Source organism: Ahaetulla prasina, chromosome 1 (genome assembly GCF_028640845.1).
Source record: "Ahaetulla prasina isolate Xishuangbanna chromosome 1, ASM2864084v1, whole genome shotgun sequence".
In the NCBI taxonomy this organism is placed as follows: domain Eukaryota; kingdom Metazoa; phylum Chordata; class Lepidosauria; order Squamata; family Colubridae; genus Ahaetulla; species Ahaetulla prasina.
Genome location: NC_080539.1, coordinates 140,821,272 through 140,965,450, shown reverse-complemented (window position 1 = coordinate 140,965,450; position 144,179 = coordinate 140,821,272). Strand labels below are relative to the sequence as shown.

The 144,179-nt window shown below is 38.5% G+C and overlaps 4 protein-coding genes and 1 long non-coding RNA gene across 17 annotated transcripts in view; 2 read left to right on the top strand and 3 right to left on the bottom strand.

Annotated features, from left to right (window-relative positions):
- Positions 1 to 61,288, bottom strand: part of DST (dystonin) — a 381,039-nt gene extending 319,751 nt beyond the window's left edge. For 6 of the 10 annotated variants that reach the window (XM_058176721.1, XM_058176728.1, XM_058176801.1 and 3 more), the window contains exon 1: positions 15,224 to 15,329. In XM_058176721.1, the coding sequence (XP_058032704.1) occupies positions 15,224 to 15,314 (91 nt within the window). In that variant the 5' untranslated portion in view covers positions 15,315 to 15,329. Of the gene's footprint in view, positions 1 to 15,223; positions 15,339 to 18,387; positions 18,596 to 18,804; positions 18,823 to 31,476; positions 31,666 to 60,475; positions 60,511 to 61,092 lie in introns of those variants that run through there. The other 4 variants (XM_058176775.1, XM_058176818.1, XM_058176703.1 and 1 more) reach the window with 3 other exon arrangements.
- A 20,663-nt stretch (positions 61,289 to 81,951) lies between these two features.
- On the top strand, positions 81,952 to 109,754 carry ZNF451 (zinc finger protein 451). Of its 4 annotated transcripts, XM_058176695.1 has the most exons (17): positions 81,952 to 82,353; positions 82,442 to 82,561; positions 82,800 to 82,888; positions 84,809 to 84,880; positions 88,164 to 88,289; positions 90,878 to 90,989; positions 91,889 to 92,039; positions 92,733 to 92,859; positions 93,919 to 94,072; positions 94,742 to 94,886; positions 95,414 to 97,002; positions 99,525 to 99,662; positions 100,448 to 100,578; positions 102,894 to 103,080; positions 105,537 to 105,602; positions 107,557 to 107,655; positions 107,743 to 109,754. In XM_058176695.1, exons 2-16 carry the CDS (start codon positions 82,519 to 82,521, stop codon positions 107,649 to 107,651), a joined length of 3,225 nt encoding a protein of 1,074 aa, XP_058032678.1. In that variant the 5' UTR covers positions 81,952 to 82,353; positions 82,442 to 82,518; the 3' UTR covers positions 107,652 to 107,655; positions 107,743 to 109,754. The 4 variants fall into 4 exon arrangements, with proteins under 4 accessions (XP_058032678.1, XP_058032659.1, XP_058032666.1 ...); XM_058176676.1 differs by lacking the exons at positions 81,952 to 82,353; positions 82,442 to 82,561; positions 82,800 to 82,888; positions 84,809 to 84,880; positions 88,164 to 88,289 and adding an exon at positions 89,873 to 90,026; XM_058176683.1 differs by lacking the exons at positions 81,952 to 82,353; positions 82,442 to 82,561; positions 82,800 to 82,888; ... (1 more) ...; positions 88,164 to 88,289; positions 107,557 to 107,655 and adding an exon at positions 89,873 to 90,026.
- A 1,862-nt stretch (positions 109,755 to 111,616) lies between these two features.
- On the bottom strand, positions 111,617 to 115,476 carry LOC131195040 (uncharacterized). Its single transcript, XR_009154362.1, has 3 exons — positions 115,143 to 115,476; positions 114,233 to 114,286; positions 111,617 to 112,824 (listed from the first exon to the last, which is right to left on the bottom strand). It is a non-coding gene; the product is annotated as an uncharacterized LOC131195040 (long non-coding RNA).
- A 100-nt stretch (positions 115,477 to 115,576) lies between these two features.
- On the top strand, positions 115,577 to 124,790 carry BAG2 (BAG cochaperone 2). The gene is made up of 3 exons (XM_058176660.1): positions 115,577 to 115,895; positions 120,141 to 120,250; positions 121,069 to 124,790. Exons 1-3 carry the CDS (start codon positions 115,726 to 115,728, stop codon positions 121,467 to 121,469), a joined length of 681 nt encoding a protein of 226 aa, XP_058032643.1. The 5' UTR covers positions 115,577 to 115,725; the 3' UTR covers positions 121,470 to 124,790.
- Positions 124,791 to 125,613: 823 nt separating this feature from the next.
- Positions 125,614 to 143,616, bottom strand: RAB23 (RAB23, member RAS oncogene family). Its single transcript, XM_058176649.1, has 7 exons — positions 143,437 to 143,616; positions 135,688 to 135,904; positions 134,831 to 134,916; positions 132,314 to 132,470; positions 129,989 to 130,071; positions 128,007 to 128,099; positions 125,614 to 127,577 (listed from the first exon to the last, which is right to left on the bottom strand). Exons 2-7 carry the CDS (start codon positions 135,840 to 135,842, stop codon positions 127,438 to 127,440), a joined length of 714 nt encoding a protein of 237 aa, XP_058032632.1. The 5' UTR covers positions 135,843 to 135,904; positions 143,437 to 143,616; the 3' UTR covers positions 125,614 to 127,437.
- Between the last annotated feature and the right edge of the window lie 563 nt (positions 143,617 to 144,179).

Genomic DNA, 144,179 nt, shown 5'->3' with positions numbered 1-144,179 from the left:
TGGTTACATGAACTTTTCTAGCTAGTGTGCTCACTTAGCTTTATTAGTTAAACCAGTCCTTTCGCTATTAAAGAATGGTTCTGTAATTAATACAGAATACAGCTAAGAAATTATTTTAAATTCTAACAGAGACTAGAAATAATCTCAAATACTTGGCAAGCATGAAGCTACACTGTATATTGTACAATCAATGTGGAATTATGAAACATGCAAAAATAAGGATAAACATTTGCTCGCCCTCTGGATACAGAATTATTGAGTTGAAAATTGTAAAATTCTCATTATATTGCAGTAATTTATACAAATCATTTTAATTTCATAATAACCAAAAAAATTTATCCTTCCCAGATTTTCTATTATGTAGGAAATAGCCCTTGCAGGATTATTTTCTTTATCAGGAAAGAAATAGTGAAAGTACCTAATAATAACTTCTATTAAAATATATAAAATGAACCCTGAGAGGCAGATAAGGCAAAATTTTAATCTTTAGCAGCATCAATTTCTTTAGAATCATTACCATCTTGTTATCACAACAGCTCTTACTTTCCAGGCAGCTGAAGAACTCATACTTCTTGGCTGGCGACTGTGAAACTACTTTATCTTTCTATTTTACTATGCTGAGTATATACTGAGTAAGAAGCAGGGGTGAAATGCTCCCGGTTCAGACCGGCTCATCCGATCCGGTAGGGATGGCAGCTGGTAGTTCGGAGAACCAGTAGCAAAAATCCCTGGCCCCGCCCCCTGCTGAGCCACACCATCATCAGAGGTTTGTTTTTTTGCTTTTAAAAGCATCTTTTCTTCAGCCGAAAAAATGCCTTTAAAAGTAAAAAAAAAGCCTTTGATGATCCCGTGGCTCAGCTGGGATTGTCAGAACCCTTTAAACTCTTTTTTTTTCTGGTGATCCCAGCTGAGTTCCTCATCACTTAAAAAACATGTTTTCTACAAGCTCTTCGACTGAAGAGCATTTTTTCTATCATTTTAAGAGGTTCTGGGCTGCGCAGGCAACTTCAGCTGGGATCGTCAGAGGAGCCTTTTAAAACCTTTTTTTCCTCTGGCGATCCTAGATGAGTTTCCTGATCATCACAGGCTTTCAAAATCATTTTTACATAACCTCTTACAAGAACCCCCACCCATGCCCACCCGATCCCCCTCCCCACTTACCTTATTGCTCCTCTTTTCGGGCTGGCAAAGCCATGCTTTACATCAGTTGCATCAGCTAGCAACTGAATCTGCCTGCCTAAAATCTATCTCCTCAGTGAGCAACTGAATCTGCCTACTTTGCTGGTTGAGGAACTCTGGGAGTTGAAGTCCACAAACCTTAAAAGTTACTAAGGTTGGAGAGCCCTGATCTAAAAAATATAAATAAAATAAAATAATAAAATATTTGTGCAGCTTTCTGAGATTTGGTGTGTTTCTGTAGTGTTTCACTCTAACTACACAAACACACAAAATCTCACAAAGCTGTATGTGGCATTTTGTGTGTGTGTGTAAGTCAGTTGTGTTGTGTGTGTGTGTAAAGTGTGAAAGTGTGAGGTTCCTGCTTGTTGCAGGGGCCATTTTGGGTGAAGTGCAGCTACTTTTACATTGTGTGTGAGTCAGTTGTGTTGTGTGTAAAGTGTGAAAGTTGGTTTTTGAGCTTTTTGTGGCTTTGTGAGGTTACTGCTTTTTGCAGGGGCCATTTTGGGTGAAGTGCAGCTGCTTTTACATTGTGTGTGAATCAGTTGTGTTGTGTTGTGTGTTTGTAAAGTGTGAAAGTTGGTTTTTAGTACCTCTTATTGTTTTGTATACTTTGTTTATTATTTTTATTGTTTATTGTTATTGGCCATGCCCACCCAGTCATCTGACCACCAAGCCATGTCTACCAATTAAGCCATGCCCACAGAACCAGCAGGGGAAATTTTTAGATTTCACCCCTGGTAAGAAGCAATTACCAAATATGAAACCCATTGATGCTCATCCAGACAAATATCACTTGCTATTGATTTCACAAACACCTAAAAGGATTAATTACTCACTTGTAACAAACATTTACAATAGTGCTGGTAGAAATGTTCATATTCAAGAGCATTTTCTCATAGAAATGTTAACCTCAACAGACATTTTGAAAGATTTGATTTTATTTAAAAATATTTAAATACTATTTATATAGGAGGGACGTGGTGGGTCAGTGGCTAAGATGCTGAGCTTGTTGATCGAAAGGTCGGCAATTCAGCGGTTCGAATCCCTAGTGCTGCATAACGGGGTGAGCTTCCATTACTTGTCCCAGCTTCTGCCAACCTAGCAGTTCGAAAGCATATAAAAAATGCAAGTAGAAAAATAGGGACCACCTTTGGTGGGAAGGTAACAGCATTCTGTGCGCCTTTGGCATTTAGTCATGCCAGCCACATGACCACGGAGACATCTTTGGACAGTGCTGGCTGTTTGGCTTTGAAATGGAGATGAGCACTGCCCCCTAGAGTTGGGAACAACTAGCACATATGTTCGAGTGCAACCTTTACCTTTAAATACTATAATGTAAACTTTAAGGGTAGTTTCTAAATATAAATTAAAATATATCAAGCACATTTTAAAAAGCACAAAATCTTACAGTGCATTTTAAACTTCTTTTTAATGGTCATGTACAGTATTCATTTCTTGTTCACATACCTCTGTATGAAAGATCCATTGTTCCCACATTCTCTCTATAGGCATCTCAAACTCAAGCTGTTGCAAGCGCCACATGAGAATGAATTGATTAGCCTAAGGGCTACACAGCTGAAGCCTTTTCATACATTGAAATAAAAGTAAAAAACCAAAAAAATGATATGCATCACAGTATGTCATTAAACGTTACAGATGAAAATTAAAAACCTTACTATATCCTAAGTCAGCTGTAGCTCTTGTCTATGAAATCCAGATCTGAACTAGATTAGTTTCCTCCCTTCCATTTAATTTTCATCTCTTGACCAATAAACATCCCAAAATTCAGAAATTTAAATATTCTAAACAATACATTATTTCTTGAATAGATATATAAACTATGAGAATAGAGAAATCAAGATCTAAACTAAGCAAGAATAAATGTTGCTATGCCTTCCCATATTTAAAGTGTGATTTTTATCATCTGATCTATGCTATTCTTGGTCAAGAATGGGGGGAAAAGTGAAGGAAGAAATATTATATATGTCTATTATATTCATTTATTTATAAAAAATAAAGGTTAAATTTTAAAAACTCTAATAATAAATAAGCAAATTAAAAATGATAGAAACAGGAGAACAAGAACTTTTACTTCATATAAAATTGGTTTCTTATGGCTGGTTTTGAGAACAAACATCAAATGCTGTAGTACAGGATAAACAGAGAGGGAGGGAGAGAGAGAGAGAGAAAGAGAAAGACAGCACACCATCACCACCCCAACACACATCCCATTTCTTTTTAAAATGTATTCCTTACATGCTCTTGGGCATTACATAGTTACCAACAATTTAAAATGTTCATGTTTCAGATTCATAATGTCAAAACGTAAGATATTTCTTGTTCGTAACATGCCGCTACAATTTCTAAGAATGCATAAAAAAATCCTTGATGTATGAAGTAACAATTATCCATTCAACATATGGCTGCAAACCCACAATTCTTATGATTCAGAAGTCACACAGGGCGTTCATTAAGAACCAGCAAAGAAGAAACATTTCTCCCAAGTATGAGACTAAGCTAGCACATTAGAACATTGCTAGTGGCTGCTATCCTGCCCTTATGCACTTAAACTATAATAAAATCAATTGCTAGCACTTAAACATCTCTGACTCACTGCAAAAATAAAACCACCGAATCTTGGCAAAGTCAGACTAATGTAACTAGGCTGCTCTAGGATACCAGAGATCATGTTCCAATCAGAAAGTGCAATTTTTGAAATGGTAACTTTCTTAAAGTAACCATTTCTAAAAATCTGGTGATATTAAACATGCTTTGTCCTAGGAGCATATTTCAGCACTGCAATGCTGTTAATGGTTAAGATTCAATTCAACAGTTTGGTAATGTGGAGGCAAGTCCCCCCAAAATTTGTTGGCAAATATATATATATATACATATATCTGACATCAACACAGTTGAGCATGTCCAAAGGTATTTTACGAGAAGAATTCTCCACTCCTCCAAAACCAATAAAATACTTTATTCCACCAGACTTGATATCCTGGGTCTTGAAAACTTGGAACTTCGTCGCCTTCGACAGGATCTGGGTTTAGCTTATAAAATCATCCGTTTTAATGTCCTTCCTGTCAATGACTTTTTTAGTTTCAATAACAATATCACAAGAGCTACCAATAGATTTAAACTCAATGACAATCGCTCCAGTTTAGATTGCAGAAAACACGATTTCTGTAACAGAATTGTATATGCTTGGAATGCATTACCTGACTCTGTGGTTTTTTCTCATAACCCCAAAGGCTTTACTCAAAAACTGTCCACGGTTGACCTCACCACTTTCCTAAGAGGACTCTAAGGGGCGTGCATAAGAGCACAAACGTGCCTACCATTCTTGTCCTATTGTTTCTTCCCCTATGTATATATATGTTTATAGTACCTCGTTTCTCCTCATATATACGTTCATATATTATATAACCCTTTATGCAATGCTTGTATATATTGTTACGACAAATAAAAATAAATAAAATAAAATAAAATAAAATAAGGTTTGTTGGCAAATTTAAGTGTTCTATGTGAACCCAGAGCTAGTAGAAATATAAATTAAGTGCAGGACGTGCTATGCAACGTGGTAACTTGGAGGGTAACCGTGGCAAAAGAATTTGAAGACCATCTGTATTCTTCTTGTTACTACCATACCAGAGTTGTGATATGACAGTACTTTATCTGTCAATCACATAAGGAATGGTTCTATATACTAAATACTGTTATCTTATAATGCTAGTTCAATAGCGAGCATTAGAGGTTTCTTTTAATCAAAGGAACAGTAAATCCTGGAAATGAACAGCATCAAAATGGTAGGTATGACCAGGCTAGTGAAGCTGTCTTTTTTAAATGTTGCCATGCAAATTGCATGCATGTAAAAAGGGGGAGAACTTTGACTGCCACCCGTTACATCTGGCACTTTGATACTTGAGGCCCCCTCACCAGAGGCGGTATTCAGCAGGTTCTGACCAGTTCTGGAGAACCAACAGTGGAAATTTTGAGTAGTTCGGAGAACCGGAAATACCACCTCTGACTGGCCCCGCCCCCAGCTATTCTCTGCCTCCTGAGTCCCAGCTTATCAGGAGAAAATGGGGATTTTGCAGTAACCTTCCCCCAGGAGTGGGGAGGGAATGGAGATTTTATCGTATCCTTCCCCTGACACGCCCACCAAGCCACAACCACCAAGCCATGTCCACAGAACTGGTAGTAAAAATATTTTGAATCCCATCACTGCCCCTCACCCTACAGCAGACATCCTTGGCATTATGATTTCATTTTAAGATCTGTCTGTGCTATGTAAATGTTAAATGCCTTCTGTAAACAACATATTCAAACAATAATTACAGATCTACTAGCAGTTATAGATTAAGATGGTTATCAAAACGATTTAGAATTGCAACACCTCAGTGTTATTCATTAAAGTGATCTGTCTTATTTCAAATGTCTTTCAGATGTCTTTATTTTGCAACTGTTTTAAATGTAACACAATGAATATATTTTTACTGGTTAGCAAGTAGGGACAGGATGAGGAAGAAAAGATTACAACGGAAATTATGGTATCCATGTGTGGTAACAGAAAATAAGTTATAATATAAAATATGAACTATACAGCTATCTTACAGAAATGGAGAAAAGTACAGGCAAAACTTCAAAATTTCTGTAATATGATCGACCTAATATAGTTGTGAAGGAAGAAATATTTCATACTAAAATGGCTCTTTTCCAATATTCTTCCATATTTTGATTCTCTATAATCAGGAGTGCCAAACTCGATTTCATTGAGGGCCGCATTAGGGTTGTTTTGACCTCAGGGGGGTAAGGGTGGGGGTGGCCAGAGTAGGAGTGGCCAGCTCAATGTCACTCGTGTTGCAGGTGCCTATGATGGCCCGAGCACTCTGCTAGCGAAAATGGAGTTTGGGAGGGTTGTCCCAAACAACCTGTCCCAAGCTCCTTTTTCACTGGCAGAGGCACCGCGGGCCAGTCCTTCACTGTTCCCAGGGCAGCCCTGCGGGCCAGATCTAAGCATCCTGTGGACCGCATGTGGCCCATGGGTTTGAGTCTGACACCCCTGCTCTATATCAAGCTACAGAATAAACAGGGGAACATGGTTTCTTTTCTCGGCCAACACTGTTTTTAGATATTCTCATAGTTAATCTTACCAGGCTATTCCCAGATAGATCATCATCTTATGTTCTCTGAATCTTAGTATAAAATAAGCCATTTATCTCCCATATGAACTGTTTTAAGTGATTAATCTTGGGGTGGTTATCATGAAAATCAATGAAAGCTCTGCCTAAAATAGAAACATCTAGCATTTGTTTTGCTATAATTGTCATGAATGATCTTTGCAGCTAGATTATTATTTTTGGAGTTACCGGTATACTTTCTTGAATTAGTCATAATTAAGCTATTTTTGCTCTGCTAAGGCGCTATAGTCACAAACATGGTTACCTGGAGGGTAACCATGGCAAAAGAATTGTTAGACCATCTGTATTTTCATTACTGCCATACCAGAGTTGTGATATGACAGTACTGTATCTGTCAATCACATAAGGAATGGTTCTATATACTAAATCTCTTATTAATGCTAATTCAATTGTGAGCTTTATTTAGTCAAAACTAAGTTGCAAATGTGTGTGCTCTATAAACCATCATTCCAACTTGCATGTATGGAGACCCCTATGTACAGATTCCTAGTCTGTATGACCAAGAAAGGGCCATAGGTCTGGGTAAGGCTATCCTAATTCAGCCATGCATACAGAGGTCTGCTGCCTGCTCCTCACAGATGAAGAACAGAGCTAATTTTAGCTCCAACTGGTATAAAATGTCACATCAAGCATAACTGGGTACTGTAAGTTCATCTTAGAGTAACGAGGTTTCAGCTCCATCACAGTAATCTTTTAAATAAATCATCAAGCAGATTAGGCATTTTTGCTATTATTTTTTAAGCACCTGTGTTTATTTAGAAATACAACCAAAGCAAAATTACCAGATATGAAATGTAGTAAAAAACTTGCTTACTCTAATCCTTTGATTAACTGAATCAGCACATTACTACAGATCATGTTCTGCAGTCATATTCTGCAATTTCATTCCTAATCAAGGTGATTTAAATACCGCTTTCAAATTCTATGCTATGGGATCTCACATTGCCAAGACTATTAAGAGATTTTTTTTTAAAAAAAAAGATTGCAGGCAAAGAATATCATTTCAATGTAAAATATCTATTATAAATCAATGTCTTTGGTTGTAAGTTCATTTTCCAGATGATACCTGAAGCTATTGTTTCAGGTTGTTCCAGTTATCTATGAAAATAATCAATGCCAATGGATACGTTTGCATATGCATAACTATAGAATTATTTCTCAACACTAAGACAAGACTTACAAAAAGCAAGAGACCTCTGCATTCACCTTTGACTTCCAAAGTATTAAGCCACCAATATAAATTACAGAAAAAAGAGGTCTCATTTTTATTTTAGAAATATATTTTTAAACCTTCAAGAAATACAGCAGTAATTCTCCTGTGGAAGAATTCTGTCAGTGAGCTTTGATTCTCAAGCTTATTTGTTGTGCATCAACACACTGATGCAAGTCTGAAGAGTTTTTTTTCCTAAAGAAATCCTCAGGTTTTGTCATAATACACCTTTATCTTACTGTTTCTTTAGGTAAGACGTATGCAAAGTAAATGAAAACCAAAACTTAAGAAATCCATTATATCACATTGAACAATATTAATCCTGCAAAGTCCAAATATTTTAATATTACATTTTACAGTTTATGACTTAAATAGTACTCTCCTTTGGTTTTCAAAACTGAATATAAAATCTATTGCATGAAATATTTTCTCCCAAAGGGAGAAACCAAGGCGTTGTCTTTTAAAAAATATTCCAGGCATGCAACGATATGAATTCATAGATGTTATTCTTTTAACCAAGAGTTCATATAAGTGCACTTAACTTAAAACATATTACAGGTATACGTTATAGGAAAATATACTTTTAAGTTACTAACTCTGTAGGTAAAAGTATTTTTGATCTTGTGCTTCAGACAATGAATGAGTGGAGAAGAAAGTTCAGCACTCTGATTTGTATCAGTTGGGCTTCACCACTTAAATTAAGTACCTAGTTCTCTGACTGAATGTATCATACTAAGCTATACTTTAATCATGCTGTATTTCAGGTGTATCAAACTGGCGGCCCATGGGCCAGATGCATCATGTGCAAGGGAAAAAAATGTTGTGATACGTCACGTGACGCCACGATTTTGAAACCTGTGCTGTATTGCATAAATTACAATCAAATTTTGTTAAAATATTATCATAAATCGTAATACGGTGTTTGGAGGCTGTACGGGTCTGGATGGGGAGAAACAGGCTCAAACTTAATCCCTCCAAGACGGAGTGGCTGTGGATGCCGGCACCCCGATTCAGTCAGCTGCAGCCGCGGCTGGCTGTTGGTGGCGAGTTACTGGCCCCAAAGGATAGGGTGCGCAACTTGGGTGTCCTTCTGGATGATCGGCTGTCGTTTGACGATCATTTGACGGCCGTCTCCAGGAGGGCCTTCCACCAGGTTCGCCTGGTCCGGCAGTTGCGCCCCTTCCTTGATCGGGATGCCTTATGCACGGTCACTCATGCGCTCGTTACCTCTCGCTTGGATTACTGTAATGCTCTCTACATGGGGCTCCCCTGAAGTGCGCCGAGGCTTCAGTTAGTCCAGAATGCAGCTGCTGGTGATAGAGGAGCTACACGTAGCTCCCATGTAACACCGCCTCCTGCGCAGACTGCACTGGCTGCCTGTGGCCTTCCGGGTGCACTTTAAGGTGTTGGTTACGACCTTTAAAGCGCCCATGGCTTAGGACCTGGGTACTTACGGGACCGCCTGCTGTTACCATACGCCCCACCGACCCGCACGCTCCCACAGAGAGGACTTCTCAGGGTGCCGTCCGCCAAACAATGTCGGCTGGCGGCCCCAGGAAGGGCCTTCTGTGGGGCTCCCACACCTGGAACGAGCTTCCCGGCTTACGCCAAATTCCTGACCTTCGACATTTCGTCGCGAACTCAAGACTCACCTTTTTATCCGCGCGGGGCTGGCTTAAATTGGGATTTTAAATTTTAAATTTATTAATTTTAAATGGGGTTTTAGTAGAGTAAATTTTAATCATTGGGCTAATTTAAATAAGTTTTTTAAATGGGATTTTAAATTTGTATATTGTATTGCTGGTTTTTATTATGCCTGTACACCGCCCTGAGTCCTTCGGGAGAAGGGCGGTATAAAAATTAAATAAAATAAATAAATAATAAATAAATAAATAAATACATGAACCACAGTGGCTGGAACCAATATGTAAACATTGATTCACAAAGCACATGTGTATAATATAACTTGTTTTGGTATTGGATGAAATTTCTTAATCATGCATATTAGGCAAATTCAGACATTATGACTTAGCATTTTCTATGACCCCAGTTGGCTTGATTCATCTAACATTCCAGATTAGTTTTTTGGGGAAAGTCTAGCTTGAAATGTTAGATGAGTAAGGTCTGCTGGGTTCATAGAGAGAACTACCGATAAGTCATAATGAGGACCCAGATTGTTGGGGGCAATATGCAAATAATGCTTACATTGTAAACCACCAAAGAAGGGCTATAAAGCACTATGGGGCAGTATATAAGTTTGAATGGCATTGCTATTTGAAATAAAAAATAGGCGATCTATAGAATTTTCAGAAAACACAGTAACCTGACAAATAAATATTGTATTCTGTTTAAATTAATGTTTATATATGATTAAATATTCTGCAAAAGTAGGCAATGACAGGAAACAAAGAACAGGACAGAATGATATAATTTATTCCATTCATATTCAAGTATACAAAGACTGATAGAAAAGAGATTCTGCCCCATATGAAGCAAATGGATTTTGCCATATTGTTACTTTAGATCAGGGGCGTCAAACTCAAGGCCTATGGGCTGAATCTGGCCAGTGGGGCTGGCCTGGAAATATCAAATGACCAGCACCGCAGTGCCTCTGCCAGTCAAAAATGGCTGTGCAGAGGCCCCGCATGGCCTCCGTGCGTCCCGTTTTTGGCCGGGAGAGTACTGCTGGAGGCTGAAAATGAGGCACGGGGGGCACACCTGGAACCAGTTTATCAAGTTATTTTAAATATCTATTATGCCTCCAAGCAATAACAGGAACAACAAAACTATATCCCATCCTATGTCAATTTTATATCAAGCAGGTAAAGGTATATTTCAGCTAAATATTAATGATGCCTTATATAAACAATTTTTAATTAAATACAATCAGGAGGATCAATAGATTGCAGATAGTACTATTACCAGGTAGTCCTTGACTTACAACCCATTCATTAGTGACTGTTCAAAATTACAAAGGCACTGAAAGAAGTGGCTTATGTTTTTAACACTTACAACCTTTGCACCATCCTCATGGTCACATGATCAAAATTTGGCCCTTGGCAAAATTGCATGTACTGTATTTATGATTGTTACAGTGTCCCAAGGTCATGTGATCATCTTTTTCAACCTTCTGACAGATAAAGTCAATAGGGAATCCAAATTCATTTAACAACCATGTTACTAACTAAACAACTGCAGTGATTCCCTTAACAACTGTGGCAAGAGAGATCATAAAATGGAGCAATGGAAATGTTGGACTCAATTGTGGTCATAAGTCAATGACTGCCTGTATTGTTAATATGATGATTTTGCTAAACTTTCAAGGCAGATAATAAATATTATCTAATTCAAGCCTTGAAAAGATTTCCAAATTCTATCCAATCCAAACCTTAAAAGGATCTCTGAAATTCTAAAATAAGCAGAAAGTGAACATGAACCCATAGTAATTCAGTTTCATGTCAGGTATCTCCCACCAGAACCTCCCGATACCCTGTCCCTACTGTTATCCCCAATTTATTCCTTTGCACCATACTATTCAAAATAAAGGCTACAAAAATTTGGTGGAAATATCAGCATCAACTATATGAACAGCTGTCAGAAAGTCCGATCATCAAATAAGGGCATAAACCTTCATTTGAACCTTTGATGGATTAGTAGCTAATTCCATGTTTCCTAGTTTCTTGCTTTGGATAGCAGGATCCTTATTTCACTAATTCTTTAAAATGACTTTATCAGATTATTATACTATGCTCATATTATAGATTTAATGGTGGGGAATGAGGCTGAGAATCACGGACTGCCAAGACCATCAGTCCCAATTAAACTGAGACTTGATAAAATGTTTTATTCCAAAGACACAGATTCATAAAAAAAAGACATTTTCTGAATGTGAGCTCATTTTAAGGATACTCTTTTAATTGGTGCATGATATCTTCAACAAAATTGGATTGGTTCTCATCTCCAACTATTAAAGAAGAGAGCAAATTTAATCAACAAGCTTCTGTCATTTCAGTATAACTGGCCCAGGCCTTGTGATAAAACCGTTATTTCAGTTCAAGGGCATGTATGACTAATAAATACATTGTAAATGAATGAAAAGTACATGCAAATATGTTGCAAATATTTCCACATGACTCTACTTCCCTACCGAAACTGTCAAGAACACACTCTGAGACTATTGGGATTTTTAAGCTAAATGTTTCATTCAAGACATGGTTTTGTTACATCATAATTTGAATATTTAACTTTTTGAACCACTGAGAAAATTAATATTGTCTTTTAAAGAAGAAAGTTAAGTAGGATGTAGCATTAAAAAAGCAAAGGCATCACTTTGGATCACTTTGAAACAGCAAAGCAGCTATTCTCTGTTCATGAATAAGTGGTTGTATTTGTACCTAATTCTGAGATGGTCAATTTTTCTTCATCAGAAGCTCTAAAGCACAGGTGTCAAACTCGCGGATTGTGTTGCCATCACATGATGTTTCGCGACTTTTTTCACTTCAGGGAGGTGGGGTGGGTATGGCCTGTGTGTGATGCATCCGGCCCACAGGCCGCTAGTGTGACAACCCTGCTCTAGAGATTCTATGTATAAAATAGCAAAAATGTTAATGTATCAGATGCAACCAATTGGGGAATTCATTATGAAACCCAATACATCTTTCATAGTTCTTTAATATCACATAATGGTAGAATAATTGTCACGACAAAATCTTACTAAAGATTACCACAACTAAATCTTACTTAGCAATGTTTGAAGACAGACCTTAAGTTTTATTTTTAAAGCAACTATAGAAATGTACATATGTGGTATCCATCTTAAATATCAGTAAGCTACCAAACCTCATTGAATATGATTTTGAAATCATACAGTAGTCATCTGCTAATCATTCTCAGTGTCATGTGATTCCAACCCACAAGATCAGCAGTCAGGTTTCTACAGCTGACACTGCTAGTTATAGTATTTAACAGCTGGGCTGTACAAAACTTAGTACTCTGATAATGTGCAAGAGTGCTTTCAAGCATCAAGGATATGATTATATCTTTGAATGCAAAAGCAAAAGCTGAACCTCATATCTTTTTGATGAAAGATAGCACAATACTGTACAAAGTATAGTATATTCAACATTATATGAACAACTATATTTCATATAGTACGTATTATAGCTATTCTTTGTAGATTGGGTCAGTAACCATTTCAAATCAGCATAAAGGCTATTCCAGTGAAGTCATCAATGATATACTGATGGCTTAAGACTACATTATTTTGTAATGACTTTTCCATTTCTTTCCATTTTTGTGAGCCCAAAAATCTATGGGTGTTTTCCAAATGACTTATACAATATTTCCCAAACTTTCAAATAAAGTCATCCATGACCATGCTGATCAACCATTTAAAAAAAAAGAAGAAACAGAATAGGATTTGCTGAGGTTTAGGCTAGATAATCCTTGTTCTTTTTTTATCATTGTAAAGCTTCTTCTATCTTTCAAATGTCAAGACATAATGTGCCTGCCTCATACGGTTCTTGGGAGAATAGTGCATATCCTATCTAGGAAAAAGTAACAGATTATCTCACAATTTCTAGAAACAACTTCATGCTATAATTTGGGTACACAATAGATTTCACATCCCTTAATTCAGCAAGAGATCTCCCCAGTTCTTTGGTGTTCTGCCAATATAGATATGTTTTCTGTTTACGTTAACTCCAGCCACACCACAGTGCTATTCCAAGACTACTGAACTGGCATGGCTACAATTTTTAATATTAATAGAAGGTGAATTTGGATTTACAACTTTCTTTTTGACCTATCACTGTGTTAGAAGCAAAAAAAAAATCCATCAATATTTAGACACATATAATAGAAAAGTACAATGCTAGACAGTTAATGTGTACCCAGTTCTAAGACCCACTGCCTTCATAATTGTGTCCAAGTGATTCACAACTGTAGGACTTTCTGTAATTCCTGACGTTTCAACATAAATGGAGAAAAATAACTGATCAATGGGAATGTATGTGCAACATGCATAAAAATCAGGGTGGTACAGAGGCTTCAGAATCTTTGATTAGGAATGCAGAGAATTCTGACATAATAATAAAGAGATAAATTAAATGAGACAATTAATACAAATAAGTGAATAGAGGTTTAATTTCAAGTAAACATACAAAGGATTGCAGTTTTTTATTGTCATACCATTTACAATTAATTTATAAAGTTTAAATCTTTTCATTATATATTGAATTATACTATCATAATTTGATAACTTAGAAGTTGGAAAGAAAATTAAAATTAAAAAAAGGTGTTATACAGGTTTAGAACTATTACACTGAGTAGCTCAATGTTTATCACTAAAGCAGAGAACCACAGTAACAAAATTCCTCCTTTATAACCAGTCCAGCAAAAACTTGGCTAATTGAAGCCTAATGCTATTTAATTGTTAGGACATGGTCCATCATTGCACAGATTGCACAACTGATTATAGACACAAAGGAATTATCAAATACCTTTTAATGCTCCATATATTCTAAGTGACTCACTATAGATTACTATAACTAGTAAAGTCGATTGAATATTGAATATAAGGATGGGTTTTTCTCTCTCTCAATAATGAATACTAAAAAGGGTAACTATCATCTCATTAAAAGCTATTGACAGACAATCACTTAAAAGCCTGCTTATTGTGAATACAATCCTCCAGACTTTCTCTTACTACTTTCTCTTGCTGGCACAAAGAGCTGTTAAGTGTTACAGATACAATTTATAAAAGAGCAGGGGCTCACAAAATGTTTGAGTTTTGCAATAAATGGTTATAGCTATTGCATTATTTCAATCTTATTGTTTTAAATATTACTATGAAGAAATCTACTAACTTCAAATGAATATCTAGCATAATCTACAGTTTTATTCATATCTCATAAGAGAACAATAAAGTAGCTTTTTTAATAAATAGAAAAAAATGAATTTCACTATGGAGATTAAAAATTCCAGGGAGTTTTTCCTAAAAGGCCTTCTGCTGTTGCCCTTGCCCAATGCAAGATGCTAAGTCATCCTCCTAACATTAGTTGTCTAGGAGCTTCAACAGGATGGAGTTTTAAGCACAGATATGCATGGCAATGGAAAGCGTTAACATGCATTTTTATTTTTAAATTGGCTTTATCACTCCCACAATAAAGGATTGTGTGTGTATGTGTGACAGAGAGAGAGAGAAGACCTACTTTGGCAGAATTTGTTAAGTTATTCAGACAGCAACTCGCTGATGCAAAAATGAAAACTGGTAGACAAATATAATGCAGGACAGAATCATCTCAGTGACATATCAGTAATGTTTTCTTTTTCATCCCAGAAAGGGGTGAAAAACCTAGGAATTTCTAAATTACGAAAGAAGAGGAGCCATGTTCTACCACCTAACTCCACTTCTGTAAGACAAGAGACCTCAGCAGGCTTCTATCTATCTTTCTTCTGCCGACTTTCTATTAGCAGCCCTGTAGGGGAGGCTGCAAGTCCCAGGGACCAGATTCCGCCACCTGTTCCTCTGCAACATCGCCCCCCCCCCACCTCCAGCAGTTACCCCTCCAGACCATCAACACTGCAGCCCCACCAACCCTACTCCTTGGTTAGCTTGGACACAACACTTTACCTTTGTATTTCTCCAGCACGTCTTCGTAAGCCTGCAAGTACTCCTGTTCCTCGGTGTAGGCACGACCACCGGGAGAAACAGAACCAGCCATGCTTGAAGTTTTCACCCTGTCTCGATCAGGTCGCGGCGAGGCTCCCGGCCGCCTGGGAGCCTTGGAGAGAGAAGGAGAGCGGCGCAAAGAGGCTGGAGGGAAGGAGGGGTCTACAGCGGAGCAAGCGGACCGAGGAAACGCCCAGGCCCCCTCCCCCGGCGGCGTAAGAGCACGTGTGGGCCGCCAATCGGGAACAGGCTTCCCTCCCTCCCTCTCGGATATTCGGCTCCGGGATTTTTAGGAACGCGCGCCGCTCGACGGGAAGCGTTCACGGATGCCACCGGCCGGCTTTGTGGAGGTGACCCTCCGACTCAGGCTTTGCTCCCACACGTCTCCCGCAATCCCGTAGGGCTCTGCCGCATTCGCTTTCTCCCGGCTCTCGCTTTTTTTAAAAAACAAGCGAAAGCGGCGCGCCCGACGCCCAAAGTCGACCGGCGTTAGCTTCTGCTCGAAGGCACCGTAATATAAAAAAAAGGGGGCAAGGTTTTATTTCTCGGTTTAGCTGAACACGGAGGCTGTCGGCCCGACAGGAAAGGCTCGTTCAACCTCATTGCTACACATGTTGCGCGTGTTGACAAGAAAGGTTTGATTTGAAAGGGGACTCGGCGGGGCTGTCGTGTTAAGGAGCGCCCTCTCCGCCTCTTAACGGATTGCGGGAATCGGAGCTTGAATGTGGTTAGTGTAACAACGGTGGGGGGGGAGGGGGAGAAGACGACGTGACATTCTGGGGATGCATTATCCTCGTTGATGCACAATCTAGAGAAAGCTGGATCTGTGGGCAGCGTACGTACTCCGCGGCTGCAACCTAGAAATACACCAACGACGAGAGGAGTGCGCTGCCAGATCTGAGTTTCGGCTACATTGGTCCCGCTTTTTCTCCCGTTTTGCTCAAAGCACCATCAGATCCAGATTTTTATTTTCCCCCTGTCCGCCTTTTGAAACAGCTGTCATTCACATACCAGACCCACCACCAAGGCTTCCTTCTTTCCAAACCTCTTTTTCTCTCTCCCGTCCCGGTTTGCAAAAGCTACGGTTCTCCGAAGAGAGAGAGAAACCTGCCTCCCCGTGGATGGTCGAACGGAACTTTTGTACTTTTATTTAAGGGCACTTAAAACGCAACTCCGCCGACCCTTTTCTCTGCTTTGTGGGAGGAGACGGTCTCCTGCGGAGCTGGCGTTATTACCCAGCCCTCCCTGCCTCCGCTCTTTCTCTTTTTCTCGGTCATTTGCGAGCGGTTGTTTTCGTTTTCTCGGCCACAGCGTCACTGCTGAGCGGCTTGCCGGCCGTCTCCTCCTCCCCTGGCCCTCCACCCGGCCCCTTCTCGGATGCCTCGGACACGTCGTCGCAATGCCAGGAATAACTCAGCGCGTCCGTCCCCCTTCCCTTCCCTCCCCCCCCGCGCCTCTGACCCGTCTGAAGAGGAGGAGAATCGGTTTTGACCGACCACCCACCCTCCCGCTTCGGCTGGCCATGACAACAATAACAACCACCGCGCTAGAGCCGGGAGTGGCGGAAGTCCAAAAGGCGGAGCCAAAGTCCTGCAGGTGTCACCGCCGGTCACTGTTTCAAAGCAATGTGCCTTGCTCAGTAAGAACCACGCATGCGCTTGCTTGCAGAGCAACACCCCCCCCTCCTCTTGATCTCATACGTTCCCAGACTGAGCGCCCCCCCCCGCCCCAGCCCCGCTATGTCTGAGAATCTCGAGTCCGCCTTCACCCCGGCCACCCTTGACCCTACATTCCCAGTTGCACCACGCCTACAACAGAGATCTACTCCAGCGCACAAGAACTGCGGAGAGCCAATCCCGGTTATTATTCCACCTTTCTTATTTACTAGCCCGTGATTCTCAAGAACCTAACAGGGCGACTTTGCAGAGCCCCACGCTTTCCCGGTAGCATCAACTACAAGAGGACGCCTCGGGCTTTTTCCTGCGCCGCTGTGGCCACTGCAAGCCAGATCTGGCGGTCACCGGAACAGCAGGCTGGAAATTTGTCCCCTCCCTCCATCCCTCCTCCTCGTCGGTTTCATCTCTGCCAGGGCAAGTTCCGGAAGTGATTTGCAAACCGCAGTCCCGGAGCCGATGAAGGAACAGCGGGGCTAGGGACAGCGAGCAAAATCCCTTTCTCACGCCTTTCATTTTCCTAAACCTTCCACTAAGACTCGAAAACTGCCGCCTCCGTTCATTTGCAAGCAAAGAAAGGCGGATGGGAAAGACTCCACGCTTTTCCCGCTCCGGTTTACAAACGCTGCAAAGCAGGTTTCGTCTTTCAGGAAGATAAGATGATAGGGCTACTGCGAAGAAGAACTTTGACCGCCGCAGGCTCTGTGTTTTCTCAACGCTTCGTTTGCTCCGCTTTCTGGAGTTCCAGTCTTGGCAACTCTAGCAAGCTTCTGGACTTTTAAGAGGAATAAAACTGACTCAAGTCTCTTGGATATTGGCCGCCCAGCCAGATCCTCTACCTTTTATTATCGGAGGGGGAGGGCTATGGTCCGAAGTGGCGGCCGAAACCCATGTAAAACTCCTTCAAGCACAAGCCCAGTCGGACGGAGGAGGAGTTCCACTCCACACCATCTAACAACTGAAAGCAATTCCCATAGCCCAGTAGCACGAGCGTTTTCTGCGGCAGTGCGACCAAGTTTTCTGTACACGTACACACATACACCCCAAAATGTTAGCCATCTGTGTCCGTTACATCGGATGGACGATTTTCGCAAACTTCTACAATGCACTGCGCTAAATTTCAAGGCTTGAGCTTGCAGACGCTGCCGCTGTTCCGCGCCTACCCCAAACAGGTTTATCCGCCCAGACAGAAGAGCAGGCTAAAATAGCTTAGTCACCGATCCTCAAAAGCCGAGCCCGCTGGACAGCGATCTTACAATGTTAAATCCCTCGGAACTCAATGAAACTTAATTCCAAGTCGACACAGAATACACAGTAGTACACTATAAACAAGCAATAACCCATCACTTTACGCCTCTACCTTCCTGTATAATACACAAACGCCAATACACTAACCCACCATGCAATGGAAGTTTTTTCTCGGAATACCTTACTCTCCCATTTGTGTCTTACCGGCTATCCTGAGCACAGCTCTCTCAGCTGGGTCCAGCACGGATCCTCCTTGAATCTTCCTCTTGGATCTCTCATGTTTAGGTAGATTCCATGGTAGGGTGTCGCCCGGAGCCGGAGAGAGGGAGCCAGATTTTTGGCTGAAATCATCATCGTCGGAAAAATCCGCAGAGGAGGAAATGGAGCATCTGTAAGAAGCGTTTCCCGAGCTCTAAAGAAGAATACAAGAGGGAAGAAGAGAACCGTAAGCATAGTAGCGATAGCAACAACAGAGGCAGACATTTTCCCCTTCAGAACTGAGCAATTTTCGCTGTTTAGATCGCCCTCTAGGAAAATCAACCTGAAGCGGACACTACCGACCCATCGCTACTAACTGGTAGGCTAGCCGTGTTTGAAGGGATCTGTGGACAAACGGCTCACCATTGTTGCTTACACGCTGCCCGGGATATGCTAAATCCCACAGCCTGCAACGGCGCGGCGAAACAGCCTCAGTGGGAATGCATCTGGTGGGAGGCTTTCAGGAAGATGGGTGGCCCCGACGGTCTGGCAAACCGGCACACGAAGATCCACCCGAGTTGCCCAAAAATCAAAGCCAGAGGGAAAAGGGGCCGGGAAGACAGAAATGTTTAAAAGCTATAGCAGCAGCAGCTCCGGGTCACAAAAGCGACCTTTGGCTCCCCCACCAGGCGACGGGAAAAAATGAGCCCTTCGCTCTTGGATGAGTAGCGGGGGAGGGAAGGATGCCAGCCCCCCATTTCCAGGACGCGGGCCTTTTACGATGGCAGGGCAGTTGCCGAAACCACGCCCTGGTTAAGTCCCTTCCTTTCTGGAAGGGCTTTCAGTTCTTCCCTAAATGCTCTCCACCCCCCAGGTCACCGGGCCGGCAGGAAATGCGGGAGCGTCGGGAAGAGCACAAAAGGCAGGTGGCGGGGGCGGGGGGCGGGTAAACACTGAGCCGCCCGCTCGATGTATGACCGCGTCTTTTACGGCCGGAGGACTGGAGAGATTTTTCCAATCGCCACTGGGCAGCAAAAGCCGCACCGCCCGAAATGTAAACAAGAAAGGATGCAGCGCAGGCAGGAAGAACGGGGAGGAAAGCGCTCCCGGCTTGGAAAGCCTTCAGCCCTGCATTTCCTGGGACAGTTTTCAACAAATGATGATGAATGGGAGGAGGGGGGCAGAAAGGAGATGGGGGAAGGGGCTTTGATTTTACCTCCCAGTGGAAGGGAAAACATTGTTTACGTTTCTGCATCAAAGTCTGAGATTGCGCCAGGCCTTTGCTTTGTCATCTGGGCTGCACCCTATGAGAAGCAGCCAGCCGTGGTTGCAGGCTTTTGATCTCCTTTATTGAGACTTTCCATCCTGTTTTCTCCACCATCCTTTCTTCTTCCCAGCATGGTTACCCTCTACAGCATTCCTTAAATGGGCCTACAGCGAGCTTGCAGGATCAGGCAGCACCCTCTTTGCCTGCTAGCCTTCATTATTATGCAATGCACTCTTGCCACCCTCTTGGGATCACCTTTGTGGAGAAATTCCCATTAGCTGCTTTTTGGAGTGGGGTCAGCTGGTGAGAAAACTCATACTGAGTGGAACAACATCTCTGGCAGATTAAGGCAGTTTTCTCAGCAGGATTGTATAGCATCATCCAACCAGAACTATTGCTGTCCTGATGAAACAGCAATGAAAACAGGCGTTTTTGTCACACTATAAGGCGCCAAGTGACACCATAAAGCATCATCAATTACTAACAAGGAAAAGGAGTCATCATATGTAGATCATTTCAAAACCCTCTCTAGATCCTCACTTCCTTTATATTCGCACTTTTTTTCCTTTGCTCTTTGTCAATTTAGTGCAGTGATCATGACTGATACCTATATTTTTAATACAACCTTGTATGTTTGGAAATGAATTTGCAATTCATACTTTAAAAGTTTTTAACATATTACAGTAGTTGCATGGTACATTACTTTCTATGATCCAATATTCCAGTAATGGGAAAAAAAATAGAGATCCAATCTGATTTTATATTCCTTATTTAGCAATCATACCTAAGCCTTTTTATTAGATTATGAGACAGTGAACACACTGCCACACATTGCCACACATTGCTATCACACTGAGATTATCTGCTAGTTTGGTAATTATTTAAAGAAAAAACAAGTCATGTTTGTTTCTTAAGAAAAGAATGGACGTTATAAGGCTTAATCTCATTCATGACCTTAGATCTCAGAAGTATAATTCGATTGCTTTTTTCCTTCATATATTCAAGAGACACATGATTTCCTGATATTCAAAATAAATGTTGTGTTTAAGCCTTAGTAATTGTTGACTAAAATTAATTTCCAAAACAGAGTTACAGGGGAGTTTCTTTTAAATTGGGATTATCAATCCTTTCTTTGTGCTGAATCATGAGGAAAAGTTTACCAATCAAAGGATAAGGCTAAAAATAACCAGGAAAAAAAACCCTAATGGCCATTTCTTATTAAATCATATCAAGAGTTTATTGACAGGAGATCCAGAATTTGCCAATATTTTTGCACAATGCAAAAACCATGGGTTTTGCATCATTTTGAGTAAATCAGTGGCAATGCTAGTTTTGTAAATCATATTATGCCTTCAGTAAACAAACCATCGAATTCTGATTAATCCTCCACCATAAATCACAATGAGTTCAAACATCACACTAAGGAGAACAAACCAAATTCAGTCTTAGCAGGATATGAAGATCCAGCCAATATCAATTTATTATTTATCCTTGAAAGATACATATTAGTCTAATCCCAAAACCTTTTGAGAACATACTTTGTATTGCAAATTTTAATCTTATGTACTGAAGGAAATCCTGCTACGTTTACTTTCTAGCTTACTTCTGGGTAAGTGTGAGTCATATAAAAATAACTGATGATTGATAGTTTTTTTAGTTTTATTGTAGTTCATTTCAAATTAAATCATTTGGGATATTCCTGGATCCAAACAGTTTCTGGGAATCATTGATTCAACAAAAGATGAAAATGCATGAACTCAAATTATTAGTTTTTAAAACATCAATACTAAATATTATCCATTTGCTATAAAGAAGGGCACTTGTATCCATATGATTACCTGAGAGACCCAATTATTAATATCTCTACAGTAATTCGAATGGCAGGGTGTACAATTACAAGGAACCAACTAATGGCATCTTAATTTTGGTCCCCCAAAATATATATTAAACAAGCTTCCTTTTGGCTTGTGAATGGCAATTCAATATAATTTATCCAGACTTTTGATTAATTATATTATTTTATTTACAGTTTTATATGAATTCAGTTAGTTGCCTTTGTAGTCTATAAGGGGAAAACACTTTTAAAAATAAAAATTGAAATAGCAATAGTTTTATAAGCAATACAGAATAAAACAAAAGGAATTGTATTAGTTTGCTGTCTATCATGGACTTTGTTCAAGGTATACCTTAGATTACTTAATAATTTCCTGCTGTAGTGTTTTGCAATGAAGTGAGAAATACCTGTATATGAATACACTATTTTTAGACAGTTAATGTTGAGAGAGAGTAATATTTTTATTTTTAAGAATTCTTTATTCCTGCACATTCATTATTGCCATTAATTAATGTGTGAAGCATTTCATTTAGATATTATTTTTCATTTACAAATGTGTTTTCTTATATTTTTCTTTAGGTCTTTAAAAATCAGCTCTGGTTGTATTTCTGATTCTCATATGAATTTTTCATTTCCTGTCCCTAATCATAATACTGTTATCTGTGCTTTGAGCTTAGTGATAAAAAATATCACAGCTTTGATGATCGCACGAAAGGATTTATTTTTAGTCTTTCAGACAAACCAAATATATTAAAATAAATAACATCCTGAAGAAAAGCAGCTGAATCCTACTAATATCCTGTTCAATAGTTGTGCACCACTTCCCTCTACTGGATGTATCTGACCTAGTTATTTTTCCATTAATATGAACATATTTGTTGGCTGGAAAAAAATTTTAATTGGAATTATTACCAAACATGAAAGCCAACACTTTAAATGCATTTAAAAACAAACAACGGGATTAATTAATGGCTATTTAACACAACAATCTGGTTTACCCATCAGACTAAACCAATCAATTTGAGTTGGGGGATTTGGGGCTTAGCAAAAATATTGTATAAATTAAGTCACCTTGATTGTGTGAACACAAGCATGCCTTTAGACCAGGGGTCTCCAACCTTGGCAACTTTAAGACTTGTGGACTTCAACTCCCAGAATTCCTGAGCCAGCTTTGCTGGCTGAGGAATTCTGGGAGTTGAAATCCACAAGTCTTAAAAGTTGCCGAAGTTGGAGACCCCTGCTTTAGACCACGGGTGTCAAACTCAATCGTGTGATGTTTCATGACTTTTTTGCCTTTGCGGAGCTGGGGTGGGTGTAGCCTGCACGTGATGCATCCGGCCCGCAGGCAGCCAGTTTTAGACTATAGTTTGCTATAGTATAGTCTGCTTTAGACTATAATTGGGGTGCTGCCACAGAGAAGCTTCTGCTCCTGATCACCACATGAGCCAAACCAACTAGTGGGACCCTGAGAAGGACACCAATTGGATGGCATTAAAAGAAGCAATTACACTTGAGTCAAAGTCAAAGTCTAATAGCTAAAGGCAGCAAATGTAGCACCTTCAGCTCCTGTGTGGTGAGGTTCAATCAGCTGCTGTATTTAATAATTCAGCAGGTACTGTTTGTATCAGCTCCAGCATTTAGACTACCCTGAAAGGCAGCTCCCGGTGGATTGTGTTGCAGTCATCCAATGATGAGGTTACTATACTTAAGATCAGGGACTAGGCTGGCTTCCACAAATAAATGCGTACTCTATTATGTACATTGTAAGTAACCCTAGCACTTAAGTATGCCTATCAAATAGCACACAACAGACCAATGAGTCATAACTTTACAACATCTGAATACAAGGACACTAAACCGAAAGAGATTTCAAAGCCAACTTTTAAGATAGAAGAAATAATTCTTAGTTTTTGTTTCACTTGGACTAACAAAAAGATGGTCTATGGATTGGAACCTAAAGTTCAGAGTACTTTTGACTTAGCAGAAGTCAGTGATTGTCTTGGCCTTTTGCAATATTTTTTTTTCTAACTTTCAACCTAGCGTGTATGACATTTGATTATCTGGTGATCTCCCAGGGAAATCTACCAGGTCCATTCCTGTTTAGTTTTGAAGATTATGACTAAGGAAAAAAACCTTTCAGCGAAGAGGACCTATGTAGCTTTTACATCAGTTCTATCATTTATACACATAATTGCTAATATTTGTGACAAAGATAAAATGCTCCTTTTCCTCATTGGAACAAGAGTGCACATGTCCAAAAGGGTAATTTGCTATCCACCAATTCCTTCAAATAGAAATGCAGGAAGAGGAAGCATATGTGGCTAAACTTCATATACTTTTTCCATTTACAAAACAATGGTTTCTATGGAGGATGTTATGAAGAACAGCAGGCACCTTGATTATCATGAATTTATATTCTGTTGCTTTTGCAACCAAGAAGGATTTGCAACTCAGACAGGACTGTACCTTAGAATCACTGCTCTATCTCAGTTCATTCCACTGTGTAACTTAGTATTATGTTTGCCAGTCTTCCCAAACCTGATACGTTCAATAGGTGCCTGGGCTAAAATTCCCACACTATCTTGGGAATTATGGATACTATAATTCATATCTAGAAAACATCTAATTTGGGAAAACTGGCTTTCTCTCCCTAATTTCAGACAGCAGATCTACTAAGCGTTATTAGAGACTGGATCTCAGATCTTTTATATTCAATGTGCTTTACTACAGGCCTAAAAAAATCTAGCCTTTTGACCATGAGAAATCATCTATGGTTTATTTTTTAAAATCATTTTTTTTTCCTGATCAAGAGAAGACTCATACTGTTCGCAAACCTTTTTCAAGAAACTATGATACTGGTAGCCTTTGACCTATGATGACTTAATGACCGTTCAAAGTTACAATGGTGCTTTAAAAAGTGACTTACAATTGGTTCTTGCATTTATGGCTGTTGCAGTGTCCCTATGGTGATGTAATCAAAATCTGGTTGTTGGGCAATCGGCATGCCATTTAAAGCAGCTGCAGCATCCCACGGTCACACAATTGCCACTTGCCATCTTCCAGGGGGCTTGCAACAAGCAAAGTCAACGGGGAAGCTTGATTTGCTTAATGAGTGCATGATTCACTTAACAGCCAGAGGAAAACAGCTGTAAAATTGGGCATGACTTTGCTTATCGACAGATATTCCAGTCCTGATTGTGATCATAACTCAAGGACTACCAGTAGAATCTTTCTACAAGTATAACTTGAATTGAAATATGGCTTTTTGCTGTAGGGAAGGATACCTGCTGACCAGTGGTGAAATCCAATTTTTTTTATTACCAGTTCTGTGGGCGTGGCTTGGTGGGCATGGCAGGGGAAGGATACTGCAAAATCTCCATTCCCTCTCCACTCTGGGGCCAACCAGAGGTGGTGTTTACCAGATCTCCGAACTGCTCAAAATTTCCGCTACTGGTTCTCCAGAACCTGTCAGAACCTGCTGGATTTCATCCTTGCTGCCAATGACCGGAATGGGCACACCTAAAGTCTCTTTTCATTCCCTTAATCTAGCTTTGATTTACCACACTATATTTTAGTCATTCCCTTTTTCTTTCAGAGGTTTTTGATATGATGCAACATTATATTATTGTGTTCAGTAATTACTACTACATATACGCAGGTATTTCCAATGTTACTGAACTTGGTTCCTATATATCTAAATCAAAACATTACTGCAATGTAATAAACAAAGCATAACGCACAATAAAACATTCCAGAATTTTCATATGTAAACAAGACTATCTCTGCAGTCTGTCACTTTCATTCATGACGGTGATCTTCTCGTGGCATCTAAACTGCCAAATTTATTCACAGCACAGATGGCTATGATTTCTGGCAGCTGTAAAGTAGCTGAGATAACATTCTTCAGTATAACAAGGAAGATTTCTTTTTAATGGCTGGAGCAGTATTATATTAAATCAGAATAAAGGTACAACTAGAAAAAACATACTCCGTGTATTCAGTCACACTTGATCTACATATGCATTGCCTCTGCAATACTGGAATTTTGGGGGATTCTGTTTTCCAAATGGCTGAAGGGAAAGCATTAAAATAAGACCTTGAGAAGGCCTTATTTCTGTATTGTCAAATATTTTGTTCTGTCAAGGTCTTGGCAATCCAAAACCAGACTTCTCCCAGAGGCTTTTTAAAAAAGATTTATTGAAAGGGAAAAGTTGATAGGACACAGAAATCTCAGCAATTGGATTGTTTTCAGCTCTTGGTACCCATTTTATTTTCCAACCTGATAAAGCGAGAGATTCTCAGCCTGTTAACAAGTGGCCCCTGTGTGAACTGATGAAGAGACTGTTCCTTTGATTGATAGAAGACTATAAGAATGTCCAGAATGTGAATCTCTGTCTCTCTAGCAATGAACATATTATATTGCAAATTGTACTTTTTCTCCAAATATTCAAAGCCAGGAGTAATGGTATCCATCACGTCTTTAAGTTTTCTGAGTGATTTTCAGTGAAGATGCTACATACTCAAGTATGATGCTACATTCTCCTGTGCAGCAACCTAAGGCTTAGTCTTGCACATGAAGTATATTCTGATATCTGGAAATTTTCTTCTACTCATTATCTTTGGCTTAGTCTTTTCTTGCTTGGTATCATCATATATTTTATGTTCAGTAATACAAATGGAGGTCTTCAAAAGGCTGGCATAACGTGATAGAATGGGCTGAAGTAGCACTACCTGTAAGCCACTGTATAAATATTGAAGCGAGATGAATGCAGAGGATGGCAATGATGGAAGAAATCAGATCCATGTGGATGAAGCCTTCCTGGATCTTAAAATTCCTAAGGTCCAGGAGTCTGAAATGTTTCCTAGGGGTAAAGGCCTAATATCTCACTCTGCTGTCTGCTAATCAACATATAAATGCCAAGGTTCTTGACTTGGCACTTGTAGATGCCAATAGGGGTGTTTATTTTATTTTTTTAGAATTTTTTTGTTTGTTAATTAAATGGGACAAAACAAACTGAAACAAATGTCATAATCTTTATTCCCTAGAAATCTCCTTGCTCTCTGCAATTTTACTTTAAAAAGAAAAGTAAAGGGAAACTCCAGCCAATGTTCTGTTCCTACAGGAAAAAGAAAGCGGAGGAACATGAGGTACAGGAAGTCCTCAACTTACAACCATTCAGTGACCGTTTGGAGTTCAAATGGCATGGGGGGAAAAGTGAGGAATGTATTTGTGAAGGTTGGGGTGTCCTTTTGCAACCTTCCAACGAGCAAAGTCAATAGGTAAGCCAGATGCACTTAACACCTGTATTACCAACTTAACTGCGGTGATTCACTTCACAACTGTGGCAAGAAAGGTCATAAAATGGGGCAAAACTCACTTAACAACGGTCTTGCTGAGCAATGATTTGGCCTCAATGGCTATTGTAAGTCAAGGACTACTTTATCTGTGTTTCAGGACCTCTCCAGATGGGCATTGGAGAAACACCCGGCAAGTTTGCTTTCCAGTAAACTGGTATTTTGTGATCAGCTGCACTCACGGTGGCTTCAACATTAAGGTTCCTCTTAGTAGGAAATCCTGAGCCTGTATTATTGGAGCAATACAGCCTTCTATAAGAAGCCTGGTTGCTAAAATGCTAGTTCTGTATCACAATCTTTCTGTAATTGTTTTGGTATCTGCCAAATTCCTTAACAGTGATCAACTCCCACAGCTTGCTGCTGAGGAAACAAGCTATAAACAGGCAGTGGGTTTGAGGCAAAGACCTTGATAAACAAGGAGGGCAGTACTATGGCAAGGAGGAAGATTCAGGGTTGGCATATGAAGGTCAATGCAGTCTGCATTTCAAAGTAATGTTGTAGTAGAGAGTTTGTAGGTTCAGTTTAGAAGTGTTGTGGTCCGCCAGCAGCCTGCGGAGCTGGCAACAGACTGGGACAGCAATGAGGCTAAGGTGAGGCCAGGGCCATCAGGGAGTGAGGTGCGGACTCCAGAGCCTCATAGTAGTGAACAGAGGAGCCTGTTCCTAATACACGCATGAGAAAAGCTGCCAGTAGGCAAGAGCAGCTCAAGCAAAGAGGACAACTCGGGAGTAGGGCCAAGAGATGATTGGCCCCTCACATAAGGCTTAAAACAAACCAGCAACGGCATTTGGGCTTTGCCGGAAAACAACGTTGGTAGCTTCGTCTTCTTCGTCTATGTTTTGCATTTATTTTTATATCTGTGACTTCTGAACGTTTGCCAAGAAAGGCCTTTGGCAGTTTGCCTAATTGGACCAAGGTTGGTGATAGGACTGAGGAATTTGTGTTGGGAGGAATTTGCTTTAATTTAGTTGAACTACGCTGGGAATGAAGTAATTCTCAGCTGTTCAAATAAAGTTTGTATGTTTTTTCACTGACAGTTTTTTACTATCTACTTGGGCTTGGGTCACAACAAGAAGTTACAAAGCAAACTATTGACTCTTAACTGATCTTGTATTGCTTGAACCTGTCATCAAATTGTCTTGAACCTGTCATCAACCCTTTCCAGAGCTTGGGGTATGAACTTAATAGTATAGGTTGTAGGCTTATCTTTTCAGAGGTTTTACCAGTACATAAGGAACAAAAAGGTAAAGGCCAGCGTATAATGGAGTTTAATGTGTGGCTAAAGGAGTGGTGTAAAAGGGAAGGCTTTGGTCTTATTAGTCACAATGTCTGCAACTGGTCCAATGAAAAACTGTACAAAAGAGATGGATTGCATCCATCAAAGAAAGGGACTGAGTTACTTAGCAATAAATTCACAGATTTTCTGAATAAACATTTAAACTGAACAGTGGGGACAGAATTAATTGATACAGAAAATTTCTGTCCCCAGCAATCCAAAATTAAAAGGGTTATCAGCGCATGTAACATAGATGTCTGTGTGGGTAAGACTATCAGCCCTCCTATCAAGCAAAACCAAGCATTTAATAGTGAGTGCCATACCATGTGCAGTAAACCAACAGGTGGCAAGAAAGTAGGGACAGTCAGGCACAACACAGGTTATGTAGACAGTAAACACAAGGTCAATCCAAATGGACTCAAATGTCTATACACCAATGCACAGAGTATGAGGAATAAACAGGGTGAATTAGAAATTCAAGTAAATGAGGGCAGATATGATATTGTTGCCATTACGGAAACTTGGTGGGATGAAACTGACAAATGGAACATAAAACTAGAGGGATATAAATTATTTAAAAGAAATAGACCAAATAAAAGAGGAGGTGGAGTTGCACTATATATAAGAAATAACTACATCTCTACAGAAATAGAGCACAACAATGATGAAAATCATCTTGAATGTATTTGGGTCAATATAAAAGGGGTGAAAAACGATATTGCCATAGGTCTATACTATAGGCCACCCAACCAAACAGAGGAAGTAGATGAACTTTTTGCTAGTCAGCTAACTAAGGTATGTAGGAAACAAAGTAGTAATGGGGGATTTTAACTACCCTGACATCAACTGGGAGACAAACTCTGCACCAAGCGGAAGATCCAACAGGTTCCTAACAAACCTAGCAGACAACTTTGTTTCCCAAAAAGTAGAGAAGGCAACAAGGGGATCAGCCTTACTGGAAGGTGTTGAAGCTACAGGAACCTTGGGGGCAAGTGACCACGCAATATTGGAATTCAACATTAAGCAAACACAAGTAGTAGAACAAAGTCAAACTAGAGTCTTGGACTTTAAGAGAGCTAATTTCAATAAACTTAGAGAGAGCTTGAGAAGGATTCCATGGATGAGAATCCTCAGGGGGAAAACAACTCAAGAAGGTTGGGAAATTTTGAAAAGTGAGATTATAAAAGCCCAGTCTAGCACAATACCAATGAAGAAGAAAAATAATAGATCTCAAAAGAAACCAGCATGGATGCATAAAGAACTATCTGACAAATTGAAAGACAAAAAGGACAAATATAAAAAGTGGAAAGAGGGGCAAATAACTAAGGCAGAATATCAGCAAATAGCCCGAGCCTGTAAAGATGAAGTGAGGAAAGCTAAGGCTCACAATGAACAAAGGCTAGCGACAAAAGTAAAAAATAACAAAAAAAGCTTCTTCCAATATGTTAAAACAAGAAAAAAGTCAAGGAAACAATTGGCCCATTGCTGGGAGAAAGTGGCAAGAAGATGACAAGCAATAGGGAGAAAGCAGATCTACTTATTTTTTGCATCTGTCTTTACACAAAAGGAAAAAACAATCCAACCTATCAAAAACAGCACCACAAAAAACAGATTAGAAACACAAGTTAAAATAGGGAAGAAAATGGTAAGTGAACACTTGTCTACACTAGACGAGTTCAAATCACCAGGACCGGATGGATTACACCCCAGGGTTCTGAAGGAACTGGCAGACGAAATCTCAGAACCACTGAACTATATCTTTCAAAGATCCTGGAGCACAGGGGAGCTGCCAGAGGACTGGAAAAGAGCTGATGTAGTTCCCATCTTCAAAAAAGGGAAAAAAACAGATCCAGGAAACTACAGACCTATCAGCCTGACCTCAATACCGGGGAAGATTCTGGAAAAGATAATCAAGCAACGAATCACCGAACACCTAGAAGCAAACAAAGTAATGACCAAAAGCCAACATGGGTTTGTCAAAAACAGATCATGCCAGACTAATCTTATTGCATTCTTTGACAAAGTGACAAAATTAGTAGACCAGAGGAATTTACTTGGACTTCAGTAAAGCATTTGATAAAGTAGATCATAACCTACTACTAGATAAAGTAGAAAAATGTGGGTTAGACAGCACCACCACCAGATGGATCCGTAACTGGCTGACCAACCGCACTCAACTTGTAGTCCTCAACGGAGTACCCCAAGGCTCTGTTTTAGGCCCAGTACTCTTCAACATCTTCATCAATGACTTGGACGAGGGGATAGATGGGGAACTCATCAAATTTGCAGATGACACCAAGCTGGCAGGAATAGCCAACACTCCAGAAGATAGGCTCAAATTACAGAAAGATCTTGACAGACTTGAACATTGGGCGCTATCTAACAAAATGAAATTCAACAGTGAAAAAGTAAGGTTCTACATTTAGGCCAAAAAAACAAAATGCACCAGTACCGTATATGTGGTACCTTGCTCAATAGTAGTACCTGTGAGAGGGATCTTGGAGTCCTAGTGGACAACCATTTAGATATGAGCCAGCAGTGTGTAGCTGCTGCTAAAAAAGCCAACACAGTTCTGGGCTGCATAAACAGAGGGATAGAATCAAGATCACGTGAAGTGTTAGTGCCACTTTATAATGCCTTGGTAAGGCCACACTTGGAATACTGCATTCAGTTTTGGTCGCCACGATGTAAAAAAGATGCTGAAACTCTAGAAAGAGTGCAGAGAAAAGCAACAAAGATGATTAGGGGACTGGAGGCTAAAACATATGAAGAACGATTGCAGGAACTGGGTATGTCTAGTTTAATGAAAAGAAGGACTAGGGGAGACATGATAGCAGTGTTCCAATATGTCAGGGGCTGCCACAGAGAAGTGGGAGTTGGGCTGTTCTCCAAAGCACCTGAGGGTAGAACAAGAAGCTATTGGTGGAAACTGATCAAGGAAAGAAGCAACTTAGAAATAAGGAGAAATTTCCTGACAGTTAGAACAATTAATAAGTGGAACGACTTGCCTGCAGAAGTTGTGAATGCTCCAACACTGGAAATTTTTAAGAAAATGTTGGATAACCATCTGTCTGAGATGATGTAGGGTTTCCTGCCTGGGCAGGGGGTTGGACTAGAAGGCCTCCAAGGTCCCTTCCAACTCTGTTGTTATTATTATTAAATTCAACGTAAATGTCCTCTATAATATGTTTGATTTTATAAATCAGTGTTTTTCAATCTAGTGCACAATAACAGGTACTATGTCTACCAAAGTCCATGGTGGTTGGGAATTCTACAGACTGAAGACTAGTACATCAGGAAAAATACAGTTGGGAGAAGTCTGCCAGAATTCATTGAACTGAGAGGGTGGAAAACATTACTTACTGGCTTTCGAGTAGGTGTGACTTGAACGGAGTGGTAGAATTCCGGCTGGACCCTGCTACTCTTCTTGATTTTTCTTTTCTTAACTGATGTTTCTTGTTCACTCACTTGGCGTCCTTCTACCAGGGGCTGTATTTCTTCAAGGCGAGGGACTACACGCCTTCTAACATGGCGTGGACTTGCTCTGAAACCCTGTTAAAAGATTGCCATTAAATCATATTAGGTCTACTGGTTCATGTATTCTGTGCAACATGCATATCGTATCAAGTACATCTAGTGGTTCTATCTGCAGAATTTAGTCTGCTTTGAAATATTAGCAAAATTATTTATTAAAATGTTCATGTTAAGTCTCAATCTTTTCTCCTATAAATAAGTAAAGACTGAGCTAATTCATTCAAAACCCAAGGATTCAACCAAAATCACTGCAGAATCTTGGTCCCAAGGCCCAAACCCCCCAAATGGTACAAAAGATTGATCATGGTTCTCCATACTGAAAAATGCTAAAAGGGAAATCAGAAAACTATATCACTTCATCTAATTGAGCAGGGGTTGGACTAGATGACCTATGGTGGTCCCTTCCAACTCTGTTAATCTGTTAATTGGCACTATAAATAATTCACTGTGATGACCAAAGGATAAGAGCTGCAGAAGAGGCTTTTTAAGAAGCCTATCCTGTCAGAGATTCATTGCAATGGCACCCAGTAGAGGGATTTCAATTGATTACTGTGGAATATATTCCCTCATGAACCGAATTTAAACCCCATTCACTCTGCCCTTAGAGAAGATCTAGGCTACAACTATCACATCAAGTATTCCGTGATTAATTTAAAATACTTGGTGAAACTCTACAACTTAGTTGCATTTTCCATCCGGCATTTTAATTATGTTTATGGCTTCAGGACAAAGATGAAATATACTGTGAATCAAATAAATGAACATATTAAAAAGAATAGACACAATTCAGCCAAAATTAATTTCCTTTGAAACTGTATCAGTATCCCTGATGGAATTATCTACCCTTTGTTTTTGTTTTTTCTGAAGCCACTTTGCTCCAAAATGGTTCACTTGGAAAGACTGTACTTGCATCCATAACTTTTGCACACACATACACACACACACCTCCCATCCAGTGGTGAAATCCATATTTTTTTTACTACCAGTTCTGTGGGTATGGCTTGGTGGGCATGGTTTGGTGGGCGTGGCAGGAGAAGGATACTGCAAAATCCTCTTTCCCTCCCCACTCCTGGAGGAAGGATATTACAAAATCTCCATTCCCACCCCACTCTGGGGCCAGCCAGAGGTGGTATTTGCCGGTTCTCCGAACTACTCAAAATTTCCGCTACCAGTTCACCAGAACCTGTCAGAACCTGCTGGATTTCACCCTTGCTCCCATCATATCAACGTGGGGCCATCTCATTCCATATTAATATTGCTATATATCAGAAATTTGAGTTGCTCCAAATGAGATGTGGAATGGGGAGTATTGCCAAGTGGAATTCAAGCTGATTTAAACTTCTTCTAAGCCTTTCCAATTTAAAAGCATGCAAAGTCACTACTCAAAATAGGAACATATCAAACTAGATTCCTCTTCAAAAAACTGAAGCTGAATATGCAGCCTGACCATTCTAAACTGAATAAAATAGTTTGAGCCTTCTTATTTATGTATCAAAAACATATGTGAGTTGAGAAACTCTCCATGCATCTGTTCTTAAAGAAGTACGCCAAACAAGAATTTGACTGGGATATATAGCAGATAAATTATGTGAAGTAACATCTTTAACAGTAGCTTGCCAGTACCTTTTTCCTAGGCCTGGAAGAGACTGGCCCCAAGGCACCCAGCTGGGTTTTATGCCTAACGCAAAAATATACTCATAATCTCCTGATTTCTAATCCAATATCCTAAAACTACTAGACTAAATTGCTTCCTACCAGTTTGTATCGGGTGAAATGCTACCGATTCACCCCAGTTCAGACAAACCGGTAAAGATAAAAACTACCAATTCAAGTGAACAAGTAGTAAAAAAAAGCTACTAATTCAGTCCAACTGGTAGTTTAAAAAAGCTACCGGTTCGTCCAAACCAGTATTTCCAACGATCAGCTGTGCCACGCGGTTTATATTCGCTAGAACTAAGCTAAATCATGTGGCACAGATTCCCCGCCCCCCCCACTTACCTAGGGAGGTTTTCTTTTTCTGTGCGAAGAACATGTTTGGCGCGTGCTGTGCATGCGCGCACACAGCTTGCTTTTGCCGCATGCTGTGCATGTGCGCACTCTTGGAGCACAGCACACGTGTGGCCAGCAAACCGGTAGCAAACCGGTTCAGATTTTACCACTGGTTTGTATATTCTCACTTGTCCAACCCATCATCCAAATGATAAAGATTAAGACCACTGGAACTTTAACCGCTATAACTTAATCTGATCCTAAAGCTAGCTGTTACTTCTTACTCATAATCATCAACGTTATAACTTCACAACTAGGAAGGATTATCATGCGCCGTAAGGAAAATAATCAGACAATAGTAGAAAAGTTATTTTTGAGTTGCTAAAGATGCAATCTTCCGCAATCTTCCACAATCCAAAATACAAATATTTCTGAATAAACAGATAAAAGTTTGTACATTAAACTATCATACCCTGCTGCCTTTAGTTCTTAAGAGATAGAACAATTAGACTGAAAAAAGTGTTCTTAAAAACAGTATCCTTAAAATTATTCATAGTCACTGTAAAAAAAAAAACACCACTCTTTTATTACAGAACTAGCCTCTATAATCTTGCATTATTGTGTTTCCTATTTTCATGCTGACAACACGATGACAGACGCATCTCTCAGACAACAGAGGCTTCCTGGACTGAGATTCAGAGATCAGCACCTCCCCCTTGCGTCAATCACCAGTCAAGACTGGTGGCAAGAAGGGCCGTGGTGGCTCAGGCTGTAAGATAGCCTGTTATTAAAACACAGCAGCCTGCAATTACTGCAGGCTCGATTCCCACCAGGCCCAAGGTTGACTCAGCCTTCCATCCTTTATAAGGTAGGTAAAATGAGGACCCAGATTGTTGGGGGGGCAATAAGTTGACTTTGTAAATATACAAATAGAATGAGACTATTGCCTTACACACTGTAAGCTGCCCTGAGTCTTTGGAGAAGGGCGGGATATAAATGTAAATAAATAAATTAAAAAAAAGACTGGCGAGGGGAAACCTTTAAATCTTTTTAGAGCTAGCTTCTAACAGCAATGAGAAATTGGTGCTAGCAAATAACCCTGAGATTAGCTAGTAGCAGCAGCTATTAAGAATTGCTGTGGTAAACCTTCTCACAAACTCTGGAACACTATAAGATGTTTTAAGGATACAGCATGTGAGGAATATACGTGGAAAGATTGAAAGTATCTCTACCATCTCCAGGGTGGAATTCTGGAAGGGTCATTTGCATCTAAAACTATTACAATCATAAAAACAAAAATGATTAAGGGCTTTGAAAAGCAAGCAGAGTACTATTTACCTTAGCAAAGGATTGTCCAAACACCACTGAATCCAAAATGGTACCACAACATTGAAAAGTTAACATACACAGAATCAGTGAAGATCCTTGAACACACTTGAAGAATAAATCCACTCAAGCTCTTTGTGGCTTAGTTCTGAATTAATCTGCTTAAAGTTATTAAAAATAATTCTTTTTTTTTTTTCCATAAAAAGTTTTATTTTTACAATCATATCAAATAATTCATCCAATGTACAGTTATATACAATTAGTCGGGCTTGCCCAGTCACCACCCCCCTTTTTAACACTCTTCCCTCTTCTACCTTCTTTTACTTTCCAAACCTTCCTCTCCTTCTCTTATCTACATCCGCTCCTCCCTCCACCCTACACCTTCCTTCTCCCTCTACTATCCCTCTTCCTTCCTCTTCTCCTCTTTCCTACCTCCTACTCTCTCTTTTCTCCCTCCTCACCGTTCTAAAATGGTAACTATGCAGACCCGATCCTACATTAATTATATTTCTTCAATAATCCCTGTACATTAACCATCACTCCATCTCTACCAAACCCTCCCCAATTCCCCTCCCCCTTACCCCCCACCCCCCATCCCGACTTCCCAGAACAAAATGCAGGGTATCAAAACTAACAATCATAATCCAAAATAATTCCTAAATTATAATCTCTAGTCACACCACACTTAGTCACACTCTCAATTCCCCTCTCCTTCAAAAATATATCTAATACAAAATATTTCCTAAATTTACTCATATGCTATTCAATATTTTTTTTTATCTGATACTTATTTTAAATATAATCAATCCACATTTTCCATTCTAGAGTATATTTTTCTAGTGTATAGTCTTTCAAATAAGCGGAGATTTTTGTCATCTCTGCCAGATTTGATACTTTGAGTGTCCATTCTTCGATTGTAGGTAATTCTTCTTTCTTCCAATACTGAGCAATCAAAAGTCTTGCGACTGTTATTAAGTTCAAAATCAATTTAGTCTCTATAGCTGTGTAGTCCATAATTATTCCTAGTAGAAAGAACTGTGGAGTAAACTTAATCTTCTTTTTCAAAATATTCTGCATGATCCACCATACTTTAATCCAAAATGCTTTAACTTTTTTACAAGTCCACCATATATGGTAATAAGTAGTATCTTCACAATCGCATCTCCAACATTTAGCAAGATCTAATATGTGTTTCTTGTAAACAGGTAATGTCATTTTTAAATTGTTTCAAATAATGAAATACTTTCCTTCTCTTCTACGGTGAGTTCAGGCCATTAACATTCCAAGATAGGAAACTTTTGGAACACCAGCCGCAGATCACATTTTACTTTAGGCCTTGCTCCTCCCACTGTTTCCGTTGTAGTAGTTGCCAGTTGTTGTTGTGCCTTCATCTCTTGTTCCTTGCGTTTAGCAGCAGCTCTTGTCAACCTTTGTTCTTTTGAATCTAAACCCGTCGTAGGTGTTTCCAACACTTGTAATAAATCTTCTTCTATCACAATCTGTTCTTGTACCTGCTTCACTTCTCTTTCCTTCACTTCAACCTCCCTTCCTCTAGCTTCCAATGGGGGAAGACTTCCAACTTTTAATACCTCAACATAAAATTCTCTTGCTTTTCCAACCGTATTGAAACGATATACTTTCCCTGCATAATATACTATTATACCAGTTGGAATATCCCATCAGGAGAGCTCTAATTATAAAAGCAAGTAATCAATCAATTCCCTGTTATTTTTTTTTTTTAAGTTTTGGACTTGACTTCAAAGAAAATGGCGATCGTTCTTTAATGAGCTACGCAGTTGAAAACGAAAGTGTTACAATTCTCTGTCTACTGTTTATTGCTGAAGGCCAGCTGGAAATTTTTTTAAAAACATTGTAATGAGAAGGGAGAAGAAATCGAGATATTGAGACTGATTTAAAAAAAAAAAAAGACTTAAAAGGTTTATACGTAATATTAGCCGGGACCAATTTTAACTTAAAGAAGATAATACCGGACTGAACAGAAACAGGAGAGCTCTAATTATAAAAGCAAGTAATCAATCAATTCCCTGTTATTTTTTTTTTTAAGTTTTGGATCTGATTTCAAAGTGAAAATGCCGATCGTTCTTTAATGAGCTACACAGTTGAAAACGAAAGTGTTACAAGTCTCACTGTCTGTTGTTTATAGCTGAGGCCAGCTGGAAAAAAAATTTTTTTTTTTTAAACATTGTAATGAGAAGGGAGAAGAGATACTGAGACTGGAAAAAAAAAAAAGACTTAAAAGGTTTATACGTAATATTAAGTTAAAGAGAAATTTTAAGAGATGGCAGCAAAACAATTAAAGTCAACTGTTACAAAAACCCCAGGAACATTAACACCGGGAGTCTCTCCAGCACATACAGCAGATACAAAATCATTAAATTTGGAAGTACTTCAGGATAACCTGAAAGAATTTATGAAAGAATCTCTTAAAGATGCTATGAATTGGCAAACTTCCCAGATAGAGGATAAGTTTAAATTAATTACAGAAGAAATGTCAGAGATGAAAAAACAGATGTTAGAAATTCAAACTGGAAATAAAGAAGTTAAAGAAGGTTTGGTGTCAGCAGTACAGGGTCTGGCATCAAATGTGATTTTATTGGAGCAGGAAGTAGAAGAAATAAAGAAAGTTAATTTAAAATTGGAAAATAAGATTGAGGCAGTTCAATGTAAAATGGATAAAGTTGATGATGAAATTGTTTTGGTACAATATAGAGCTATGGAACTTGCTTTACGAATCCGTGGACTTAAAGAATGTAAAAATGAGAATTTGAAGCAAATTTTTTCGGAGGCCTTTGCAGAGATTTTGGCAGTTCGGCCAGCAGATGTGGCCTTTTATATTGATAAAATTTATCGTGTGAATTCCTGGATAGCAAGACAAAGAAATCTTCCCAGAGACATTGTTATTTATTTTACTACTAGAACAGTGAGAAATGAGATTTTACAAGCTTTTTTTAAAGGAGACAAGATTCAAGCGGCCGGCCAAGACATTTTAATACTAAAGGAAATTCCCCCCAAAATGTTGAGAGGTAGGAAGGAGTTTGCTTTTTTGGTGAACGAACTTAAAAAACGTCAGATTGAGTATAGATGGGACATCCCAATTGGTATAATAGTTTACTATGAAGGGAAAGCACATCGTCTTAATACAGTCAGTAAAGCACAAGAGTTTTATGCTTATGTGCTTAAGGCTGGAAGTCCACCATCTCCGGATGGTAGGAGAAAGGAAGGTGAAATTAAAGAGATCCTAAAAAACTGTCATGTATGTATCCAAATGTGAAAGCAAAATGTTGGAGATGTGATTGTGAGGATGCTACCTATTATCATATATGGTGGACTTGCAAAAAAGTTAAAGCCTTTTGGATTAAAATATGGTGGATTATGCAGAACATTTTGAAAAAGAAGATCAAGTTTGTTCCACAGTTCTTTTTATTAGGAATAATCTCAGATTGCACTGTTATAGAGACAAAACTGATTCTGAATTTAATAACTGCTGCAAGATTATTGATCGCACAATATTGGAAGAAAGAAGACTTACCCACAATTGGAGAATGGATTAGTAAAGTATCAAATTTAGCAGAAATGGCAAAAATTTCTGCCTACTTGAAAGACTGTACACAAGAAAAATATATATTGGAATGGAGGAAGTGGATTGATTATATTCAAAATAAGTATCAGATTAAAAATATCAATTAGTTTTGAGTGAAGTTAGGAATTATTATGTATTAGTTTAAGAAAGAAGGAATTGATAGTGTGATGGTGTGAAATGGAATATGTTTTATGTTATATTTTAGATTATGTTTGTTAGTTACAATACCCTGTATTCTGTTCTGGGAAGTCTCGGGGAAGGAGGTGGGAAGGGAAGACTATAAATTGATTGGTTGCCATTGTACAGGAATAATGGTAGAATTAAACAAGTTGGAATGGTGTAATGTCGGGACTGCTCGCAAACACTCCCGAAGGGAAAGGGTAAGGAAAGAGGAGTAAAGAAGGAAGAAAGTAGGTAGGTAGGTGGGTAGGGAGGAAAGAAGGAAGGGAGAAGAAAGGATAGGAGGAGGAGAAGAAGGAGATAGAGGGTTAGAAAGGATGGTAGTGAGAAGTGGGAAAGAGGAGGGGAAGTAGGAAAGCGAGGAGAAGGTGGTGGGGGAAGTTTAAGAAGGATGAGAAGGGAAGAAAGGATTAAAGGGGGGAGTGGCAGTCGAGCAGCCCTGACTGAGTATAATTTGAGTATAGGACTGATTGTTGGATAAGTGATTGTATTGTACACTGGTCAAATTGTGGGAATTATTATGGAAAAATAAAAAAAATTTGCAAAAAAAAAAAATAAAAAAAAAAATAATGAAATACTTTCCTTCTCTTCTACGGTGAGTTCAGGCCATTAACATTCCAAGATAGGAAACTTTTGGAACACCAGCCGCAGATCACATTTTACTTTAGGCCTTGCTCCTCCCACTGTTTCCGTTGTAGTAGTTGCCAGTTGTTGTTGTGCCTTCATCTCTTGTTCCTTGCGTTTAGCAGCAGCTCTTGTCAACCTTTGTTCTTTTGAATCTAAACCCGTCGTAGGTGTTTCCAACACTTGTAATAAATCTTCTTCTATCACAATCTGTTCTTGTACCTGCTTCACTTCTCTTTCCTTCACTTCAACCTCCCTTCCTCTAGCTTCCAATGGGGGAAGACTTCCAACTTTTAATACCTCAACATAAAATTCTCTTGCTTTTCCAACCGTATTGAAACGATATACTTTCCCTGCATAATATACTATTATACCAGTTGGAATATCCCATCTATATTCAATCTGATGTTTTTTAAGTTCATTCACCAGGAAGGCAAATTCCTTCCTAGCCCTTAACATTTTTGGTGGAATTTCCTTTAATATCAAAATATCTTGACCAGCAATCTGAATCTTCTCCCCCTTATATGAAGCTTGCAAAATCTGATTTCTCACTGTTCTGTTTGTAAAATAAATAACAACATCCCTTGGCAACTTTTTTTGCCTTGCTATCCAAGAATTCACACGATATATTTTATCAATTTGATAAGCCACATCTGCTGGACGAGCTGCTAATATCTCAGCAAATACTTCAGAAAAATTTTTCCTTAAATTCTCTTCCTTATTTTCTTTCAAACCTCGAATTCTAAGAGCAAATTCCATATTTCTATATTGTATCAAAACTATTTCATCCTCTGTTTTTTCCATTTTACTTTGAAATTCATCCATTTTATTTTCTAATTTTAAATTATGTTGCTTAATTTCTTCAACCTCCTCCTCCAATAAAATCACATTCGTTGCCAAACTTCGTACTGCCATTACAAATCCTTCTTTAACTTCTTTATTTCCCACTTGAATTTCTGATATCTGCTCTTTCATTTCAGACATCTCATCAGTTATTACTTTAAATTTTTCTTCTATAAAGCCTTTTAAGTTCTCTTGTAACGCCTCTAAATTCAATGTTCTAGTCCCTGCTGTATGAGCTGGAGAAGCACCAGCTGATAAAGTTCCAGAGCTCTTTGTTACAGTAGACTTTAATTGTTTGGCTGCCATCTTCTATAAAATTATATATTTATTTATTTCCAACTTAATATTCACTTTAAATCTTCTTAACCTCTAAAAAACACAGTCTTTTAAAGCAGTATTTAAAAATCTCCCCTAGATTCTATCAGCAGGCAGCAAAGAGTTAAAGAGTAAAAGCAGCAAGTAACATGCAAATTACCAACTGCAGACAAACGCTGAAAGTATCACTTTCGCTTTCCACTCGTTAACTTGTTAACAATTCGCCTCCATTTTTTTACTGTTTTCAAGCTTGTTACAAAGTATCGGGGAATCGGCTTGGCTACTTGCATAAAGTTCTCCCACTTTCGTTCTGTCCGGTATAATCCTTTATTGTCCAAAATAAGTCTCGGCGTTTGGTCGTGGTGATTGGTTCCGCCAAAGCAGAAGAATCCTCGGATCTGGAGCACTTCGGGTTACTGGAGGGAACTTAACCCTTCAAACCCCTTTTTTCTCAGGGGCTTTAGGGAAATTCAACCTCTGCCCTCAGCTCACCACCTTCTCCTTCTCCCGAAGAGGGGGTTTTCCGAACCGCTGGACAGCAGATTTAAGCTGTCCTAGCGATTCCACATAATCCAGAGGTTGGTGATCGTAAAGATCACCGCCATCACCTACGGTGCCAAACCGGAAGTCTAGTTATTAAAAATAATTCTTAATTTGCATGGAGGCTTGGTTCATAGACAACGTTTTTACGACTGTATAAAACAATTTAGCTGTATGGAAGTTCTAGAATAACTATCCAATGTCACCTCTACAAAAACAGCAACAAAGCCAGAAGCAAAACAGGGAGACTCTAGAAATTATATAGATTTACATCTTTCCCAGACTGGTCTTTTTCCTATCTCCAGCTTGCACTACCATGTCATCCGAAGATTGTGAGAGTTTTAAACAAAGAAAAGTAGCTGTAAGAGTGTAAAATTAAAACAAATTGTGTTGCATAATGAGTGCTGTCCCTGCTGTAAGTGCTGATCTAGCCCTACATTTTGACAAGCAGTAATCCTCATAGAATTGTCACCCTGATATTCTGGTGTATCCGTATACAGAATAACTGTGTGTCAATAGGCCAGTCATCCATAAAATCATTACTTTAACTTGGAAAGGTTGATGGGTTGAAACTCAGCTATGTGTATATAGAAAAATTACCTATATAGAGTTTGCTGCTTCTTTTTTAAACAGCACTTCAACTACAGTATCAGGCTGCTTTTTATATTCAAAACCAATTAAGTTATAGACTTAATTTAAAAAAGAAAAAAAAATGAGAAGAATGGCATCGTTTCTTGCAGGGGACTTTCTCTTGCACAATATAAACTGTATTAGACCATAGCCTTAATTAGTTAAGACGTAAGCATTTCAAGTGAAGAAATGTAACAATTGTACAACCACTCATTACTGAGGAATTTTCCTACAGGGAAATTTTACACCTGAAAAAGTTGCCTTTGTATTTGGATGCAAGCCATTTGATTCTAATGCTTATCCTATTTCTGTCAATGTTAAAATTATATTAAGGCATGACACAACTAAAAGAACTATTACATTTGTTTTCTAAGTGCCTCCCCTCTATCTTCCCTCTTAGGTTAATGGAAAATGATTTTAAATGTGAAAGGAGTTTTCCTCAGTAAGTATTTTGCAATATGATATGGGAGTTATCGGTTCAAAGCAAAAGGGGAACCCAGTGGGATAGTAAATGCCCATAACTGAGCCTAATGTTGTAGTCCTCAATTTATGACCACAATTGAGCCCAAAATTTCCATTGCTAAGCAAGACGATCTTTCTTGCCACAGTTGCTGAGTGAATCACTGCAGTGGTTAACTTAGTAACATGGCTGTTAAGTGAATCTGGTTTCCCCATTAACTTTGCTTCTTAGAAGTTCACAAAAGCCGATCCTATGCAACCATCATAATTACATGCCAGGTGCCAAGGGCCCGAATTTTGATCATGTGATCATTTGGGATGCTGCAGCAGTCGTAAGTATGAAAAATGGTCATGAGTTCCTTTTTTCAGCTGCCGAAACTTTGAATGGTCATTTAACAAAAGGTTGTACGTCGAGGACTACCTGTACTGTCTTATTGCCAGGTGTCAGTATGTTTGCTTTTTAATTATAAAGGTAGATGTTTTCCACCACAACTTATTTTAAGGACACATCATCAAGGCTGCACAAAATAAAATTCAATACTTTATTGACATGTAGCCAGACTGGAAATAATGACTCACTACCAAACTGAGACATAGCTGCCTATCAAAGCAGAAATCCTATCTATGTTACTTCAGATTTTATAAACAAGGGAATGATTCAGCAACCTGCAAAAATCTGCAGCTCTTCAAATCAAATGAATATATTAAAAACACACAGTTTTAAAATGTAATAATCACATATTGATCTTTGCAAGAGTTCAAAATTATTAAAGGAGAACCTCTGCGGAGAACTTGCTGAAATAGTATACAGTACCTGTCCATATATTTTATGTATTTTAAATGGTATTAAAAAAATCAAGAATTCCCTCTAAATACCCTTGTGACAATCAACGTGCATTGTCTACCGAAGAGCTCTAGGTTAATCAAGCAAGTGTCTTATATTAAATCAACCAATTGATCTGTCCAGCCCCAAGCTGAACACTGTGTCAGAAATGTACCAATTTTCCAGGCAAATGTCTTTCCTCTTATCAGAAATCCTGCCTAAAGCAGAAATTTGGAAATATAGCAAGCAGTGCTCTAAACTATTCCCTTTGTGACAATGTCTTTTATTAAGTATTCACGTAGAAAAAGATGAATTAAAAGGCAGTCAAATCCCATTATGTCTGATGCTCCTGTTTTTCATTTCCGTGTCTATATAAATATAAATGAATGAGCTGCTAGCCTAAGAGTCTTATCCCATCTGCTTTGTTTTCCATCTGCCATGTACACTTCTTAAGGAAGAATACCACATCCTCTCCTTGAACTCTACTTGCTGTCATTTGATTTCTTGATCTCTTCACCACATCCCAAAAAGCAGTATTTGTCCCCTCTAGTTTAAAGGATGCAGATAATCATTCTGTGATTTGCTGTAGCCTATGATGAAAGCCTAGTTTTGTTACCAGATACATCATCAATGACAGGCGTAATGTTATTTTAGTACAGATATTCAAAAGCTCATTTATGGGTGCAGAAATCGTTTCAGCGTTTTTCGTTTCAGCGCCGAAGCATCCATGTATACACAGAGAGGAAGACAGTCTGCTTGACTTACATTATTTAAACCTTCATGAAAGTGAAGGCTGCGCACATGGAGATGTCTGATGGGCCTTTTTCCATGCATTAAATAGATACATGCTTGCTTCTACCCATAATTGTATTTTCAAGGTAACATTTACTTTTATGGTAGATTATGCTTATTTTGTGTCACTGCTACCCAAATAAATGAGCATCCCCAATTAGTGCTACTTTATTGATAATGCCAAAGAAACATCTGCAGAATTTGAGCTGTAAGTCGAGATTCTCTTCTCAGTTTAGTCCTCAATCCCTAGACAGGAATTCCTAACATCTGTGGTATTATGATCCTTAAAACAATAAATCAATATGTATGACACACACACCCATCCCAAATAAAATTACACTATACTTTAATAAGTCACTCTGTGAAGGTTTGTTAGCAATAGTCCAGAGCCAACCCTACTTGCAAATCCCAAAGGCACATGCAGAGCAAGATATAGATGTAATCACAATGGAAGAACTATTCTAACATGGGGAGCGGGGAGTTGGAAATACATACCAGAGTTGCCTCAAAGGTTCAACCCAAAGCCTAGTAAGACTCACTTCAGATTAATAATTATTACATTTACCTTTGTGGAAACTACACTTGAAAACCTGGATTTCGGTACTCCTTACAAACACTAAGGAGTGCTATGAACACAAAGAGTTAATTCTTGCCCTACTGCCTTTTTGTAATTATGATGAAGATGGGAAGACGTTTCTGTATGTATTTCTTTTCCTTTTTTACTACATTCTTACTTTTCAATTTTTTTCCTTTTCTGCATCTTGTTTCTTTTTATCTTTTTTTTTAATTTTTAGTAGTTTTTACTATTGAAATACATACATACACACATACATACCCCTCAATCAAGACTTTTTGCTTGACTAAGATTTGCATATGCAACACCACCAAATAGCAATTATCTTTAAATCTTCTCATGACCATCCATTTGGGACCCCCTCAGTGGTGGGTTTCAAATTTTTTTACTACCGGTTCTGTGGGCATGGCTTAGTGGGCGTGGAATGGCTTGTTAGGCATGGCGTGGTGGGCGTGGCAGGGGAAGGATATGCAAAATCCCCATTTCCTCCCAATCAGCTGGGACCCAGGAGGCAGAGAATAGATGGGGGCGGGGCCAGTCAGAATGTTTAGTACCGGTTCTCCAAACTACTCAAAATTTCCGCTACCGGTTCTCCAGAACTGGTCAGAACCTGCTGAAACCCACCTCTGGACTCCCTTCTAGAGGCAAAAGCAACTATTCTCTGACTACTGCATTAATCACTCTTCTCTGCCATTTGACATATGGAACTGCTTCTGCTAATCCAGTAATAGATTACACTAACCAATACATTTCAAAACAGCCTACAGTAGTTTCAGGAATGAATAAATTTGACTCTCAAAAAAAAGTGTCTAAAGTGGTGGTACCATGAACTAGTCTAAGTGGGCCCCAAGCAAATATTGAAAATTTCTTGGCCTTGTTGTTCCATTATACATGTGGATAAAGCAGGGCCAGCCTCATGCCATCTTTCCATGGATAACCACCTGTTCAAGATGGCTTTCTTGGTACTGTACTTTGAACATACAACACTGAGGTTATTTTTTATCTTTTTGAATCATTTTATCTATTTTTTATTGGCTTCTTAACTTTTTTTGCTAAAACCATATGCCAAGTATCTGAGCTTGCTATATAATGTGTCGCATGTAAGGGACTCATTTCTGCCTGGTTTAATTAAGCTTCTATTATGAATATGTACTGTCAGTTTTGCAATTCTTCAGTTTTGGTCTTCCAATCTTATACCATTAGTAAGGTTTCACTTTTCCACAAACTTTATGCCAAATTTGTTCTTGCAGCTACAGAACATATCATAGTAAATTGTGATAATTTTCATTGATGTTTTCTGGAATTATTTCTAATAAAATATTTTGGTCTCAGTTCAAATTTTATTTTTAATTTTTTTCTGAATTTTTGATTCAGCACTTTTTTTAATTGAAAAAGTTTTACAAAGCTTTTCCCCCCCACTTTCCCCCCTCCCTCCTCCCCTTCGACTTCCTGGAACAAACACAAGGTATAGTTAAAAATAAAACAAACATATGCTAAAAAAATTTCCCTCCTAACTCAATTATACTCCTACAATTCTCAACAAATCCTAACCTCCCCCAAAACAATCAGAAATAATACATCCTAATCATTCAAAGGCAGTCTGATAACTCTTAGTCTGATATCTGCTTTGAGTATAGTCAATCCATTTTTTCCATTCGTTTAAATATCTTTCTTGTGTATTGTCTTTCAAAAAGGCTGAGATTTTTGCCATCTAGCGAGGCAGCAAAATGTTTACCTAGTTTTGAGTTAATTAAGTATTTCTGATCTGATGATTTAATATGTGTTTCTTGTAAACAAATCACATCATTTCTAAATTGTTTCAAATAATGAAATATTTTTCTTCTCTTCTGAGCTGCATTCAAACCATTAACATTCCAAGTCAGAATTTTATTTGCCATTACTGGCCTCCTGAAGCTTTTGAACAATCAGCTGAAGATCCTCCTCCCGTATCTTCGGCCTTGCTCCTCCCACCACTTCTGTGACAGTATCCTGACCTTTACTTTGAGTTTGTTGCTCCTTTTCTTTACGCTTGAGGGCTCCCCTCGTCACTCTTTGTTCTGTGGTTGTTCCTCAAATGATAACACCACTGGGGTCACCTCAGCTTCCACACCCATTTGGGTCTCTTGAATTGTTTTTTCTATTATTTCTATTTCAAGTTTCAGCACAGTAGAAAGAAAATCTTTGGCCTTAAGTACAGTATCAATACGATATCTTCTTCCTTGATAAAACACTGTCAAACCAACTGGAACTTCCCTTTTTTTTAAATTTGCATTTATATCCCGCCCTTCTCCGAAGACTCAGGGCGGCTTACACTATGTCAAGCAATAGTCTTCATCCATTTGTATATTATATACAAAGTCAACTTTATTGCCCCCAACAATCTGGGTCCTCATTTTACCTACCTTATAAAGGATGGAAGGCTGAGTCAACCTTGGGCTGGTGGGACTTGAACAAAGCAAAACCTTCAGCTCCTGGTCTGCTATTCTCAACTTTTTCTAATATGCAACTTGCAAAATCTGATTTCTCACTGTCCTTTTCAAAAAGTAAACCACAATGTCTCTAGGAAGTTTCTTCTGCCTAGCAATCAATATAAATTTTATAAATTTTATCAATTTGATAAGCAACCTCTTGTGGGTCAAGTTCAATAAATTCAGCCAGGGCTTCTGATAGAATTTTTTTTAAATCTTCACCTTTTTCTTCCTGTAATCCCCTAATTCTCAGAGCTCCTTCCATCATTCTGTACTGCATCACCACCACGTGATCTTCATTTTTATCCAATTTTATTTGCATTCCTCCCATTTTATTTTCTAATTGCTGGTTTGATTGAACTATTTCTTGCACTTCCTCCTCCAACCCCTCCAGTTTATTTGCCAAACCTTGAAAAGCCATCAAAATATCTTCTCTTATCTGTTTATTATTTTCTTTTATTTCTTCTCTTATTTTCTCATTATTGTCCATAATATTATTCATCATCTCCTTAAACCTCTGTTCAAATTGCTTTTTAATCAAATCTTCCAAAGCTACTTCAGATCCCCTTCTGCCAACAGTCTTAGGTGGTTTAGTAGCCATTTCAATTTTTAAAGTCACAAAAATTAAGTTTAAAAACTTCTCTTTTCCCCTTTAAGTATAGGACAGCTCAATTCGTTACAATCCACAAGTAACGTTTCTCAGCTTCTTAGTTACACAGCCTGCTTCCACTTTCAATTCAGTTCACTTTCACTTCCTCTCAGATGCCATTTTAAACAGTCAGTTAAAACAAAAAGAAAAATTTCTCTTTTTAAAAGGTAGAAGTCAGGAAGTCAAAAATACTTGCAATCCAGTAGTTGTTCACTCGCGCCCGTTCCGTCTGTATATAGAAATCCACAATGAAAAATCAATTGAGCAGAAATGGACACTTTCTTCTTTTCCTGCCTTTGCAGGAGCGTGCTGAAGATCGGAGCTCGGCGGGATTCAGTGGGACTCAACCCGCCGGGGCTCCGCTTCAAAAAGCCAAGCCCCTGGGGAGATCTACCACTTTCCCGCCGCTCTATCGTCTCCCTTTCTCCCAGGGAGAGAAATTGAAGCTGGCGAACAGCTGTTTTTCGCTGTTTAGCCGGCTTTTACGAAATTCAGTGCGGAGCATCTTAATTAGGCACCCAGCGAAGAAGGTGGCGCCACCGAAAGCCTCTGATTCAGCACTTTTCAGAGGGTTTTTACATGACCACATGTGTGGTAAAATGTTTCTTCTTCTTTGTAGCATTTCCAACATGCGATTTATCTATCTAGGTAATCACTGACAGAGTTATATATATCCTGTAATACATCTTACATCAATTTTCTTTCAAACTCTAACCTGGGGTAAATATAATTTATTTTTTCTGTAGTTCCTTTCATTGTTCAACTTTCATTATTAATTTATTATTATACCTATTATTTTCCTGAAGTTTTGCATCCACTTTAGCATGCAATTTTTTCATTTGTTCTGTTTCTATGACACGTTTGAATAACAATTTCTATGTACATCCTAGAAGATTATCTTAGTTCTCTGTATTTCAAATTATGTCATTTTTCTCAAGGTCCCTTCTTCTTTCTTGACATTACTTTTTAATTCTTTCAGCAATTTTGTTGCTTTTAAATGTCTCCTCCATATCTGAGTTCTGTACTTTAGCCTTTCTTACCGAGGACTGCAGAAAAATTTGGGAAAGATGGTGCCCCTGGAAGTCTGGATTTGATTCTTGTTTCCTGCACAAATGGACAAATGCCTTTTATTTAAATCCATATCCAGTGTTATGTAGCTAGAGCAATCTAAAAAATATAAATCTAGTATTTTAAAAATGCCTGTTTAAAAGTTGTCAAAACAGGAACAAAGCAATCCCCTATTAAGAAATCCTCAAACATGTATGTATCTTATTCTTCAATAATAATACGTGTAAGAAGTTTTCCATGATCAATTCAAAGTGTGTGTATGAATTTATGCGCCTGCACAGACGCACGTTTATTGTTATTTGACATTTATCCAGCAAGGCTAGTACAATTTACAAAGAACGAATGACTCATGCTAAATTTTGCATACAGAATGGCTTAGGTATTAGGTCACCTTTCTTGGAAGTGAGGGAAACAGCTTTTTCAATACCATATCCTACTCCATATGTCTGAGATAAAAGCATAATGGAAAATGGAAATGTTTTGAATCATCAGTCTAGCCGTAACAGCACTATTAAATCAGATTGTTTTATCAGATCTCTAAAGCTGCTTCTTGGCTCTTTAGAAAAACAGCCACAAGCAGCAGTTTCCCCACTGGGGAGGTTGGGAGTACTAAAATAAGTCAGATGATGAACGTGGAATTACAATATAAGCCTTCCCTTTCTGTTCATGCATTGAAGTTACATGTACATTCAAAAAAGGAATGGTTTCCATTGTAATAGCCATCCACCATATTGCCAATTTGGATCACACCTCCTGTCATGACTGTTTGCAAACTAACCTTTTGTTTTGTTTTCTTTCTTTCTTTTTTTCAACTATGCAAAAGACAACTAAGTAAAACACCTAGTTATGTCGGCATTACCTTCTACAAGTTATAGAGACTTGTGTTACAATAAAATTTTAAATTGTGTCGATTATATGTAACATCAGGCTCTATTGAAGCAGAGGGAAAAAGTATTCCCCCCCCTCCAGTAATAGTGTATACAATAGATCAGGGGTAGTCAACCTTTTTATACCTACTGCCCACTTTTGTATTTCCGTTAGTAGTAAAATTTTCTAACCGCCCACCCGTTCCACAGTAATGCGCCATGTATCATCATCTGCGCATGCCTCTCGTGCATTGTGGATTGATTTTTTTTGGGGGGGGGGCGCCGGCTACCAGCTCTGCTTGTCCGTTACAGCTGGGTGGTGTGGGGGGAGATGTGTGAGCTATACTGGGATGAGGCTCTTTTGTTTGCGGTTGCACTATAGCACCATTTAGTTTCACTTATGTAACATGAACTAAACTTATGCACGGGCGATATAAATAGTATATTTTCAGAAATTTAAATTGTCACAGGGAATTTTATGAAAACCTAATGAAAATGTTTTTAAATAATGCTATGAAATTTTTTTAAAAAGTCAATTAAATTAAAAAAAATGAAAGTGCTTCAGTATCAGACAAAACCCCTACCGCCCACCATGAAAGCTGGAACGCCCACTAGTGGGTGGTAGGGACCAGGTTGACTACCACTGCAATAGATAAATAGTGAAGTCTCAGAAATTTCAGAAATTCCATTCAAGAACAATAGCAAAGCAGTTTTGTTTTGGTGATATTTAAAATCTTTTTATAAAATAGGCACATCAGCCAACAGAATAAACGACAGCCAGATTACATTGGGTTAATAAATATTGAGTATTTCTAAAACCAAAAGAATAATTAGAGTAGGTTTAGTTTACAGAAAATCAACAATAAAGCTATAAAACAATACCCCAATCAAGGTATGACCGACTCAGACAAACAATAAACAATAGCCTCATCAAGGAACCATCAAAAACACTCCCACCAACACAAACAGGGCACGGGGCTAGTATAAAACCAGAGAACAAATCCCACCCCCTTCTAGCACTGATGATGTTACCTACTTTGGTAATGAAATGTCTGCAAAAAAACTATCAAGCTCAGAGAGCAGCAAGGACCCCATAGAAAATCAATAGCAATTTTGTTTTAGGACATTTTCTCCTATTAATTGTATTGTGGTTATATATGCCCATTAAGGGGTTTATTTACTAATAGAATTCTAATACAGGTAGTCCTCAATGTACAACCATAATTGAGCCAAAATTTCTATTGCTAAGCAAAGCAGTTGTTAAGTGAGTCTTGCCCCATTTTATGACCTTTTTTTGTCAAAGTTGTTAAGCAAATCGCTGCAGTTCCTAGGTGAATAATGTGGTCATTAAGCAAATCTGGCTTTCCCCATTGACTTTGCTTGTAGGAAGCCAGCTGGGAAGGTTATAGATGGTGATCACATGACCCCAGGACAGTACATCTGTTATAAATACATCCCAGTTGCCAAGTGCCTGAATTTTGATCATGTGACCATGGGGATGCTGCAACAATCGGAAGTGTGAAAAAAGGTCATAAGTCACTTTTTTCAGTGCTGCGTAACTTTGAACAGTCACTAAACAAATGGTTGTAAGTCGAGGACTACCTGCATGTATGGAGTAGGCTGTTTTTAAAACTGCTCCCTAGTGAAATCAAGATTAAATTATTGTTACTGTTTATGCGTTGAAAATCAAGCGTGTTCCAAGATCCGCAGGGCTAAAGCTGTACAGGAAGACAATATTTTTTTTCATGATCTCATTATTTTACACTCAGATCTAGTCGTTAATGAAATATCTGCAAGAAAGCAAACAACCTTAGAGAGCACCAATGATTCTATAGTTATAACTGTGGTTTTCCAGAGTACCTTTGGGAAGGAGAATCCCAGTTAAATGTTAGTACTATAAGCAGCTTTATCTGGTTTTATCAATTTTTGAGTTTGACTGTAAATCATCTAGAACTGAAAAATACGCAGAGTACAATACTTATAACAATTGTATATTTATAATTACATTTTAATTAAAGTTAATTAAAAATAAGGGAGTACAGTATATTGTTCTCCATGCAATTAATAACTCCTTCCATCTAGCATATTAAAAATTACAATGCAGAGCAAAGCTTGAGTGAACCCTAGGGCTTACACTGAGAGAGGTAATATGCTTTTTAGTGTGCAAATATTCTAAGCAATTAAAGTGAAACCATGGTAAGAGCAATTTCAATGTCCTATGTGGCAGCAGGTAACAGTATCTTGCTGACTCTTGTCTGATCTTGAGAAAACCTAACACGGTCAGACTGGATGAGAGGTCACAAGGAAATCCCAGGACTGTAGGCTAAACCAGGAAATCTTTGAACTCCACAATAATCCACTTCAGTCTTATTGCCAAGAAAACTATATGAATATGTCCACATAGTCAAGTAGGAATAGGAAGTGTTTATTTTTACCTGTGGTCTGCAGAAATATTTATGAACCAAGTGGAAAACAAGGATATGAATCACTTAAGTACATTTTAGTACAGCTTGAAGGAATTCAATCTTATGTGTTTATAGCAAATAACTGAAATTAATGGAGTACAGCTTTCAAATGGTCTTTAGAATCATCAAAAATTAATTGTATTGCAGATACAATATATATCCTATATATGCATATGATCCTAGTTTGAGACTGAGATGATGGGCCAAAATGAAATTCCCTATTCTTAACTTATATTACATTTATAACATTTATTAATTTAAACATGCCAGTATTCTATTGGTTACCATAAGCATTTCATTTTATACCATTTCACAAAAAGTATTGATAGATATAATCTTTTCTTACATAGAGGTAGTCCTTGACTTACAAGCGGTCACTTAGTGACCATTTGAAGTTACAAAGAGCCTCTCGAGGGATGCTTATGACCCAATTTTGAAGTTCCAATGGCCGGGTCCCCCCTCCCCACTCATCTTACTGCAGATCAGGCGCTCATCTTTTGATATTTTTCAAATGATATTGTTGCAGAAAACCAGCATTTATTTCCAGTTTTCCACAAAGCTGGTCCATAGTGAACAATGAGTTTAAACAACTGAGTGATTCACTTAACAGCCATGGTTGATCTGCTTTACAACCATGGTTGTGGCTGTAAAAGGTCATAAAATTATCACGTAAGTGACCTGCTTTACTACCATCACAATTTACAACCATAATGGGCAGGCTCTATTACAGTCATAAGTCAAGGACTACCACTTGTAGATTGTTGTCAAGAGAATAGCTCCCAACACAAGGCAGCACTTTAATAAGCATGTTGAAAGTGCCTTGCACACATCCTAGATGTCATTCAACAACTTTGGTATTTTTAATTCTTCTTGATTAAGCCAAATTTGTAACAGACTAAGGCATAGGGTTTGTCAAATTATGAACTGGTGAAATAAAATAAAATAAGCAGTAGAATACTGAAAGTATTTCACTATGCACTTCCGTAAAAAGCATTCCCTGCCAACCTTCAGCAATTATCTTATTAGGCAATTCAAAGCAAAATTGTCAATAGTTGCTACAATTAAAAGAATCCTTCAGGGAAAATATTACTGCATGTTCTTGTAGCTCCCATTAGCCTACCAAGGCCAAAGTACCACAATGCATGGCCTAGAACCGTGATGGTGAACCTATGGCACGTGTGCCACAGGTGGCACATGTAGCCATATCAGTGGACACGCGAGCTCAGCTCCGGCGCGCATGCGTGAGGTGGCCAGCTGATTTTCAGGCCTTCTGGGCCCACCAGAAGTAGGGAAACAGTTTGTTTCCTGCCTCCGGAGGGCCTCGGGGAGTGGTGGGGAAGGCCTCTCCAGGAGTCTGGGGAGGGCGAAACGGCCTTCCCCACCCATCCACCCACCCCGGAGGTCCTCTGGAGGCCGAAAATAGCCTGTTTGCCAACTTCCAGTCCCATCGGAAGTCATCGTGTGCCAGGAACGGGGGGAGCGGGGGGTCAACACGCATGGGTGGGGGTGGGGTACATAGAATTATGGGTCTGGCCACGTACGTGTGCAACCCTCCGACCCGCCCCTCCTAGCACACGATGGCAAAAAGGTTAGCCACATTGGCCTAGAACTATGCTTCAACATTATTTCCCCATTCATAATGCTTTGCTTTTTATCAATATGATGAAATCAGGAACATAATCATTAAGTGTTGTAAGTGTTGTACCTTGATGAAGGTATCTTTTTTTTAATGTACACTGAGAGCATATGCACCAAGACAAATTCCTTGTGTGTCCAATCACACTTGGCCAATAAAAAATTCTATTCTATTCTAATGCGCAATCAGGAAAGCACTTGGAAACAGTCATATGTATAAGAACCTTCTTTATTAAGTGAGCACATGTTAATTGAATGAATAAGCAAACAGCTTACCATACATCTCGGGGGGGGGGGAAATAAGCTCCCTCAAACATGTATTTCTTAACAATTGAACATTGTCTTAAAAAAGAAGGAGCCAGCTCCGTTTCCTGATTGCTAACTCTGTCCAGACGTTCACAAAAGGAAAGACTGCAGTGAAGAGATAAACACAGACCCACAATTGATGAGAAATCTGTGAATTGTATCAGAGTTGACAGCTGCTGCAGCGGGATAACTTAGCTTGTTCTCCAGTCATGTTTTGTGTCTTATTCCTATCAACTAATCTGTACAATATTTTGTTTTCTACATGACCCTTAAGATATACACAATTCCTGGCAACATCAAAATTGACAATTGTAACACACTGACATCAGGAACATCAAAGGGTGCTCAGGTGCAGCCTCATGATTTAGAAAACCTCTCTCAGACTTTGCTGAACATGCACATTTGTGTCTTATATCAAATAGTTGCTATCGTAGATCTTGCTATTTATTTAATACTCAATATATTCTCTGCTTTGTTTATTCCAATAAATGCGCAAAGCAACATTCAACATTCGAAAATACAAAATATAAAACAAAATTAAAACCAGAATCTAGTTTTTTCCTTAGCATCTTTGCCTTATCTGGAGTTATTTTGCTAGTTCTATCTCAACTGTCCCATTATCAAGATTAGACCACATTCTAACTTGCAGTTAGAAGGCAGTAAGCAGTGTGGATTTGCTTCATTAGCGTATTGATGGTATCTCATTCCAAATATCTGAATGATCTCCTCCATTGGTTTCCGGTGGATATTAAACAACACAGGAGACTAGACACTTGAGGGACCATCTCTTCCCAGTTTCAGCCCTTCAGATTGGCTGGAGAGGCATGTTACTGGTCCCATCTTTTAAGGAATGTTACCTGACAGGGCCCAGGGAGGCAGCCTTTTCTGCAGTAGTACAGGCCCTTTGGAACAAACTTAAGATTGACATCTACCCTACTAACGTTTAAAAAAGTCCTGAAGACTTGACTTTGCTCTCTTACCTGTAATGGATCCAGTAATGGTGGAGTGAAGCCTGCAAAATAGCTGTATTGTTAACTGCATTCTTGCAGATCGTTTGTTTTGGGCTTCAATGGTTTTTATTATTTTTCATGCGTTTTTAGTAGGGTTATTTGATGTATGGTTGTGTTTATGTCTTGTATTTTTGTAATTTTTTTGGGGGGGGAGGTATCTTCACGAACAGCTCAAGAGTCACCTATGTGAGATGAACAATTGTATAGATTGTATATATAAATAAATACAGAATGCTGTAGAACCTGATTGGTCAACAACTTGTCAAGCAGTAACCCTGTACCAGTTTTTGGTCAAGCCTCAACAGCAATAATCAGAACTATTGCAGACCAATTATATTTTCCAGGGTTACAAACAGGCCAGCATTCCATAATAATGAAAGCCACCGAGAAGACTATCAGGATCGTGCTCTCCCTACACACTTTCTGCTGTAGAATGTTTATAAGGCAAACAAAGCTGTTTCAATACCATATCCTGGACAAAGCTCCCTACTAAAATAGGTCCCAACCCCTCATTTTCACTTTCACACAGCTGCTCGTAAAGCCACCAGACCACAATTCTGTCAACCACCTTTGTCAAATATTTGACAGTGGCCTATAATTAGATTTTTTTCCAAGTGTAGAAAAGGGTGTTTTTTTTCAACTAAGGTTTTAGAACTTCCTCCTTTAAGCATAGAGACATATCCATATTCAGAAAGTCTTTGATCCCCTCAGCTGGCTAACTGAATCATCCAGGAAAGTCAAGGGTTGAGCAATCATATATGGCAGTAGTGGGTTGCAAAACCCATCTCTATCGGTTTGCTTGTGCGCATGCGCAGAAGCATCCGGCGTGGGTGGGCAGAGCCTCCCACTGCCACCGCTATTGTTTCGCCGATCTGGGTAGAACCAGTAGCAACATACCACTGATATGTGGTGGGTCTCCATATATCCTGTTTACCTCCTAGAGATCTAGAAACTGAAAATATTTCATAAGAACCTAGCAAATAATTGCCAACACTGTCTCCCTATTCTTGCCTTCCTACGGAATCCAAATTAAGGCAAATCCAATTAACTTTCTCTGCAAAGAATAATGAAGATTGTTTATTTATTAAACCAATTTATATAGCTGCCCATGTCACAGGCAAGTGACTGGGGGTATTATACAACAGAGCTTAGAAGGTAAATATGTTAAAAAGTATAAAAGGGAAAACTATAATGAACTCTTGGTGTTCTCTTCGTTTAATATTTTATTGGACAAGATCCCCAAGATGTCTTATCATTAAGCCATATCAATATTCCAAAACTCAGTAGACGTTTAACAGTATCATTGACAAATGGGGTGAGAAATTCATTGAACATAATCAGAACAGCGTATAGATCCATCAGACACATGGGTTGGACTATTTCAACTGGTCTCCACCCAAGCTCAGGTTTATAGCAGCTGCCAGTCTAAAACTGACCAGTGAGTGATCTGTCCATTACAAAGAATTACATAAAGTCCCTCCACTTTCAGGTCATTGGCATGAGACAAAATATCAAATCTAGTATATGACCTGTTATAGCAATGGATCTAGATACCAGCTGGGATGGGTCCATCATCTTAATGGTGGATCTTCCATTCAGAGCCAATTTCTTAAGGAAATCAAAACCTTCCAAGGCAGTAAATCCACCATAGTCTACCGCCAGGCCAAAAAAATACTTCAGCTAGCTAAGAAAGACAGACTCCTGTGCACTGAAATGGTTTGTACATTAACGATTTTTCTAAATTATCCCAGCCACCCTGAATCTGCAGTCTATGGATGGGACAGTATGTCTGGTCAGTGACATAGAATTCCTATATAGTCATACTTCCTCTCCCTTCCAGCCTTAGGAGGTTGCATCACAAAGTATTCCAGTAGACAGAGCTTGGGGGGGGGGAAATCCCACCCAAAAATGCCAGGTTAATTCTTTCATCAAGGAAAAAATCCTGGATAATAAATATTTTATCAACTGATATTAAAAAATAGGAACTTTAGGAACTTCATCTTGGTGGTCAAAATCATCTAGATTTTGTGGAAAGTAGGTAACAATAATTTCTTATTTAAAACATAAAAGAATTCCTAACTTTAATTGCTTTAGTATATATAAGTGAAGGAAAAGAAATTTAACTCTGAATGAGTTGTTCAAGAACTGGAGGATGGTTCTTTGAATAGCAGAAGCTTGTTCTCTTGCTGCCTTTTCCTCCCACACATCAAATTGAACTACATAATTCAAAGTAGAATTTTGCCGTGTCCACTAAAGCAGAAAGTAGGTTAACTGTAATAATGGGTCACATACTGAAGATGACTTTTATTATTTTTTATATGCGTTAGAGAATTACTACCTGTGAAATGAAGAGAGGGAGATATACTGAGATAATCCTATCAACTATTTGAGATTTCAGTTACCAAATCACTGATTAGGATTTTTTTGGTATTAGTTTCTCTGAGTGATCTATTTTTAGTGCGACTGATGCGTAAGTATCTTATCTACAAGATAAAACTAAATACATAGGTCAGCTCCAGCACTAAGTATTCAGCAGCTGCTGATGCAAAGGCTGTGACACACATTTTTTTAAGTTCTTTTCTTCAGCCTAGCATTAATAGCTGCTGTCATCTCATGCAACTATAGCCACACCATGATCTTTTACATGAGAGCACAAACGTGTCACTAGCAAACAAGCTAATTCAGAAACTGATAAAGTTGGAGCCAAAGAAAACATGAACCAGCTGAACCTTCAATAAAAACAAGTGAAAGGTTAGTAGTAAGTTCATTTTAATGAAATGCATTACGCTGGTATATTGTAAGGAGACCACTGAAGAAGTAAGAGAGGAATAATGGTAATTTTTCAAAATGTTCTTAGTTTCTAGATATTAGCTTTTGCTGGCATTCCCTAAATGCCCCATCCTCGGTGGGAATTCAGATTCAACATCAGTTTCTCTCCCCCTTTATATAAAAATGGCAGGAGGGACATGATCTTGCATTTCTCCTCAGGAAGTGATAGGCAGGTCCTATTCTAATAAAAATAAATACAAACAGCTCAATTTAATCTTGATTAATTTATGATATAACACTGCTGTTTACTTCAAGGTAAAATGTCTGAAAAATCTTGGCTCTCCCCCACCTCCCCAAATCAGCAGTATTGAGAACTGCATTCTAGCATGTTATTCTCCAGGAATATTTCTAAAGCTGACTGAGAAGCTGCAGAGTAAGAAGCTGTCCTCATGTCAGGCCAAAAACTAAAAATGACAATTCTTCCAAGCTAAGTTCTTCACTGTTTCACATCTTTAGACAAAATCTTGCCAGGCTGAAAACTCTTACTATCTGTATATATTTTGTGAGTTATTAGGGAGCTATTAGGGAGGGACTGTCTTCATCCTCTTTCTCTCACACATAATCTCTGGATTGAGTTGACTCCTACCCTTTAGAATGTGCCCCCTCCCTTTCCAGGACCCATCTCCTCACAAACATTCCATTTCACCTCATCTGCATTTCTTTCCTTTGATAACTCTTTGTGGCAATTAGATAATGCAGAATTTCTCAGGCTTGATTGCTCACAATTCAATGGAATTTTTTTGCTACATTATGGTCTCAAAGCTCAATTATCAAAGAGTTTCTTTTTATAAGAGTCATGCTAGCATAGAAATTTTGAAGATCCATTTGCAGGTTCCAGGAAGAAACCTTCCTAGACATCAAGATAATTCAATAATTTGCAGTTTCAGCTGTCATTTCTGGATCTTGAATTGACTAAGTCCATCCATATATGAGAACCACAAACTAGACTGTAAATCCCAGTCAGTTCTACTTGGAAGTAATTGCCGTTCTGAGTAACATCACCAACTGCCACTCTGTCAATTTTTTAGCTATATGACACACTTGAAACCTATTCAGTTGCATATTTTTCCTGATGAGCAAGGAAAAGCAAGAAGGGGTAGATATCACTAATAATACCACAAGGTCCATCACCTTAAAAAGCTTTGTTATCATGTTCAGCTGCCAGTACAAATGTCACTTTTTCGATATTTAATTTTCCTTTAGGCTGGCTACCAACGGGAAATTTGACATCCCTTAGGTATGGTTCCAATTATTTCCCTCCAAAGGGGCTTGCTTACTTTCAGAAAGAGGCAAGTAACTGCTTTTTTATAACCAGGGAAAGGGGAAGAACACATTTGGAATATACTGTATTTTAAACAACATTTTCAATAGCTACAGTAAGACTGCAATGAACAGGGCATGGGAAACTGCACTGCTGTTACTTAGCAGTTTGCCACCAAATTTTAGCATCATTTTGTTGGGTGGCACTATGCCACAAAACGGGTTGCTAATCTTTTACTTAGTTTTTTGTTACAAACATGAAGGGGATTTGTTCTCCAATGCATTAACTGGGGGATTCTCAACCAAAGGGATTCTGCCACTCCATAAGGAAACAATCATGTGGATTTTCCACATGATTCATCACACACCCTTCTAGTTTTGTGAATCCTAGTAAATCCCACAGAAATGGGAAGATCTCACCTTTGAGTAAATATTATTAAGACTATAGCGCAAAGGGGATTTATTTATAAGGAACAAACTTTTACCCATGCATAAAGCTAGGCTTCATAAAGGCATAATAATAGCAATATTTCCTAGTTTAACTGGCTATTGATAGCTGAATTGTGAATGTTAATAAAAGGACTCTTGAGCGCCAATTTTATGTTTGAAGCTTAGGTTTATAGATGTAGATCAATCACTTAATAATGAAAAAAAACCCTTGATTAGAGTTTTGATTTTCCAGTGGGATTTTATTACTACTTTAATAGAGAAGCAATTGTCCTTGAAAGCTAACCTGAAAGAAAGGCCAAGTTCTATAAAAATCTCCCTCTAGGATAGAATTCCCAACAAACTGCTTTGAAAGGATTTGTTAAGGTATAAAAGCAAGATTAAAAAAAAGAACATTTTCCCTGGAAAAAGTATTAAATATCAGAAGCACCAAGTAATCTTGAATGGCTGTGAAAATTAGATGGGCTCTGTTTCCTCAAACTATTGCAGAAAGCCAGAAATGTCTGGCTGGTTGAAATTCATACTCGTTTCAAGTTGAAGTGCCTTATAATGCCTGAACATTAAAGTCAATTTGGGGAATATATTGTATTTCCCCCTCCTCCTATAGAGAAAGCAATCAACTTTCTGGGATTTGAACTTTAACTGAAAGCTCAGAAGTAATTCTTTTATAATAGTAGAAAAAAAGTGAAAATTGAAGGTCCCTATTCCTGCAGAAAGTTCTTAATTTTAGAAAGATGCTGATTTTCTTGATGAAAATCGCAAATTATAGTACAAATTGTGATCATTGGTTGAAGACAAAACAATCAGGGGTTGAGCTATGGTAATATCGAACCACCCCTTTCTGTCTCAGATGAATTGTTGTATCTATTTAATATCCCTGTAAATTAAAACAGTTGACAGGAATATAAAGGTAAGATTTAACACTTTAATTAACAAGATTATATCCAGATATTAGATATATAATGTTAAGTGAAAATAGCTTATTAAAACATTCAATCATGATTTTCCATGCAAAACTTTTTTTTTAAAAATGGTGGCAAGTATTTTTAAAACATACATTTTTAATAAGAGAAGTATTTCAAGAAGAAAACTTTTTTCTAACCTTGAGATTGCGTGCTAAATAAATTACCTCGGAACGAAAGTGATGAGTTCTCATTACAGCATCTAGAAAGAAAAGAGGGGGGAGGGGGAAGACAGGACTGTATCTGTCTCCATTTCAGCAGCAGCAGCAGCAGCATCCACATTCTATAGAATTAGTCGATTTTTTTAAATACAGTATTTCCAATCACTCTTTGCCATCTCCCACAGCTACCATGCAAGTGTGCGCTCTCCTCCAAGCAGAGCTGACCCCCCCCCCAACAAAACTAACGTATGTGTATATATCTATTTCCTCTCCTCGAAGTTGACAGGAAAGTTAGTCGACTTGAGCAACAAGGAGAAAGGGGGGGGGTTATTTCCCAACCATCAGCCTGACATTTAAAAATTGAAGCTGGGGTGGCGATTAGGCTGCCGCAATCTCTGCTCCTCTCCGCAGCCCCTTTCCCAAATTTTTGGAGGGACCCCCTGCTATTAGGATCGCCGTCCCCCGCAACGGTGGAAACCCATCCTTACCCTGGACAGATGCCATGGGGGGGGGATTCCCTTTGACATTTCCCCCATTCCACCCGCCCCTCCTTTAAGCGGCGAACCCCCCCCCCTCCCCCCCTCCCTCGGCCAAGGTGAGCAAGCCAACACTGCGTCTCTTACCTCGGCTCCTTGAGCGCCCCACAAAGACCGATTTGATCGGATGCCTCCCTTTCTGGACCTTACGGTGCCAGGAGCAGAAGAATAAAATTGTGGCGATGGTCCCCACCAGCAGAAGCAGCAAGAAGAGGGCACATTGGATGCTGTAAGGTCTCAGCAAGACCAAAAAGGCAGCCGCGATCATGGTTCAAGCGGGTCTGGGGTGCGCGCGTGTGTCTGTTCGCGTGGAAGAAATCCCGGGGAGGATCTGGTTGTTGTTATTTTTTAAATAAATAAATTGCTGGCCCGGGGGGGGGGTGCGGGGATGGAGGGCGGGGGGAGAAGGCAGGCAACTCCGAAGGAATGCTGAGGAATCAGCCCCGAAGGACAGCCGGAAAGGATTGAGAAAAAAAACGCAGCGAAGGGCAAGCTCGCCTCTTCAGACGGCCGGGAAGGAGGAGCATGAGCGTGCGGCCCGGGAATGAGGGCTCCGAATGGCTGCAGCAGCAGCACCCGCTCTAAGACGTGCTAGTGATTTCCTCCGGAGAGAGAGCGAGAGCGAGAGCGAGCGAGAGACCCTCGGTCCATGACTCAGCAGAGAAGCAGGCGGCAGGAGCGCAGGAGGGGGATCTGGCCCCCTTTTTTTCTTTTTGCGCGCGTAAAAGGGGAAGAGGAGAGAGCCAGACGAAGCAAAGGTAGAGGGATCAGCAGCCGCCGCCAAGCTGCAATCCCGCCTGGAGACAGGGAGAGGGCACCCCAGCAGAGTCGCTGCTGCTGCTGCTGCCGCTGCTGGTGCCGCAGCAGCCTGGCGCTTCTGCCGCGCGCCTTGAGCTCTTGCATCCCCGCAAAACCTCCGGGGCGATGATGTTGCTGAGACGGAGGAAACGAACGCGGCGCCCGCAGATGCCGTAGCCCCTCAGGAAAGCGCTTTGCGGGGGGGGGGGACCGGGAGAGGGGAAAGGAAGGGACGGGTAGGTGGGGGGTCGATTCCAAAGTTTGCTGCCTTTGCCGATGACTGTGCTTGGGGGAGGAGGAGGGGGGGGGCTGCTCGGGTGGTGGGATTGGCTGCTTGGTGGTGGATGACATCACGGGCGGCTGCTACTGCAGAGTGAAAAATGGCTGCTTTAAGGTATACGGTATAAGTGAGGGTTTGGTGTTTTTTGTTTTTCAGCTGGTGGCCGCCTGGGAGAAAACCAAGGAGGGTCATTGCTCAATCCTGAAGGGAAGACACCACCATATCTCCGCGACCAGCAGACTGGGGACCAAGAGAAGAGCGAGGATTGCAGCTGGGGTGGTGGTGGGGGGGGGAGTTTTCCCTGTGCAGATCTTGGCGCTACTGAAAGGGAGACCCCGGGAAAGGACCAGAGGAAGAGGAGAAACCCGCGGACTTTAGCTCCGCTCCCCGTTTCGGCCCCTCCAGTCAGTCCCGAAATCGCGCGTTTCCCGCTCTTCCTTTCCCACACAGACGCGCTCGCTCTCCGGAGTGAAAACCGGCTGTTGAGAGAGGCGTCGAACAAATTGCAGCAGCTGGGAAGCGAGTCCTTTTAACTGTGCGCCTCCTCAACTGGAGCCCGCTGAACTCGACGGCTTCTAAATGGAAACCGCCGAAGGTTGCGCAGTTAGCAGAATCACTACCTTTCATCCAGGTTCTAGGTTAAAACTGTTCGAACCAGGGCGTCTTTATTTAGGAGGCACTGTAGGGAGAAACCCGGGTGAGATTATGGTGGCAAGAAAATAAAAGAAGAAATCTGCTAGTAGTTTTTCCAGCTCATGGCTTTTAATCGGGTGTTAGTCAGAAAAGAATACCTGTTTAATTCTGATTTATTCAGCAGCAAGTCCTGACGAAATCTAGGACCCATGACCCTAAGTGTGGAACGCTACACTTTTGAGTTTCATTACTGAGGTCAATTATTCATCAGAGTTATTCATCTCTGATGCTGATTGCCACACCATTTGAAATCCAAATATGTCATTACATAGACCTGATTATCACTGGTACTTCATGTTACAGTGCAAAGATAAAATGCTCAGTAAAAAAAATAAATCTATTTTTTTTACCTTCAATTTTGCAATTATTAAATCATTTGCAAAATTTATTTCTTTATAAAATGAGTTTAGGTCAAAAAGAAACTCTTTTGAGATACCCAAAAGGACACATAGAGAATATTGCTGAATTGATATTCTGGATATTTATGCAGAAACATGCTCTCAATAGTGAAAACACCTAATTTACTGTCTGTTAACATGTAATACTAAATTTTTCAGATTTCCTAATATTTTTCCAAAAGAACTTGCTCCATTTTTTCAATGGTAGTCACAACAGAAGTATGGAAATTGAATAATCCACTTGTAATAAAATATGTAAGATTTTACTGTAGTTTACTGATAGAATAGCACTATTCTATTGAATAAACCACAGCTTCATTTATAGTAAATCATGAACAAGCAAATTATGGTTTACCATATTCTATGAATCCAAGTACATACTTTTTAAAAATTGCATATTTTCCATTTTTTGCCAAGAAAACAACACTGAAATAGTTTTTGCCGACTAGAGAAATTTATAAAGAGGATAATGTCTTATAAATCTATTGCATGAGCCCAAAATATAATCCTAAATGTATTTATTTTTATCAGATCGGGCCAAAGCAAATGTGCCAATTGGATTATTAGTTAATAAGGAAACATAATCACTAAATATGTGTGGATTAAAATGCTAGATCAATCTCAGCATTTTTTAATACTCGGCTGTCATGATAAAATAGTATTTTGTGGTCTGCAGCCTGAGGTTAACTTAGGCATTAGTTGCATATTGCATGGTGGAACTTCTTTGATTTATAAGTGTACCACGAAGTTCTGTATGTACTGTATCTAAAAAGTGCTGCTGCATTGTGTTAAATGGCACTCACTTCCTTGCAAGTGCATTTAAAATTGAACTTTAAGACCTTTTCTTCTTATCTGAACATAAACCCTATGGTCAGTATGACATACAGTATCCATTTCAATTACCCATGGTTTATCCAGTATTTTTATTTTGGACAATACTGTATGATAAGCTATAAACTAGGTTGCATTTCCACAATGTGTTACATTAAAACCTGATTGCCTAGTTTTGATTCAGAACGTTGTACAACTCCAGTCAAAAGAGTACACATTGAATCTGCAGGAAAGATATGAATAGAACTAATTAGCAAGGGTTTTTCCCCTCCTACAGTTCATCTTTTTTATCTAATCTTACATGGATAATTTATATTAGGATTCATAACTTAGTTTTGTATACATGCATTGAAAGTGTATTGCATGATGTCACAAATGCAGTCTTTTTAAACACTGCAGTATATTGCAGACACTATAAAAACATACAGGTTATGCTAAGATTGTTCCTAAGATTCTCTTAGCTTCAAGATGAGGCTGTATTCATTCAGTACTTTGTCGCAATGCAATGCAGTGTCATTTCTGTCACACACGTGCACATAGAACTGACATAACGGGAAAAAGATTTATAATGCAGTAATATTTGTGAAAAAATCTTTTGAGTGGATAACGAGCAGCAAAAAAACCAGTTCAGGACCATGGAAGTATGGTTTGAGTACATTTGAATACACTTGTTAACAGTGGTTTATATAGAGATTATTGGTTAATTAGCTCAACTGCCCCAGATTTTTCTAAATATGTCAGGTTAATTTTTTAAGTGGCATGTATTTTAACAATTCATAGATACATTATAACTCACTAATCATCCCCATATTAAGAGATATTTTGAAATCCAAACCAAGTATATTTGACAAATGTAAACACTTAAAAAGTTTCTAGCAACCTAAAAATTATAACAAGCAGAAACTGCAACATCTGTACATCTATCTAGAATTCTTTCAGAAAGAACCAAAATAACTGAACTTTGTCTTGTCTCCACTTGGGACTCCCAGGTCAATTTTAAAAAAGCATTTCGTACTAAAGTATTGTACTTAACTGTTCATCATATCTCTTCTATCATGTTCTATTTGATGGAACTATCTAGATCAACTAATAAACAGAATAAGTGGGTGGCATTACAGTAGAAAGAAATATATACAAGAATATGCTTCGCAAATTTTCAAGACCCGTCAGCAAAAAGATTGTGACTCACTGAAAGGTCAGATGACACTTAGCATTTTAGCAATATAGTATTTTTAATTAAGGTATACACGTTGGGGTTTTTTTTTAGACAAAATACTATTGCATGTATAATAGACCTCCGTATAATCACAGTTCAAAGTTACAAGTGACCCTAAAAAAGAGTTGCAACCTGGATCTGAAGTTCTAAACGTTTACACAACCACTTTTGGGTGCTCAGCTGCTGGACTACATTTATGGGTGATTGTAGCATCCTGTGGTCCAGTGGTGGGTTACTCCCGGTTCTATAGGACGGGTAATAAAATTGGCAGGAGTCTTCGCACACCCGCCCAGACATCATAAATAATGATCTGCATGTGCAGAAGCTTCTGCGCATGCACGTGGCCCCGTTGCAAACCAGTAGTAAAGGTAAGTAGAACCCACCCCTGCTGTGGTCATATGACCATATTTTACAATGGTTTTACTGAAAACTGGCAGTTCAGATTTTGGCAAAAATGTGCCATAGCAAACAATGGATTTGCTTAACCACCACAGCAGTCACTTAAAAACTGCTGTTTCTGTAACTGCCACAAGAAGTCATGAAATTGGGTTGGTCATGTGATCATTTTACGACCATTATGACTTGTGACTATAACGGGCAGTGTCCATTATGGTTGACTAACTATAATGTAAATATGTCTTTTATATGCACTGGAAATCCAAAAAATTGTGTGACTCACTTTATTGCATTATTGCAATGGTCTGGAACCAAATCCTCAATATCTCCACGGTGTGCCTAGTATGCATTTTTATTGCAAAACCATTTAAATATCTTTTGACAGTGGAACACAGCTGGAAATTGAAACCATGCTTATTCAGATGACATGTTTAGCTTTAAGCAAACCATAGCCTGTGGTTAAAGAAATCTCAAGCAATTAAAATGGCTTAGCTTATCTTCCAAACATTTTACAACTAGAGATTCACTTACTGCATTAAGCCAAAATTGGTTGAATGAATGCTTGTAGTTTAAAGGCTTGAACACATCTGTTCTGCTTTGTAAGCTAATTTAGAATATTGTGTGACTCAGTCAATTGTGGGTTATATCCTTTAAACCATAGCTTAATGTAGTGTGTGAACAACCAACGAAGTATGCTGAAGAGGAGCTAGAAATCGCCCACTTTCAGATAAAGAATAGTTAACATGTTAGTGTTACAATGCTTATTTCCACAACATACTCTCAATCACTTCTGGAGTTTCATTTGAATTATTTTGTTGTTGCTTTTTAATTTTGTTCATCAGCCTTATAGTTTCTTGTAGTAGATGGATGTCCGTGTTGTTATTGAAATGAATAAATAAATAAATAAATAAATAAATAAATAAATAAATAAATAAATAAATAATCAATTAATCTTGCCAGTAATTCTGGTAGAACACTAATGAAACAAAAAATACAATATCCAAATCTAATTTCTCCATGAAGACCCATCAGCCACTGTGACTGGGAGAGTTCAGCCACTGAGCCCCAAGCAGAGCATGCTTTAAGATACAAAAGCAGAGGGCTGAGCTCTGCAAGTCAGACAAATTGGCCAAAAAGTAGGCCAGGAGAAGAGGAAATTCTGACCAAATGCTTCAGCTGTGCATTTGCATGGAAGGTTAGCTCGTCTTATTTGTTGGCCTCCCTCCCTAACAGAAAATGCTGACATCTTTTCAAGCCTCGGCTCTGTTATATGTACTTGTGTCAGTGATGGGATTCAGCCAGTTCGCACCACTTTGGGAGAACCGGTTGTTAACTTTCAGAGTAGTTTGGTGAACTGGCTGTTGGAAGAAATCATTAGGGCAGAGAACCGGTTGTTAAATTACTTGAATCCCACCACTGTTGTGTATATAGAGAGTTAGGAAGATGACTTTGGCAGGATCTCTTGCCTAGGCAAAAATGATGAAGCATTTTTTAAAAAATTTCAGAATCAGACAACATTCAGAAGGAAATCAGGCAGACACTCCCAGGACTTCACTAGACTGTCAGATGAAGGAGAAGGTAGAGGACATTCAGACTTGCACGATTGTTATTAAAACAACTCTTCAAAAAAAAAACAGTTTTAGCTTTCTTACGGAGTTGATTTTCTGGTCTGGTCTATTTTATTTAATGATAGAGCTCTGAATTCCACATTGCTGTGTCTCTCATCTGTTTCCTTCGGTTTGTCACTTGTTTATTGGATTTCTGGTCTCAACCTGTGCCAAGCCTGTGGTTACATTTACAGTTGCCATCTTAAGATATTGGTAAAAAGGACTCTTCTCCCTGAGCCTGCATGTCATTGGTCTGTGGCAAACATCCAGCTTGCTATCTGATTGGCTAGTACCATACAAAAAAGGATGGGATGTAAATCTAATAACTGAATAGCAGTCTCAAGCAAGCCACTCCTGATTGAGGAGTAATTTCCTTTTCCTTTTGTCATGGGGTAGAAAAATGAGTTGCTTGCAAATTTGGCATATTGAGCAGCTGCTATGGTTAATTCCCTCCCCTTGCTCAAACTAAGAATGAGAGGGATATATACCTGGTCTGTCTCCATGCAGCTATGGAATCTAGCACCCCAATTTCCACCTTTCTACTCTAAAGGTGAGAAGGAACAGCAACACAATTCCACCCCATGTTGTCTTCTTCGGGGTTGTTGAGGAGTTTTAAATTAATGAGATAGCTTGACACACTTCTGGTCAGTATAATAAGCAAAAAGGTGAGATCTATGCTTACACTTTTTCCACAGACCACAGCATTTTCACTTTAAGCTTCTTTACTCTCCATGATAAAAATCCATTGCAGGCCCATTCGAAAATTAGGTTCTAAATTGGTTAAAAAAAAGTTTCCTCTCCTGCCAACTTGCGCCAATTCCCACCATCAAAGTCACAGCAGCATATCTGCATTTCTATTAGACTAAATAAAATGCAATGGTCATAAGGAGAATAGCAACACATTAAGTCAAATCAAAATTTGCATAAAAGTGTGGACACACATTTAGGTTCTCCAGATTTTTCAGTTAGTTAAATGCTTTCAAGAGGATTCAAGTGTTAATAGGTGCATGGACAAATGCTCACTATCTTAGCCTGTCTACTAATAAATCATAGCTTGCTCTTTTTTTTTTTGTCTTTGTCCATTCCAGTAAGTGTTGACTCCTAGGAACTCTCTCACAACTCTCTGCAGCTTTCTAGGTATGATTTCAGAAGTGGTTTGACCCTGTCTTCTTCCTAGGGCTAAGAGAGAGTGATTGGCCCAAGGTCATCCAGCTGGCTTCATGTTGAACATGGGACTAGTCTCCCAGTTTCTAGCTTCACGTCCTAACCACAAAACAAACTGGCTCTTTATAGCTCTTCCTGGAGATCCATAATCTTTCCAGTCCTACCACATCCACTTTATTGTTGTCTTTCTCTAATTTTCTTCCAATGTTGCCAAGGATTGTGATATTTTCTAGTCCATTGGCTGTATCTCACAGCGAAAGTATGTGTAAGATCTGCCTGTTGACTCTTGGCTCAAGGAGAATAGCCAATCTTTATTTGGTTTTTAGGTAAAGTGGTGTTGAAAAAAATATCATTGTCTAAAGAAAGAGGCCAATAGAAAAAAGGATTGAATTTTATTTGGTCAGAATCATTAATACACTGATAAAATGAAATGCTGTCTTGAATATCAGACTAGATGTCAAAAATGGCAATCTATTGCTTTCCAATGAAACATTCTCCAGTGCTATCACACAAAAGTTAATTGTGAATCAGCATTTCTCTCGTTATGGAATTTTATTTGAAAAGAAAAAAACAAGGAGACTTTCAGTGGAGGAAATTATCTGAATTCTTGTTAATATTCTATTAATTACTGCAGTGAAAACTTCATTTATTAAACAGTTATTGTGTGTACCTTACCATATTCCTAGCTATAATCTGACATTGGTCTAGCACCTAATGTGCAATTCAAATAATTAAGCAACTCCTATTTCATCTTAAGACTGCAATGCAAGTCACGTTTTTCTTTTTATCTTCTTCCCATATATCTCCTTTCTCTTTTAATATCATACTTATTTAAGTTATTTGTTGATTATGAAACTTTCAGAATTTTATACAAATGTGTGCGTGTGTGTGCATGCACACAAGTGGTGGGTTTCAAAATTTTTTACTACTGGTTCTGTGTGTGGGGCTTGGTGGGAGTGGCTTGGTGGGCGTGGCAGGGGAAGGTTACTGCAAAATCCCCATTTCCTCCCGATCAGCTGGAATTCAGGAGGCAGAGAATAGATGCGGGCAGGGCCAATCAGAGGTGGTATTTACTGGTTCTCCGAGCTACTCAAAATTTCCGCTACCGGTTCTCCAGAACTGGTCAGAACCTGCTGAAACCCACCTCTGATGCACACACACACATACATGGAAATGATTTTCAAGCCTTAGAGGAGAAAGTCAAGGTGCATAGTGAACAATGGGACTAAAATTATAAAGAACATGCTAATGACAACACATAAAGTGAACAGCTTTTGAAGTGACCATGAAGACTGAAAGAGGGATAGCTTTTGCCTTTTATTGCCTAGCAACAGTAAAGGAACCAGCAAACCGAAATACGGCACAGACCAGTCCTTAGGTTTTAGATGTTTAGATGCTCTGACATATCTAGACAAGGTCAGAATCATACAGGCAATGCCTTTTCCGTGAACTCTGTGAAAATTAACTTTGAAGAAGCAGGACAGAAAAAGCATTGATGGTTATGAACACTAATAGTGGAGAAGACTGCTGAGAACAACAGATACACAAGGCAAATAAATGGTTCATAAGACATACCAGTCTAAAATTCTCACTCAAGGTGCAAATGGAAAGGCTCAATTACGTATTCTGGATATATTATGCAAAGCCCTAAATCTCTAGAGAACTCCATCATCCTGGGAAGAGTAGAAAGAAAGAAAGTAAAGGACAACCAACCAGAATGTGCATAGACTCAGTTATGGTAGTGACGAGTGCATGATGTCAGAAGACCTAAGTCTTAAAGGGACAGGTTGGGAGCAGATCCTGCTGAAGAATTGTTCATTTTGCAAAAGTATTTCAGTATTTTTGTTTTTATTTTACTTCTGCAAGTGAATTACATTCTACAAAATGAATTTATTTCAGTAAGTTGCCTATAAAGATAAATTTGGCAGAAGCTCTGTAAAACATAGCAACTGTGGTACTGATATTTATATGATGGAGAAAATCTATTTATGGTGGTCATTAAGAGTTGTCACCAACTTGATGGCACATAATCAATAATATGGATTGTTGTATATTTTTCAATCTTCTATGATGCTATGAGAAAATTTCTAATATTTTAGAAAAAAAATCAATATTGTTAAAAAATCTTTTTAAAATTCTTAATTTGAGCATTTCCTCATATATGTGGGAGGGGTGAGAAACCCTAGTTTGTGGACATGTTATTCAACATTTTGTACTATTTTTTCATCTCTTTACATTATTCATTGAATAAAATAGCAAAAGACAGCTAGACATTATCCTAAGGGTGCATGTTGTCATAGTACATCATGGGAAATAATGTATTAGAAATGAGGGTAAAGCTGAACTCAGAGATTCATAATGGGAAATGCATAAAGCACCAGGGTAATAAAAATGTATGCATGCATCTCTCTTATTCTAGATCCTTGACTTGGCAATAACAAAGCTACCCAAAACATTTAGAAATGTTGCTGACACAAAACCAGCATTGTACTATCCCTACAAAAAAGCAGGCAATGTAGAGATACCCGTACAGCAATTGACACCATTCCAGAAAAAGATGGTGCAAATTTCTAATATTTCATCTTTCCCCTTGCCTACCCCATCCCATAACTTGTAACTAATTGTACCATTAGATTCTAAAAACAGTAGAGAAACCAAATCAGTAAGAGGACAAAGGAAATTAATTTGAAAAAGACAAGTAGGTTATAAGGAAAGAGAAAGGAGAAACATAATCTTACTAATTTTAGAGCCATGTCTTTCCAAGGTTAAGCAGTGTGACCCCTTTTCTGATGAAGGTTTTTTAAAACTCATAAGCTCTTTTGTATCCTGCCAGTAAAATTGGTACAGGACTATATTCCACACATCAGACAATCCTTTTTTGAACTTTTGCCCTGCACATGTAAATTAAAGTAAAATCCTCTCAAGTCATCTGTACCTTTTCTTCATCTATCTCAGGCATGTTCAACTCAAAGCCCATGGACCTTGTGCGATCCTGGACAGTAATGTAGCCCCACAAGATATAATAAAAATATAAAAAATATAGGAAGTTTATTATTTATTTATATTAACCAAATTATATATTCATATGCATCCCAAGACAATTCCTCTTCACTCAACATGACCCAGGCAAATCAAAAGATTGGACACCCATGATCTAACTCCGTGATGGTGAACCTATGGCACATATCAGTGGGCATGCGAGCTCAGCTCTAGCACGCATGCATGCGCTGGTCAGCTGATTTCCAGGCCTTCTGGGCCCACCAGAAATAGGGAAGCAGGCTGTTTCCTGCCTCCGGAGGGCCTGGGTGGTGGTGGGGAAGGCCCGTTTTTCTCTCTCACCTGGCTCCAGAGCCTCTATGAGTCTGGGGAGGGTGAAAACAGCTTCTCTGGGAATCTCTGGAGGCTGGGGACAGCAAAAAACATCACTTCCTATCTAACCAGAAGTTGGGAAATGGGCCGTTTCTGGCCTCTGGAAGGGCTGGGAGTGGGAAAGGCTGTTTTCGCCCTCCCCGGACTCATAGCGAGGCTCGAGCCAGGTGAGAGAGAAAAATGGGCCTACCGGGCCATCGCATGCCAGGAGCGGGGGGGGTCGCGCACGCATGCGTGAGGGCGGGGCGCATAGAATTATGGGTGTGGCCACGCATGTGTGTGAGCCCCCCCGCCCCCCTTCCTGGCATGCGATTCCAAAAAGGTTAGCCATCAGTGATCTTACTTGTTCTTTATAGCAGTCTAACAATAAAAAGGCTGTTTCCTTGTCTTGAGAAAGTCCTCCAAACTTCATAAGCAGATCCAAACACTGTACATTAGTTGTCTTACCAGAAGTGGCTACTTGTATCTTCTTCCAGGAGTCTTTTCAGCTATAGAATCAAATCTTGCAGCCCTGGGATTTCCTAGTGGTTTCCATTTCTAAACCATTTCTGACTTTAACTAGTTTAGAGATGGGACAAGAATGGCTATGGGTTTGGCGTTACTTATATCTTTGGAAGTCTAAAATTTCCTGAAAAGTTAAGCTAATATTAGTCTTAAGTGTTATAAGTTGGAGGTGAAGGAGAAATAAATGCTCTTGTAAAAGCCTTTCTGTCAGGCTCAAATAACTAGAATCATTGTTGAGTTCTAAGCACAGAAGAGTTTATTATTGCTAGCTCTAATACAACTAATGGTCAAAGCTAAATTAACACTAGATAAGGGTCCACTGAATTCATAGAGGGCTGGACTTACCGTAGGTCTCTTGTGGCAGTATGACTCCAACCTGATGACATCTTTAATCTCTCCTTCCAGCTCAGCCTGTTCTTCTCCTACACCTTCTTAGTGACTGAAAGTTTGTGAAGTCATGATCAAAATCTGCATTGCTGAAGCCCTTTTAGGTATGCAGAGAAGATGAAAGAAAATCAGCTGGAAACAATGCATAGACTAAAAATATTGCGGCGGAAAATCCTACTGGTGGTGGCAATAACACTGTTTTGAGATGGAAAAAAAATACTGAACCTATGCACAGATGGGGAGACGTTATGGGGCAGTACTGCTACCCTCTTGTTCATTGTGCTCATCATCATGGCTCCTTGCTGCGTGACAAAAAGCCCTGCCCGAGCTGTTGGAGTTGCTGGCTAGGTTGGCAGTTGAAACCCCTAGACTGTTGGTCATGGGGGATTTCAATTTGCCATCAACTGGCGTGGCATCCTCGACGGCCCAGGAGTTCATGGCTTCCATGACAGCCATGGACCTGACTCAATTAGTGGACGGTCCTACCCACATCGAGGGAGGCACTCTAGACTTGATTTTTATCTCTGGCCAGTGGTCGAATGATCTGCTTTTAAATGATTTAGTTGTCGAGCCTTTGTCATGGTCGGACCATTCTCTCCTTCGGCTGGACTTTTGGACCGCTACTCAACACCGCAGGGAGACGGAACCAATGCGTTGGTTCTGTCCCAGGCGCCTGATGGACCCGGAGAGGTTCCTGACGGAGCTTGGGCCATTTCCTGAGAATCTGGCCCGCGGCATGGCTGAAGAACTAGTCGCGGCCTGGGAACAGGCCGCGGCTGGGGCTTTGGACCGTGTCGTGCCTTTGCGGCCTCTGACCCGACGTAGGTCTCAACCAGCTCCCTGGTTTTCCGAGGAGCTAAGGGAGATGAAACGCCGGATAAGACGCCTAGAGAGTGCTTGGAGATCCAGCCGTTCCGAGGCTGAGTGGACACTAGTTAGGTCATATAGTAGGACCTACCTAGTGGCATTGAGGGAAGCTAAACGTCTCTATGTTTCCTCCCTCATTGCGTTGGCAGATAACCGCCCGGCCACCCTGTTTCGGGTGACCCGCTCTCTCCTACAACAGGAGGTGCGGGATGACCCGTTACAAGGGCGTGCCGAGGAGTTTAACAGTTATCTATACGATAAAATCGTTCAGCTTCGGGATGGATTGGATCAAAATTGGGTAGATCCAGGCAAGGGATTCGAGACTCGTCTTGTTGAGACGGTTTGGGATAATTTTGACCCTGTGACTCCCGAGGACATGGACAGGTTGCTGGGGAGATTGAATGCCACCACATGTTTACTGGACCCGTGCCCCTACTGGTTGGTGCTGGCCACGCAGGAGGTGACACGAGGCTGGCTCCAGGGGGTTACAAATGCTTCTTTGTTGGAGGGGGCTTTTCCTACTGCCTTGAAAGAGGCGGTGGTGAGACCCCTCCTCAAGAAGCCTTCCCTGGACCCAGCTGTGTTAGGTAATTATCGTCCGGTCTCCAACCTTAGCTTTCTGGCGAAGGTTGTAGAGAGTGCGGCGGCATGTCAATTACCCCAGTACCTGGATGAAGCTGTCTATCTAGACCTGTTCCAGTCCGGCTTTCGACCCGGATACAGCACGGAGACGGCTTTGGTTGCGTTGGTTGATGATCTCTGGAGGGCCAGGGACAAGGGTTACTCCTCTGCCCTGGTCCTATTAGACCTCTCAGCGGCTTTCGATACCATCGACCATGGTATCTTGCTGCGCCGGCTGGGGAGTTTGGAAGTGGGAGGCACCGTTTATCGGTGGTTCTCCTCCTATCTCTCTGACCGGTCGTAGACAGTGTTGGCAGGGGGGCAGAGATCGACCTCGAGGCGCCTCATGTGTGGGGTGCCGCAGGGGTCGATTCTCTCGCCTCTCCTGTTCAACATCTATATGAAGCCGCTGGGTGAGATCATCAGTGGTTTTGGGGTGAGATACCAACTGTATGCTGATGATACGCAGCTGTACTTTTCCACCCCAGGCCACCTCAACGAAGCTATCGAAGTACTGTCCCGGTGTCTGGAAGCCGTACGGGTCTGGATGGGGAGGAACAGGCTCAAGCTTAATCCCTCCAAGACGGAGTGGCTGTGGATGCCGGCACCCCGGTACAGTCAGCTGCAGCCGCGGCTGACTGTTGGGGGCAAGTCATTTGCCCCGATGGAAAGGGTGCGCAACTTGGGCGTTCTCCTGGATGGGCGGTTGTCGTTTGAAGATCACCTGACGACTGTTTCCAGGAGAGCTTTTTATCAGGTTCACCTGATTCGCTAGTTGTGCCCCTTCCTGGACCGGGATGCCCTATGCATGGTCACTCATGCTCTTGTTACCTCTCGCTTGGATTACTGCAATGTTCTCTACATGGGGCTCCCCTTGAAGAGCACTCGGAGGCTCCAGTTAGTCCAGAATGCAGCTGCGCGGGTGATAGAGGGAGTGGTTCGGAGCTCCCATGTAACACCCATCCTGCGCAGACTGCACTGGCTGCCTGTTGTCTTCCGGGTGCGCTTCAAGGTATTGGTTACCACCTTTAAAGCGCTCCATGGCTTAGGACCGGGATATTTACGGGACCGCCTACTGCCATCTTGTATCTCCCAGCGACCTGTGCGTTCTCACAGAGAGGGACTCCTTAGGGTGCCGTCAGCCAAGCAATGTCAACTGGCGGCCCCCAGGGGAAGAGCCTTCTCTGTGGGGGCTCCTACTCTGTGGAACGAGCTTCCCCCTGGACTCCGACAAATACCTGACCTCCGGACCTTTTGCCGCGAACTTAAGACTTATTTGTTTCGTCTTGCTGGACTGGCTTGAATTTTAATTTTAATTTTTTAGCTGATTTTATGGGGTTTTAAGTTTTTATTAATTATTAGGGTTACTTGTATTTTAATATTGGGCCAAATTTAATAAGTTTTTTTAATGTTTGTTTTTAATATTGTATGTATTGCTGTATTTTTATTTTGGCTGTAAACCGCCCTGAGTCCTTCGGGAGAAGGGCGGTATACAAATTAAAATATTATTATTATTATTATTATTATTATTATTATTATTATTATTATTATTATTATTATTATTATTATTATTATTTTTATTTTTTATTTATTTATTTATTTATTTATTTATTTATTTATTTATTTATTTATTTATTTATTTATTTATTTACATTTATATCCCGCCCTTCTCCGAAGACTCAGGGCGGCTTACATTGTGTAAGGCAATAGTCTCATTCTATTTGTATATTTATATACAAAGTCAACTTATTGCCCCCCCAACAATCTGGGTCCTCATTTTACCTACCTTATAAAGGATGGAAGGCTGAGTCAACCTTGGGCCTGGTGGGACTCGAGCCTGCAGTAATTGCAGGCAGCTGTGTTTAATAACAGGCTTCTTACAGCCTGAGCCACACCGCGGCCCAAGGTATTATTATTATTATTATGTTCCTACTACTCCTACTGGATATGCGGCAAAGGACTAGTTCTGACTTTAAATATGTACCCATTTCCCCGAAAATAAGACCCTGTCTTATATTTTTTTCAACCCTGAAATAAGTGCTTGGCCTTATTTTCGGGGAGGTCTTATTATTTTGGGGTGCATGGAGCAAGATGGGGCTCCTCTTGCCATCTTACCTGATTTCCAGCTTTGCGTTTAAATATTTTTGGGGAGGGCTTATTTTTGGGGGGAGGCTTATTTTAGCGCATGCGCTCAAAAGCACGTTGGGCTTATTATCAGGGGATGTCTTATTTTCAGGAAAACAGGGTATGTAGTACTTGATACTGAAGTCCCATAGGACTTTTTATGGCAACCTGTGCCGCCCCTTCCAAGGAGATCTTCCTAGGAGACATTGCTGATGCAGTTCTATTTTCATGAAGTGAAGAGGGTTAAGCCAGTCAATGTTATTCTGTTATGACTCCAATACTGTAATCTAGAACTGTGTTTATATTGATCTTTTTGGGGAGAACCATCTGGAAGCAATCAAAACTGCTTCCAGATGATTGCATATTGATGTTTCACTATGTCATGTATTGTATATAGCGTATAGTTGTCCGTTGCAGTTCTCATTCTGGTCCTCTTTTGGAGCAGGAAAATACTCTCTCCTAATTGGTTGTTTGGCTGATCAGTTTCATATAAAAGGAGCTGTATCTGCCAGGGAGCATGGTTGTCTCACAGGCAGTACTGAATAAAGAACTGTTAGAAATCACTCTGGCCTTATCTCCATTCTTCGCCCAGAACTTAACATACTATCTGCAATTTTGTCATCATATTACTTATTATAAATGTATTTATTATTAGTGGTCTGTATTAATTGTGCCAGGGTTTGATTTATTATTGGGAATATTTTATTTATATGTTTTAACTGTTGCAAGCGACCTGGAATGTGGAAGAAATATAGGTTTGATCGGATAGATGGAGGGATGATAGATAGAGAAATAGATACTGTGGGACACCTTTTGCATGAAAAATGGGATTGTTCTCATGTACTGCAAAAGCGAGCAGTTGAAAAAGTGAAAAGAAATATTCTTGTTTTTAGATATTGGAGGCTTTGTGTGCCCTTAACAATGAGTGAAGCAGGGCCAGTGTCACTTCCTGAAGAGGAATAATGTGCTGTATAATTGCAGTCATTAATATACCTTTCTAAAACAGATGACATACAAGCAATTCAATCTTCAAGCAGCAGACATTCCTGTACTGAGAAATTACTTATAAATAAATAAAGGTCCTACTTAACCACATATGGTCATTTCTAACAAGCAAAATATTTATGTAGCAGAAAATAGGTTTATATTCAACATAGATAACATATTATATAAATTTTATAGACTAAACTTATTTCCCAGAACAATGATGGCTAAGCTTTTGGGTTTAATATGTCAGAAATTCTAAAAGTGCCTAATCTGACTCTGCTACCTCCTTCACCCCCCAACAAAAGAGAAACAATTCTTTACACATTCATTTAGGTTTTGTTTTTTTAATAAATCCAATCCAATTTTGTATGATCTCCAGGATCTGCTTCATTCTGCTCTCTCAGCTGGCAAGCCTCTGTGGCCTATGCAAGGCAGTTCCGGGTCACACAAGGCCTTCTTTCTTGACGTGTCTTCATAGAATGCTCTTCCATAGCCCCTGCAGCCTCAGAAAACTGCACGGAAATTTACAAGTAAACATTTCATATCTGCTTCTGTGATCACATTCTATATGGGTGTAATTGTGGAGAGATGAAAAACAATAGAGGATTTAGTTTTTACAGTACTTTTTCTGCCTACCATCTACAGCACTGCATGTGCCAAGTAAGATCAAGGCCCATGCAGTTATTTGGAATGGATGTAACAACAACCGAGATTAACTATTTCGTTGGACTGTGACTATTTTTTTTAACTGAAAACAGACAGTTGCCACTCATATTTGGATCAGGGCTGGTATTAGTCTCAGAGGGGCAAAATACTATAAGTACTGTAAGTACAACAGAGAGTGGAGGGACACTGAAAACATGGTAACTGTATTTATATTCTGCAAGAAGAGTGCGTTTTGGAGAGCTGTTTGCTCTTTTCTATTCTTGGGGTAGCTTTTCAGCATATCAGAGGTATTCAAATGGCAAATCTTTAAAATGCTGTAACTGCACCTCTGTTAAGAAATATTGAACAAAACCTTAAGATTGCTATAATTTTGTATCACATTGTTTTAATTACTTTGGCTGAATGTATCCTCTTTTTATCATGCTATTTTCATGAATGCTTTATTGCACTGAATATTTAACAATGTACCTTTATGTTAATCAGCAAATTCCAATTATTAGAGATATTTAATAATACAATAAATGTTCTCCTTGGTTGAAAGCATTTCTTGAATTCTTATTTCTTATAGAATAGAATAGAATAGAATAGAATAGAATAGAATAGAATAGAATTTATTGGCCAAGTGTGATTGGACACACAAGGAATTTGTTTTGGTGCATATGCTCTCAGTGTACATAAAAGAAAAAAAAACCTTCATCAAAAGTACAACATTTACAACACAAACGATGGTCATAAGTTGCGATTTAACCCTTAATGATAGCAACAAAAAGTTACAGTCATACAGTCATAAGTGGAAAGAGATTGGTGATGAAAACGATGAGAAGATTAATAGTAGTTTAGATTTAGTAAATAGTTTGAAGTGTTGAGGAAATTATTTGTTTAGCAGAGTGATGGCCTTCGGGAAAAAACTGTTCTTGTGTCTAGTTGTTCTGGTGTGCAATGCTCTATAGCATTGTTTTGATGTTAGGAGTTGAAACAGTTTATGTCCTGGATGTGGGTGATCTGTAAATATTTTCACGGCCCTCTTCTTGACTATAACTTGTTGCTGGCAATCCTTATGATTTATATTGATATATTGACCATCAATTGTGTTGTAAATGTTGTACCTTGATGAACGTATCTTTTATTTTATGTACACTGAGAGCATATGCACCAAGACAAATTCCTTGTGTGTCCAATCACACTTGGCCAATAAAATTCTATTCTATTCTATTCTATTCTATTCTATTCTATTCTATTCTATTCTATTCTATTCTATTCTATTCTTGATTCGTGCAGTATACAGGTCCTCAATGGAAGGCAGGTTGGTAGCAATTATTGTTTCTGCAGTTCTAATTATCCTCTGAAGTCTGTGTCTTTCTTGTTGGGTTGCAGAACCAAACCAGACAGTTATAGAGGTGCAAATGACAGACTCAATAATTCCTCTGTAGAACTGGATCAGCAGCTCCTTGGGCAGTTTGAGCTTTCTGAGTTGGCGCAGAAAGAACAGTCTTTGTTGTCCTTTTTTGATGATGTTTTTGATGTTAACTGTCCATTTTAGATCTTGCGATATGATAGAACCTAGAAATTTGAAGGTTTCTACTGTTGATACTGTGTTGTCAAGTATTGTGAGAGGTGGAAGTATGGAAGGGTTCTCCTAAAGTCTACCACCATTTCTACAGTTTTGAGTGTGTTCAATTCCAGATTGTTACGGTTGCACCACAAGGCTAGTCGTTCGACCTTTCTATATGCGGATTCGTCATTGTCTCGAATGCGACCAATCACTGTTGTGTCATCTGCAATCTTCAGTAGTTTAACAGATGGATCGTTGGAGATGCAGTCATTGGTATACAGAGAGAAGTGGGGAGAGCACACAGCCTTGGGGGGGCCCTGTGCTAATTGTACAGGTATCTGAAGTGATCCCGCTTAGCTTTACCTGCTGCTTCCTGTTTGTTAGGAAGCTTGTGATCCACTTACAAGTCTGTTCAGGTACTTGTAGCTGGTTTAGCTTAGTTAGAAGAGTGTCTGGAATGATGGTATTGAATGCTGAACTAAAGTCTACAAAGAGGACCCTTACATAGATCTTTGGAGATTCAAGATGTTGTAAGATGTAGTGCAGAGCCATATTAACAGCATCATCTGTTGATCTATTTGCTCGGTATGCAAATTGCAGGGGGTCTAACAGCGGGTCCGTGATGGTTTTCAAGGGAGACAGCACTAGCCTTTCAAAGGTTTTCATGACGACAGATGTTAGAGCAACTTGTCTGTAGTCATTCAGTTCCTTGATAGTGGGCTTCTTTGGCACTGGGATGATGGTAGAGCGTTTGAAGCAAGAAGGAACATAGCACATCTCTAGTGATTTGTTGAAGATATGGGTGAAGATGGGGGCCAATTGGTCAGCACAGACTTTTAAGCAAGAATCTTATACTAAGATTAATGATACTTCTGATTACTGTCATTGTCCCTCAGCCCTAGGAAGGAAGGCAAGTCATTTCTGAAAAACTTTGTCATGAAAACTTTAGGGACTAGTCCAGTCTGTTGCCAGGAATGAACATAGACTGCAAGGACTCATCATTAAACAAACACGCTTCTCATCCCTATGATGGTTTGTCTACTCCTCAGGTCTTTTATCTAGGTCCTCTGGTCCTTTATCAGATGCCTGGGAGCTAGAGGGTTCTGCACAGTATCTTAGCTTATGATGTGTTTCTGTGTGTGTGTCTGAAACCCAGATGATTGTGGCTTATTCATAAGATTATGAATCCCTGATGTCCCTAAGGAGGTGTGCATAAGCATACCAGCGTGCCTACCGTCCCTGTCCTACTGTTCCCAATTATATGTAATCATTCTATGTATTTATGGCTATGTTTTGCCAATTAATATCTTTTTTTATGTGTGCCAAAAAATTTTCATGTATCCATGTCTGTGTCTACTCTGTTACTTGTTTTCTTGTATTTGTTGACAAATAAAATAAATAAATAAATATTCCTAACTATTTAGGAATAGGGCCGGGAAGTGGCTCACCAGGCTAATGCAGCCTGTTATTAACACACAGCTGCCTGCAATTACAATTACTGCAGGCTCGAATCCCACCAGGCCCAAGGTTGATTCAGCCTTCCATCCTTTATAAGGTAGGTAAAATGAGGACCCAGATTGTTGGGGGGGCAATAAGTTGACTTTGTATATAAATATACAAATAGGATGAGACTATTGCTTTACACAATGCAAGCCGCCCTGAGTCTTCGGAGAAGGGCGGGATATAAATTCAAATTAAAAAAAATATATGCATGAACTACCATCATTTGGCCTGTGTGACTTAAATTTCTAGCTTTGTCCAGTTTCATCCTAAAATACCGCTTTTAAGAGCCTCCCAGCCCCTTCTTCAGAGCTTCCATTCTCTCAACCACCACCCAGGGGTGAAATCCAGCAGGTTCTGAAGAAATGGTAGCAGAAATTTTGAGCATTTCAGAGAACCGGTAGTGGAAATTTTGAGTAGTTCGGAGAACCAGCAAATACCACGTCTGGCTGGCCCCAGAGTGGGGTGGGAGTGGAGATTTTGCAATACCCTTCCCCCAGGAGTGGAGAGAGAATGGGGATTTTGCAGTATCCTTCCCCTGCCACGCCCACCAAGCCACACCACGCCCACCAAGCCATGCCAACAGAACCGGTAGTAAAAAAATTTGGATTTCACCAGTGCCACCACCCCGTTCTCAACTCCTCCAGCTTCAAAAAAACCCTAAGAAACAAACAATAGTTGAACAACAGTTCTCAGCACCCCAGCGAAGCGATGTAAAAAACGCAATCCACTGTCAGTCTGCCTTCCACTTTTAGGCGCTGGACCCCCATTGAAAGGGGACGGGAGGGCAAGCCACTACAGCGCAGTATAGTCTTGCATTATTATACTGATTCCTTGAGGCCGACAGGGAGCGCCCTCGAGCGGCCAATGGAGACTACATTTCCCAGCAGGCCGAGGCGCCGAATAACGTCACCCTCGAAGTTTAAAGCGGAAGAAAGTGAAAGCGCGCGAGTGGAGAGCGGTGACGCGGCGCTTGCGTCGCCAATGGATGTTTGCAAAGGGCGGGGAGAGCGCTGGCGGGATTAACGACGGTTCGTCGGGTTGACGGTTGAGTTTTCTTTTCCTCGGCCGCCGAGTTGCGGTACGAGGCGGGCGGGGTTCTTGCCTGCAGGCGATAACGAGGTACCGTCAGCATCACACCGTCTTGCTCACGTGGGTTGATTGTGAGCGTGGTGGGCGCTGCCGCCGTTTCTTAATCGTCCTCGGCTCCTTGGTTTGGAGGCCGCCTCGTGATCCAGACCCATTTTCCCATCACGCTTCCTCTTCTTCGTATTGCTCTATCTTTATTTTTATTTATTCCTGACAGGCGCTTTCGGTGAAATGAATGGAGGTTTTGGATAACCATTCGGAATTTTACTTTTTCCATTAACCTTAGTGCGTCCTTATAGGTAAGGAAATTACCTATAATTTCTGCATCTGTATGGTTATTTTCATGTCCTGCACTTAAAAGAACATTTATACTTTTATCACTTATAGATCAGGTCAGCTAGTGGAAGCATGCCAATTTCAGGTTTATAGAACTTTTCCAACAAATTCCTTGATCTGGTAAAAGGATGAATTCTGAAATGATACAAACTCGTTATGCTATTATTAACAGTAAGTAAAGCAAAAAAGGGTCTTTGGTATCTTCACTTTAGGGTTGGCATTTAGCATGTTCTCCGTTTTCGATGCTAGTTGTCTGTAGATATGCCAGGTCTTGTACAATGTATTCATTGTAGTTGATTAAAAAAGTTAAAAGAATTGCCGGGAAATGCAATATTAATTGCAGTAAGAAAAAAAAAACGTGGATTTATTTGTGATTACCTTAAGTGATTTTTTTGTTTCTTTGTTTCAGATACAGTAATGGAGTATCCTATGTCTTCTAAGAAGGCTGGCAATTCCTCTCAACAGGAAGAAAGTGAAGATGATATTGAATTTGTTAGTGTACGTAGACAAGTTACATGTAAACATAAGAGTGCTGGAGGATCAACTAGACATCAGTATGATGCAGCATTTTGTATTGCATAGTGTCAATCCAGATCTATCCTATAGTTCAAGCAGTCTTCTACTATCAGTGCCCTTTAATCATTGCAATCTAGGACCTACTGTCTTTGTTTCTGGATTCTATATGTAGCCAACAAAGTCAGCTGTTATGAATAGCCATTCCACTTGTGGATTTCTCATGTCACTTTGAACTACCTATCTTGATAGCCATCACTACTACATATGGCAGCAAATTCTTAATATAAAAGAGTGTTTTATTGAATCTAAAACACCTTAAATTTAGTTTTAGTCAAAGATCCTGAATACCGTATTAATACTGTGAAAGAGGGAGAAAAGAATTACTTGCATCTATATTTTTAATGATGGGACACGGTGGCTCAGGGGCTAGGACGTTGAGCTTGTCAATTGAAAGGTCGGCAGCTCAGCGGTTCGAATCCCTAGTGCTGTCGTGTAACAGGGTGAGCTCCCGTTACTTGTCCCAGCTTCTGCCAACCTAGCAGTTTTGAAAGCACGTAAAAAAGCAAGTAGAAAAAATAGGGACCACCTTTGGTGGGAAGGTAACAGCGTTCCGTGCGCTTTTGGCGTTGAGTCATGCCGGCCACATGACCACAGAGACGTCTTCGGACAGTGCTGGCTCTTTGGCTTTGAAATGGAGATGAGCACTGCCCCCTAGAGTCGGCAATGACTAGCATGTATGTGCGAGGGGAACCTTTACCTTTATATTTTTAATGGCATACATAATTTTAGTACTCTTCTTGTACCCTGTCTTTCAAAGCTAAAAAGTTTCAAAGTTTTGAATAAGCCAATTCTACTTTCCTAATACTTTATCTTTCCCCTTTTCTGCTTCTGTTCCAGTTCTATAGTACAATATCAGCTTGTAATGCAGTGATAAGAACTGTACACAATATTCCCAATGTAGTTTACTATATAAATACAAAAAAGCATTCTATTGAGAGAGAGTTTTTTTCCTAGTATGGAATTCACTTTGCATACTGGATAGGCGTTTTAATTAACTATCCACAGAGACTCCTTCCTTTCTTGGAAAGTGTTTGGCAGTTCAGATGTGAACCTTTCTCCCTTTTTGGTATCGATTCAAATTCCTTTGCTAAAATTGAACAGCCTTTGTAATTTTATATCCTACCAATCCCCTTTGAAGAAATATTATTTTAGTGGTGCTATTCAGTTTAATTGATATTGTCATTAAATTTGGTACCATTAAAGCGAGCACTTTTCAGTGCTCGTTCATATTTTTAGGTGGCATTTGTAGCAAATTCATGACAACCCTGCTATTTAGGAAGAACACAATGCTGCTTGGGTTTTTCAGGGGACAGGTAAGTCTAAAGTTTGTCTGAAAATTTTATTGCTATGTAGAAGCCATTCTTAAATTATTGGGAACTGGTGCTGTTCAAATATGTTGGAACATATAGAATTCCCTACTAGCAGAACTGAAGGAGACACTAGGTTGGGAAAGTCTTCCAAGGAGATAAAAGAGCAGGGAGCATTGTGATCAAGAAAGAAAGCATATCATCTTGGTATACACTGGTCTTTGACTATAATAAGTATTTTATTTAATACCTTCTTAGTATAATTAATGTCAAAACAGCTTTTATGACTATGATGGGTCAGAATGACTGCAGTTAAAAGAAGAATTTTCTTGGGTTATGAACTCTGTGATCATTTGGTTAGAAGGCATTTGACAAAGGCCATTTTACAGTTTTTTATACTGAGTGATATAAAATTGACCCAGATAAAAAATTATTCTAGCGAACCTGAATAACTAATTTGTTGCACTTTTGCCTCTCATATTTAGAGAGTACTCATAAGTGAAAAAAACACTGTTAAATATGTTTGTCTTCCTAGGAAAGTGAATTGAGACCAGTCCTGGAATGCATTGATCTTAGTAATGAAGAGGAAATGGATATATCTTCTGAAGTGAGTGTTTCCTCATTGTAATTTTCAGTTTTGCTATAATTTTTAATTTTCTTTGGAAATATTTTACAGTATTTTTCTGCAAACTTCTAACAATATGAGGGATTATGTCTGATGCATATGCACAGCAATTCGTGTTTAAATATGTTTTGAAGGAGGAACATTTAGAGGTCCCTGCAGTGTCATATTTTAAAAGCAAATTGCATGTTGTTTCTATTTAGCATGGGATCTTTGAATATTGCTTAAATTGCAGTTGTAGATTTTGGTAAACTAAAAAATAAACCCACATAAGGAGCAATGGGTTATTTTTGTGGTAGTGTTCCTTACAGATCTATGTTCTTTCAAGTTACTTTTCTTCTTTGTTATGTATAGCAAAGTTTCCCCCAGTGATGTCACTTGTTTTATGTTAATAATTGCATTTCTTTTTCCAATATTATTACCCTGCCTGACCTTATTGTAGATAATAATGAAAAAGACAACTATTTTGGAAGCTAAATTGTCCAAATACTTGTTATTACCTGCTGTTGTGCACTACTCAGTGGAAATAATGAACAGCAAATTATTACTGAAGCTGTGGATAGAAAGGAGGCACTGTAATGCTCTTGTTGTCAAACAAATACATCCTATTGTTAGCCACTCTAAATCCTAATATCCATGGCTCTTCAAAGAATTTTGTGCTGTGTCCAGAGCAATTTCTTCTATTCCTGGGACTATATATCTTGATTTCTACTGTTTTATTTGCAGCTTGCTTTGCTATTAAATTTTGGCAGTACTACTACAACTCCTGCCTGGTTTGGTATTAAATGCCCCTAAATCAAAAAGGGAAAGTCTGCATTAAGATACCCCAGTTTTACCATTCAGATCTACACTTAATAAGACTTCACAAAGATTTCAAGGTTTTTGTTTCTCAGTACTGGAGCATCCAGTGAGAGATTCACTGATTTGGCCTTGTACTGCTTAGTCTTTTTATCAATAACTTGGTGAGGGAGTTGAAGTAACATTTATAAAAGTTGCAAATGACAAAACTGGGAGAGGTGGGTAATGATTGGTTGATAATTATAGTTTTAAGTTTTTGACTTCTGGGACATAAAAATAATTCCCTCTAGGTTAAAGTTCTCAACAGGGGGTTATTTTATTTGTTACATTTATTTGCCCCCTATCTTGCTATGGGATTAAGCTAGGTGGCTTACAATAATAAAAAGGAAGAAAATCAAAGGAGTGTAAACAGAACAGAAGTAAAATAATGGAACCATAACATAAACATTGAAATGAGAACACAACAAGAATACATCAATATAATAACAAAAAAGTTGAATGGGTAGAGAGCAAGGGCAGGAGGAGGAGTCTGCCATCATTCCAGCAGTCACCTCCATGATTTATAAATTAGTATTTATACATTTAAATCCAATATTTATAAATAATAGTATTTAGTATTTATCCAGTATATTCTAATTTATTATACAGGTAATTCTCGACTTAACAACTACAATTGACTCCCAAATTTCTGTTACTAAGTTAAGTGAGTTTTGTCTCATTTTACAACTTTTCTTGCCAGTTGTTAGTGAATCACTGTAGTTGTTAAATTAGTAATATAGTTATTACTGAAGTTGATTACACAACATCAGAACACTACAACTGTCAAAAATAGCCAAGGGTCTGAATTTTGATCACGTGACCATGGTGCTGCTCCAACAGTTGTGTGAAAAATGGCCATAAATCACTTTTTTTCAGTGCTTTTATAACTTCAAACGGTCACTAAACAAATATAAACTGTAAGTCTAGGACTTCCTGTATAGATTTTGTTAAATCAAGCTTAGTTTGGCTTTCCACAACCAGCAAACACTGGAGGTGTTAGGACTACAGTTTTCTCTGGGTTTTTTTTTCCATCCTCTGTCTTGTCATCTCCTCTCCGTCATCTAATTTGGAGAAAAATATAGGAAGGAGATAGAATCATTGGTATCCAGAAGAGTTATGCTTTGCATGCTAGGTCTGCCTAAATGATCCTGCAAGCCATTTGTTTTCCCTTGAACTTAAAAGTGTTGTGAGATAATATATATATTTCTTCTGTTCAGTCATGTCCAATTCTTGAAGACTGCCCTGCAATTTTCTTGGCATGGTTTTTCAGAAGTGGTTTGCCATTGCTTTCTTCTTAGGGCTGAGAGAAAGTGATTGGCACAAGGACACTAACTGGCTTCATGCCTAAGGCAGAACAACAACTCATGGCCCCCAGTTTCTAGCCTGATGCCTTAACCACTACACCAAACTCGCTCTCATTGTTTATATACACTTTCCCAAATCTTCTCTGGATTCAATGGGCCCTCCTCCAATTTAGAGAGGATTATATAGGAAGAAGTTCCGTTGCACAACCAGAAATCAGTTTAGAAGCTTTTTCACATGAGTGTCAGCTGTGTCTTTAAATGTAAAACATCTTGCATTGTAGTTGTAGGAAGATTCTAGAATAGAAGCTAATGGGGGTTCTTGGGTTGGAGACAAAGCAAGATTATTATTTCCCTTCATAGCAAAATACAATTGATCAGATTTTATCACCACCATCACCATTTTTTTAAAAAAACGCTGCTATGGTTTACTGGCTGAAACTATTCCCTTAGGGCTGTTTGATGACAAGTATTTTTTTTCTTTTTACTCATAGCAGTAGAGTCAGGGATGTGCTGCCAGTTTTTTTAACCATAGGGTGGGAAGAAAAGTCTTTATTTAGTATTCTAAGGAAAAAAGTACCCTGTTAATCCTGCTTCAGTCAAGTTGGTTGAGAGATTGTTCGGTCTTTCTAGGTAACAGAGTATGAACCCACTTGGCCTCAGGTCTTCCTTGTGCTTAGTTTCTAGTATCTCTTGTGGGATTGAATTGTAATCCTTTTAGGTCTGCCTGGGGTCATTCACTGCTATGGATATGACCTGTGAGCCCCACTAGCTAAACTAGATCATGAAATCAATTTCACACAAAGGCTAAAACTACTTTTATTGAAATTGGTATAATAATGGTCTTACAAATCTGATTGTGCTGTATCTCCTCTTCCTCCTCCTCCTCCTCCTCCTCCTCATAATTTAGAGAAGTAGAAAACATGGATAAACATTTATCAATAATGTTTTCTGATTTTTTATGCTTAATCCTTGATTTAAACTTGAACTACTTATGCATGTCAGATTTCAAATGGATTCATTGAATAAAAAACTGGGGCTCTTCTGTATTGTGCTTTTATTTTCTTGGACTGTTGAGACAGCAGTGGCAGTTTGTACTAGCTATTTCAAAGAGGTTTCTTCTTCTGTAGAAAAATGTACGACACAAAGACCATATTGACTGTCAGAAAGCAAAAGTTGCTTCAACTCTAGATCGCTTGGCACGCCATGTAGAAGTAGAGAAACAGCTGAAGGAAGAAAAAAACAAATCTTTCAAGGTATGGTTCTTCACCGGGATTAGTTACAGCACAAGTATTTGAAGGTGATTTCTGTGTAAGGGAGCACAATTTAAACATTCCTTTACCTTAATTCATTCTTGAATCTGAGCAGCATGGTGACCTAGAAATGGAGCTCTAGCCTCACAATCAGGAGGCTGGGAGTTTGATCCTAGGTAATGGCAGGTATTTCTCTGGGTTTTTTTTCCATCCTCTGTCTTGTCATCTCCTCTCCGTCATCTAATTTGGAGAAAAATATAGGAAGGAGATAGAATCATTGGTATCCAGAAGAGTTATGCTTTGCATGCTAGGTCTGCCTAAATGATCCTGCAAGCCATTTGTTTTCCCTTGAACTTAAAAGTGTTGTGAGATAATATATATATTTCTTCTGTTCAGTCATGTCCAATTCTTGAAGACTGCCCTGCAATTTTCTTGGCATGGTTTTTCAGAAGTGGTTTGCCATTGCTTTCTTCTTAGGGCTGAGAGAAAGTGATTGGCACAAGGACACTAACTGGCTTCATGCCTAAGGCAGAACAACAACTCATGGCCCCCAGTTTCTAGCCTGATGCCTTAACCACTACACCAAACTCGCTCTCATTGTTTATATACACTTTCCCAAATCTTCTCTGGATTCAATGGGCTCCCCTCCCTCCAATTTAGAGAGGATTATATAGGAAGAAGTTCCGTTGCACAACCAGAAATCAGTTTAGAAGCTTTTTCACATGAGTGTCAGCTGTGTCTTTAAATGTAAAACATCTTGCATTGTAGTTGTAGGAAGATTCTAGAATAGAAGCTAATGGGGGTTCTTGGGTTGGAGACAAAGCAAGATTATTATTTCCCTTCATAGCAAAATACAATTGATCAGATTTTATCACCACCATCACCATTTTTTTAAAAAAACGCTGCTATGGTTTACTGGCTGAAACTATTCCCTTAGGGCTGTTTGATGACAAGTATTTTTTTTCTTTTTACTCATAGCAGTAGAGTCAGGGATGTGCTGCCAGTTTTTTTAACCATAGGGTGGGAAGAAAAGTCTTTATTTAGTATTCTAAGGAAAAAAGTACCCTGTTAATCCTGCTTCAGTCAAGTTGGTTGAGAGATTGTTCGGTCTTTCTAGGTAACAGAGTATGAACCCACTTGGCCTCAGGTCTTCCTTGTGCTTAGTTTCTAGTATCTCTTGTGGGATTGAATTGTAATCCTTTTAGGTCTGCCTGGGGTCATTCACTGCTATGGATATGACCTGTGAGCCCCACTAGCTAAACTAGATCATGAAATCAATTTCACACAAAGGCTAAAACTACTTTTATTGAAATTGGTATAATAATGGTCTTACAAATCTGATTGTGCTGTATCTCCTCTTCCTCCTCCTCCTCCTCCTCCTCCTCATAATTTAGAGAAGTAGAAAACATGGATAAACATTTATCAATAATGTTTTCTGATTTTTTATGCTTAATCCTTGATTTAAACTTGAACTACTTATGCATGTCAGATTTCAAATGGATTCATTGAATAAAAAACTGGGGCTCTTCTGTATTGTGCTTTTATTTTCTTGGACTGTTGAGACAGCAGTGGCAGTTTGTACTAGCTATTTCAAAGAGGTTTCTTCTTCTGTAGAAAAATGTACGACACAAAGACCATATTGACTGTCAGAAAGCAAAAGTTGCTTCAACTCTAGATCGCTTGGCACGCCATGTAGAAGTAGAGAAACAGCTGAAGGAAGAAAAAAACAAATCTTTCAAGGTATGGTTCTTCACCGGGATTAGTTACAGCACAAGTATTTGAAGGTGATTTCTGTGTAAGGGAGCACAATTTAAACATTCCTTTACCTTAATTCATTCTTGAATCTGAGCAGCATGGTGACCTAGAAATGGAGCTCTAGCCTCACAATCAGGAGGCTGGGAGTTTGATCCTAGGTAATGGCAGGTATTTCTCTCTCTGGGTGCAATGAATAATTGCTGTGAGCTCCACGTAGGCATCAGGAAAGGCATCTGTCCAGTAAACACTTGAGCTCTATTCACTCCACCCTGATGCAAGGGATTATAGGGTCGTTAAAAGAAAAGAAATCATTCTTGCACCCAATTTCATGTCCTGTAAGTATCCAGTCAAAATCTCCCTGATCAGCAGGAATTCTTTAGTATGTTTCTGTGCTTTCAACTAATTTTAGTCTACCAGTTGCCACCCTCTAACTTCTTTATGGCCATTCTAGAAAAGACATGTGGGATATGATAGTCCTATATCTACCACTAATGAAAATAATGTGACATGTTATTTCTCTGTGTTTCTGCTTTTAATTCATTTACACAATAGCATTCCATATTAATAGCTCCTTCCCTTTCGAGTACAGAGAATATAGCAAAATTAAAATGACTGTGAAATATAGTACATTGGAAATGATCTTAACTAGAAACTTGAAGCTAAGCTGAACAGTTGCTGGTGGTACTACCCTTCAGTAGCAGCAGCGTTAGAGTATTTTCTTGAGGAACATTAAGTTTATTTTTCTGACATATATTTATAATTGTTTTGTATTTCTTTAATTGCTTTTCATTTAACCCAGTTTTCATATTTATTTTCCCAAACAATGGGAATTTTAGGAAAAACAGGATTCACAGCATGCTCATGGACTGCAAGAACTGGAATTTATCCGGGGACATAGTAACACAGAAGCAGCAAGGTTGTGTGTGAATCAGTGGCTAAAAATGCCAGGTAATTGGCTACTTTGTTATTTGGAGAAAGGCAGAATCCCTCTTCTTCCAAAGAAATAGTTCTCCTTAACCATAGATTCTTTCAGGAGTGGAGTGGAGGAAGCAGAACACACACACACACACACACACACACACACACACACACACACACACACACAAGCTTTTATTAGAAAAACCAATGTTCCAACCTCATTTGCTTCAAGAAAATGCCACAGTTAAATGGTCTGAATTATTTGCATGTATAGCATTTTGGTGGCATATGGTAAGTGCTAAAAATATTTCATGTGAAAAGCTGTACTCAAATCCATTGTGGTTTCGAAAACCATCACAGCTAGCAAATATTATAACAAACCATTTAGCAATATAAAAATTGCCTTTTACTTTTTTTATGAAGTCATGTTACCCTTTGTAGCTTTAATACAGGTTCAGTAAGGCTAGACTAGTGTGTATAAAATAACTCTGGAATCTTTTCTGACACTAAATATAAGATAGGTTTATTGATACTTTTGTTTTTACAAGGTTCAGGGACATATTGAAAATAAAATATAGAGACCAGTTGTCCTCTCTTTCTCCCACATTATCTTTAGCTGAATCAATCAATGTTAACATACAGATTAGGTAGAATTTAACCTATATTGGATTCTAACAACATAGCTGCAGTATTGACAGATTAACCAGCCTAGTTGAGAAACATTTATAAACTGAGCATATAATAATAAAAAGTATGTTGAAAAGAAATCGTATTTGACTTCAGTTTCAACCTTTTTTAGCAGCTATAACATATAGGCATGAGATAAATTATAACAATGTAGTAAAAAGTTTCTCCCATTGTTCTTATAATCTACTGTGCTAGTTTAAAGTATAATTGTGTAACATCTGTATATTTGTTTTGTGCCTTAGGTCTCAAGCCAGGCACTGTAAACTCAGGAAGGAGAACATTATCTCAAAAATCATATCAGTTTCCATCTAACAGCAAATCCATTTTATGTCCCATTATGCACTGCAATAGAAAGTTTGACAATGGGCATTTACTGCTAGGTCATCTTAAAAGGTAGTATTTTTTATCGTACAAATAACCCTATAACTAGTAGGGATTAAATATCAAGTTTAGCTTTGCTCTGATTTTTTTTTTAAAATCTAACTTTTAAATTTTATATTTTCCAATTTCTATAGTAGCTTGCAATGAGAGAAAAGTTTGCATGAAATTTTTAATGCTTTCTTTTATATTTCTTCTGGTATAACATTTTGTTCTGGTGAATATTTTTGCCATCAATTTCCCCTAATAAAATACATTTTAATATTGTCTAAAATGCATCTTTTTGTATCCTTTATGCTGGTATTTGGATTTTCATGCAGTTTGTAGGGAAGAACTGTATCATAAATTGTCTGTCTAACCATCTTCACACATTTCATATATTGATGAAAAACTTTGAATTAGATACATGTACTTTAGAAGAAAACAATTATCTTGCATATTTTAATATTTAGGTTGCCTCAACAAACCATTAGGCATAATTTTACAATATTTTCCAGGTGCAGTTGACCAGCATTAAGCTTCATATAGGTTGATGCCAGGATTTTTTTACTGTTACAAGTATAATCTAAAATTAATGTGTGTATTTTATTTAACTGGCTAATGTTAAATTAAACTAGAAGGTTGTAATGATTACTTTTTGTAAAAGAAAAAAAAAGAAAAAACATTTCTGCCTAATACATTGTACCTAATTGTGTCTAATTTTTTTAGGTTTGATCATTCTCCATGTGATCCCACAATTACTCTACATGGACCTCCAGCTAATAAGTTTGCCTGCATAGTCTGTGGCGAGAGATTTGCAAGTAATCAGCAATATAGTGCACACCTTTTGTCTAAGGCAAGAACTTAAGGATATATTGATAAAAGTAGCAAGTTCTTTTCCCCTTAGATGAATCATTTTAATAAAGCTATATGGAGTTTCTCTGACCAAATTTATTTTTATGAAGGGAAATCATGATGGAAATAATTTCTGAAACTGCAAATTCTATTCCTTTGCTAATTGAACTCCCCTGTAGCTGGGAGTTAATTTTTTGTCTTCATCCAGAAAGTACTGTAGGTTTCTCCTATGTTTTAAAGAAGTGCTAGTTTTCTGGGAGGGGGCAATGGCATCTAGATTTAGGTAGGAAATAAGCTTTTCTTGGCTTTTATTCACTATTCTTAATTATTCTTTCAATGAGACTTTATTCTAAATATTATAAATGAAGGGTTTCACTAATTTGGGAGTTTCACCGTTAATTCCACCTGCCTGTTAGCTTTCAGCGGGGAAAAATGGTCAGGAAAGCTAATTAAGGTTTTATTTTGCAGAGAGAGTGGGACTGAGGGCACTTGGTTTCCACCGATAATTGGCCTTTTTGCTCTCCTAAGAAGAAAGAAAGAAAGAGCAAAAGATGGAGATTGAGAATACTGTAATTGAAGTCTTAAATTGATGGGGCCTATCCTAAACTCACTTCCCAGTGTTCTTTAGATTCTTCACAGTAGATCTGATTGAAACATGACATTTTTATGTGTCCCTTAAAGTTGGCAACCCTTAAAGGAGAACTTTTGATAAAAATAAATAATTTTTATTTGTAAGGCTCAGTTTCAGACTTATCACAACAGACTTTTAAATTTTGAAGTGTTAAGTGGAAACAACACAAATATCAAATTAAAATATGGTGATCTTTTTAATATAAACCTTGGGCTAGTCAATTTTTCTCAGTTTAACTCATCTCACAAGATTGTTGTATGGAAAATATGTACTGGAAGGTGTATTGGATATGTTTGCTGCCTTGAGTTATTTGTAAAAATAATAAAGGTAACATACAAATAAATCAGTTTTACTGAAAATGTTCTCCCTCTGAAATCTGTTTTTTATTCAAAACATTTTCTTGCTTGTGTTGTTCTTCCCTCCATTCAGGCTGGTAAAAATGATGGCCATGAGAAAAACTACCCTCCTCAGCTTATTCAGTGCTTTGCGTGTCCTTGCTGTTTCTTCTTCTTTAGCATAAGAGATGAATGTCTGCAGCATATGTCTGGAAAAAAACATTTTTCTCAGGCTTTTAAATTGAGTGGTATGTTCAATACACACATATTTTTCTCCCTGATGTAAGTTGGTAATGCATATATTGTTGGCTTATATTTTAATCTATGGTTACAAAGCTACAGTAAGTTCAAAAATTATTTTTCATGCGTCTTAAGGAAATGTTCCAATCTGGAAATGTAAATGAAATAGCTCTTTTGTCTTTAATGTTCCTTTTTTTTTTTTGGTTCAAAATGGGCTGTAATTACTAACCAAAATGTTCCTCGAAAAGAAGATATTAAATGTTTTAAATAAAGGTGTGACATAAAATAGAGACAGTCCAGTCAGGATAAGGTTTTCTTGAAGCAGAGAGATATTTGAGACTTAACTTTAGCTTTTTTCAGGAAAAAAGACATTCATTGTCATAGAACTGCAGAGCCTCGCAACTAAGGATGTTTGCATTCTGTAGATACCTTCCAGCAATGAACAGCACCTCGTGGTTGGTAGAGATTTTTTAAAATGTGAATTGTGCACATGGTACAATAGTAAGTAGATATTATTTGGTTATAAAATCTTGTCTACATGTTGTGCATCAGATTGCTGATGATTTAGTGGGTTTCATAGGAAGACAGTGGTAAGGAAAGGTGGGTAAATTCTCTTTGGGGGCAGGAGTGATTGGATTCCTCCTAAGTAACCCTGCCTTCTTGTTGACTCATTGCAGATCAATCAGAGGCACTCCCGTTGCCTTTGCCAGCCTACGCAAAGAACCTCCTAATCTCCTTATGCAAAGAAGTTCCCTTCCAAGTCCAATGCACAACCTGTCATCAGGTTTTGCAGTCCCATATAGAGCTCACAGCACACTTCAGGTTTGTGAAAAACTTCCCATTTATAAAATGCAATCACAGGCCAGTTTTTCTCCCTTCAAATACCTGTTGGATGTCAGGCCGAATTATATTCTGCAGTTTGTGTAATTGGCTTATTCCTTGTATTTTAAAAGTGGAGATTAACAAACAAGTGGAATTTGTTAAATGATGAAAAGTAGAAAATTCCACACATGTAATAAAAGCGCTACATTTTGTCTTTCCCAGATGTTCTTCTCATCAGTGAAGACAGAATTCAGTGCTGTTTATTTCATGCATGAATTTCCAACATAGGTCTTTTATACATTCATGGATTCCTACATTTAAAAGATTAAAAAAAAATACAAAGGGCAGTGTTTATTAGTGCTTGCGACAATCACTTCTAATGATTTATTTGCTAAGCTGGCCTTTGCTCAACAAATGGCATGTATTTGAATATTTTGAAATGTTGAGAGAGTGGGATTTTTTTAGATGATCTTGGACAATTTTTAGATAGATGGCTGCAAATATGTTTGTGTACCTTTCCGTTTTAGAATCCAGTGTCGTAACGCTGGCCCCGTGGCTATATCGAAAACGTGCATCTCCAAAATTGCAGAAATACTGAAAGCCAAAGGTTTCTGTCAAGATTGTGACACGTTGTTTGTCAATGATGACCAAATTACTCACCATAGTTGCAGAAATGTTGCCAAGATTAAACGTATCACCACAATGGAAGAATCCATATTATTATTTTGTCACATCAATGAACGGAATAAAAATGCCCCTCACCTACAAAATAACGCAAGCCTTGTGAAATCTTCCCTGAAGAGGCATTTGGAATTGAATGGCAATGAGAAGGAAACTGTTTCAAAATGGAAAAAGATTTTGCGAGACAACAGTGAAACCATTCATGGAGCTCCTACTGTCAAAAGCTGGGTATGCCAATGTGATCTGACATTTCTTTCTGAAGAGTTGGCAGAAAAACACATTTTTTCTGAAAACAGAATCTGCTACAAGTGTGGTGTATGTGGGAAACTTGCAGAAAATTCGAGCATTATCCGCTTGCACATGAGCCGTTTTCATGGAGGAGCACATTTGACTAACTTCATTTTCTCATGCCAAATTTGCCAAGTAGCCCTTCAGAAAGAAGATGATGTCCTTATCCATGTAACAGGACTTCATGATGGACATAACTTTTATTTTGAGAAGGACACTGTTGAAGATGAGCTAACAATACCTTCGGATTCACAGTATGACACTTGGATTAAACAAGAAGGCCAAATTTCAAGCCTCATCGAACTTTCTCCAGACCAGACTCAGATGGAGGTTGATGGGAGTCCTTCCCAATGGCAATGTAAGATATGTGAGGAAATATTTAACTCCGAGGACAGTGTGAAACAACATTGCGAATCACTAGAGAGTCATCATTATCACAGGTACAGTTGTGGCTTGTGCAAAATGACTTTTCGGAAAATGGAAACACTGCAGCGACACTGTCAGGGAAAACATAACAATGTTGTACAGATTAAATACTTCTGTGGATTTTGTGGTGACCTCTTTTTTGATGTTGAGGAGGAATTTTTAGTTCACTTCAAGAGCATACATAGCATGGATTATGTGTGTGTGTCTGAGACAGCAGAAACCTCAATCAAAAATGATGAAATAGTAGAAGAAGATAGCCTTCTAAATTGTGGTTGTCGTGAGAAATATGTTTGCAAAAAAAACAGGAAGCTCGACCATAAGAAATGTCAAGAAGCCATGTTGGAAAAAGGAAACATGTGGTTTCGTTGCACTTCATGCTCTTCTACAACACAAACCTATTCTGAAATGATGGCTCACATCACGAGCCACCCAAGCAAAGAAGCTGCTCAAGATTTCTATGTAGTCAGGTGTGGTTCATGTAACAAACATTTTAATAGCATTGATGTTGCACATCAGCACTTCCATGATAAACACTGCTTTTCACAAAAGCCTCAAATATCTTTTGCGCCACAAGCAGAAAATAATGTCTTCCATTTCTCTGCTGTGAAGTCCTGTTCAGAGAAGACTGTAATTTCAACAAGTTATTCAGATGTAAAAAGATTGAAACTGGAAGATGCAATGAAAAAACAAGCTAGGAAATTTTCTCAATTGATTGAACAAGGTAGGTGGAATTCAAATTATGCACAGCTAATGAGGTTGATGAAGGGCCAGTGCTGATAAAGTTTTGATAAAACTAATAAGCCAAATCATTAAATAATGCAACCTTTGTAGTGATCCACGGACAGAAACTTTATTTCGGTTATTGACTCATTAATAGAAATTTAATCTTCGGCAAGCATCAATAATAATATATTTAAATCTTTTGCCTTTACTAGAAAATAAAAATTAAGAGATGCTAGGGCTTGGCACTGGAAGTGTGGATTATTTTGAGGAAGGAAATAAACAGCAATAAGAGAGCAGATTCTGTGTTTGAGAATTGACAGTCACACCAGCTGTAGAATCTCCTTTGATATAGTGATCTCTTGTAAACATAAACATTTTCACCTTGCCTCAGAATATTGTGGAGCCTCATGGTGAGGATATTTTTGTGCTTACAGTTGCAAGAAAAAGTATGTGAACCCCTTGGGATTACGTGGAGTTTTACATGACTTGGTCATAAAAGGTGCTCTGAACGTCATCTGAGTCACAACAATAGAAGAACACAGTCCGCTGAACATAATACTACACAAACATTAGATGTTGCCATGGTTTAATTGCACATAACATGTAAACATTCACAGTGCAGGGAGGAAAAAGTATGTGAACCTTTGGACTTAATAACTGGTTGACCCTCCTTTGGCAGCAATAACCTCAACCAAACGTTTCCTGTAGTTGCAGATCAGATCTGCACAACGATCTGGAGTAATTTTGGACCACTCCTCTTCACAAAACTGTTTCAGTGTAGCAATATTCTTGGGATGTCTGGCGTGAATCTCTCTCTTAAGATCATGCCACAGCATTTCAATCGGGTTGAGGTCAGGACTCTGACTGGGTTACTCCAGAAGGCGTATTCTGTGCTGTTGAAGCCATTGTTTTGTTGAATTACTTGTATGCTTTGGGTCATTGTCCTGTTGCATCACCCATCCTCTGCGGAGCTTCAGTTGCCGGACAGATGGTCGTAAGTTTTCCTGCAAAATGTCTTGATAAACTCTGGAATTCATTTTCCTATCAATGACAACAATCCGTCCAGGCCCTGAGGCAGCAAAGCAGCCCCAAACTATGATGCTCCCTCTGCCATGTTTTACAGTAGGGATGAGGTTTTGATGTTGGTGTGCTGTGCCTTTTTTTCTCCACACATAGTGTTGTGTGTTCTTCCCAAACAACTCAATTTTGGTTTCATCTGTCCACAGTATATTTTGCCAGTAGTGCTGTGGAACATCCAGGTGCTCTTTTGCAAACTTCAAACGTGCTGCAATATTCTTTTTTGACAGCAATGTCTTCCTCCGTGGTGTCCTCCCATGTATTCCATTCTTGTTTAATGTTTTCCTTATTGTAGATGTGTCAACAAAAACGTTAGCATGTGCCAGAGATTTCTGTAGGTCTTTAGCTGACACTCTAGGAGTCTTCTTTACCTCATGCAGCAGTCTGCGCTGTGCTCTTGCAGTCATTTTTACAGGACGACCACACCTAGGGAGAGTAGCAACAGTGCTAAACTTTCTCCATTTGTAGACACCTTGTCTTACCGTGAACACATGAACATCAAGGCTTTTGGAGATACTTTTGTAACCCTTTCCAGCTTCATGTAAGTCAACAATTCTTGATCGTAGGTCTTCTGAGAGCTCTTTTCTGCGAGGCATGGTTCACATCAGACAGTGCTTCTTGAAACCAGTAACCCCACAACAGGTGTGTGTTTTTAAAGGGCAGGACAGCTGTCAGCAACACATCCAATGTCATCACACTGATTGGAATCAAGGTTGGCTCACTCCTGGCTCCAATTAGCTCTGGGAGAAGTCATTAGTCTAGGGTCTCACATACTTTTTCCTCCCTGCACTGAATGTTTACATGTTATATGCAATTAAACCATGGCAACATCTAATGTTTGTGTAGTATTATGTTCAGCAGACTGTGTTCTTCTATTGTTGTGACTTAGATGTCATTCAGAGCACATTTTATGACCAATTTATGCAAAACTCGACGTAATCCCAAGGGGTTCACATACTTTTTCTTGCAACTGTAGCTAATATCTATGAAGATTATAGGAGAAATTGTTGTTGTTTTTCCTTATGCCCATCTTGTCTACTCATAAGATAGGCAACATTATCTTCTTAGCAGACAATGGCTAACATAATCAAATTAACCTTTTAAATTTTGAGAAGTGTCCTTGCAAATCGTGGTACTATTCCCAGTTGAATATGATTGTGTAAATCAGAACTAATTCAATACCTTACAAAGATTTGGCTTCTCTATGTTTTCTGATTTGAAAGTAATCATCTAAAGTCAGAAGGGCGTCATTTGATAATTTGGAATGTATTGTGTATTAAAGGAGTAATTTTCCTACAAAAATATACTGTGTTTTTATGGCTTAAATTTATATTGAGTTCTTGAGAACAATTACATTTTAAAAGCTATATGAAATATATTTCTACAATTGAAAAAATGCATAAACATTTTGGCTATTCTTTTCTTCCTCTTTCTTCCATATAGATGAAGACAACCTTCCTGATCTTGATTATTTATGCACCATGACTCACATTATAATGATGGATTTAGATAACTGGGGAAACTTATTTGATCAATTGCCTGCAACCCTCAATCAAGGAACTTTTATTTGGGGCTTTCAGGGTAAGGAAAGGGGTTAACAATTCAGGCACAGTAGAAGTCTCACAATATAAACCGGCAGCTTGGTAAGAATCACCCACCAAGTGGGCAGTTGGTAAGTCACTATTGACTCCCAGCAACTGCCTTGGACTCTGCAGTTTTCTTGGCAAGATTTTGAAAGTGTTTTGCATTGGCTTTCAGAGGGCTGAGAGTGAGTGCCTGGCCCAAGGTCAGCTAAAGACAGAACTAGAACTCGCTGTCATCCAATTTCTAGTCTCAATAAAGGAGAATATTTGTAGCTCAGGGTTGAAATAAGGGGTCCTTGGTGCTCTCTGAGCTTGGTTGTTTTCTTGCAGACGTTTCATTATCCAGACTAGGTAACATCATCAATGTTAGTCCTAGTTTTGATGATGTTACCTAGTTTGGCAATGAAACTTTTGCAAGAAAACAACCAAGCTCAGAGCACACCAAGGACCACTCATTTCTAGTCTGGATCCTTAACCGCTAGGCAAAGCTGTCTCTCTATATCAGTCTGGTTTCATTACAAAATTTGTGCCTCCATTAACTAACTGGCCACTAACTGATTGAGGTCAAGAATGATACAACCTGTATATAATCCTCCAGTAAGATTGTTAGCATTCGGAATATATAATCCAGTGCATACCGAATGTATGCAGCATAGATTAACAATTAGAAAAATATTGGTTACAGTTTTTTAGTGATGTCACCTCTGAAACTTTTTTTAATGTCTTTTACCTGGCAGTCTAGATAGTTTCTAATGATTACTCCATTCCTCTTTCATTATTTAGGTGGAAATACCCGATGGAAAGCCCCTGTAAACTGCAAGGTCTTTAATTATCTTAACAAGATTGGGTGTTTCTTTCTTCATCCACGCTGTGGTAGAAGGAAAGAGGCTGCTGATTTTGCAATCTGTGTACATGTAAGTTTTCAGGTTTTGTACTGATCAAATAACTAAGGCTCTGTAATGAATTTTCTGTATCTCTTCCCCCCCCCCCCCTATCTATCCATGTAGTTACTAAGAGTTGAAAGCAACTTGATGGCACATAATATATAAAAAAATATTTTTCCCTCTAGTGGTCATTAACATTATTGCAAGGTAGTTAAGGAAACCCTAATTTAAGGCTAATTTAATTTTAACATTGTTATGGTGAAAAACATTTAAATTTTTCTTACCTGGTATACTTCGCATCAGTCAGGGATTGGAGTACCCTGTTTCCCAAAAATAAGACATCCTCTGACAATAAGCCCAATCGGGCTTTTGAGTGCATGCGCTAAAATAAGCCTCCCCCTGAAAATAAGCTGCCCCCCCCCCGAAAGTCTCCCTGAAAATATTTAAACGCAGAGCTGGAAATCAGGTAAGACGGCAAGAGGAGCTCCATCTTGCTCCATGAGCCCCAAAATAATGACCTCCCCAAAAATAAGGCCAAACCCTTATTTCGGGGTTCAAAAAAAATATAAGACAGGGTCTTATTTTTAGGAAAACAAGGTACTGTATAACTTAAGTCAATTCCTTAATTGGCTTAAATTATACGGGCTTAATTTCTGATCATTTCTCTTCAAAGGCCCGAAGGTCATCACTCTGCTAAACAAATAATTCCCTCAACACTGTCAAACTATTTACTAAATCTGCACTACTATTAATCTTCTCATAGTTCCCATCACCAATCTCTTTCCACTTACGACTGTATGACTGTAACTTTGTTGCTGGCAATCCTTATGATTTATATTGGTATATTGACCATCAATTGTGTTGTAAATGTTGTACCTTGATGAACATATCTTTTCTTTTATGTACACTGAATGCGTATGCACCAAGACAAATTCCTTGTGTGTCCAATCACACTTGGCCAATAAAAAATTCTATTCTATTCTATTCTATTCTATTCTATTCTATTCTATTCTATTCTATTCTATTCTATTCTATTCTAAAAGTTATTTTAAATTATTATACCCAAATAAGATAAATAAAAGGTAAAAATTTTGTGGATGCTGAACTATTAAATTCCTAATTTTGAGTATTTAATGAAGAACAGAAAAAAGAGAAATTAAACTTCTAAAATAGTATATGAGCGTTTCAGACCACTATATGTATAATTAGTATAATATTTCATCCTTTTAGTTACTCCTTTGCAATTATGAAAGTGCTTATTATTTCTATCTTTTATTATTAAATCATTAATATTAGTATTAATTCAAATTACTTTCTGACTTTTTATAACATAAAAGTAACTGCTTCACATGTGGATACTTACACAAAGATTGCTTTAAAATTATATTGACATATAAGTGTCATTTAAATATTGGCTGATATCAAATAAACAAATACCTTAAAAACCCCTTAAAATTCAGGAATTCATCATACTAGCGATTACATTTTAGAGCATGAACATGTATTTCAAGCTAGTTGTTTAACTGTATTCTTTTTTGCAGTATGTAATGATCTATAACATTATGCATCAGTTTTTGCTTACCCATTTTTTCCCACAAAGAACATGTGAGAAAGTTAGGAAATATTGATATGTATTTCCTGAGGCCATAAGGAGTGTCAAACTTGATTTCATTGAGGGCCGCATCAAAGTTGTGTTTGAATTCGGGGTGGGGTGTCAGTCAGGGTGAGTGTGGGCAGCTCAACGTCATTCATGTTGGGGCTCCTGGGGTGGCCCAAGTGCTCTGCCAGCAAAAATGGGCTCCCAAGTTCCATTTTTGCCTGCAACGGCCACCTGTAACCTTCTGCCAGCGAAAACAGAGCTCAGGAGACCTGCGACCAATCCTCCCGACCTCCATTTTTGCTGGCAGAGGCACCACAGGCCGATCCTTTGCTGTTTCCAGGGCGGTCCCACTGGCTGGATCCAGCCATTGGGCCTTGAGTTTGACACCCTTGCCAGAAGAGATTCATCTTAAGGTTTTGGTTTTCATTTTAAGCAGAATTGATTTCTTTCTCTCATGAACTAGCTAATACTGTGTAGAAAACCGTAATTTAAGGCAAGAGAGATTGCAAGGAAAGAATTATGGATGCAACAATTCCTGAGGAGTTGCCTTTTGGGGATATGTAGGCTGGGATATAGCTTAGTCTATTCCTCTGTAAATCCATGGAGTTGCCATCCGTCAGTAATTAAAGACTGAGAATCATTTTGTCATGCTTGGAAGTCACTTCCTAATTACAGTGTACAATATATCTTGCTAAGAGATTTTAAGCTGTGTATGCTTCTAATTTCACATAACATTTTTTCACAGGTGGGTCGTCTAGATGAACATCTGCCAAAACATATTCCTTTCACCATACTTTCTGGAGACAAAAGCTTTCTAGAATTGGAAGATCAGCTTAAGATGACTCAGCGGACAACCCGCATTCTAGACCCTCATAAGATTGATACTGACATGATGTATACTATATTAAACAGCATTTCGGATACAGTCAGAGGTTTGTTTTCATTCAGTGCATTGTTTATTAAAAGAAACAAATGCAACAAAATAATACTGACTGAGCCATTTTACAGTCATCCTATTGAAGGGTAGCCTGGTCATTCCTGATAGAGTTTCATTAACTTACTGTGCTTCCCTTATTGGGAGGCAAGATTAAAGCATTATTCACCAAGGCAGGAGGAAAGAGGGATTCCTTGAGGCCAGAATGAAATTATTTGCTATCAGTTGTCACTGGGCTAGGCTGATTATTCCTTATTAGTATTTTTTCTTGGGCCTTGACCAAAGGATGATACTGATTTCTGCTTCCCAGTCCCCAGGCAGTTTGCTTGCTTGCTTGCTTGTTTATTAGATTTTTATCCCTCCTTTATTATTTTAACAAATAACTCCAAGCAGTGACCTAATACACCTTCTTCCTCCTTTTCCCTCCATAATAACCCTGTGAAGTCCCAAATATGCTTTTTCCATCTTTGGTTTTTTTCTTTGAAAATGTTTCAATTCTCATCCAAGAAGTTTCTTTGGTTCTTGGATGAGAAGTGAACCTTCCCTTCTCTCACAAAAAAAACAAAACAAACCAAAAACCAAGAAAGTCCGGTTGCCTTTTTGAAAAAGCAGCTTTGGGACAATCGTGACCTGGATGATTGAGAATCTCCATAAACATAAACCCCATGAAGTGGGTTGGGCTTAGAAAGCGTGATTGTTGTCAGGAGTTCTGCAAGAGAAGGGCAGATAACTCCCTATAGCTAATCCTTTTCTGACATTCTCCCTATGCTGTGTCTTGATGTTGAAAAGCAAGGAGTGGGGTCTGGGAGAGGCTGTTGAACTCGACTCCTTTACACCTTTTCATCATTTTTCCCGAAGGCCATCACTCTGCTAAACAAATAATTCCCTCAACACTATCAGACTATTTACTGAATCTGCACTACTATTAATCGTTTCATAGTTCCCATCACCAATCTCTTTCCACTTATGACTGTATGACTATAACTTGTTGCTGGCAATCCTTATGATTTATATTGATATATTGATCATCAATTGTGTTGTAAATGTTGTACCTTGATGAACGTATCTTTTCTTTTATGTACACTGAGAGCATATGCACCAAGACAAATTCCTTGTGTGTCCAATCACACTTGGCCAATAAAATTCTATTCTATTCTATTCTATTCTATTCTATTTTATTCTATTCTATTCTATTCTATTAATAACAACAAACATATTAAATTTATCTTGCACTTTTCACTAGAGAAAATTCTGCTCTGAACAAAATAACTAGAAACGAATAAACTATTGTAAAATTGAAATAACAATATAATAAAATCTATTATTGTTTTGAAGTATCAGGGGAAAGGGCTTAACAAATGAGGCTGTGCACAAGGTGTTTTTAGAAAGAGCAAACTGATTGTAACATGTAGGAAGATTCCTAATAGGATAGGTTCCCTCACCTCCTCCCCCTCCCTCCCCCAAGGCATCTAGTTTTTCCACCAGGTGCCTTCCAAATCTGTGGACCATTCAGTTTCCAAAATTCCTAGCCATTACATTTGGAAGTAGCTACGGTAGGAATTGATGTCCAATGCGTCTGGAGGGCACCATTTTAGGAAAAGCTGCCTAAATCATTTAGGGCACTAAAAGATAAGTCAGGGCTGCTCAGCTTCTATCTTGAAGGTCTCGTGGAACCTCAAGGGCCCAGTAGGTGAAACAGGACTTCCAGGAGTTTTAGGGAGTGAAGTTAGTGCTTTACATTGGATGACTGCAGAGACAACAAAAGGTATCAGTGGGCCGTAAGGCTCCTGGGCCAGGTCGTCTATGCCTTGCATGCTTAGAATAGACGAACGTTTTAAATTAGACTCAGAAAACAATGGTTGAGAAGTGCAGTTTACAATATTGGAAAAGTAAGACTACAGGACAAAAGGAAAACATGACGTGGTATATACATATGATACAATGAAAGTTGATTACAAATATGAAAAGATACACAGGTAGAGTAAAAGGTGTTGATATACACTAAATATAGTTCTATTTCTTTCTCTTTTTTCTTGCATTGTGTTTTTAATTTTGTTTACTTACTCTACTTTTTTCTGTCCTTTGTATACATATCGTGCTATATTGCTTTTCCAACACATTGTGGTGTTCCAAATGCAATATAATCAAAATATTATTTATTGTTGTCATGCTGGACAGTCTTAAGAAGCACAGATGTTACACTGAATGTATTAGATAAAATTGCTTCCTTTGCTGTCATCACAGGGAAGTTATAGAATTTAATAATTGTAAACTTGCTCTTTCAGAAAGACCACACAGCCTATCGGCAATAAGATTGAATTAGTTTTCATGTCTGTTTTTCTATTGCAAAAAATAAAGCCAAGCAATTCTTCCCAATCAACAGAAATCTGACAAAGAAAGCCAGTTATCAGAATTGAAATGCAGCAGGATTAAAATATTTGTGTCTGATTACAGGAAATGAAGACATTGCTAGTCAAATGACAAGGGGACAGATTTTGCAAAGAATGAATGGCCCGAATGGTATGTTTTAATTTCCACAGTACATCAGATGTTATTAAGGACAAAAATCTTGATGGTGAGACGGACAACTTACATACTTAATTAACAAATAAATACAAAATAAAAATAAATAGCATCTTGGAATGTAGGCATATAGGAATATAGGAAAATAGTACATTGGAATATAGTATTAGATTGCTTTTTTAATTAAAAGTGCATTCTGGCAAAAAGAAGAGTATTATTTTTTGGGAGCTTGGAGTACTAATTAATAATGCTGGAGATATTTGCATATCAATATGAACTCTTCTGATGGTAGAATCATAATCAATTGCATGCCAATGATAGTTACATCAAGTTGTGTGACCTCAGTTTGCTTTGTTGTAGCAGTTCTGTTTTAAAGTTGCAGATATCATTAATTGGATATGTACATTCTACAAAGAGGGTTTATATTTGATATATTATTTAGAAGTTTCAGTAATTATTATGTAGAAATTATACAGGTGATCCTCGACTTCCAACAATGCCTTTAGTGACCATTCAAAGTCACAACGTCACTGAAAAAAGTGACTTTGACCATTTTTCACACGTATGTACATTGCGGCATCTTCATGGTCACATGATCAAGATTTAGATGCTTGGCAACTGGTTCATATTTCTGATGGTTGCAGTTTCCCCGGATCATGTGAACACATTTTGTGACCTTCCAACAAGCAAAGTCAATGGGGAAGCCAGATTCACTTAACAACTGGGTTCTTAACTTAAGAATCATTCACTTAAAAACTGTGGCAAGGAAAGTCATAAAATGGAGCAAAACTCACTTAACAAATGTCTTACTTAGCAACATAAATTTTGAGGTCAATTATGGTCATAGGTTGAGGACTATCTGTATATGTGTACCTTCGTGAATATACTTTAGTTCATAGCATGAACAAAAATGTGGCCAGTCCTAAGTTTACTTTAGTTTGCTCCTGAGAAGCTGAGGATATTTTGAGCATCCCAAGACAAAATGCAGGGGGACTTTTGAAGCAAGCAGAGTAAGGCTAGTGCCTTGCCCTGATCTCCAGCTTTTTCTGCTAGATGTTCCCTAACCCAAGAATTTCAGTGGCTTCCTTTCTCAATCTGTTCTTATGCTGCACTAGACATCAAGGAGATTAATGGCCAAAAGCAAAAATAGAAGTCCCTGTGAAGATTGGGACCATGAGTGGTGGTATGGGATGTCTGGTCCTAGAAGCAAGAACACTAGTGCATTGCAGTAGTAATGGTTATCCAATTAGACTGCTTCTCCTGTTCTCCTGCTACGTATTTTCTCTTAGATTTACTACCTATTGCTGCTATCCTTGACCTTTTTTTACTCCCCATTGTATGTCTGTCCAGATGCTGTTTGTTCCAGACTGTGTTTATCTAGACATGGACCACAGAAATTACATATTTTATGCACAAAAAACCTTGCACATCTTTTTGGGGTTTTTTTTCGGGGGGGGGGGGAAGGAATATGAAACCTCCAAAAGGCAAATTGCTTCTTTCTCCAACTCTCCCCTCCTGCCATGAATTGCTGTTTTGGGGACAGATTTTATGCTGTTTATTGGGGGGGAGGGGCATAACATAAATTTGCCTTTTCAGAAATTCCCACTTTCATTTCCCCTTGAAATCCGGGGGTGGGGAGGGGTAAGCCAACTAGCAGAATAAGCAGGAGTTTGGGATTGTTTGGTGGGGAGCTTGAAGGTGGAAATGAGCAGCTTACCTTTCTACCACATGCAGCTTTGAGCATTTAGGTATGTAGGAAGTAACCAGTTTAGTTTCTAGAAGGAGTGAGGTCCCTATGGGATGAGAGCTACCCTTTCCCTTGAGACATCCTCTGGTCTGGGAAGAGCCATCCTTTTGCTGGATTCTGTGCTGTTATATAAAATCAGGGATGCGGAGTTGGGAGATAATTCTGGATTTAGATAATAAGTTGATGGCTTGATTAACTCTGCAGGCATGTATCCTCAAGAATTCTTCCTATTATGGATAGCAAGAGTAATGTTCGTCTGGAAATGTATGGTTTTTCAGTTGTATGGAATAGAGCACTAATTAGGTACATTTTATTGATTCTTCTAAATTACCATCCAAATTGTGCTATTGTTACTTGGGGACAGTTTCACATTCTGATATTTTTATGCAGATACAAATGATGATGACGACGATGAATTTCAAGAGGCAATTAGGCGAAGTCTTGAGGAAAAATGAAGATGTCCAAGATGGGTGTACCAAAACATCTACCCGACTTCAAAGAAATTGAAATTTGTTCACCATTTTATAAAAACATTAAAAATGTACTGATTATTATTTCAGTGTTTCAGTGGCACTGTAAAAAACTAAGCTCTATTGTCAAGCACTAGCAGAGTTGAGAACCTGTTGTGAAATATAACTAATGGGATTTCAGTCATCCCTTCTCACGGCTTAAGCAGTAAACAGTTTTAAAATGTGATATGGCCAAGCTTACTTTAAAAATACAAGAACATGGCAATTCTGCTGAGTCACAAGATCCAATAACTATTTTTTTTCTACTGTCTGACCTGAAAACTAACGTTATGATTTATGTTGCTTGTTTTTGTTAAAACTTTTTACTTCTTCTGTTCTGTTGACTTTATTTTGTAGTGCAAGAATTGCAGTAGATACAGGTATTAATCCAGAATGTCTAGAGTGCCTTTTCTTTCTTCATCAGTTCCTGAGGGGAAGTTTAGACACTATCCTGAATATTACAATCCATAAGCTAACTTGCAAGGGATCTGTTGAAATTCACTTATATTTGAGGTCCAAGAACTAGTTATTGTTTCTGTCTCTTCATTCTTATGTATAATGTGAATGAATACAATGCCAAATAGACTTTGAGTATTTGTATATTTAGTTTCCTGTTACTAATTCTGTATCAAAGTATTTTCCTGTTTGTTTTTGACATTTAAATGTAACTTCAGGAAGCTGAAGCCTTTGATTTTTTGTTTTTAACTTATTTGCATTACTCAGAGCATATATAGTTCAACATAATTAAAATATCAGCTATTCTTATATCAGTCAAGTACTATTTGGAAGTTTTCATTTTCATTTTTTATAGGTTCATAAATTGCATTTGGTTTAGTTTGTCTAAATAAAAGTGTTTACAGATAAATAGAATATTGAAAGATTGTGCTAATGTGATTGTACTGCAGGCTTACTGAAAAATTGTTTTGAAATGAAACAATTGGACTTACTTTATGTGACAGCAAAATAACCTTTCTATAGTGGGTGTATATTAACTAGATTAATCTATTAAGACTTGGTGGCTTGGACAGATTGTAATGGTTTGCTCTAATAAGAATATTATGTACATGCTGTTCTCCTAACCCTTCTATGTCCTTTGTTGAAACTGATTCTAGTTGGTAATCATTTAATGTTTTACCAGGAGCCTAAGAACGTCTCGTGATAATTACTTATTTTGCTCCATTCTCCCTACTATTAAGAGGAAAGGAAAGGGGAAGCCTTTGCTGCAGACATCTGGCCAGTGGCATAAAGTCAATAATAGTAATGCATGGTTACCATACAATGGTTACTTAAGGAAATAATACAGGAGAGTTAATACTATCCCTTATAAAAACCTCATCTATGCTTAAAATGTTTGTCATTTAGAAATAGTCTCAAACACTCAAATGAGTGTTTTCTAAACTACTACATTTCATTGGAGTCAAGTATTTCAGCTGCAGAATTGCTGCCTTCTTGTATATCAAGTTCTCCAACTCAGTATTATAAGAAACACTATGTGTTTTCTTTCTCATATGCAAATTCACAAGCTGTTTACTGGACAAGGCCATAAGATTTCAAACTCATGTTTGCTACACTCATGTAATGTAGCACTTTCTGTAAATAGTGTATGTACCTTTTTCTTTCTCATATTTTTCCAGTAATTCTTTTTCAAGTCATTCTTTCCAAATTCTTTCTTCAGCTTGCTATGTTTGTGTTAGCAACTCTACACATATTACATACTCTTATCTATTCATCTTTTTTGCTGTAACAATATCCAGATGGTTCTGTTTTTAGCCACAGGAATATCATTGCGAAGAATATCATCTTGTTAAACTGTCCCAAGAATAAATCCTGTTAAGATGACTTTGTCCCAAGTATATACTATTAACCTCTGAAAATAAAACCACATTTACAACAGCTCAGGCATTTGCTGATGTGATTAATACAAATGCTACATTTAAAAAAATTATCCCAATATGTTAATTTTCTGTCTCTGAAATACTTGATTCTTGGGAGGAACTGAAGATGCAAATTATTTCATGAAATCCTAAAATACTATCTCAGGAAAACCTCTGTATTTTTTATTATTTTAAGCAAACGTTGATTGGGTATCTGGCCTCATGCTAGGAGGAAGTGAATATTACAGAGGAAATATAAATGGGTGGATTTCAATCAGAAAGGGATATTCCTACTGTCCAACAAAGATGGTCCAGGAAAAGGAGGACCTTTAAGTCCCCAAAAATGCAGGAACTGCTCTTTTTTCCATGGGTGTCATGGATTATTATCTCAAGATGTTATAAATGCTGTAAAATAAAAAGTGGAATAAAAAAGTAGGTCTGATACCGATTGGTATTCTGAAGGTTGTTACTATTATCGAACTGGGCTCAAAGGTTTTCTTCATCTCAAATATTTCTGGGCTAGGATTTGAGAAGTAGAACTTGCAGCTCTACAGCTGTTGGATTCTAGGTCCCCAGCCAGGAATTCTGAAATTTGGAAGTACCATCATTTTGAACTCTACAGTGTCTTCATTCCTTGATGTGTTACGTATGACCTTTGGGTATCTTTTGAAACTGATATATATCTTCTATAAGTGTTTAATCAGAAATAAGTCACTGAGTGAAAAGTATTATACCCTCGAGTAATGCAAATTTTAGAAAAATGTTAAGAGTATTAAAAAAAATCATTTCCTTTTAATAAGAAAAAAAGAGCAAAACCAAAATAGTGATATTGACATGTAAAAAAGGAATAAAACCACAACAGTAATTTAACAAAAAAGTGAAAAATATATGACAAAAAGCCAGCATGTCATGACAAAATAATTACAATTCTATGTATTACTTTTTATTGTTTTTAAAATAAAAGAAAAAAGTACAAAACACAAAAAATACATTAAAAAAACCTTTAAAAATAGGTTTAAAAATATTTCATTACAGTAAACAGTTACCGTTATATATTTAACCACAAATTAAAATTCTATAGGTTCACAAATTATAATTCTATATATAGTTTTTTAGTTATAATTTTATACAAATATTGTAAGTTAAAAAAAATTATTTATACACAGCTGGCAAGATTTCAGGTGGCAAATGCAATTAGGTCTTCAATCCATTGAGTGAAAGGGTCATTATTTACAATGCTGCTGGATCAGTCTTTTGCATGGTGGATACATGAAATTTTTAAGAAGGGATTGGACAACTATTTGTCTAAAATGGTATAGAGCCGTGATGGTGAACCTGTGGCACACGAAGCCATTTCTGTGGGCACGCGAGCCATTACCCTAGGTCAGCTCCACCACGCATGCGTGTGTGACTTCTGCTGGCCAGCTAATTTTTGGATGTCTGCAGTGCATGTGGGAAATGCGCACGCATGCCCATGCTGCCCCTCCCCTCCCAGAAGTCTCCACATGGCTCATTTTGGATGCTGGGTAAGTACAGGACTCGCATGGAGTGTGGGAGGGTGAAAAATAGGCCTACCTGAAGTCCAGAAACAGGCTGTTTCTGGCCTCTGGAAGGCCTAGGAAAGCCGTTTTTACCCTCCTGGAGGCTCCAGGAAAGCCTCCGGAGCCTGGGGAGGGCAAAAAGTGGCCCTATTGGAAGTCCAGAAACGGGCAGTTTCTGCTCTCCAGAGGCTTCAGGGAGGCTTGCAAGGCCCAAAACGGGATACAGAGGGTTGCACACGCATGCAAAGGGGGGGGGGAGCGCAGGGTCACATGTGCAGGGGGGCCAGGCCAGTGCAGGGGGTTGTGCGTCCAGGGGGCGGGGTGTGCAGGGGGGGCAGGTTAGCCATCACAGGTATATACTGTAGAGTCTCCTGCTTGAGCAGGGGATTGGATTAGAAGACTTCCAGGGTCCCTTCCAACTCTATTATTCTGTTAAATTCTTTATTTCATTCATTTTTAACATCTGCATATCAAATTTTGATTTATGATAACCAGCATCTATAAAAACTTAATATATTTTTTTTAGTTTTAAAGAATTTAGGAAGTAGTTCTAGTATCAAAGCCTCTCAAGCTGAAAATGTGTTAGTTTAAGAAAAAAAATAAGATTTGAATAGAGTTGAAGGGTTCATAATAGTTAAAGGCACACATGAATAGCATTAATCATTGGAAGGAAAAGGAGGGGTGAATAAGAATCAGTCTTCGAGAGTTTATAATATGTCCTGACATGCACATACCAGTAGTTCTGCTTTTTCCAACTAAGGTTATATTTTTAAAACTATGAGCTTGAAATACATTTTCTTTAAAATTAAGGCATCCAGCAACTGCTATAAAACTTTCAGAAGAGTTTTCTGTATATAATTTTTCATATCTCAATTTTTAAAAGCCTAAAAAATATGCAATTAGATATGCTCTTCTGTAATTCTGGTGCTAAATTATATACATTCTCACAAGTTTGTTTGTAGAAATACATAAACTCTGGGGAATTACTGATTAAAAATGTTAACTAAATGTGTGAACACATCACATGTTTATATCAACATTCATATTTATGCTTTTATATACAGTATATAACATTTTCAAGTCAGGAACATGGCATTTCAGTGTGATAGGCTTTGCTCCAAAAGGAAGTGGAATTAAAAAAATTAGATTGCATTAATTAGATTCATATAATTAGTATGATTAATAATCACATTTAAACATTTTCACCTGTTACAGTAAAATTTGCAATTCAAATTATATACTCCTAGATTAAGAGATAAACACTTTTTTAAATAAAAGCTACTTTACTCTAGTGGTTAAGGCACCAGGTTAGAAAGTGGGAAACTGAGTTCTAGTCCCATGTTGGGCATAAAATCAGCTGGGTGACCTTGGGCCAATCACTCTCAGCCCAACTCCCCTCACAGGGCTGTTGTGTGGAAAATAGGAAGAAGATTGTGTATTGGATGTGTTCACCATCTTGAGTTTTTGTGAAAACTATAAAAGGGATACAAATTAACTAAATAAAAGGCCAATTCCAGCCATAGTTATAGAAACGCAGATCATTTCAATCTGTAACACAAAAACAGGACATCTAATCAGCTAAAGACCAAATTTGCAATCTCAGAAATCTCTTGATATGCCATGCTTTCTTCTACATGAATAAAAACAGCTGTTGGGGTGAGGACACATAATTGTCCTCCCTCCCTTTGCTGCTAACCCAGAGGGTTGTTGGTTTTTCTTTTGTGCAAGATGATAAGAGCAAAGAGCTGAACTAACGGTGGAGTAAAAGAAGTGATTTCCATGCATTGTATGGACCAGATGCCCCCTTAAACAGGATTCCCACTTATGTTGTAACAGAATCCTAACTTGTAGTTTCGAAACATGGGAACCCCAGATTTGGCATGGAGCTGATAAGAACTTGATCCCTGAATTTGAGACATTTTTACTTTTCCCGAAAGGATTTTTTTTTTTGCCTACCAAAATGCAAATTCCCAATTCAGTCAGCCCAAAGGAAGGCCTAAAACTTAATCTCTCAATTTCTAATTCAGCTCCTTAAACCATTGCCCTGACAAGTCCAATATTTCCTTTGGTCATACTAGTACAACACTATTATTTTTTCCCATAATCAAAACTGCCTAAAGTAAACATCAACATTTCCCAGAAAATGCTTCAGGTTACTAATTATCCTGAAGATAAGGTCTGGTTCTTCATGTAATTAGAGATTCCAAATTGTTGGGAAGTGGGATCATGTCGCCTCCATTCTGGTCAATTGCCAAGCTTTAGTTCAGACCATTCTCTCAATTATCGTACCCACCACCTCCCTTTGTACTACAACCAGAAGAGGGAAAACTGGGATGGTGGTTGCTCAGCAAGGCATCCATGTGGGTGGCTCGCTTAACAATCACAACAATGTATGACCCAGTGGTGGGTTTCAAATTTTTTACTACCGATTCTGTGGGTGTGGCTTGGTGAGCGTGGCTTGGCTTGCTGGGTATGGCAGGAGAAGGATACTGTAAAATCTATTCCGTCCTCACTCCAGGGGAAGGTTACTGCAAAATCCCCATTTCCTCCCAATCAGCTGGAATTTGGGAGGCAGAGAATAGATGGGGGCAGGGCCAGTCAAAATTTTCACTACTGGTTCTACAGAACTGGTCAGAACCTGCTGAAACCCACCTCTGGTATGACCAGAATTCCAAGCTCAGTTGTGGTCCTAAGTCAAAAACTAGTTCTAGTCCTTTTGTCTTTTAACTTTCTATTTTCTTTTAGTTTGTAATAGATTTTACTATTACAATAATTTATTAAAATTACACATATTTTAAAACTTCAATTTCTGCAAATCCCTTTTCTCTTACAGCATCTGCAGTGATGTGAATTTAGGAGTTCTGTAGACTTTTTTTAATGCCGTAATGACAAGTCTAGTGGAGTGTCTTGAGCGTTTGCCAATGTTAACTCACAAAGGCTTTCTTCTATTACTTACCTGCACTGCAGTAGTTTCTCAGCTTTTTCCTAACTGTTAGCATGCTAGAGTTATCTGGGGACAGAGGAAGGACAATAACGTTAAATGGTTTTATTGGAAATGAGCTCACATATTACACCAAGAATGCACGTAAAATGATTTTACTCAGAAAGAGCAAACATATTACACCAAGAGCACATAAAATGGTATGCGCCATAAGAGCAAAGAAAAGCACAAGAAAAAATGAACCTATTTTGAAGCCATAACGGATATTGTATGATTAAGCTATGAGCGAACTGAATTTAAATTGCAGCAGATTCTAAAAAATGCAGAATATAGTTTGTGTTGTTAAGGGGGGGGAACGTCAGAGGAGCCCCCTTTCTACTCAGCTCCACCCCCAGAAATGCAGAGGTAACCCCCCTAGGGAGTAACCAACAGTTTCCCCCCATTTTGAGGTGAAAGGCTAACAGATGATGTTAGAAGAATAATTTAGGGTTCCAACTAGAGCTGGGACCCTGCAAGAATAAAAATGAGATCCAGACAGCTGTGAAGACAGAAGAAATATTTATTCCTAAAAGCAAAACAGTTTCCATTTAGGGGAAGGCTGCAAAGAAATGAGGTACAGCAGCAGACTTTTTATAAGGGAAGCTTGTCCCGGGTGAAGTGCGCACATGCTGATTCTAGGGGGCAATTTATTTGAGGAAGATTATTAATTTTAGTTGATTAACTTAGTTTCAGCTTGATTGTCAATTATCTAGTGGAGGCACCGATTCTCAGAACATTGTGGATTCTATTAATATTTTAAGGGAAGAGGGAAATAGGGACAAAATATACACTATTTGGATATAAAACTTCTCGTAATGCCTGGGCGGAGGGGTGGGGATGCCCCTTCCCTGCTTGTTCTTTCGGGTTAACTCTCCCAAGTTCAAACCTTTTTCTCCTGCTTTATGTGGTGGGGCGCCGAGGGGGGAGGAGGGAGCCACCGTCATGCCCCTTCCCTGTCCTGGGGAGGAAAAATGGTGAGCGGTGGGCTGGTGGGAACAAGCGCGCCCGCAAGAATCCCACACGGCGCCTGCTTCGAGTTGGCTAGAAATAACCAAAACGGCAACGCCATAAAAATCTCGCCGAACCGAACATTCTCCCGCCGCCACCTCGTTTAAGACCTCAGCTCCAGGCCAGCCGGGGTCGCGTTAAATAGACCGGGGCGCTGGTGCTTTGGCGTGAACGATGCGCCCAGGGACAAGAAGAGCCCGGGAAGGCGCAAGCGACGCGCGAAGAGCCCTCGCCGTCTCACGTAAGCCGGAGGACGAGGCGGACGCTCAGCTCTTTGTGCTCCGGACCCTCTTTGACCGTCACCTGCTCTTGCAAGTGCGCGAAGGGAGGGGCGACTCCGGGTCGGGAGCGGCTCTTCGGCGTCCAGCTTGGGGCGCCCGCTCTCGTCACTGCAGCTGCTGACCGGGCAAGCGCCGTGAGGCGGGCAGACGCGCCAGGCGACGACGGCTGCACGGCTTGCCATGGCCCAGGCCAAGGTCGGCAACGCCAAAAACAGCGGAGCAGGAGGCGGCGGCGAGGCAACCCAGCAAGCGGGCGCGGGTCAGCAGCCCCGAGGTCGCTTCTTCCGCTCCACCTCCATGGCGGACCGCTCCACCCGCTTGCTTGAGTGTCTGGACCAGCTGGAGCGGAGGTAAGGCTGGACCGGACGGCCGAGGGGCAGCGCCCTCGGCTCGTCGGAGCAGCGTCTGTGTGAGAAAAGCGCAGCGTTCGTCTCCCACCTCCCCTCCTTCCTCGGGGTGATTTGCTGTGGTGATTTTGCAAACTGCTTCCTCGCGGGGGAAAAAAAAAAAGAACCTTTAAAAAGCCTTTAAAAATGCGCCTCTAATAATTGGATTGCTTCGATGCTCCGCATCTCCGTCTGGGCTCTGGACCATTTTGGAGAAGATTTTTTCCCCCCCCGTTTGATAAATGGAAGAGGAGGAGGAGGAGGAGGAGGAGAAGCCCCGACGTGCCTTTTCTTGCTTTTAGTTGTATTTGTCAGGCCTGGGTTCGGGATGACGCGAGGTTTTTGGGCTCTGGGAAATAGTTAATGGCCCTAAATAGTATTAATCTTCCGTGTGCTTTTGAAATGGGACGGGGGTGGTGGTTTTTCAGCCGCTTTGGACATTAGCCACCTAGAAATCCTTCCTCCTTTGGAAGGCTGTAGCCTTTCCAAGTAAGGAGCTGGGATGAATTGCCTCAAGAGAATTGCTTTTCTATCATTTATATACATACATTATCCATTATTCTGAATGGATGAGGAGAGTTTTGGATTTGCTCAGTTGAAGAGGAAAAAAAAAAAGCAAAGTTCTCCTGCTTAAGAGCTGGTAGAATACATGGGAGCTGAGATTAGAAATAGCAGGTTTAATCCTACAACCCTCCCTCCTGCAGACTGAGTTAACATTACATAAGAATTTCTATTACTACTTCCAAATGTTTCTGTGTGTTCTTATGATTTTGTGCATGTTTGTGTCTCTGAATTAAATCAGAACATAAACATTTCATACACTGGCTTCCCAGTGTAGCTTCTGGGATCTGTAGTCACTGATGCTAGTTCTGGTACATTCCACTGTAGGTAGATGGATTAGCAAACCAGCATGCCAGTTTCCTATAATGTTGGGAGACAAGATTGGAGCACAGTACTTTCTACTGTAAACTAATCTCAGGTAGGGGAAATCCAGATCCCATCAAAAATAAAGCTAATCCGGGCTGAACACCAACAGTGATTGGCCAAGTTTGCATATTTATAACATGGGGCTATAAACCATGGTTCACTAATCAGTAAGGCTAGTTGTACACAACATCTAAAATCAAACCACATTACAAAATGACTTAGCATGATATTGCCCCAAACTTTTAATTTCAGGCTTTTTCATAATTTCAACAGACTCATTACTTAAATGACTAAATTCCCATTGTTTAGCATTTAATTACTTCTTTATACTTGTCATGAATATTTGCTTAGTATTAAAACAGGATAGATATTCTGAAAAATTCACTCTTTGCCAAAATACATATGTAAAGGAATCAAATAACTATAATGTGGAGTACTACCTTTCCTGAATATGATAGTTGAGGCACAGATAAGAAGATTATTAAGTTAGACATACCGTATTTCTTAATCTAACAAAAGCATTTCAGATTTTTTAATGAACACCACAAAGATGTTTTGGTGTGCTTATGATGGTATGAATTAATTTTCATTTATTATTGCAATTCAGGCACTTTTCATGGGGAGGAAGTAAATAAAAATTGCTTAAATAATTTCATCAAAAGCTTCATAAGAATTTTTAACAACTGAAATTTGAATATAAGATGCTCATTTACTGTTGAATGTTCTGTATTTTACATTAGTTCTGCATTAATTATGTACCTGTAATAAATCATGTACTTTGTGGCTTTAGTTAAATTACATTTAAAGAAGCTATTGATTCATTTTTTATTTTAGTTGAATAATACGTGACTACTCAGAAGTGAGATCCACTGACTACATAGCTGGAGCCATAATTATGGACTGATTTATACTGTATATCATGCTAAGCCTCACACCTCAAAATATGCAAACCAGAACTATGGGGTTTACTTTTAGGTTATAATGCTAATATTATCCAGAAGGCTATTATTTGCAGAATTAAATAATACATTTTTCTAAATGAATTCATCACATTTTTTATGGTTAGGTTCTCAAATTCTAAAAAAAAGTTTTTCCCCCCTCTCCTAGCATTGCATATATATGCATCACTCTATAATTTCTGCCTCTTTCATAAAACATATTTTAAACGATGTCAAATGAATTGAAAATCATCTGTCATGTTTGTTTTAGAATGGCAATCTCACACAAGTAAATTATTTACTATTGAACGGGTGTTTAATGTGCCCTACCATACCTACAAAGATAATACATCACCTTAATTTTTCTGCATGTGTTCAAGAAGAAATTTTGTTCAGGAAAGTGGTCCAGCTTTGTGAGTGAAGTATAACAGGTGCTATGATAGAAGAGACCTATATATAGTTACAAATGAGGAAGGACTCGGAACGCCCAGCTGTCATTTCAGAAAGTATATGAGATTTGGCCACCTTTTTTGTTGGCAAGATTGTATTTACATTTTAAGTTCAGTGAGGTTTACTTTTAATTTTACTGAGATTTACTCTTTGCTAGATCTGTGTAGAATTTCAGCTCAGTGGACCAGAAAGCGGATTTTAGAAATTCATATGGTGCTATTCCATTCTTGCTTGATTATACCAATTCAGGTATTGATTCTTCCCCATCCTAGGGCTTGAATCACACAATCCATATGTCTTTTAGCATTCAAATTGAGGTTTGCATTTTGTACGATTAGGATAATCTGGCAATAACAATTCTGCAAATTGACAGAAATCATTATTCAGGTGAGATAATAAATTGATGGCAAGGATAATAAATTGATGGGAAAGATTCTGATTGCAGATATATTCCAGAATGTCAAAGAAAACTAGTTTTATCTCTGACATGGCAATTTTCTGCATACAGACACTTCTGTTTGAAAGATCATCCAATATTGTGAGTCTGCCTGCTATCAAGTTATGTACATTCTGTACACAGAGCTGGGTATTAAAGAAGTTCAGAATCTTTTTCATACACTCAGTTATTTGAACATGTAACTGCTATTTCTAGAATATCTAATTTTAGCATGCTTGGTCGACACAAAGTTGGAAAAAGCTGCTTTCTTAAAAAACAAAATAAAATAAAATTATTTATAGGTTGTTTCAGATATAAGACTCCAACAATGTAAAGTGAGGCTCTTCCTTCACTGTAATAGGAGCAGAATCTGTTATTTACTTGCGTTTATATGCCACTCAACTCAACAAAGCTCAGTGCTGTTTATCAAAGGAAATCCACTTATCCATCCATCCATCCATTTATATCTCCATCTATTTATCCACCTACCCATCCACTTACTTATCTAAACAATTACAAGCTGAACAATAGCAAAGTAGCAAAAATTTAAGGAATAGTCACAGATCCCAAATCTGTAAATGGAAAGGCAAGCTTATCATCAAATTCAAGACAATAAGACAGCCTAATTTCAAGAGGAATGCTAAAGGGAGTGGTGGGGAGACAGCAACCAAGAAGATTCATCTCCATAATTGTGGATGGCCTTCCATAAGAGAAGGGACTCAGATACAGCCCAGCCTTCCTATTCTTATGCCACTGGGGGAAGGTGGTTTAGTATTTTCATGATATATGAGCCTTTAAAAGTGAAATCCAGCACTTTTGAATTGCACTGAAAGGTAACCAGTGCAGCTTTTCGAAAACTTAAAAGTTCCTAACGTTATCTAAATGTCTGCCTTCTGGGTCAGCTAATTCTTCTGGGTAACAGTCATCCAATATTGCTGAGCCAGGTAAAAATTCTTGAGATACTCCACTATTTCAAGGGATATGGAACAGGTTTAGACTGCGATCTGTTGATGCTCCTTAGTTTACTGTTTTTCTTTTTCTTGTTAAATCAAGAGGGGCTGATTGCAGAAGGGCATATATGAAAACTAGATTTTTTAGATTTATCTGAAATGATATGTGAGAAATAGACTTTTCTTGATATTTGGTTTTTTCCCTTTAATAATGCCGGAATTCCCTCTCCTGCTGCTGTGCAAATACAGTTAGGGCAGGGGATAAGAAAAAAGATATTTTGCAGTTCTTGCACGTAAGACCAAGCCAGGATTTTAACATCCGCCTTCTCATTTTGGCAAATAGGAAATATTGACTTGCTATATAGAAACTCTTTGTTGTAGCAAGAATATTGTATGTTAATTTAATTTTATAAATAAGTAATAGATGAAGGTGGGTTGGAAAACATGACATAGGTGTAAGGATATTTGTAAACTCTTTTAAATTGGTAATTTTTTTTTCTCTTCCCAGAGTTGAAGCTTTGCGTGATGCAGCAGCTTCAATGGAACAAGAAAAAGAAACTCTTCTGGAAATGATCCATAATATACAGAACAGCCAGGATATGAGGAATATTAGTGAAGGTAATACCCCAAACTGCGTTGTGAAGGTGTACAGATAATATACACATATTTGGAGTGTCTCATGAATACACATAAGGGAATTTTTTTAGTGTCTTCATAGTAGTCCTTGACTTACGATGATAATGGAGTCCAAAATTTCCATTGCTAAGCAAGACAGTTACGTGAGTTGTGCCCCATTCTATTACCTTTTTCCTCAGCTGTTAAGCAAATAAATGCAGTTGTTAAGTGAGTCATGTGGTTGTTAAGTGAATATGGCAACCCCCCTTTGACTGTGCTTGTCGGAAGCCAACTGGGAAGGTTACAAATGGTGATCACATGATCCAAGGACAGGGCAATTGTCATAAATAAATGCCAGTTGCCAAGTGCCAAAATTTTGATCACATGACCCTGTAGATGCGGCAACAGTAGCAAGTGTGAAAACTGGTTGTAAGTCACTTTTTCATTGCAACTTCGAATAGTCACTAAATGAATGGTTGTAAGTCAAGGGCTTCCTGTACTAAGTGATAATTTCCTAATACATTACAACTGACTGGATTCAATGACGGCAACAAGCTGAAACAAATCAAATCATGCTATTTTAGTGTGCTCTGTTAATCTAGCCAGTGTTTTTTCTATGGTAAGCTGCTAATACTGATCAAGTCAAAATCTCTTGTTAAGTATTACCAAGCCTATTACAATCATTGTTGTATTCCATGCTCCCATGGATTGTAGCAAAAATATGATGCAGTAATTCTTAATTTACCTTGACTCTTTGACCTTGCCGGTTAATTGGTGTTATGTAAAACTTTAAAACCAGCATTTTTAATTTCAAAATATAGGTGAAAGAGAAGAACTTAATCTGACTGCCAAGCGCCTTATGGGCCGAACCATCACAGTTGAGGTTTCGGTAGAAACCATACGGAATGCTCAGCAGCAGGAATCCCTGTTGCGGGCTACCCAGATGATTGATGAAATAGTCAATAAACTCTTGGATGATTTGGAAGACTCAAAGAGCCGGTTAATATCACTTTACGGAGCTTGTACATCTGAGACACCATCAGGACCTGTTGATCAAAAATTTCAGTCTGTTGTAATTGGATGCGCCATAGAAGATCAGAAGAAAATTAAGAGACGGCTAGAGACTTTGCTTAGAAATATAGACAACTCTGAAAAGTCCATCATGCTTCTAGAAAACCAAAGAACAACTTCAAGGGAACTCTGCAACAATGGAAAAGATTAAAAGCTTTTGATTCCCATTATGAAAAAGTAAATGTTTTCTTAAAATATACAAAAGCAAAGAAATGCTGCCATTTTAAAATATATAATGCATGGTCACATGCCCAGAAACTGAAGGGAGTTTATAAGCCTCTTGTACAAATCCTGAGGTATTCAGAAACAAAGATGGAAGAAGATAGTTCTGGGGGAAAAAACCCTTACATTCCTCTGAGGGGAAAATATGTCTGCTTCCATTAAAAACAAACCCACAAACCAACCAGTTCTAAAGTGTCTGCATAAAGCACATCCTGAGGCAACTATAAATGTTAGGCACCATAGAAGCACATAAACTCATGAACATTCTGTACTTTTTATTCTATGCTTTTGTTCCTATCAACGGGATGGCTAGAATGTTTTGCCTTCCATGCCTTCCTGTTCAAAAAATACATCTTTAAAGGGCTTGGGTACAGTGAAATAAGTAACTAATGCCTTATTTGAGAGAATGTTTCATATCCAAAGGATAAATCTTTTCATAAATGGTATCCCATTTATTCCTTTTAGTACTGTATTGATTTTAGGCCTTAGTATCCAGTTAATCCCTAGAGATAATTTAGCAATATCTGTTTTGTTCTTGAATGATTAATCTATCATAGACAATTCAATTAGATTGTATTCTGCTTCAGTGAATAAATCTGTTTAAGAGAGATAAGGTGGAAAAAATGCTATAGTAAACGCAAACAAAATTTATATGTACTTCCTTGTTGATGAATATTCATAAATAAAATAAATCATGCTCCATGCATTACATTTTAGTATATTTTGAGTATGTAACTTACATATATATCGATCTCTAAATTCTGTTCAATATGAGAATGCCTTAGCTATGTTTAAAGTGTGCTTCTATTACCTTATCTGCTCAAAAACATAGTGTACTTAACATTTCATAGAGATGTCTATATCTATTACGTTTCCTCTTTCAACTTCTCACAGTATCTCAATCCCCTTGAAAAAGTTGCACAGGAGCAATAAGTGAAAATTGCTCAGATTTTACATCTGTGAAAGATGTTAATAGTTAAAGCTTGGAATATGTAATTTCATTCCACATGTGTCATAATGTATATGCAGAAGAAAAGGAGAAGTACAGTATTGCCAGAAAAGCATGGTATAGGAAAATGTCCAATCACTCAGCAGAATTGTCCTTGCAAATCTTAATATTGCGCATGTTGAACTATTAGCTAGGACTGTGCATTGCATTGGATTTTAAACGGTTTACAGATCCGATTGTGCTGTTGCATGATAAATTAATACAGGAATTTATGACCACAATTGAGCCCAAAATTTAATTGCAAAGTGACGAATTTGTTGAGTTTTGCCCCATTTTACCCGTTTCTTGCTACATTTGTTAAGTGAATTATTGCAGTTGTTAAATTAGTAACACAGTTATTAAGTGAATCTGGTTTCTCCATTGACTTTGCTTGTCAGAAGGTTGCCAAAGTTGATCACATGACCCCTGGACACTAACCATCATAAATGTGAGTCAGTTGTCAAGCAGCCAAATGTAAATCACATGATCATGGGGATGTTGCAACGGTTGTAAGTGTGAAAAATGGTCATAAATAACTTTTTTCAGTGCCAGAACTTCGAACAGTCACTAAACAAGCTGTTGTAAGTCAAGGACTACCTGTATTTCCAATGATTTCAAATACAAATTGAAAGCTTTCAAAATATATTTGGATATTTTGTAAAATAATGTATTGGGATATGCTGGTTTGTAATTTTACATTATTTAGCAATGCACACTCCAAGAGATAAGTTGGTAATTTTTGTTATAGGTTTCTAATTAGAGGACTGGAAATTTGAGTGGTGTGAGGGCATGTGAAACAAACAAAATGATCCCCTTTTCCCTTCCCACGGATTTAAAAATAAATCAATAAACTCGCCTGAGCCATAACATCTTTAGAAAGCCAAGGAATTTGATAAAGCTGAGTGTGAGCATAGGCTCTAGGGACCAAGCCAGCATGAGCATCATAAATGTAACTTTCATCATAAATGTAACTTTCAAAGAGAGCTATGTTTGAAAATGTATTTTTGCCTTTTCAATAAAAAGTGAAAGAATCCACTCCACTAATCTCGCTAAACATGGTAGACTGTTAAATCCAATCATGTTCTATCAATTACCTTGCAGCAGTGAGCTATGTATCCTAATTTCCAGTGAGCTATGTATCCTAATTTACATAGAGGTAGTCCTCAACTGATATAACTGATGAATTTTACCACTAATCCTTACATTTATGACCTCTGCAGGTCTGTAAAGCAAAAGAAAGCTGAAGATAAACAGTCTCATTTAATAGACCACTTTGTTCAACAATCAAGTTCCTGGTATCAACTGTTGTAAATAAGGACTACCTGTAACTCTGTAGAAAAGGGTCATATCCTTACCTACTTTTAGATTTGCTTCTGCTGCCTCAGGTATTATAACAAACAGTTGTGCTTCAAGAGAATTCAAGTGATGACTTCTATTTTAAATTAACTGTTAAGGACATTTGAAGTAAGTATATATAAAAAGTACCCTATGAAGAGAGAATGAGGAAATTAGAAATAACCGAGGAAAAATTAATATGGGGTAATATTTTTTAAGTCCCTTAAAAGGCTGTCTGACAATACAAGAATAATGCTTTAAACTTAAAGGAAAAAGCAAAACCTTATTAACATTAGGGACAACTTGTGATCAATGGTAAGAATTTGTTTTACCAGTACAGTTCAATAATGGAGCCAATAACAGTTATTTCTTTTGAGTTTTGCACTGACCAAGGTACAGGATTTGAAAGCTTTAATGGCTCTTTAAAGGAACAAGGCAAAACATACTGAGCATTTTTTAAATCAATGTTATCAAATTTCTGAATAAATTCAACTGCAGTTTGTTCATTTGCTATAAAGTATTTATTTTAAAGTATCTGGCTAATTCGTGAAATATTTGGAGCAACCGGTCATAAGGTTTAACTATTACTAAAAAAGATATTTTTCCTAAATTAATTTTTCAAAAACAATCTATCACAGTTAAGCAGTATTTTGAGTATCTAAAAGATGTATGTGGCTATTATTTGGGATACGAGATGATTAAATGATTCTGGATGTTCAGTATCATACTTACAAGAAGTAACAATTGGAAGAGTTGATTCACTCCTTTGATAATAGGGTGCCTAGCAAATTAAGTCTTGCCTCAGAGATTGGTTTGATAAAGGTCTTCGTTTTTTCTTCTTCTGTTCAATAGTGTCCAGTTCTCTCAGACTGCTTGTATAAATTCCTGCAGTTTTCTTGTCAAGGTTCTTCAGATGTGATTTGCCATTGTCTCTTTCTTAGAGCTGAGAAAAAATAGTTGGCCCAAAACTAACCTTGCTGGCTTTGTATTCAAGGTAGGATTAGAATTCATGATCTCCCAGTTTCTAGCTTGACACCTTAGGCGCTACACAAAACCGGCTCTCAATGTTTTTATTATACATCTTCAAAAGGATTAAAAAGTACTAAAACATGGATGATGTCTGTATTGTTTAGCAACGCATTTTGGGCTCAATTGTGGTCATAAGTTGAAGACTACCTATATCTGATTTTGTCCCACCCCACCCCTTAATGGCAAACTATATTCTGAAGGAGAAAAAAAACATTTAGGGTCTGCTATCGCTTTGCTGAGAGTGGAATGGGACAACTTGCTGCAGTCAACTCGCTGCAGGACAACTTGCCATGGCCAACTTTATGCAAGACAATTTAAGAATTCAATTTAATTATTTAAAATAAAAAAATATTTAATTTTTGTCATTTGCATTTCATTCTATCCCTCCTTTTGCATCCTTTCTTTAATGATTCTATTCTACCATATCTTTGATATTAGTGTTAACTTGTCCCGCAGCAAGTTATCCTGCAGCAAATTGGCGTGGTGAGTTGTCCCCTGGACAAGGTGAGTTGACCGTGATGAATTGTCAGGAGAAAGGCAAAGTCTATTTAAGTTGGATCACTGGTACATGAATGGGTAAGGTCTACATTCCATCTTCACCCATGGTTTGAGGCTGCATATATACTTGGGCATAGTCAAGATGGCAATCATGTATTACAAACCTTGATTTTTCTATTAACAACAACCCAAAAAAGTAAAATCAGAGTCTTATTCACAAATATAAACGTAAGGCTATCATTTAATGTAAAAATTTCCATATAAAAATAGCATGCATGCAGAACCTAGTTATTTAAACCAAGATATTTTTTTATTATCAATGAACAGCTTTGAATATGTCTTGTGTTCTTGTCCCATAATGCAACACAATATAATCTGGACCCGTATATATAGTCACCTAGTGACTAGCTAGACTTGTTTAAAAGAAGAAACCTGGTCCGATTTTTCAAAATGAAAAGGGTTATTGTTCATATCCCACCTCATTGCCAACAATGAGAATGGTTACTTAAGCACGAGGAATGGTACATTGTTCAGTACGAAACAGACAAGTAATCATTGGAAAAAATGTAATTATTTTAGATTATAATTAAATTAACAGGATGTAAGAACCCTGTTTAAAAATACAAGATACAAACTTTTGGACAAGTAAAATCTCTAAGTATAATGTTTTAGTGTGTTTACAGACATAAAATGTAAAATAATATTCATATAGAAAAAGAATGTTGTAATCAGGCTGGCAGAGTTCCAGCTCTGGTCTTGAATATATGGTAATTATGTTCCTGAACTATTGATATTTCAACATTTCTTAGAAAGAGTAACTGGAAGTTTTATAGAAATACTGTAGGAATAGTTTGTAAACAGAAAACAATATTGTAGAGGCATACTTCATCAGGGAGAAATAAGATTAAAGGTTTCTGAATAATATTGTAACGTAAGATTTCATTTTTTAAAAACACCCTGAATCTAAATATATTAACTGGAGGTACATTAGCGTCAGTGAAACAGCAGCGAGATCTGTGCATGTGTACTCGGAGCAAGTCCCATTCATCTGGTGGAATTCAGTATTAGGTAAACAGAGATTAAGACAGGAACTTTACATTCACACAATGTCATCAAAACAGGCACATCATTTAATAACAGAAAAAAGAAAAAGGGCCTTAAATAGGAATGCACATTAGATATAAGATGCACTTTAATCTTTTGATAACAAACCCCTTCGTATTTTTCATTAAGAATGTATGAAGGATGTAAATGAATAGAGGATTTTTTTTTAAAAGGAACTTGCTATATTGTTTGGTTGTATCATTTCTCATTTGCTTGTCCTGTTATAATTTAGAACATACTGTGTATCTAATAATTGACAAAAATAAAGACATATAGCAGCATAAACATTATTTTTTGGCACAACACAATAAAAAATGTTAAGGCCCACAGTGTAGAGAAAATTGAAATGTGCCAGTACCATTAGAAAAAAAATGTTTGAAGTTGTCAAACAACTTGTTTTGTGCCAGAACCTTTGACTTAGACCTAATTTGTGTTTAGCTACCTGAATTTTTGAAGATGTTTCGGCAGATACACACTGCAGTTAAGTTTCGTAAGTCATACAAATATTGCACCACCAACGTTGCCAAAATATATACTGGACTGTTTAAAAAAATGTTAATTTTTGCTTCATTATTAAGGCTCTGCCTCTGAGCCACAGGATCTAACAAGTAGAAAAACTATTTTATGAACAAGATATTTAAGCATTTCAGCTCAAATTTTGTTTAAAATGAAACCTACTGTATATATTAATTCATCATTGCTTTCAACTAGAAAGTTGTCTTACTGAATGTCAAATGAATGCATGGTCAATGGTATTATTTCTGACCCTCTTGGGATCTCACTATTTGCCATTACGAGTCATTCATTTAAACAGCAGTACTCCCTATCGGTGTAGGTCCATTGTGTGCAACTCTGCTAAAGTACTGATAAAAACACCTCTACAGCCAGTTGTGTTCCTTAAGGACTTCAGTTAAACAACTCGGTCAGACCATGATTTGTAGTTCTAGGGTATGCTGCAGCCGCTGAAAGGGCTTCGACTTTTCTTGGTCCTTTGTTTGTTTGGCCTGAGGTTGATGACATCACCTCCGTTAAGCAAGTTGGAATTCTGGCCAGAATGACTTCCGCCTGCCGTATTGAAAACACCTATATAAAATTAAAGCACAAAAGAGAGTTGTATGTATGGCAACCGGCAATTGTTTAACTGTATCAGATTTGTAACTGTACAATTAAATCAGAGCTGGAAGCCTCAATAAGCCTTAGTTTTATATTTTAAAAATCAAAGTAAGAAATACTTCATGGCGAGACTACATAACACTATTTTTATCAGGTGCCTTTCAAAGAAATGGCAAGTTGCTTTTAACCTCTTCATCAGTATTTTTGCCATTAATTAGTGGAAATTACATCATTCTAAAATTCTGATAATAGCAATTGAAAGTGAGGTAAACAGAACTGAAAATGGTTAGCTTTAATTTATAAATTATTAGGTGGCTTTGATACTGTGGCCAAAGACTAGTTTTACAAAAGTAAAATAGCACAATACTGTCTGCTTGCAGCACACAACTGTATACATACCAATTCTATTACTGCTTGTGTGTACAACTTCTGGATCTTCCATTATTCGTTGCTTAAGTTTTTGAAGGTACTTCTCAGCCAAATATCTAAAAACTGTAGCATACAAAATATCAAGGCCTTGGGAAAATACATATTTTTTATTAGTAAAGCCTACAGTTCCCTTATAAACTGAAAGTTATTTAATATGTTAAAAGTGGCAACAGCAGTCTTTTTTTTTTTAATTTGCATTTATATCCCGCCCTTCTCCGAAGACTCAGGGCGGCTTACACTATGTTAGCAATAGTCTTCATCCTATTTGTATATTTATATACAAAGTCAACTTATTGCCCCCAACAATCTGGGTCCTCATTTTACCTACCTTATAAAGGATGGAAGGCTGAGTCAACCTTGGGCCTGGTGGGACTAGAACCTGCAGTAATTGCAGGCAGCTGCTAATAACAGACTGCATTAGCAGTCTGAGCCACAGAGGCCCGTCTTACTTATATAGTCTTATATAGTCTTACTTATATAGGCTAGTAAGGAACAAACACACACACACAGGTTGTTAAATGCACACAAGCTGTTAAATTCAAGAGAGAAAAATCTCTGTGATGAACACTGTTAGTATTTATATTGTTCATAGAATATTAATTATACAGTGACAAAACCTCCATTTTGAACAGAACTTTGTTTCATTCATTATAATTATCTTATTTCCAGGTTGCAGACTTCAGTTCTTCAAATATTTTGGAGCAATCACTCTCAGCCTGTGCCAGTCTTACCCAGTCGAGAAAAACTGAAAATAGCTCCCCAGGAATTAAGCTTTTTTTAGCTTTTTCTTCAGCTTTGGAGTTTAAGTTCAGCTTGTCATAAACAAATTATTCATCTGTAATTCAATCTCAAAAAAAATTATCTATAGAAATACAAATTCCAGGACATTTTGTTCCCTCTCTAGAACATACCATTCTGGGAAAAACTGGGTAGTTTCTGAAAGCAAATTACATGATTTGGAGGTGGTTTGAGACAGCATTTCCAGATCAAGAATTTGGAATTGCCAATCTACCCCCAGAAGGGCATTCTTTAATGGAAAGTAGAATATTTTACATTGTCAAATAACAGAATTTTTCATTTTGTTCTGTGGCTAAGAGCAAGTTTGATGTAGTAGTTAAAGCACCAGGCTAGAAACCAGAGACTGTGAGTTCTAGTCCCGCCTTAGGCACAAAGCCAGCTGCTGACTTTGGCCAATCACCTTTGCTCAGCCCCATGAAGAAGGCAATGACAAATCACTTCCAAAAATGCTGCCAAGAAAACTGCAGGGACTCGTCCAGGCACTTGCCAGAAGTCAAGACTGATATGAAGGCAGACAAACACACAAAACTTTTGTACCTGCACAGAGTATATAGTCAAGGAACATACAAAACTTGAATTGGATTATAACACAAATCCTACCCTCCATATGCAATTGCACAGAGACTATAAAGAGTACCAGATGAAATCTAGTTGTTATAGAACTATAATTTTTATTCTTTAAACCAAATTTTGAACTAGTCATTCTCTTAGCCCAACCCACCTCACAGTGTGGTTGTGGGAAAAATAGAAGATAGGAGTATTAGGTATGTTCACAGCTTTGAGCTGATTGACATACATAAATACATATATAAATAAGTGGGATAAAAATATAATAATAATAATAATGCCTATCCAGAGTCCTGTAAGCAACAGGTGGATAAAAGACTCATATACAGTCTAAACATCTGGCTGATCTGCAATTAACAAATAACAATAATGTATCTCAAGATTGCAGCACTTCAGACTATCAAAGACTAAACTATCTCAAAGTTCGTCCATTTAAAAAAGTTTCTCTGAACTTAGAAAATCAGATTCTAGCGGTAAGTACTGAAAGAGACTTGTTGCTTCAGTGAGAACCTGGAATTATGCTACTGTAGCGCTTGAAAAAAAGAAAAGAAAACTAACCTAACAAAACATTAAAAAGTCTATCTTACCTTCTGTGACATTTAAGTCTTCCTTTACAGATGCCCGATAAAATCTTAATTTTAGCTTTTTTGCAAGTGCCTCTGCTTCTTCACTGTTTATTGGAAAGGAAAGCCAATTATTTTTCAGTAAAATAGAATGCATTAATGCTAACTGACCTGAATTGATAATCTTCATTGGAGTAGATATAAAAGGGCAGTTAAAAGAAAAGATTCTCTTAGTAAAAAGATGAGAGAAAATATTAACATTGATTTAGAATGTTGACTGCTGAAAATTATGAAGAAAAAAGAATGACAGGAAATCACAGTATTTGGTGTAAATATTAGTTTTTCATAATTTTAAATTGGTGAACCGATCAAAACCTGCTCATTGGGCAGTGAAAGTATGTGGTAAATAAATAAATATGAACTACATAGAAATAAAGCATCCATTGATATTGAAATATATATCAATTCCTGGCTAAACCAATGAATGAGTGTTGATAAAAAAGTGGATTCTGCACTTGTGAGAACACAAGGACTTAAGAAAAATTGGACTTACAATAAAGTCATATATCTTGCTTTTGCAAAAAGCAAGTCATGCAACATCCTTCTGTTGCGCTGTTCTTAAAATACTGCATTTGAAACTAAATTCTCTGATTTTTGCAACATTAGAGCAAAAATTTCATTAGAGCATTTCCAGGAAGTGCCAGACCCACACTCAAGAAATGCCAATCATATCATGAAAAACCAATACAGAAAAGCGCAGGGAGGACTTTTGTGAGGTCATACGATTTGATGCAAGATGTCTTCTGATGTCTTTTCTTTGTATTCTTTCATTAAGACCTTCCATAGTGTTTACTTTTGGTTCTTGCAGTCTTTCTTGCCAAGAATTATATTTACAAGTAGATAACGTCTTTTGTTTAGCTGTTAACTTACGGTAACTTGACTTTTTAAATGTCTTGGAAAGGGTGGGGAGGGTTGCTACTGAATAGCATACAGATTAAGAATTGTCTACCTGCATATATAAGTATTCTGTAATAATGGCTTAACATGTACGGTATGTACATGTCTCTAACCCTAAAGATTCTAATTACCATATTTTTTGGAGTATAAGACACTCTGGAGTAGATGCACCTTATTTTGGGGGGAGGAAAATAAGAAAAAAAAATTCTGCTTGAGAGGCTCTCCGTTTGAGAGGCTGCGTTTGCAGCTTCCAAAAGATCCGTTTGCAAAGGAGTTTCTCTTTGCAAAGGCAACCTCTCCAACGGACCTTTTGGAGGCTGTTTGAGAGGCTCTCTGTTTGGGAGGCTGCATTTGCAGCCTCCTAAAGGGTGGGGGCTACATTCAGTGTATAAGACGCACCCAAAATTTCACCCTCTTTTAGGGGGGGAGGAATGTGCATCTTATACTCCGAAAAATACAGTACCTCCATTTAGAGTTGACAATAGGATCTAAGAACAGGGTCAAAAATATGGCTGGCCTATTCTCCCTCAGTTTGGCTGCTGTACGTTTTATCTGGTAGAATGGGGTTTTCTTCTGTTTTTCTTTGGGCTCTACAGTGGTAGTTTTGTTCCATGGTGGTCCTCAGACCCTCTCCGTGTTGGATCCTTGCTGGGTCCTCAGATCCTCTCACTTACAAATCTTACCTAGGCAGGCCCTTCTTGAATCAGCAACTCTTCCACAGTGCATTTTTTCCCAGTCCATCTGAGGTAAATCAGCCAATGCTACTCTTTAGAAGAACAATCACTCTTCAATAATTCAAACCTTATCTACATCATCGTCTACCTCCTCCAGTTTTCTTCCATTCAAAAATGATTCCCTTCTCAGAAGCTTGCTTTTTAAAAAAAAAAAAAGTCTCTACTTTCTTTGCCTATCAGCTGCCCCACTTTTGATCCTATAGAAAAATCAGGTTCTACTGTATGTAGCAATTAAAATAAAGCAAAGTGTTCATTTAGATCAGGGGTATCCAAACTTGGCAACTTTAAGACTTGTGGACTTCAACTCCCAGAATTCCTCAGCTACCAAAGCTGACTGAGGAATTCTGGGAGTTGAAGTCCACAAGCCTTAAAGTTGCCAAATTTGAACACCCCTGATTTAGATGCTTGTGGAGATAGATCAGACTCACAGGAAGCATGGGCTTCACACTGTCCCTTTCTACAAGGTTCTTATATGTCTCTTCTTAATATGAACTTTTATCTTTACCCAGATTTATCTTAAAACATTATTTGCAGCATAGCAATACAGCACGCCTGTTATCTAGTATGTAGTTTGTTCATACAAGTATCAAGGTGAATGTCTTTTTAAATTTATCAAGTATGCTTAAAAGATTTATTAGAATTTAATGAAAGCACCTACTTTTTTATACAAGAATAATCCAGGAGGTCAATCTTATTCTGAACAAGAACTGTGGGAATGTCTCCGACTTCAGATACAACTTTCTCTCTCCAGGTAGGAATTGCTTCAAAAGATTCCCTATCAACGGTTGAAAACACAAGCACACAAGCCTGGGCTCCTAAAACAGTAAAAAGAGAAAGAAATTTAATGCTCAATGAAAGTTTCCCAAAAAATGGATAAATAATAAATAACCAGATAAATATGTTGGATAAATGTATTGATTTATGGAACTGATAAGGCATTATGACTGAAAAAAGTGTCCAGTGATCAGTATACAATGGAAAAATAATCAAAAGAACAACATAACCTTAAAACTTAACATATACTGGTAAATTTGAAATACAAAATATCAATTAAACACAATAACAACATTAACCAAGAGAGGGCTCCCCTCAACTGGACCTGAATGCCTGGGGGATGCCTTGGTAAAAAGCCAGGTCTTTCTAAAACTTAGTAGAGTTGGGGGCTGTCAAATCTTGTTGAGTGGAGGGAAATCTTTTAAGAGTACAAGGGCAGCATCTGAAAAGGCACCCTTCCTAAGTCCCTTGGGATGGCAAAGATTAAAGAGAGAACCTGGAGCATGCCCACTCTATGGGAGTGTGTGAGGTGGGCAAATTATTATACAACTTAAGGCACATTTATGTAAGGTTGACTGCTCCCCCTTCTTTTGCAAATCCTCTGTGGCTATAACTGCAGTGTAGTTGCTGACTATCTTGAGGCAGTAAATTCACAAATGTAAAACAGCCATAACAAAATAACTCATAGTTAAGTAAAAAAGAAAGAAATGGAAAAGGAATATTGGTGCCCCTCCCCCACAAAATGGGGGAAGGTATGGAACTCCTGTTACATGTCCCAATTTTGTTTCTATTAGTATCCCAATCATTGTGGCCAATAAATTCAATTGCTTTGAATTGGACTTCCAGCCACTAAAAGTTTGCTCTTACCTGGCCTAAGCAATAAAAAGAGCATTTTAAAAATTAGTTTTACAGATAGTTGAATGAAGAAAGAAAGAAAGAAAGAAAGAAAGAAAGAAAGAAAGAAAGAAAGAAAGGCCACTCGCCTTATAAAACTCCCTGTGCTGAGGGAGGTGAGTCTACAAACATGAAATACAAATCAATCAATCAATCAATCCTGGTTCCTAGGCTCAATCTTAATTCGTTTATACTATCACTTCCATGTAAGGAACCTCTTCTAGGAGACAGATACTTCAAGATGAACAATAAAACCTTAGTGCTTAGTATTATATGAGTTGGCCCTCCATTACATTTGATCCAGCTGCCCCACAGAATGAAAGGTAACTTGATACTCTGGAGCATTCTAATTGTATTCTGAGCAGCTTCTCTTGTACTGCGAAACCTGTGTACTTAATATAGCCCAATTTCCTACGTCTTAATTCAGATTCTTTGCAGAGTTATAACCTCTTCTTCAAAATCACACTTGAAGGGTATGCTAATATATTCTTGATCTCTAATTTAGTTGGAAGGGCAATTATTAAAATAGCATTGAATTGACTTTGTAAAATAAAGCTTAATTTGATTAAGGAATTCTATTTTAAGAATTTATTTAAATCTGAGAAGAAAGACATTATAACAGTAATGGAATGTTTAATGTCTATAAAAAGGTAGCTAGGTTATGTATTAAACAAGGATAGGCCATCTGTGGCATTCCAGACATTGCTGATTCCCAGTAACCCCAAGATATATGGCCAGTGGTAAGAAATGCTCCTCTATATGTAAAGAGTATCAAGTTACATTTCTGAGTCTTCGGATTAGCAGTTCATAATCATCCTACATTTCAGAGGGAAAAGTTCAAACTGCTTTTCATCAAAATAATGGTTTGAAAAATTGAGATTAATCTATATTAGCTAATAATTATTAGATATTAATTTACCAGCAATCCTACATATAATCACACAGAAGTACGTTCCGTTATATCTCTCAGATAAGTAGATGTAAGACTGTATCCTAAATCTATTTTCAAAAGGTAAAAAAAAACCCTAAATTTCAACATCCCTAAAATGGAATCACTACTGTTTATGAATCACCACTCAGAGTCCCTATGCGAGGGAGATTGACAGTTTTTAAATTTGATGAATGAATAAATAAAGTTATATTTGGACTGTGGCAAGATTTGGAACCAAGGTTGTAAAAAAAAAAGCTTTTAAAAGGTTCCTCTGGTGATCCCAGCTGAGTTGCCTAATCACCAGAACCTTTTAAAAGCATTTTTTACAACTTCTTTGGCAGAAGAGGTTGTTAAAAATGCTTTTAAAAGCATGTGATGATCAGGCAACTCAGCTGGGATCGCCAGAGGAAAAAAAGCTTTTAAAGGGTTCTGACGATCCCAGCTGAGTTGCCTGATCACCAGAACTTTTTAAAAGCATATTTTTAAAAATGCTTTTAAAAGTAAAAAAAGTAAAAAAAGAAAGAAAAAAGTTGGCCACGCCCACCCAGTCACATTACCCCACCACCACCACCATACCTCTATAATAAGCTTTAGTAATTGCATCAAATTCTTCTTGACCTGCTGTATCCCACAGCATTAACCGGACATCTTCATCATTGACTCTAAAAATATAATATATTCTTATCAATAAGTATATTAAAAAGAACAAGGAACTTGTAACCTAAAAAAAGTACTTAGCAAAATGATGTTCAGTAATTTCATTGTTTTTCAAGCAGACTTAAATTTCCATTGATATGGACTCATGCATGCTAGAGTATCTCATTTTTCCAATTCTTTTATCTACAGACATACTGTTTCTGAAGGGTATGGCACAAAGGACTGCATTAATTGAGAAACAACTGGCAAAAAATTAGGACGACTAAATATACTACGTTAGTAGGAGTGGGCTTGGATGCAAATTACTTGGAACCTAACTCCAAAATTGAAACTTGTTTAACCGTATCTAAGTAGACCATGTTCTTTTCTTTCCCTCTGCTTTGAGAAAAAATTAAACTACTCTTTGAACTGAAATAAATTAGACATTTTTTTTGAAATTCCATTTATTTATATTGGACTCTTCATGTTCTATACAAATCATGGTCATTCAGTGTTATAAATGTTTATAACTCTTTGTCGCATTTACAATATTGCAACTCCATCTTGCCACTACTGGTAAAATAGCTTTTTCCTTCTAACAGACTATAGCAAAATTGCATTTATTATTTAGATTAGTATTTCTGGAACTTCTGCAGACAGACTGCAGAATACAGTTAATATAGATACCTCATGTTCTCATTTATGCAAAAGGCTTTTTCCGAAAGGCACTTATAAATATACTGAATTCAGTTCTAAAAATGAGTAAATAATAATGCTCCCATCTGTTTGATACGTACTGCATTTCTCTTTCCAAGAAATCAACTCCAATTGTTTTTTTATAGTCTTTTGTAAAAATGCCTTTGCAGTATCTCTGGATCATGCTAGATTTCCCAACAGCTCCATTTCCAACCACGACTACCTTGATGGCCACCTCCAAATCTTCTTCCAGCATTTTGCCCAGTCAGAAAGTTGAAATTTGTTTCTCAATCTAGTATAGATCTCTGAATTCTCTACCTGGAAAAAAAAAAGGGGAAGAGGGTAATAATAGTTTCTTTCATTACAAAAATAAAAATACACGTTTTGACTTCTAATTCTCTCATGGGTTTACAATAAGCCTGTGGAGCTTCAATATTAAACTGAAACTATCTAAACCAATTAAATTATCTCTGTGGTGGATGGGGAGTAAGTCATGTGGATACCTCACATAAAAACAGTTACCAGATCACATTCATGCCACGGTTAGAATAGAATAGAATAGAATAGAATAGAATTTTTTTATTGGCCAAGTATGATTTGACACACAAGGAATTTGTCTTGATGCCTATGCTCTCAGTGTACATAAAAGAAAACATATGTTCACCAAGGTACAACATTTACAACACAATTGATGGTCAATATATCAATATAAATCATAAGGATTGCCAGCAACAAAGTTACAGTCATACAGTCATAAGTGGAAAGAGATTGGTGATGGGAACTATGGGAAGATTAATAGTAGTGCAGATTTAGTAAATAGTTTGACAGTGTTGAGAATGAAAGAAGCAACCCAAAGAAACAGTTGTGTATACATATTTATAATAAGCTCAGTTGAAGCCAATGGGTGTTGCTATTGAATAAACATGGATTATATTGCATGCTAATGCTTCACTGTCTTCTCTTGTCTGTTCTGTTAATCTTATGCCCGATATAACTATTACCAACTTTGTCCACGTTAACTGCTATATCTGTAATAATTATGTATAATTTTGCCATGGGTCTAAATTAAGAAAATCCAAAGAATTTACTACCAACATTCACATATATATGCCACCTTTGCATACTATACTTGGTATCACATTACAACACATTCCTATGTGTATGGATCCACACTTTAACTTTAGTGGGACTTTTTCCCCAGGATCTTCATATATAGGATGTATTGCACAACAGTGTTAATGTAGTATGTACATTTGTTTTATTTCTTTGCTATTAGCATACATTATGCAATAACTTAGACAAACTTAGATAAATCACAGAGAAACAAAAATAATATTTATTTAAAATTATTAGATGATGCTCACAAATACATGTCACCATCTTATTAGAAATTAATTTATTTTTATATTACTAAGATGTTTACAACAAGTATTTCATAAAACCAGCCTAGCTTTAAAGTGTTCTTTTAAAATAAAAGTTATTTTATATACACACACATGCATATATTTTAGGGGCAAGATTTACAGTTTCTAAGTATGGGCTGGGGATACAATGGTGGAATATGAAGCAGGCATCTACAGATATGTTACAAATATGAAAAGAGTCAAAGAGCCTTGATGTTGTTCCCTAATTTGGTAATGAAATGTCTGCAAGAAAACAACCAAGCTCAGAGAGCACCTGCAAAACTGTCTATATTTTCCTGAATTGGGGAAAGAGAGATACATCAATAGTCTATACTGAGTATCTGAAATTGACTATTGCCAATGAGGAAGAGCATATACTGGATATGCCGTACTGATACGCTAAAGTAACCAGGACCAATTTTAACAGACATAAGGGCACAATAACTCACTACTATCAGCATCATAATGACCTTCCCACCATTACAATTCCAATATAAATGGTAACAACAACAAATTAAATTGCAAGATAAGAAGCCTGCTAGAAACTTTGTTTTGGACATTCTTACAACAAGCATTGTTACATAAATGTTCTGTTCTCCACCTTATGGATAGGTAGATCTATCAATCTATGTATGTGTATGAGCACTGCACACCAGAACAACTAGACACAAGAACAGTTTTTTCCCAAAGGCCATCACTTTGCTAAACAAATAATTATCTCAACACTGTCAAACTATTTACTAAATCTGCACTACTATTAATCTTCTCATCGTTCCCATCACCAATCTCTTTCCACTTATGACTGTATGACTGTAACTTTGTTGCTGGCAATCCTTATGATTTATATTGATATATTGACCATCATTTGTGTTGTAAATGTTGTACCTTGATGAACGTATCTTTTCTTTTAGGTACACTGAGAGCATATGCACCAAGATAAATTCCTTGTGTGTCCAATCACACTTGGCCAATAAAAAATTCTATTCTATTCTATTCTATTTTCTTTTATACTGTGTAACAGTAATGCAGAAAAAAATGAATTAAAGAGCTGAAGCAAAATAAAATTTTAATGGACTCGGCAAGATTCTACAATTTAAAGCGAGGGTGAGTTATAGGTAGTCCTGGACTTAACAACCACAACTGAGTCCAAAATTTCTGTTGCTAAGGCAGTTAGGTGAGTTGCATCTCTTTTTATGACCTTTTCGCCAAAGTTATTAAGTGAATCATGCAGTTATTAAGTGGATCTGACTCCCCCATTGCCTTTGTTCGTCAGAAGCCAGCTAGGAGTTTGCAAATGGTGATCACATGATCCCAGGGCACTCCAACTGTCATAAATACATGCCAGTTGCCAAATGTTCTAATTCTGATCATGTGACCATGGGGAAACTGCAAGGGTCATAAGTGTAAGAACCAGTCATGAGTCACTTTTTTCACTGCCATTATAACTGTAGACAATCACTAAATACAGGTAAGAGACTGTAAATCAAGGATTATCCGTATTATTTTGATAATCATTTTGCATTTCATGTTTACATTTTACAAATGTGCACGGTGCCTGCCAAAGTTTAAACATTTTCCAGGCATTCCCAAGTTCTATAATAGATTACTTCAGATGTCTGTCCACACTAGCTTCTCTCTACGGATTTATCCTCATTCCACTCACTATGATTTGTAGTCTTTTTCCCTTCCCTGCCCTTTGCAGCATTCTTCACCTTTAATCCCATGAATCAGATGTGCGCTTCTGTATCATTGCAGCAACTGGAAAATAGCTCCTTCTCATATGACCCATTTTTTTTCTGTTCTGGAAAAGATTCTTTTACGCTACAGTATTTCTCCCTCCTTGCTTATTAAGAAAGCTGTATCAAGGGTTTGCCTTAGTAAATCTTGCTAACAAATCTCCAACAGCATTTCCCCTTTATATTTACTGAGTAGGTGAATCCAGCCAAAATATTAATTTTTTTAGATAAAAAGATAGATAAAAAGGGCCTCTGGTGGCTCAGACTGCTAAGACAGTCTGTTATTAACAGCAGCAGTCTGCAATTACTGCAGGTTCTAGTCCCACCAGGCCCAAGGTTGACTCAGCCTTCCATCCTTTATAAGGTAGGTAAAATGAGGACCCAGATTGTTGGGGGCAATAAGTTGACTTTGTATATAATATACAAATGGATGAAGACTATTGCTTAACATAGTGTAAGCCGCCCTGAGTCTTCAGAGAAGGGCGGGATATAAATGCAAACCCCCCCCCCCAAAAAACAGATACAAAAGTCGGTGGTAGGTATAAAAAGGTTGACTACCCCTGCATTAAACCAAAAATTTCTAAGATTGGCATACAGATGGTGCTTGCTTATTGACCACTTATTCAGCTACAGCACTTGAACTAGTGATAGTTACAACTGTCCTTCAAGTTCTGACCATAGCAGCATCCCGCAATCATGTGATTGTGATTTGCAATCTTCCCTGCCGGCTTCTAACAAGCAAAGTCAATGGGGAAACTGACAGGAATTCAGAAGTTGCAATTATATGAGTTCCTCCTTTTACAACCTATGCACCCCACACTTAATAACGGTAACTGAGGACTGCCGTTGCTAAGCAGTATGTCATATGACATCACGTTTATAATGCATGGCTATTTGAATCCCGTTTACCATCATTAAGCAAGGTCTACCTGTATAATGCAAAAGAAATGGCTTGCATATGTGGTAGTTACTCTAAAAAAAAGTTGCCTTATATTCCTTCCTTCCTTCCTTCCTTCCTTCCCCACAAATGGGCTGTCAAACTGGAAAGACTAAAGTTGACTTACACTAAAAATTCAATGAAAACAGAATGCAAAAATATAACATGAAACAAGGCTATGGGAAAATACCTGCGGTAACAAGCAATTTCAGCCATCCTAATCAATCATTAAATCAAAACCATGAAATACCATGTCTCGTCATCCATTCAAAAATTGCTTTAATGCCTTTCTGAAACCGAGCATGAATAAGTTCAAATAGTTGTACAAGAGAACAATATTCGAGGACCACCCAAGATGGCATGGTTTAACTGAAAGGATCTAAAATAGGCCACTCTCTTAGATCTTATAGGACCAACAGATAAATTCAAGATGGCCCCATAGATAATCAGATCCAAATCCATGTGAGGTTTTGTTGTAGATGACAATCAGCATCTTGAATCCACTAACCGATGCAGTTCACGAAGCAGAAGTATAAGATAGATCAGAGGTCTCCAACCTTGACAATTTTACGACTTGTGGACTTCAACTCCCAGAATTCCTCAGCCAGCATGTGCTGGCTGAGGAATTCTGGGAGTTGAAGTCCACAAGTCGTAAAGTTGCCAAGGTTGGAGACCCCTGATATAAATGTACTGACTAACCCTAACCCTAACCCTAATTCTATTACCATTCACACAACAGCATTCTGAATCACCTGTAGCTTCCCTGTGGTCTTTGGTGCATTAGCTGCATTCTTTCCTAAAACGTAAGCTAATCACAGTGACTAAAGCCCTAGTCACCGTACAACTTGATTATTGCAAGGTCTTTAAGTGAGGGTGCCCTTGAAGACTACTTGGAAGCTTCAGCTGGTTCAGAATGCACTGGCAAGGGCAATGATATGCATGTCTCACTATGCCCACGTGACACCTTTGGTCTGCAAGTTTCACTGGTTACCAGTTTGCTTTCAGGTGCTTCAAGGTGCTAATTATGACCTATAAAAGCCTTACATTAGATACGGCCTGGTTATTTGAGGGACAGTCTATCACCTATGGTGTCTAATTGGCTGGAGGAGGGGTGAGAGGACATGGGAGTGGAGTTAAAAGAGGAAATCAGCCAAGAATCCCTATATAGCCACAAGTGGACTAAGTCCAAACCCTCTTTGAATTCCTTTGACCCTTGTCTGACTCCAAGAAGATGCTAACTATTAGTTGAGAAGATTTGTGTGCATAGGCATGAGTAGCAATAAATCAATTTTATTGAACCTTCATGTATGGGTCTGATCTTTCGTGATATGAACCAGTAGTTGGTATATTTCAGATCCCTTCAGTTAAAGAGAATTATTCCTTGGGATTCAAGAGAAGTGTCTTCCATCAGTTCTACTCTCTGAATGAAGCTTCCGCTGAGATCCCAATGGATCCCATCCTGATACAATTCTGAATCATCTTAAACTGTGCTTCTAGGCATTGGGCTGGGGTGGAAGGAGCCCCTTTTGAGATAGGTAGGTAGATAGAAATAAAAATAAACAGACAAATAAATAAATATGTATTGTTGACGGATTTGCCTTATTCCTAATTCTGTCTTATTCTATTTTTGTTGGTTTTATATTGCATTTTATTCTCTCTGTTATATTCTGAACTGCCCAGAGTCATTCTAGAACAGGGGTCCCCAACCTTTTGGACCTCAGGGACCACCAAGTTCATAATTTTAAATCCCGTGGACCACTAATACGAATCCAGCGCGCCGCTTGCTGAAGAGCCTGGACTCCCAGTGACGGGATGGGGTCCTTCAGGCACTCTCTCTCCTCTCTCTCTTTCTCCCGCCACCCCCACTCTCTCTCCCCCCTCTCTGAGTCCCAAGCAGCAGGAGACGAGGGCTGCTTTGTGCCACTGGCTGGGCAAATATACCGAGGTGGAATGCTGATTCTGCGCAAGTGCAAGTAGTGCTTCGCTCCCACAGCCTCCAGCCATTGCAATAGCTGCTTTGGCCAGCTTGCACTGCAGCTCCTCCACCAGGGTACACCAGCAAAAATACGAAGATTTCTACACAGACCATCAAAATTTTCTCATGGACCACCAGTGGTCCGCAGACCACCGGTTGGTGACCGCTGTTCAGGTGGCACCTAAATCCAATAAATTAAATTAAAGACTGGTCCATGTCAGCAAATTACAGTAATCCAAGTGAGAGGAGATTAAGGCAAGAATGATCATGCCCACGAAAAGGTGCAATTATTGAACAAAATGGATTTATGCAAAAGTGTCTTGGCGCAGCTACCTCTTGCCCTTACAACAAGAGCTAGGAATCCTGGAGGACCCACAGTTCCATCTGAAAAATGCAGCCCTACTGATATGGAGTCAGTCAAGCAAAATATATTTTTAAAGTTTCAGCAGATTTCCAAAGAGTCTTGTAAGTTTTATTTGCACTGAATTAGTACCTGAAAAACACTGGGCCAATTAGTTCTATTTTGGTAACCATGCAGTAGAATACATGGCGCACAATATAAATGGCTAGACCATGACATCCTCCTCCAAGAAAAACCTTTATTGTAGCAATGATTACATAACACAGAACTATAGAAATAAATAATTATTTCACCACTTGCAATCACAGAAAATAAATGGTGAACCATTCTGTACATTTTACTTTGTCTCTAAATCTCAACATAAACGCTTACATGCTATGTGTGTAGTAAATCATACCTCTGAACATAAAGAGAAAACAACCCCTATCACATCAAAGATATACATGCCTCTTGTCATATGGCAACCTTTTCTAGCAGATGTCTTGAACTAACAGTCCCCATAACCTCAAATCCAGCACATTTGAAAGCCACAAATCAGGGAAAGGTTCAGATCCTTTAGTATAAAAATTGTAAACTTACACATCTACTAAATGATTTCCCCCCACAATCAAGAATTCTCTCCCCAAAATTTCAGCAATGCAGAAAATCAAAACTCAAGCTTAATTAAAAACATAGCACAGGAATATTGGTGAACAACAAGAAAGAAGATCACAAAAAGTAGATAGATAGATAGAAGAAGAATGAACAAGCCCAGCCCCCAGTCTCAGAATCTGGGCGGGGGACTTTGGACCAGTCTCAGCCCAGAGTTTTCTTCTTCTATGGGGGAAAAGGAAAGGAGTTCCCTCTGGGTATTCCCCATCGGAAAGGGCGGGGTGTAAGTCTAAGAAACGCATCAACTAATGTCCGCAGCCTCTCTATACTAAACGTAACGGTCCCCAAATAGAAGCTCGTGGATCAGCAAGGCAGAGGAACTCCTCTGATCAGGGATCAAAGCCGGAGAGAAATCTGCTGCTGTGATCGAGCAAAAGGGAGCGTGGGAGTGGAGAAGTCCGGGGAACCCAGTTTCCAACCAAAGGTTCCACAGCCCAGTCCCAGGGGCGCAGCATCTTCGCCGCGTCCACCCTAGAGCACCACATAGAAATCCTTATGTGTGTGTGTGTGTTGTGTATGCAGCACCACGTAGCCCAGCTCGTCCGCCCAGGCCGATCCCCGCACGTCTTGCCATCCCCCACCCCGAGGATCCTCCCCGCGCGCCCGATCCCAGATGCGGCGCCCACGAACCCGAGGCGGTCTCCGGCCGGCTCCCCACGAAATCGGCGCGCGGAGGAAGAAGGGGCAGCAGCCCCCCCACCCCCCCACCCCAAGGTTAGGAGAAGCCCGCCGGTCCCGCCAGCCCAACCCGGACGCGCATCGCCCGTTCTTCCCGCGGGACACTCACACGGCCGGAAACGCCGTCAGGGCCGCGGCTGGACTCGCTCGGGAAAGCTCCCTTCTTCGCCTTGTCTGCTTTCCCGAATGGGGACAGACGCTTCGCCAGCCAGCCAGCCAGCCTCGCCTCGCCTGCCGCCCTCCGCCTCCGCCGCCTCGCCTCAGCGGAGGCGGGACCAGCCTCCCTGCCCGGGTTAGAAGTCTGGGGGAGGAGGAGGAGGAGGAGGGAGGGAGGGAGGAAGGAAGAGCTTCCCGCTTTGGAAGGCCCGCAGGCTCTTGCCGGCTTTGCCTTCCTTGCGGTGGCACGAAGCGGCTGCTGAACCTCCCGAAGGTAAAAGCAAAGGGAGCCCTTGAGATGCCGTGTCCGTCCTCGATGTAAACTCCGAGCTACCTTCCGAGAGCGCTTGGCGGGGAGTGAAGTTCCCAGATTTTGGTGGACTTGCGAGTTGACCAGCTCAGAAGCCCCGAGTAGTTTAGCAAACAAAACTGAGGGTCGTTTTGGGCTGCGAAACCTAGCTTGATACTTAATGGCTTGAAGCTACTTGTGATGTTAATCAAGTGAATCTCCTCATACAGCAAATATGGTTGGCTTTGTGTGTGTGTGTGTGGGGTGTAATACACATATGCACACACGTGTGTGTGTATATATGCATATACATATGTGTATAAAAAGGTAAAGGTTTCCCTAGCACATATGCGCTAGTCATTCCCGACTCTAGGGGCAGTGCTCATCTCCATTTCAAAGCCAAAGAG

Bases quoted from the DNA above. Each gene is read 5' to 3' on its own strand.
- RAB23 (XM_058176649.1), bottom strand. From the start codon at position 135,842: ATGCTGGAAGAAGATTTGGAGGTGGCCATCAAGGTAGTCGTGGTTGGA. The intron at 130,072-132,313 runs GTAGGTGCTTTC...TCCAATAAACAG, and splicing joins GATTATTCTTGTATAAAAAA to TGAAGAAGCAGAGGCACTTG. The intron at 127,578-128,006 runs GTATGTATACAG...AATTTTATATAG, and splicing joins CACAAGCAGTAATAGAATTG to GTGTTTTCAATACGGCAGGC.
- BAG2 (XM_058176660.1), top strand. From the start codon at position 115,726: ATGGCCCAGGCCAAGGTCGGCAACGCCAAAAACAGCGGAGCAGGAGGC. The intron at 115,896-120,140 runs GTAAGGCTGGAC...TTCTCTTCCCAG, and splicing joins CTGGACCAGCTGGAGCGGAG to AGTTGAAGCTTTGCGTGATG. The intron at 120,251-121,068 runs GTAATACCCCAA...TTCAAAATATAG, and splicing joins TATGAGGAATATTAGTGAAG to GTGAAAGAGAAGAACTTAAT.
- ZNF451 (XM_058176695.1), top strand. From the start codon at position 82,519: ATGAATTCTGAAATGATACAAACTCGTTATGCTATTATTAACA. The intron at 94,073-94,741 runs GTATGTTCAATA...GACTCATTGCAG, and splicing joins TCAGGCTTTTAAATTGAGTG to ATCAATCAGAGGCACTCCCG. The intron at 100,579-102,893 runs GTAAGTTTTCAG...ATTTTTTCACAG, and splicing joins ATTTTGCAATCTGTGTACAT to GTGGGTCGTCTAGATGAACA.